Source organism: Prionailurus viverrinus, chromosome D2 (genome assembly GCF_022837055.1).
Source record: "Prionailurus viverrinus isolate Anna chromosome D2, UM_Priviv_1.0, whole genome shotgun sequence".
Classification (NCBI taxonomy): domain Eukaryota; kingdom Metazoa; phylum Chordata; class Mammalia; order Carnivora; family Felidae; genus Prionailurus; species Prionailurus viverrinus.
In genome coordinates this window covers 54,213,369-54,329,530 of record NC_062571.1, presented here as the reverse complement: position 1 = coordinate 54,329,530, position 116,162 = coordinate 54,213,369, and the positions used below count along the sequence as shown (strand labels likewise).

The following is a 116,162-nucleotide window of genomic DNA, read 5'->3' as shown; positions in this document are numbered from 1 at the left end:
CAGCAAAGGCCCACAAGGCCTAGCCAAGAGCAGAAGAGTCAAAGGTACTCGGGAGCCTGAGTGGCTCAGTCAGTTAAGCATCTAACTCTTGATAATGGCTCAGGTCGTGATCTAATGGTGGGGAGATGGAGCTCTGTGTCAGGCTCCTCGCTGGACACAGAGCCTGCTTGAGATTCTCTCTCTCTCCCTCTCTGTCCCTCCTCTGCTAGCATGCGCTCTCTCTCAAAATAAGTAAATAAACTTAAAAAAGAAAAGGTGCTAACTCTTGCTACCACACTGAATACTGATTATATAGTATAATATATATATGCCACCTACTGGCTGTGGGATCATGGTTAAATCACGCAACCTCTCTCTGTCTCAGTATCTTTGTGTGAAATGAGATTAATGTTGCTTCACAGGCTTTTGCCAATGGCTGGATGAAATCGTGTCTATGAAAGCATTTCAACTCTAGTCTTTCACAAGTGTGAGGGTCTATTATGCTGCTCTAGTCATGTTTACTAAGTTGAATTCTACCCTTCCTCCCCACCTGGCTTTTATCTATTATGGCATATAGATAAAACATCTCTCCAATATTAATGCCCAGCAACAAATATTACATATTTAAAGTTACATATAACATATATAATAATATTCTATATAACTGTATTATATATATTTGAATTATATATTAATTCTTCTCAACAGATTTGCATTAATACTATTATTACCCCATCTTACAGATAAGGAAATGTAAGGTCCAATGGATTAAGTCATTTGCCCAAAGTCATGCAGCTACTATTAAATGGAACTCAACCCATATTTGTCTAATTCCGAAATTCAAGTTTTTAAGCACACAGTAGGGCCAAACTATTCAGGAAAACTGAATAGTGACCCTGTGGGTACTCAAAGAAGAGTAACCATCTGCCATTGGTTGTAAATAAAATGTGCCATGTTAGCACATGAATGCATCTCCCATTTTAGGATAGAAGTCCATGGAAAAATAGATCTCATATTATAGCTAAAGTTGACAGGTTACATCTATTTGGTAAAACAAAGGAAACCAGTAGTTAATCTTAGGGCCAGCAATCTGTGATGAAGAGTAGTCAGAATTTAGGCATTTTGAGAAACTTAAACTAAACTTTTTAGTCCCGGAAGTGAGTTTCCTAAGTAGTCAGTTGCTTAAGAAAAAACAAGCCCAGATACAAGCCATGCCAGAACAGCTTCTTTGGCCTCTAAATCTCCAAAATTATACAAAAAGGGTGGGTCATTTTTTGTTGTTGTTGTTGTTCTTGTTTTTTGAACTACTTCTTTTAAAATTCTTCTGACAGAAGCTCCAGTGTCTTCTGTAGGAAGTATCTTAAAATCACCTTTGTCAATACCAATGCTACATTGGTGTGTCAGAACCAAGGGTAAGAGAGGGAGGGTCGGTGGGTTCCTAAGGTGCTTGGAACTGTTTACTGCCCCCTTTCAATTGCTCTTCATTTATTAGTTCAATGTATACTTCCGAATATTATGCACAAGGTGTTGGGGAATGCAACGACATACAAGTCTCTGTTCTCAGCAAATCGAATGATTACCCAGACCGTAAGATGGTAGACAGCTCATTCTCCATTCTTATTCTCTCTCTGCTTCTTTGAGAGGCAGCAATAGAATTGTAGAAACTGATAGATCTGAGTTCAAATTCTGACATTGCCACCTACTGGCTGTGGGATCATGGTTAAGTCATGCAACCTCTCTCTGTCTCAGTATCTTTGTGTGAAATGAGATTAACGTTGACTTCACAGGCTTTTGCCACTGGCTGGATTAAATTGTGTCTATGACAGCATTTCATCAACTCTAGTCTTTTACAAGTGTGAGAGGTCATTATGCTGTTCTAGTCATGTTTACTACCCTTCCTCCCCAACTGGCTCTTATCTCTGAATCTTTTTCCATTTTATTTCCCTTTATTGTAAGGGTAGCCAAGATTTGTTTGAATCAGGTCTGGTAAAACAGGCAAGCATGGAAATGACTACCATGAAGGAAAGAGTTGCTATACTCACATAAGTTGCTGTACCAACCTTGGAGTGTAAAGTAGGAGGTGTGGCACACTATGTAGGGAGGTTACATGGGGAAGCACTGGGGTCAGTCAGGAGGCAGAAGGAGTGAAGGAAAATGTAGACAAGAGCCTTTATTGTGCTAGTTTGAATAATCTCAGTGGGCTTTGGGACATAGGAGCTCTCCCTGATTATCTGGTACCTGTTTCTGGGATGATTAGGGCAGGTGGATAGTGGCTCAGAGTAAGAGACCCCAATAGAGGAGATGGTTGGGGAGATGGATTCTGCATTATTTGGTTTGCAGATGAAAGATATTCTTACAGATGTGTCATTTACTACCTCTAGGAATTGGTTAACCTTGCAGGGGCAGTCCCTCCAGGGTCAGGAAGTCCCCAGATGTTAAAGCATCAGAATATAGAAGATAAAAAGACATACTTACTGTACCCTTCCAATGGCTCCTCAATAGGAAGCAACTGACTGAACTCTAAGGGATCTGAGAACACTGTGGAAGCCTGGGGAAGCTATTAGGAGTGGTGATCTGCAAGGAAGGGAGTAGGAGGGTCAGTGAATCCAGTAGGATTTTCGCCCTGGCCCTATTCAGTTTACCAAGATTCCAAACCCATCACAGAGTGAAGCCCGGGTGAATGGGATGAAAGGCAGCAAGTTGTACTGCTTAAAAAAATCTTCCTTGAAGGTGCGATCTGCAGTTTTATTTATCTTTCTATTCCCTTGATTGATCACTACCTAGGAGAAACCGCTAAAATGGGCTTGTAAAGGAGAAAATGTAGTTTAGATGTGTGGGCTTGTACTTACTTTTTGCTCTTAAAAAAATGAACTCAGTTTTGTTTAATTTTTATTACCACAGTTAAGTATGCCAAGTTTATACATTTTCATAACTGTCTTCAATGTTGAGTAGAAACTGAATTAGGCATGGACTGGAGACCATTGCTTGCAGCCCCAAAGAAAGAGTCCCCCTGACTCATGCTGGTGGCAGAAACCGGCCCTGCTTTCTTTCCTTGGTTAAATTTTCAGGGGAGGAAAGTTGATGTAATTGATGAGGAAGAAGAAAATGATGGTGGTGGTGATGTTGCTGACAAATAACACTGGCACCTGTTTATAATGTGCCAGGCGCTGTTGTAGGTGCCTTGGAACTATTGCCCAATGAGGAAACTGAGGCACAGAGGCTAGGCAGCTCACCCACATACAATAAGAAGTCCATCTGGCTTAAAACTGAGACATTCCACACCCTTGATCACTCCACAGCACTGTTGCTGTGAAGCTGTGAAGCACTTTTTGCTTCAGCATGGTTTCCTGGAACAAGGGTTGTCTCACTGTACTTATAAAAGCAGGCAGGGGCTGTGGGAGTGCAGAACCCCTGTGAGGTGATGGGTATTCAGCCCCTGTGCTCCTCTGGGTGTGTACCCAGGTCTGATCCTGGCAAAAGATGTGGCATTTGGGAAGTTTGTCTCTAAGCCGTGGTAGAAAGAGAAGAGGCCAGGATCTGGTTCTGTCTGGGATGAGCTGTATGACCTTGTGCATAGCTCTTGACATCCTGGCTCTGGTTTTCAAAGGAAGTGCTTGGTCTGGATGATCTCTAAGGATCCCGTACGTGTGAACTGCCTCTGTCAGAAACCCTTCTGGAGGGAAGATTATCAGAAAGGCAGGGAGAGCATTGAGCAGCTTCTTGCATGGACAGTAGTAAGTTACTCCTAGCTATTTGGTGCCCTGAGGAGTGAAAACATTGGCCTAGTTGCCTCTTGCTTCACCCTGGCTGCAACTGTTGGACGGGAGATGCCAACATCCTGAAACTCTTGGAACCTCCACACACAACGAAGAATTGTCCTGCCCCAAAGCTCCTAGCGTTCCCACTGAGAAGGAATAAAAGGAGTTCTCATAGTGGGAACATAAAAAACTTCTTTGTGCATTTTTCTGAACATTAATCAATAATCCATTAACTCAGGGACACTGAATGCTCTACATACAGAATCCAAAACAAACTGACAGATACCCTCCGGCAAGAACTGAGGAGAGGCTGTGTGGCCTTGGACAGGCATTTCGTTTCCTCATTTCCTCAGGACTCAGTTTCTCCATCTTTCTAGCTCTGACATTCTATAACTTCCAGATTTCTCTCCTCAGGCAGGAGCAATACCTTGTCAAAACAGGGGCTTGAAAAGACTTTGTTTTCCTCACTTTATGTCTGGCAGATGCATATCCTTCAGTTAACCAAAACGCACATGGCGAAGTTTAAATCAAAATACAAAAGCATTCTTTATGGACTATATTGACTGTAGCTAACAATGCCATATTGCATATTTGATCTTGTTCTCGTCACAAGAAACAAAAAATTTTTTGTAGCTCTATATGGTGATGGATGTTAACTAGATTTATTGTGGTGATCATTTTGCAAAACTACATACAAAGATCTTATCATTATGTTGAATACCAGAAGTTAATGTAATATAGGTCAACTGTACCTCAATTCAAAATAAAAGTATACGGAAGCTAATGATCCAAGAATATTTTTGATAAACTAGGATTTTAGCTATTTAGCATTTTCTCTAGAAATATATTGGAATTTTTCAGAGCCAAACACCAAAAACGGGGGAAGGGCATCATGGTAGGCTGCCCTTGCTACCAGCTAGACTTGAATAGCGAAAAAAACAGAAGATTGTTAGTGAATATAATGAGCATGATTCTAAGTCATGGGCAAGGTGAATGTAACTGAGCCAGAAATATGATTTGGGGTGGTACTAAGGGAAAACACTGCCTCTAGGGAGGACTTATTTATTGAAATATAAAGTTGAAAATATGATTATTCTCTCTTCTCCTTCTTCTTTTTCTCCTCTTTTTCTCCTTCTTCTTCTTCATGCCTGAATCACTGCCACAAAAGTTATTAGACATTTTTTTCTTAAAAGAGACACTTCTCTACCTTTTCAAGGAGGCCATTAAGTGTTTTTTTGTCTGATGATTTTGGTTTAAGATTCTGAAATTAAAAGAGAAACATACAACCAGACTGCTCGGGCTTTGGAAACTTGAACTTCGTGATGTTGGATTTCAAGCTTGTTGCTTTTGCCTTATCCATTTAGAAAGGTCCTGTTTTGTTTGGCTTTGAATTCTCATTCTGGAAGAATTAAGAGCTTTCCATTGCTGCCTGTGACTTATGGCCTATGTTACACCCATTAAGTTTGCATAGGAATGATGATCCAAGAAGCTTGGAATTTAACCCCAGAAAATGGCAAGGGAATGGTTATGACCATAGGATTAGTGCCCCGCTGGTCTGGGGCAGGGAGGAGCATCAGCAGCAGGAAAGCATCAGGCTCCTGCACCAGCCCCTCTCCTGGCCACACGTGCGTCACTGTCTGTACTGTTCCTGAGGTGGACTGAGGAAGATGGAAGAGCCAATACTTGCTGGGCCAGCTGATCATCTTACCTGCCCTGCATACAAGGCATTGTCATCCTCAGCCTGCAGAAGAGGAAGCACAGCTCACAGAGGCTAAATGACTTGCCCAGGGCCACAGAGTTTGGCTTCAAACTGACTTCTGTCTATTTCCAAAATGTTTATCATGTGATTCCTTATTTTTGATGTATATGAAATTATGGGCAGTTCTGGAGGCCTTGTCTATGTGAGGCAAGTGTTGTGTAAGATGTCTGTAGAGTATATGGCATTCGAGGCATGGACACGACTGAGGATGATTCAGCCCTGGCTTGGGAGGCTCTCTGGGGACACGTAGGGGAAGACTTGGGTCATCCCAAACCAGTAGTGTGGTCTAGTATGGTGGTTACGGCTTCACCCCTGGCTCTGCCATTTACCAGCTGAGTAACCTTGGGAAAATTTTGGAACTTTCTTATCCTTTTCTCACCTGTAAAATGGAGATACCAGTACTCCTGTCACAGGATTGCTATGAAGAGGAAATGAGATACTGTAAGAAGGTGCTTAGCACATAGCAAACTATTATTATTCTGATGTCTCTCACTATCCCAGGTACCCTTATGAGAGCATCCCTCCTGAACCTGTCAGAATGACTGAAGGGAGAAACCAGGCCTGACCCAGGGAGGAGAACAGAGTGGAAAGGCTGCCTTCCCAACACAGACTATACCCTCAAGCCCAGACCTCTGTTACAGTGCCCTCATTCTAGTCTGAGGGTAAATCACAGAACCTTGAAGAAACACAATCCAGAGGTGGCATTTCCTTCCATCCTCAGCCTGAAGAGCAGCCAGATTTCAGAAGGGCTCCCAAATGACAGCATCAGCACCCTGAGATGATTGTTAAGGTTTTTCCAGGAAAACAACACTTTCCCTTTTGTCATTTTTAAGGCCCAACACTGAAGTGAGGTGTGACGGACACAAGCCTTGCTTAAGTGGAGTGCCCATCGGCTGACATTTGACTATAATCGTGCCACTCAGATTAGATTGCTGGATTGTTTTTTGTTTTTGTTTTTGTTTTTTACTCTAAACAAATGAATCTTATTTCTTACTCAGCATGTTGTCTAAGTTCACTCATTCAACACATGTGTGCTAAGTGTGTTTTCCATGTGAGGCACAGCACAGCACTGGACATTCAGCACAGGGCAAGCCCCACAGAGCTGCTACCTTTGAGCATCATGTAGTCTAGAGGAGGACACGAGAATTAAACAAGAGGAAGCACAGTGTGGGAGAAGGCTGTGTCAGGGGACAATCAGGTTGGCGGAGCAGCGATAGCAGCACCGAGTCCTGACTAAAGTGTTAGGAAAGTTTAAACTAAATCTGAAAGGCCCCATCTCTATTTCAGCCCACGCTGGCAGCTTCCTCAAGGTCCTCAGATTCCCTGTGGATGTCAGATGGCTCAGTAGTAGAGAGTATCCCACTGTTGTCCTTCTGCTCCCAAAGATCTGGGAAATGTCTTCTCTCCTTTGCCTCTGAATCCTCCCCCAAATGGCGAAGGCTTCTGAGAAATGGTTCTAGGGTAAACCAGGGAACATTGAATATAATGTGAAACAAGAAAAAAAAAGTACAAGAAGAAAAAGGTTTTATGCCTCTGTAGGGAAGGAAAAACTTTCTCCTCTACTTTGTTATGTTCTGTACCTGAGTCCTGCAAATTAAGCTGATGAAAGGCAGATTGACAAGAGATTTTTAAAAACAGGATTTAATTACACACTTGTGCACAAGAGTTCACAAACAGATGTGACTTAAGGAGGTGTAAGAATTTGGGACTTGTATGTCATCTTAACAAAGGGTGATACTGTTGGGGGAGAAAGGGGAGACAAAGGAAGAGGGGCTTGGGGCTTCTGGAATGTGGGTAAATTATGAGAAGGGTCTAGGAAATGTATGGTAAATAAGACTTGGTTTAGTAAGGTTTGTTATGCAGATAAGTTTCTCTCAGGTGATAAGAATTGTCTCAGTATTTCTTTTCCTGGTACTGGAGAGAAAGGCGTGTTCACAAATGAAAATTTACATTACATTTACAAAGGGAAATGTGTGTTTTATTTTAGACAAGAACTGAAAGGGCAAAGGCTAAATGCTTTCAGCTCAAAACAAACCTTATTTCAAAATGGCATTTTTTGGGTGACATACTCTGATCCCTTTCACTGGGCCTTGTGTGAGTATAGAGCATTGTGCTAAGAACTGTTTATTTATATTTTGTTATATCATTTATTTCTCATTACAACTCTCTGAGGTAGGTGTTGTTATGCCCATTTTTCACGTAAGGAAACAGGCTAGAGAGGTGAAATAAATAGGTCATAGAGCCAGCCAACAGCAGAGCTAGGATTTGAGTCCAGGAAAATGATAAAATTAATTGATCCTTTTTTAGTAAAGACAAATTTTTGCAGGAGTGAAGGTGGGAAACACCATTGTTCCTCAAAAGGGGCATTTAAAAAGAATCAAGAAATGGATCCTTGGCAGGAATTGTAAATCCTCCAACACCTTGTGGTGCTGGCCAAGGAGGATCTCGATGAACATGAACTGAGTAGAGCAGAGGGAAGACATGGAGATGAGAGTAAGAGAACAAGGGAAGCCCCTCAATTAGTATCTCCCAACGCATCAGGACTCTTCTCTCACCAATCCCAGCTGCCCACACCCTCTTCTCTTGCATTGTCCTGCTCCCAGGAATTTGGAGAGCTTGGTGGCTGGTTTCCATCACTCTCTCTGGCCCCCAAAATCCTGATTCTCAGAGCACTCGATAAATACAGTACTTTAAAGCATTAGCTTTAAACATCAGTGTTCAAGAAGCACAATAATCTACCAGCAGCAGCAGAAGTCGATTCCCTCCATAGGCAGAGTAAACCTGAAGTTGGTTTTCATCCTTCATTGGTTGCCTTCTCTCCTTCTCTCCTTGCCTTACACTGACAGGTCCCTTCATCCTGGGTTTGCTGTTTTATCTCACTGTGTCAGCCAGTAGGAAGTTATCTGATGGGATACAGTGTATGAGTGACACTAAGTGGTTCCTCCAAGGCCATTTGTATCAGAATAGGGGACAGATGCTTTAACCCAGTGGCTTTTAGACTGTACTTCTTGGGCTTTGCATCTACTTCCCTGAGCTTTCCCTCTCCCTGTCTCTCATTCCCATAAATACACTTTGACCAGAACCACTCCAGTTATACACTAAGATTCGGGTGAGATTTCATTTGAATGAGAAATTCCTTAGGAGATGCACCGAACCCAAAGAAGCGAAGCTTTAATAATGTCAGAGGCAGTTGTGGTGGGGTCGAAAGAACTCTGAAGCCACTGAGCATATGAAGTGTCCCCTTTCTGCCCTTTATCAGCTGTGTGATCTTGTGCAAATCTCTTGATTTTGTGGAGCCTTGGGGTCCATACTTATACCCCTAACTTGCAGGAGAATTGGGAGCATTAAAGAGATCGTGCAAAGTGACATGTTTGTGAAAGGTTGTTATGAACCACTGGTCAGGCATTGCTGATGCAATGGAGGAGATGTCTGGGGGCCACAGGAGGAACCCCTGGAGCTCCTCAAATCATGCTAAGTGGCCACCTAGTCACACAACTATTGATTTAGTACCCTGAATTCCTTGAAGTTGTCAGAATTCCTTTTGCCACCCATCTGGTTCTCCAGTTTCTAATCACAATCTGGAAGTTTTGTGAAAACTCAGCAGGAACAGTTTTTATGGACTGTTTTCTCCAGTGGAGCAGATTGTGCTGCTTCTCCAGGTTAGCCCTCAAACTAATTGAACTCTCAGCCCGGTAGCCTTCATACGGAAAGACAGGGAAAGCAGAACGGAGCGGTGATGAATGGTGCCAATTGGACTGCCTCATGCCTCTGACTCATTTCAAAACCATTACCATGTCAACAGAAGCATCTCCTCTATCCTCATAGTTTTTGCAAGGAAATGCTATTAGTAAAGCGAAGTCCAGAAAGAAGTATTGCATTGACATTTTGATCAGGCTTAAAGACAGAGCAGAAATAGACATCCAGATATGCCTTGGTCACTGGCTCAAAGGGAAGAAATAGCATTAGAAAAATGGGAAGGGAAAGTCTACATACCTAAAGTAGGGTAAATATCACATAATAACAAATAGCTATTACTTACTAAACATTTGCTATGTTCTTGACATTATGCTTGACATTATGCTTGTGAATAAGTTAACTTGTTTGATATAGGACTGCTGTATAAGTCAGGGTAAGCTAGCCATAACAAACATTCCCTGAAGTTCAGTGACTTCACATATGTGGATTGACTGCTTATTCATATCCCACCCTCCCCAGGACCTTGGACTCCTCCACTGGACTCTGCCTCCCACCAGCAGACGAAAGGAGAGGGAGAGAGTGCACATGGGGAGGTTCTCAAGCAAGGTTTCTTCAAGGCTAGGCCTGGATGTGGCATGTAGCCCTTCTGCCCACATTCCATTGGTCAGAATTCAATCACATGTTCCTTTAGCAGAAGAAAGGGAGATAAGATTTGGTGAATACATAATATCTGCCAGAATAACCGTTGTACCCTTTCTCAAAGATTCTTTAAGACTCCCTTGTTTAATAGCCTCTGCTGTGATATGGCTGCAGGGACATCTACCATATTTTAGACTTGGAGACAGCGAATTAAACTCTACACCACTACCTCCATGTCCCACTGAACAGTGGTGGCCCCAGTATGTCACCTGATGCCTCATTTCCCTATTCGGTGTTCCAGGCATGTAGAACTGTGAATATCCCCATAAACTTACCCTGTTCTCCAGGCCTTCCCACTCGTTGCTCCGTAAGCCCAGTTGGGTCTAGAATCATTGGTGTGGGGTCCAGACATTGGGAATTTATTTTAAAGCTCCCTAGGTAGTTCTACTTTACAGCCAGGGAAGAGGACCAATGAAAGGATTGGTCTAAGCCAATCATGGCTAATCACACTCTCTTTGGCCAGATCAACAAATGAATATACTCCTTACCAATCTAGATTGGTAGGATTTTGAGGAGTCCACTCTCATGACCAGGATTATTTCTCTGATTGTCCTAGACTGACTTGGATATCTTTTCAAGGGTCTTTAACACCTTTAACCTATTTCTATCATAGAGCTAATTAGTCCATGTTATGCGATAGACCGACATGGGCAATGTTACCCCAAATGTTGGGAAGACTGTCTAATCCCAATATGCTGTTGTAGTTCTTTATGGCCTCCCTGGAACCACCACTGATTTTCAGGATGCTGAAATGATGGCAGTAGGTTCTAGTTTTTGCCCCAAGTCTAAAATGTGGTACAAATAGCATCTTTTAAGGTATCTTTGCATTCCAAGGAAAGAATGAATGCTTCTTTAAATCTTGACACTTCTCTATTCCACCCACCCTTGCAATTGAAGAGCCCCAAAATGGCCCTTCCTTTCTATGGCATCTCCTACCTCCCTACCCTTGTATGAATTCTGTGTCCAGACAAATGAAGGTTCCTTGAGGCCGAGACCACCCAGCTCCTCACCAAGGAGAAGGCCCAGACTCCCCGTGGGCAGCCCCTGTGAGGTGCAGGTGCCTAGGCAGCCCGCTGCCATGGCACAATCATGTACATAGGACTCACAGATTTCAAACCTAGCTACCAAACTGGCACCCACTATAATGAACACGTAGAGGAAAGAGATGACAGTGTGAATGGAAAATGCTACTGTGAATTCTGGCCAGGTACAGTGCCTTCATCAAGCCATCAGTTGTGACAGTGGGGGACTTCCCTGAGGAAGACTATGGGCTGGATGAGGTGTGCTGCCCCAAAAAAGGCATCCCCCTGCTCCAGCTCCTAACTTGTGCACTTCTTGTCCCTCCCTGTGTGTGCCCATGGCCCTCTTCCCTGACTTCATTTTTATTTTATTCACCTTGCCCTTGCAAAATGCCATTGCATTTTGAGAGCTGTGCATTAAATTTGCTAGAAACCTGAGGGAAAACAAAAAACAAAACAAAAAAAACCGACTCTGTCTTTGGAGATACTGTTTGCTTTCCTAGTATGCCTTTCTCCTCTTTTCCTTTCTATCCTTGATGGTCTGCTCAGCTGTTACCTTCTTGAACTCAGACTCAGGGTTTCCAGGCTCTGCAGGGGAAAGACTAGTCAAGACAGCTGGACCTGCTGATCTGGCCACCCAGGTACCATAGACATGCCTTAGGGACAAACTGGCTGTGTGTGTGTGTGTATGTGTGTGTATGTATGTATGTATGTATGTATGTGTAAACCAGCAAGTGATATAACACTGCAATCGCTGACTTGTTTGGTGCAGATGTTCCAAGGGTGGGCATTGTCCCAGAGAGAGAGAGAGACACCACCTCCCCACAGTCCCTAAAAATCTCTCAGGATTGTCAATGGCTGTCTGTCTTGGTAGTGAAGACCACTATATCTTAAAAAAAAAAAAAAAGGCTCATTCTATACAACTTCCTTTCTTTTGCACCAGTGTAAATCTGTTCCAACAGCAGATGGCAGAGCCCTTTAGTAGAATGACCAGACTTTCTGTTTTCTTCTTCAGTGAGGCAGTATTAGCTAATTAACAATTAATAGGTTGACCACTTTGGACTATGTACTCCTGGAGCTCTTGCTCTTAGTGATGGGATGAGCACACCAGTAAGACTAGGATGGACCCTTGATCAAGACTAAGACTTTGGAATCATTATGTTTTTCTTTTATTAAAGTATAATTGCCATATGGCATTGTATTAGTTTCAGGTGCACAATATAATGATTCACTATTTGTGCACATTGGGAAATGAATACCATAGTCAGACTAGTTCCATCCATCACCATGCGGAGCTACGGAATTGTTATGGTCTGAGCCCTAACACAAATGTGGCCTCATTCTGAACCAAAGGCAGAGGAAACAAGAGTACCAATACATTGCTGAAATAAAGCACCTTTAATTTGAGACCGTATTTTCTTCCTCACATCTCTGATGTGCTGAACTCATTGAATGAATGTGCCCTGAGGGATTGTTAAGCTCTGGGTACTCCTGCCACCTCTGGGTCCTCCTGGCAGGTCCCTGCCCTCAAGGAGCTGCTTGTTTGCAGCTGGAAGTTCTTGTTCCATTCTCAGAATCTCTCTTTTGTGGGTGTCTGGCTATGTTAGAGGGACTTCAAAAGCAGCTTTAACATTTCCCCCCTGGAGAGCAGAGCACTAGTAATCAGTATGGGAAGAAAGGAATGGATACTTTGGCATCCATGAACTGAAGGGTTAATGTCTTGGTTTCTCCATGTGAAAAGTAGTCAGCTTCCTGATTCCATATTGTTGAGGGTGACCTTTTTTCTCTCTTGGAAACGATTTAATGCGGAGCATCTATTGGTGGGCTGCAAGTACGAAGAATTCTCAGGATCATGTGTTCAATTTCCCCTTGAAATCAATTCACATTTAAGTGTTTTTTATATACGAGGCATGGAGTAAGGTGCTTCATATACATTATCTCATTTAGTCTCCTGTAAGCCTCCCAATCTCCTGCGAGTGAGACATCATTAGCCAGCTTTTACAGAGAAGATAAAAGGGGAAGGAGGAAATGGTAGCTCAGGGCTCTGAAAGGTGCTAATTCACTTCCAGGGGATGAATATGCTTGCTGTCTAGTTTCTATTCGATGGATTTCAATAAGCGTGTTTAATATTAATACATGCCTCTCATTTGCATAATCTTTTCAACTTTTCAAAGAACTGTCATCTCTTTCATATGTTGTTTGATGCTCTTGCTAGCTCTGCCCTGATAACAGTCTAGAACTACTTGATGGCGTCTCTTTTCAAGCCTGAATCTCTGCAGAGAAACTTGCTTTTGAAGCCAATAGAAACCTTGCTCCCAGAAAACAAATCCACATCTTCATTTGCAGGGTCTCCCTGGGGTGGCATAGTGTGCTGCTTTGTACAAGCAGCATACGTGAGCACTCATACTGGAGCTGATTGCTATGGTTACATCTGCCCCCAACATTGTAAAAAACTCTAGATTTTAGAAATTTAAGTGCCTTTACTACCCTGCCTTTGTCTGGATCTTCCTGCCACTCGGTTTGCCCCAGTTAATGATAGCCAAAACAAATAGAAAGAAAGAAAAAGAAGAGAAAAGCACATTTGTGTGCTTGTGCACTGAGGTGCATTTATTCTCAAAAAACCCAGAAACCAGCCTAAATGAAGCCGGGAGGGGATGACGGGAGATGAAACACAAAGCAGGTGCTTGCTTAATTGCTGCAGCTGGTGTCAAGCGTTTGGCATAATTTTTCTCCTCGTTTTGTTGGCACTGGTGCTCATTTAACTTTTTAGCTGAAGCATTGGAGAAGAGTCTAGGAACCCACTCTGTTCTTAGTTTTACAGAAAAGCAAGCAAAGCAGTTTTCTGAAGTAAACACAATCCTGAGGACTTTTATTTTATTTTATTTTATTTTTTTTGGCTTCAAAACAACTCATTGATTATAGAAAGGGAAATTGGCTTTAATGCAGTTTGACATCTTATTTGATCCTGCCCAATTTGCCATGGGTCAAATTTTTCATTCGTGTCCAAAGACTTGATTCAACTGTTCAGACCCAACTGTACGATATGGATTTCAGAACTTTATGTGTGAGCCCAGTGCTTCCTAAGGTGTTTTCTTTGGAAAAACAAGTTGTTAAACTCTCCAGTTAATGTGGCATATTCATTTTGCTGTTTGACTTTTCTTCTTTCCATGGTGAAGGGACATGTCACAAAAATATTGGCTGCAAGTTTTTTATACACTGTTATCCCACAAATGTTTATAAAGCATGAACGCCATGCCCAACCCCTTTGAAGAATAAACAATGTGCCAAAAACAATACAAAGAATCATGAGGCATGCAAAGATAAGGTCTTTTCCTTTCAGCAGATTGGGCCACAGAAGGAAAGGGAAACAAGGACAAGGAATAACATAACGCAGTTCCGAGGGAAGTAACAGTCACGTGCCAAAGAGAAGCACATGTAGACCAGTTCTTTTTTGTTTTTAAGTTTATTTATTTATTTATTTATTTATTTTGAGAGAGAGAGCATGAGGGGGAGAGAGGCAGAGAGAGAGAATCCCAAGCAGGCTCTGCACTGTCAGAGTCGAGCCCCATGCAGGGCACAAACCCACAAACTGTGAGATCATGACCTGAGCGGAAACCAAGAGCCAGACCCCTATCCGACGGAGCCACCCAGGCGCCTCTGGACCGGTTACTTCTGATAGCCAATAGAAACCTTGCTCCCAGAAACCAAATCCACATCTTCACTTAAATCCACTTAAAGGAAGAAATTCTTCATTTTTCTCTTCCTTGAAGCAATTCAACTTAAAGAATGCTATTCAATTACTGCATTTAAGGTGATATTTGGATTTCTACACATTTACCATAACTTTTTCCACCTTCTATTGATTTTAATCTGTATATATACGATGCGTATTTGTATATTTTATGTATAAATACATAATTACATTTTACATAAATGTATTTCTATTACATACCATCTGTCTATATGATTAGTACAGTTTTGAACTGAAAAAATTTTTTTTCTTTTGGAACTTTATTTCTGGTTGCATTTCAGGGATGGGGAAAGACAAGTGGTCATTCAGAGGGGGCTTTAAGAGACCTGGGTTCAGTCTTGTTTTCTCCTTCGCCACTCAAGTTCCAGGTCCCTGAGGGATTAGCCTGGAAACTTGACCTTTCAGTCCTCATGTTAGCATGATGCCTCCTGTGGTCCTGGACAAAGCCAGCGGCTGTGCATGGAGCGAAGGAAACTGGAAACTCGAGGGAGCATCAGAGGTGCCAGAAGTGGAAGTGGGAAAAGAAGTGCGGGATTTGGGGGAGACGTTCCAGTGCCTCTCTGCTCTGTCAGTGTCTGTCTTAAGTACGACAGTGTATGTAGAAGGCCACGAGGTCAGGGCCACTTGCAGTTTGTGATGTGGGTGATTCCTTGTAACTACCAGTGGGTATAGCCCTGGCTCTGGAAGGTGTGGAGCATGGCATAGCAAAAAGTCTCTGAAAGATCTACAGGGTAGCTAATGTCTGTGCTGAGTGGTGTCCACAAAGCCTTGAAGGCAAATAAAATGAGTTCTGAGGAACGGACAGAAGGAAATTGGGGAAAGTGTGGAGAGAGGAATGCCATGGCTCTCTGTGGTTCTTTCTTAATTTGACAGCCAGCAATCTGTCCAGGCTGTAACTAAACACATGCCTAGAGGTTACTGCTGGTCCCTCAGTGATCTCCTTGCTTCAGACTCTTCCTGCCCAGGTCACACGTCACTGCCTTTCCTCAGACGCTCTACTCCCCATGTGCCTTCCTAAGCCATGATTTATCATGAATCCCTGTTACCTGTCACATCTCGTCTCAACTTTTTAGCTCAGGGTTTGGTATTTTAGCTCAGGAAGCACGGTATTAAAATAGGAGCCTAGCTTTTGCCTCAGCCTTTGCAGCTCTCAAGCTGTCTGACTCTGGACATGTTGTTCAACTTCCCTTGCCTTCATTTACCTTATCTATAAAATGACTGGGGACTGAGGTCTCCAAATATAAATGATTTCCTAGAACTGCTCGTTCAACGTGACCGCCCTGGTCTCACACATTTTCCAGGAGTTCCCAGATTCAGATATGCTGGCCCGCACTCCCAATAGAATCTATACTCAGCTATCCCCCATCACTTCTCAGCCTTTTGGCTAAGATCAAGTGTAAAAATGTCATCCCCCTCCTATTATTCTCTGTAACATTCCTCTACTACAGACAAGTGGGTGGCCTCAAGGACTCTGAAGCAACTTAAATGATTCCATCCTATCTGCTCTGGCTCTGAGTCACTGCTACTGAGGGAAAGCAGCTCCTGGTCCCTGCACCACCCCATGACTGTCAACTCCCAGATTAAAGCCCGTCTTATCCAGAGGCCCTCTCTGACTAGTCATACCAATGGCCCAGCTTCTATGGTGGCAAGTTTAATAGCTCTATCTTTGGATCCAGTGGCCTTTGGCAATCTATTTTAAAATTCCAATCATCCCCCCCACCCAAAGTGCTTTTTTAAAAAACATAATTGTCATTATATATATGAACACTATTGTAGGCTTTTTCCCCCCCGTTGTATCATAGATATTTTCTCTCATTTTCTCATAATCTGCACAAGGTGTTAATAAATGCCTTGGGGCTCTGTTAACCCTTCCCCTAATGTTGGGCAATTAAGTGTTTAGTTTTCCCATATTATAAATATGTTGCTTTCGAATATTTTGAATTATTTTTTTAGTCACCTCAGATGTGTTGTTATTGTAGGACAGAAATGTTCTTACCTGCTTATAGCATCTTGTGGTTTGGAAACCCTTGCATATATCTTATCGAATCTTTAGCACCCTCCTATGATAGTTGTCCCAGCCTCCTTCCCTGCTCCTTCAGCCTTCGCTTGTGCCCTCTGCCACCTCCATACTCAGCGGATGGCTTGCACAGGGCACTACATAACTTTGTCTCAAAGATCCCTACCTCTTCAACTCTTGCCTAATCCAGTGGTTCTCAAGCTTCAGGTACATTGGAATTGCCTGGAGGGCTTGTTAAGGCAAAGATTGCCCCATCCTCCAGAATTTCTGATATAGTAGGTCTGTGATGGAGCAGGAAAACTACATTTCTAACCAGTTCCTGGTGGGACTGATGCTGCTGGACCAGGGTTCACACTTGCTAAACTCCTGTTATAATTCTTTCTTCTGATGTCAGGGGAAATGGTATAGCTTCTCTAACTAGTACCCACCCAACTACCCATCCTCTGAACCTCCTTCTAATCTTCTCTGAGACTGGGCTCTTCTGCTTGTTTTCTTCTAGTGCCTCCTATATTTGTGCCATTGAACTGTCCTTACCTCATCCTTCAAGCACCCTCCCATCACCGCTCTTCCAATAGTAACCTTTCTCTCACCAACATCACCCAGTTCTGACTACCAAGCCAACTGTCTTTCCTTCTGCTGCACATTTATCTGAACTTGAACCTGATCTTCACCTACTACTTCTACTTCTTATCCATGTATTTGCTTTCTAAGTACCAGAAATTTCCCAGGGCACCTGGGTGGCTCAGTTGGTTAAGTGTCTGACTTCGGCTTGGGTCATGATCTCGCAGCTCATGTGTTCAAGCCCTGGGGACTATGTGCTGACAGCTCAGAGGCTGGAGCCTGCTTTGGATTCTGTGTTTCCATCTCTTTCTGCCCCTCCCCCACTCACGCTCTGTCTCTCTGTCTCTCTCAAAAATAAATAAATATTTAAAAAATTAAAAAAATTAAAAGTACCAGAAATTTCCCAAGCTGCTCTATTGAGACTATCTGGAAAATTGAAAATCACCCTTCTTCCCAAATATAGCGGCCTTTCTTTATTAGGTACCCATAGCAGTTGATATTCATTGAATTCCAACGGCATTCCAGGCATTGCGCTAAGCACTGAAATATGTAAGCTATATATATAAATATAATCTCATTGTGAAGATCATCCTCAGATCCACCCTATGAAGCTGGTATTATTTTACAGATTAAAAATACTAGGCTCTGAGGGGTGCTCTGAGAGGTGCTCAGTTGGTAAGCATCCGACTTCAGCTTAGGTCATGATCTCACGGTTCGTGAGTTCAAGACCCGCATCAGGCTCTGTGCTGACAGCTCAGAGCCTGGAGCCTGCTTCAGATTCTGTGTCTCCCTCTCTCTCTGCTTCTCCCCCACTCACACTCTGTCTGTCTCTCAAAAATAAATAAACATTAAAAAATTAAAAAAAAATACTAGGCTCTGAGAAGTTCAACAACTTGCCCAACAGCTTAAGGGAAGAAACCAAAATCCAACCCAGTTCTGATTCCACATCCCATGTATTACATATTACTCCAGAACATGCATCAGAATTCCTGTGCACCTGTTAAAATGCCAATTCCAGGTTCTAGTGCCAGAGGTTCCAAACAAGGTGTGGCTGAGACCTTAGGAATCTGAATTCTTAATCATGCCCCAAATGATTCTGATATGAGTGTTCCCAGAACCACATACATTTTGAGAAACAGTCCCTCTGTATTGACATAATTGGCCACTTCCTTTCTTTAAACATTTCCTTTGGTTGCTATGATACAACATTTTTTTCTGGTTCTCTGGGCTCTCTGAGTGTGTTGTTCTCCATCTCCTTCTTCCTCTCCTGCCCGGATCAGTGGCCCCAGATTCTGCCCTCCGCCTTCTCCTCCCTCTGCTGTCTGTCCCCATGAGCCCATCCACCTGCAGCACTCCAACTCAGGCAGATGGTTCCCCACCCAGCCATTCTGGTGCCAACATCCTGGTGAGAGTCATGGAGCAGCATGAAATGATTTTGGAACAGCAATGAACTATTGCCCAGGCTCTGGATAAAACTGTGAGGCAGATGATACGTCGATTTGGGTGCCCCATCACCCCACATCACCCTTGGGTCTTTCCTCTTGCCCCTAAGGGCCCTGTGCTTTGCAGATTTGTAATCCAATCAGTTCAGCAAAAAGCCGATCATGTTACACAGTCACACTAACGTGTTAATTCTGCCGCCTATTTTCATTTTTAAAGTCTTTTATCTTTTTATGTGGGTTCAACCCTTGTTCACAAGTGGAAGACATTTCAGGCTTCACTTAGCAGATGGGGGTAGTTCAGAGGGAAACTGGGTCAGAGGAGGAAGGAGGGCAAGCTGGTTTGGGAGGGACCCTTCTCTTTGGCATTTTTTGAAACTTAGACTCAAAGGCAGCCAGTAACACCATTGGCTGGGGTGGTGGTGGGGGGTGGGGTGGGGCAGGACTTGGCCTTTCTTGCCTCCTGAATACCCGGGCAGGGATAAGCAATAACTGAGCTGCTTGCAGGCCCATCCCTAGAAGCACAGAGGGTGAAGACAGACTGTAGCGTTGGCTGCTCTGCTGGCTTCCTGCCACCGTCCACACTCGGAGTAGCTGCTCCTCTTCATCTGTCAAGTCTCAGCTTAAATGTTCCCTTCAGAGCGGCCGCCCTGATTGCCCTACTTACCCAGGCCCCTCTTGGTGATTCTGTGTTGGCAGCTATTTTCCTTCATTGCATTTATCAGTTTATAATTATTTTATTTGTTTATTTACTATTCTTCCTGTTCCCATTTGGACAGTAAGGCTCGAAAGGACTGAGATCAGTCTGCTTGATCCCCACTGTGCTCATAGCATAATGCCGGCTCAGAGTAGATATTAAGTATTTGTAGCAGGAATGGCTGGATAGCTGCACCTTCCCCACCTGGCACCCAGTGAGTAGTCCCTGAGCTCCAATAACTGTCCCCAGTAGCCGTCCCAGGGCTGAAATACTCGAGGCAAGCTGAGAGCTGCTGGTTCAACATACTGGTGAGATAGTGGTGGTAGGGGTGCTCTGAGAGTGGCATCAGGGAAAATTATGAAAGACTTTGAAATAGGCATTAAAAAGTTACTAGGTGCTCTGTCTAGCACCCTATTGAGTTACTGGGACTTTCATCGTCTTTGAACTCTTTTACAACTATTCAGGTTGTATAAAATGGATAGCAATACAAATGATTTTTGTCACTAGAGATGCGAATGAATTTTGTCTGGTGGAAGTGCAATTGATTATTGCCCTTGGATATTGACCAGTTTTGCATCTATTCATAAGTTCATTTTAGCTTTCCTGATTGCCTTTATGCATGGATTCTTTGAATTCTTCTTTGAACTGATGGTAAATTCTTGCTGGTTGCCTCATAAAATAGGTAAATAAAATCTCTGATATGTGTTTTTATATTTGTATGAGAGTCATGATTTTGGCTTTTTAGAAAATTATCTTTTTAAATTGGACTTGTCAAAATCACCTTTTGTGGATTAAAGGATACCATCAAGAAAGCAAAAAGACAGGGGCGCCTGGGTGGCGCAGTCGGTTAAGCGTCCGACTTCAGCCAGGTCACGATCTCGCAGTCCGTGAGTTCGAGCCCCGCGTCAGGCTCTGGGCTGATGGCTCAGAGCCTGGAGCCTGTTTCCGATTCTGTGTCTCCCTCTCTCTCTGCCCCTCCCCCGTTCATGCTCTGTCTCTCTCTGTCCCAAAAATAAATAAACGTTGAAAAAATAAATAAATAAAAAGAAAGCAAAAAGACAGTGTATAAAATGGGAGAAAATATGTGTGAATCATACACCTGATAAGAAGTTAATATCTGGGGGTGCCTGGGTGGCTCAGTCAGTTAAGCATCTGACTCTTGATTTCGGCTCAGGTCATGATCTCATGGTTTGTGGGATTGAGCTCTGCATCAGACTCTGTGCTGACGGTATAGAAGCTACTTGGGATTCTTTCTCCCTCTCTCCCTGCCCCTCCCCATCTCACACATGCGTGCACACTTGTCTCTCTCTCTCTCTCAAAATAAATAAATAACCATTGGAAAAAAAGACATTAATATCTGGAATCTATAGAAACTAAAACTCAACAACAGAAAAAACTAAACAACCCAATTCAAAAGTAGGCAAAGGACTTGAATAGACAGTTCTCCAAAGAAGATATAAAAATGCCCAATACGCACATGAAAAGGTGCTCAATATCATTAGTCATTAGAGAAATAAAATCAAAACTATAATGAGCTACCACTTCATGCCCACTAGGATGGCCATCATAATAATTTTCTAAAATAACATGTATTGATGAGGATGTGGAGGAGGTAGGAATGTAAAATGGTTGCTGCTATGGAAAACAGTTTGGTGGTTTCTCAAAAGGTTAAACATAAAACTCCATTATGACCCAGCAATTCTACTTCTCTATGTATATCAAAAGAATTGAAAGCAGGGACTTGAAGAGGTATTCGTACACCAATGTTCATGCCATCCTTATTCACAATAGCCAAAAGGTCTAAACAATCCAAATATTGGTCAACAGATGAATGAATGAACAAAATGTAATATATATGCAATGAGTATTATGCAGCCATTAAAAGTATATAAACTGGGCCACATCAGCAAATAGATGGACCTCTGAGCATGGCAGTGTCTGATATTGCAGGTAGTGAAGAACACCCAGCCTTAGCCCTGCAGAACACCAGGAGCCTGAGAAGGCATAGACTCTAGGGAAGAGGGAAAACAGAGTGTGGTGTTGCAGAAGCCAAGGCAGACTAGCGACCTTACCCTTGCCATCTAGTAACTAACTCACTGTCCAGTGACTGGGGGCCACATTGGCCACCGTCTAATTCTTGTCATGTAAGAGGGCATCATCACCCAGTAGAGTAATACGTCTGGTCATAAAGAGAACCTTGTCAGTCACACACTTTATTTTCAGAAATTGTGCTAAACAGTCTAGCCTGCATAAGGTCATTGTCTAATAGAAAACAAATCAGGACGTAGTTAGGAGAGACTTTTTTTTTATTCAAAGATTATTACAAAGGAGGAAAGGGACTATTGCAACAGAGAGAACCTGCAAGTGTCTCAGAGGTCAGGGCAAATAAATGTCTTTTTTTGAAAGGCATGAACAAGGCTGGAAAGAACTGAGTGTGGGGAAATGGAGTGAAAGGCTGGCAAGATCAGATGGTAGATCAGAGACGATTTTATGCTAAAAGGCCAGTCCGTTCTCAGGAGGGGCTCAATGCTGGCTCATGCTGCAGGTGGGCCAAATTTCAGGGACTTGGAAAAAGGAAAGAAGCTTAACCAAAGTTTGGTTAACAAGCATTGAGTTCTAATTGATCAGTGGAGTAAGCAGTTCAGCTCATCATTTCTGAGGCAAAGAATGGGAATTTGGAAGGTCTGGGTGTAACTTTGTCATAGGTTAAACAGGGGTCATCGGAGGCTTATCTAAGTCATATGGGAAAGAGTCATACTTTGCAGTAAGCTGTTTTCCAGAACACAAAAATGAGGGGATTCCTGGGGCACCTGGGTGGCTCAGTCAATTAAGCATCCAACTCTTGATTTGAGTTCAGGTCATGATCGCAGGTCAGGAGATAGAGCTCCACATGGGACTCCATGCTCAGCGTGGAGCCTGCTTAAGACTCTCTCTTCCTCTCCCTCTGCTCCTCCCTGACTCTCCTTCTCTCTCTCTCTCTCTCTCTCTCTCTCAAACAAACAAACCAAAAACAAAAATGAGGGGTTCCTTTAATCATCACTATTTTCTAGGAGCAAAGAGCTCAGGTAAAATTCAACATTGTCAGCATGCTCTGGGATGTGAGTTCCATTTCCCCAATCTGAGGGTCACACTGGTCCTCTCAGCCAGCATAGATATTCCTGCTCAGGAACTTAGGGACCACCCTTTGCTGGGGCCCGAGCTGGAACCCCTTCAAGCCCCCTTTCCTGAGTGTTTAGTTAAGGCTTTTGATTCCTCCCTTGAAAGAGTCTTCCTGCTTGACATGCCAGGAACACATCTTATCCCCAAGACTTACTTACCTCCAAGATAGCCTCATAACCTTTTCTTCCAGACCACTGGCTCCAAAATGCCGTTCTGAGGATAATGGACCACTCCTTGGAAATTTGCTTCCTATGGGCTGAATGCAGTTCACAGAAGTGTTTTGCTCCAAGTGATGTTTTGCTTTGATTTTCAAACTTGAATTCGATGCCAATACTAAAAATCCGAATATTGAATCTAAAAATCCAGATTTCCAACTTCTCAAGAAAAATGGGGTGCTCTAGCAATTCTGGCCTGCATCTCTATTGTATGTTTCCTACAGTATTTAACAGAATTCCTGACAATAAACTGTGCCATTGAAAAAGTTCTATTTATGGATCCAAATATTACTTTGGGTGCTGTTGCTTTTTTTAAAGCCCTAGTCAGGAGAAGCATGAGCTCTCCATTTCCTGTTTACCATTGCTCCTCTGAACCTATTCAGTTGTTTATATTATTGTGTATGTTTAAGTGTTTCCATTTACTACCACCAATGATCACTTCCAGTACCAGGACAACCAGTCAAAGAGGTTTTACTTTCAGAGAATATGTTAATTAAGGCATCATTTTGGAAAATTTCTTACTATTTACATATGATTGCCTGCCCACATAATAATGCTGACATGTATCCTTAACCATCCAGTAGACCTACTTCACTGGACATTTCACTTGATATACTAACATGCTGTCTACATGATCAACTTGTGTCCATACACTGAAATCATACGATTTGATCAACTCGTACTTAGTTCTTGCTTACACCTTATGAAGAGAAAGAGGCTGTTGGGGGTCACTGGTGAATGTGAGAGGTCTAGGAGGACATACTTCCCCTTCTTTTGGATGCAAAGTTAGTCCGATTTGTAGATAGAGTTAAACCTGTGGTTTAAGCATTTGGAACATAAACATCAAGTCTTCCGTCTCCTAAGCATTTCCAGTCTTCCTATTCTTAGGACTAGAGGCCCCTCCCTGGCGCTTCCACAGCCTTTTGGGTCTATTCCTATCACTGCCCACAGCGCTGTACTCTAATGATCTGTTTCTGTGTCTGTGCCTCATGTAGAGCTTGAGCCTTGATGGGGGAATTAAGTATTTTCCATGATTATAGGTCCCAGGCCTAGCCAGCTGTTGAGGCAGAATGCAGAGATACAACACCCATCCACCTTCATTATTATAGTGAGTCTCTCCACTTCACACGTTCCTGAGTGAGGCATGAAATCTTTATACCCATAGATATTATATGACAAAAAATAAGTGCACCAGTTTTCCGGTGACATTTAGTGTTCCTGGTGTCTGCTTCTCATCTCGTCTGATCTGGTGTCTCCCTATCTGTTAATCACAAGCCTCCTTATCCACGACTGCCTCAGGGAGGGGTTTTATAGACATCCTGTCTCTGTTCTTGCCTCCTGGGAGCAGGCCTCAAAATGACAATCAATTCATTTGGTAATTGATATATTGCTCAGTCTCTCCGCTTCACTTCCGTCCAACCACAGTGTTCATGCTCTGGCAGTTTCCTTCGGGCATGTACACAAGCAAGTGACCGACCTTTGACCAGCTTGCAAAAGATACCTATTGGACTGTGTCTCTGTTCATGGACTGAGCTCTACTTAGGGAGGCTGTACAGCTGCCTTCTGCCAGATCCTGACTTAGAAATGTACGGTAAATACAGGCTGACCTTGCCAAGGGATCTAGGCCTGGGTTCTTTCAGTCCTTTGGGTACTGACTAGAGTCTTTCTCAGCACTCACAAAGCTCCCCCTCCATGATCCACCCCTCTCCCCCAGTTGCTCCCATCTCAGTGCCTAGGAAATCTGTCTTTGACTATCTAGCATTTATATGACATGATTTCTGGGACCCCAGGAAATCCCACCTATCTACTCCCCAACCTGTTCTATTGTGCCTGACATTGCTTTGATCACCAATACTTGCATTTACCCATTGGAGTCAAAGTTTTTAAAAACCTCTGGGAGTAGTTAAATTTTTTAAATGTAAACTTTTTATTGACGTATAACATTCATACAGAAAAGTACACAAACCATAGGTGTAAATGAACCACTATGGTTCAAGAATGCAAGGATCAAGAAACAGAATATTGCTGTCTCCCCAGAAGCCCTACCCACCATGGCCTTGTGCCCCCTTCACCTCCCCTTCACTCACCAGGGAAACCATTATCCTGACTCATAAACAGATTACTTTTGCTTTTGTTCTTTATATAAAGATTGTGTTATATGTATTCTTTTTGCACAGACTGATGAGGGACACAAAGGCGAAAGAAATGTGCCTTAAATTAAATCTCCTTACAGCTTTGTAGCCCACTGATAGACACCTGAAACAGAAAGCATGACCTTGCTCAAGGAACTCCTGGTTGTCTTACTGCCTTAATGTTTATGTTTTGTTAAAAACTAAAAGTAACCTTACCTGAACAGCAGCTAGCCCCTCAAGGTCCTGAAAGCCTTGCTTCCAAAATTCCTTAGAAACTTACTTTATCTCTATCTCCCCTCCCTCCACCAACTTAAATATATATAATCAGTCACTCCTCACAACCCCAGTGCAGCTCTTTCTGCCCACGAGTTCTGTCCCCATGCTTTAATAAGATCACCTTTTTGCACCAAAATGTCTCAAGAATTCTTTCTTAGCTATTCTCTCACAAACCCCACTTCAAATTTCATCATATACGTTTCTTCTGCTCAGCATTATATTTATGAGATCCACCTAAGCTGTTGTGTATAGTTGTAGTTTATTCACTTGTATTGTTCTATAGTCTTCCATTGTGGGAATAAACTATAACTTATTGAACTGTTCCATTGCTGAGGGACATTTGGGTTGCTTCCAGTTTTTTCCTTATAAATAGCGCTGTTATTTATAACTAGTGTCTTCTAGTTCAGGTCTTTCAATGAACATACGTACACTTTTCTGTTGAAAATACGCTGAGGAATGGAATATATGAGACATAGGATATATTCATCAGCACTAGATCTATCTTTTCTGTTTAGCCATTCTGGTGGATGTGTAATGGTATACCTTCTGTTCTTAATTCCCATTTCTCTGATAACTGGTAAAGATGAGCACTTTGTTTGATATGCATTGGCCATTTGGGTGTCCGATTTTGTTAATTGTTCAAGTCTTTTTGCTAAATTTTCTATTAGCTTTCTGGCTTTTACTTAACGATTTTTAAAGTTCTCCATATAACCTGATAATTTGTTGACTGTGCATACTGCAATATTTTTTCCCACCCCATGAATCAACTTTTCATTTTTAATCGTCTTTTAAATGCACAGAAACCTTTGTTTTATTTATTATTAATTGGTTGATTAATTAATTAATTAATTTAAAGTTTATGTATTTTGAGAGAGAGAAAGCACGTGTATGCGTGCAGGGGAGGGGCAGAGAGAGGGAGAAAGAATCCCAAGCAGGCCCTGGGCTGAGTACAGAGCCCCACATGGGGTTTCAATCCCAGGACAGGGAGATCATGACCTGAGCTGATATCAAGAGTCGGACGCTTCACCAACTGAGCCAATCAGGTGCCCCTATTTATTTATTTAGTTTTAAAGATTTATTAAATAATCTCTATACTCAATGTGGAGCCCGAACCCACAACCCTGAAATTAAGAGTTGCTCACTCCACTGACTGAGCCAGCCAGGCATCCCTAAACAGAAGTCTTTAATTTATTTATTTTTTCCTTAATGGTTAGCCCCTTGTGCGTCCTGTCTAGGAAATTTTTTTCTGCCCTAAGGAATATATGAAATATCATGAAGATGTTTTCCTGTTTTCTCTGAAACTAATTTTTTTTTGCCATATTATTCGATTGACTCATTACTACTTATTGAAGAGTCCATACTTAAAACCATGCCATTAATCATGGGATTATGTATGTGTGGGTTTGTTTCTGGGCTATCTTCAAGAAGCAGTTAAATGTTAAGCTTATTCTCAAGAAAGAATGCGTGTAATCTGATTGTTTCCCCAGGTAGCATTTATTATGTACTCATTGTGAATTAGACATGATGCTAAGCATGTAGCTGCCTCATTTCATTTTAAACCTCATTAACCCCCTAGGAGATAGCTGCTATTTTAATCTCCATTTTGTAGATGAAGAAATTAAGACTCAGAGATTAAATAATTTGCCCAAGATCTCCCAGCTAGTAAGTGGAAGAAAATCTGGCTGACTCTGAAATGTGGCTCTTTACTATGAGCAGCATAGAGCGGGGAGGGTAGGCAATAAGAGTATGTATGTTGAGAGTGAAGGGTGATGGTAACGGGGAGGCGTGACACCAACTTCCCTCACTCCACCACATACTTATCATAGTATTTTGTTGCTTTGTTTGACTTACATGGCACTGGTGCACATTTAAATGTTCACATTCATTGAAATAACACATTTTATAGATTAGGAACCATAGGTTTATGCCATTTACTATGTACTTGGCATATGATAGAGTATATTGTTCTTTAAGGATTTTATTTGTTAAGTAATCTCTACACCCAATGTGGGACTCAAAGTCACAACCCTGAGATCAAGAGTTACATGCTCTACTGACTGAGCCAGCCAGGTGCCCCCATAGAATATACTGTTGTCATTACACTATGTATTCTTTCTTGATTAGTAGTCAACCTTTGAGAGGAAGGAGTGACTTTTACATATTTGTAACCCTGTAACTAGAATAGTGCTCTGCCCAGAGCAAACAGTTAATAAATATTTGTGTTTTTAGAGTTGTTGAGCTGTGATTGCAAACTTGAGATTTTCTGTTCAGGGAGGTTTTCTATCCTGTATAAATTGTATTTAGTTCAGATCATGTGTTCTATCCCTAACATATATTTCCTATTTTTTCTCTTTCAATAGCTGTTGCCTCAAAGGGAAAAATGCAAATCTTTGACAGAATGGTCTGGAAGCAACAGATCTGAAATTCTTAAAATGTTAGAACCAGGAGCTACTTCCCACACAATGAATGAGTTAAAAAGAGAGAGAAACTGACAGAGAAAGACACAGAGACACAGAGAAAATTGAGTCTTGTAGAGAGACAAGCACTCCAAGTTCTAGACCTTCACCAGGTCTGTGGCTTTAAGTTCTGTGCTTTTATTTCTCAGGTGCAAAATGGGGCTTATTTTAAGAATAAAATGAAGCAACAGACAAAATGGACAAAAACATACCAAGAATAGTTGAAAAATGCTATTAAATGTCAAATACTGTGGGGGGGGGGGGGAAGCACCTGGGTGGCTCAGTCGGCTGAGCCTCTGACTTTTGGTTTTGGCTCAGGTCATGATATCAAGGTTCATTAGCTTGAGCCCTGCATGGGGCTCTGGGCTGAGAGCACAAAGCCTGCTTGGGATCTCTCTCCCTCTCTTTTTGCCCCTCCCCTGTTTTCTTTCTCTCTTTCTCTCTCTGTCTCTCTCATAATGAACAAACATTAAAAATTAAAATAAATGTCAAATATCGGTAGAAAGTAAATTGAATATAAGGTACAGGTGTGCTTGGTTTTAATAATAAAAGAACTAAATATAGATTTTAGATATTTACTAAAAAAGGAACTGCTTGACAAAGTAACTCAATATAGTATAATGTTAAATTGTGAGGCTACCTATTGCTTTACATTTTTTGAATAAATGTTTTTATTGCGGTATAATCTGATTGTATTTTGAAATAATCGAATTTACAGTAATTTAACTTACAGATTTTTGAGATCACATTCACCGCATTGAGTAAAAAAAGATCTACAATTTACTCTCAGGAATAGAAGGGGGCCTTGAATATCATTATCTTCTGTTTAGTGCAAAAGATGTAAAAATGATATGTATGTTAAGTGCCAAGGTTTTCTCTAAAATGGGCCCGCTGTAAAAGTCAGTGGCATGCCAGTTCGATTCAACAAATATTTAATTAGCGCTTGTGATTTCCAAGGAACTGTGTTGGGTGCTGAGAGGAAGCAAAGATGAAAAGCATCAATCAGTTAGCTGGAGGGAGACAAGACGTGAACCCAGTAACTGGTCTGCAAAGCAGAATGGGGCATCATAACGTAGAAAAGGTAAAACACAGGGAGAACCTGGTGGAACTCAAATAATTTAAATTTTCCTGCCTACGTTTTTGTCTTTTTCTTCTTTTGAAAAGGAAATATTTTAGATTCCTTTTCACGTGTGCCAGGTGGTTGCGGAGAATCTGCGACCCTGTGAAATCTCCCCTATTCCCTGTTCTTCCTTTGCTCCCATATTCCATGAGCTCCTCTGCCGCCAGTACTGGAATGGCATGTATTGTGTGGGTGGTGAAACGATGGAAAGTTATTTTTGTTTTAATTATGAGAACTGTTTTATGGAGGGAGGAGGAAAGGCAGATCGGAGACAGACGCTTCAGCGGGGATGCTCCGAGGAGGCGTTACTAAGGTTACTAGAAAGAGGACGGCAGGTGATATACAGGCAGGATTTTTTTCTAAAACAAAATATTTTCAAACGGGCGTGGGCGTAGTGCGAGCAGTACCACACGACATTAAAAGCTGCGCTCGCGAGGGGAAGGAGGCCGAGGAAAAAAACTAACGGTTCCGACTGTAGAAAGTAGATAGCCTTTGCCTACTCTCCCGGCCCTGGTTTCCGCTGCCTTTGTTTCCCGGGGCTGTTCTGGCTGTAGCACGAGGTCGGCGCGCCCGAGGACGGTGTCATTTAAGTGTGACACGCGGCCGAGCCGGACCGGAAGCGGCGCCCAATCGGGACCCGTAGAAAGAGGCGGGGAGCGGGCGGCGGCGGCCTTAGCTGCGGGGAGGCTGCGCGGCGGGGGTGAACCGGACTGGCCCTGCAGCGGCTCGCTCAGGCGGTGCGTAGTCGCTGCAGCCACCGGGAGAGGGGAAGCGACTCCCGCGGGCGTACTTGGCAGAGCAGGGAGGAGCGAAGGGGTGTGTGATAAGGGCCTTGAGTGTATTTGGGGCTGGCTAGAAGGACTTCCAGAATTGTTCCTCATATGCTACTCGTTGATTATCTTTTGGTTGTTTTTTTGGTTCTAGAGAACACCCGGCGTCTGCCGTCTCGAATTTCTCTCGGCCCTTGTCATTTGATTCGTTACCCGAAGTGAGTGAGAGCTTTTCAGTGCAACCACTGATTTGAGATGAGTATGGGATGGATGAAGCCGCCAGAGGAGGGAAAATGGGAGAGGGGGAGCAACGGTAGGAGGTGGTGTCGCGGGCTGTGGGGTCAAGATGACATTAGACTCTGTTCTAAAACTCTTTATATGCTGTACCACATTTAACGTACAGTCCTATGAGATAGGAGACCGGCGCTCTTATTAGCCTTGTTTCATAGAAGGGGGAAAGAGGGAACTGAGGCTCAGAGAGGTTAAGGAACATGCAGAACAAAAGACAAATGAAAAGTTCAGAGCCAGGATTTGCACTCTGGTAGGTTGATGCCAGAAATACATCTCTAAGCTCCACACAATGGTTGACCCTCATCAAGATGTTTGGAAAATGAGGACATAAAGGGTGAGAAGTTGCTGAGATGTGGTAAGACAGCTGGAGCAAGGAGTTGACATGATAAAGGGTGGGAGATCCAGGTGATGACAGATGTTAAGGGAGGATAGAGTTGGAACTGTGGCCTTCTAACCTTTACCTCCAACCTTGGCTAGCACCTTCCTCTTTAGAATTTTGTGGGACAGAGAAGAGAGGTTTTCACCCACACACCTAAGTTTGAAAATGGAATCATAAAAATTCACAAATATGTAAGATTTAAGGTTTACATGATGTAGACACCTTATTTAGCAGATGAAGCCCAAAGAGATAAAGTAATTTATTCAAGGTAGCCAGGACTAGAAAGGTGTCTTGTCTTAGGTCCAGGGCAGTAAAGTTTAGGGAGTTCTTTCCTTTTTGTCCTGCTGCACTTGTAATAGTGAGTATTAAAGTTTAAAAATTTCGATATATCATTTGACCTGGACTAATTCCTTGTAGCCATATGAGTTGAGTGTGACCTCAAAAGTCAAATAATCCACTGATTCCCCATTAATGTGTGTTCCAAATTCAATGTAATGCTGAAACCAGAGGCTTCTTCAAGTACAACTGAGTGACAATTGAGATCTTCCTGGATTTCTAAGAATTTCAGTTAAAAAATGAATTGGAACAAAATAAAGTTTACTAGACCAAAGGGCAAGGTTGTTTACTTTAAGAAACTAGGAAATCTCAACGTATGTTGTAAAAAGGCAAGTTTTAATGAATTGATAGTGTACTCTTCACAAATAGAGTAAGTCTAATGGAATATAATAATCAGTGGTAGCATATTCCGTAAAGGCAAATTGGAGTAGTTGAAATCGTGGGCTTAAGAGTCAAGTAGATCAGCTTAGCCACTTATTTGCTCTGTGACTGATTTACTTAACTTTGTCTTTGATTTCTTCATCTGTAAAGTGGAGATCATAGTTTCTAATTTATGGAATTAGAAGCAGTGTTTGTTAAGGACCTACCATAATGTCTGGAACAAAGTTGGTGATAAATACACTGAATCAAAGGTGAAGCATCGCTGAATCTTGTGTGCAGTCACATGGCAGGTTCTATAAAAAGAACCTCGTTTTCAGTGAAGAGGTCAAAGAGTAGCTTCCCTGGTTGGCTTAATAGTAATTAAGGTGGAAAATGTTGATTGATTCATTTTCTGAAGGGTAAGTCTGTTAATTCAAAGTGAATGAAAATTTTAGTTGGCTGGTGAACAGTGATATACCCACCATGATCCTTTACAGTTACTACAGCTTTTAAAGATAACTCATTTTTGAACTGTTTCCTGAACTATGAGCAATTTAGGTTCTAGGTAACTGACTTTATACTTCTTTACAGATGCATGGTCATGGGGGCTATGACTCTGATTTTAGTGATGATGAACACTGTGGTGAATCTAACAAAAGGAAAAAAAGGTAAGTAATTTATTGATCTCTGTTTCAGATCCTTTGGAGGTTGAGATGACGTATAAAGAATACTGAAAGTTTCTGGATTATGTTTACATGTGAAGACAACGATGCTCTACTCAATGAATTTTTGTTCATTAAACTATAATGAATTGACTCGAGAATTTGAGAACAGTTATGTGAAAAATAAGAAAATGATGTTTATGCTGTGAAGAGATTTATGGAAGTGGAGGTGGGGGAAAAAGGAGACCAAACAAAACTTAGATTTCTCTGTTGCATCTATTTTTCATGCAACCGTTAAGGTCTTTTTACTTGTGAATGTCATAGCTAAGTACGGGCTTAGTTGGAGGTCCCTTTGCAAGTACTTGACCTCAAAATGAAGTTCATGTGGAGGGTGAGACTGTGCAGTTTTATGGTTTTGTGAATGAGCAGACTAAGTGTTTAAAGGAAGGAGCTCATGGAAGTTTTTATTGAATTGGAAGGGACAAGAACTGTCAGCAAATAAAGCCTATGCTTTATGAGGACTCTGCATCTGGTGATATTGCTGTGTTTAGGTGCATTGTTTTCAGCTTTCAGTGGTTAGAAATTGATTTCAACTGTTAACTTAGAAGTGATTGACTGATCTATATTAACCAAACTTATAAAAGTTGTTTTACTATTTCACACTGAGAGCAATATGTAAGGCATACTGAATGGAACCGAACATTTTTGTTGGGTTCAGTATTCATGGGTGACCAAAAGAATAGAAATGATTATAACAAATTATGTTGTATGGTTCTTTATGTTTTTAAGATTTTTCAGTTAAAAGTATTACTTTGTAAGAATAGAACTTGAGCAAATCTAGCTGAATAGTCTGTACTCTTCAGTTATATCTATCTTTATAACTAGGGCTGATCATCTATAGTCTATTATATCATTTATAATCAACCCTTATTCTTTTTTATATTATTGGTTACCAAAAGCATCAGTATCTCTACAAACAGGAAAATTGTGGCGCAAAGAGATTAAGTAGCTTAATCTCATTTAAGATTAAGATGGTGAAAAAAAAAAAGATAGTGAATGACAGAGCCCAAATTTGGATCCACGAATGTAGGTGGTCTAACATCAGAACCCATGCATTTGTTTGTTTCACCTTCTCCATTTTCTAAGTATTAAATAAAGTTAAGATATTAATTAAGTGATTTAAGGAGACCTAAAATGTCTCATTAAAGATCAGTGAGTCATTTTTAAGTTTAGACTTGAAATTTTAAAACATGTTCCAATTAGGAAAATAAAAAGAAACAAGAAACACCCTTTAAGAAAAATGAACTCTTTTAATAATTTTTCTTCTTCATAAACCAGGACAGTTGAAGATGATTTACTGCTCAAAAAGCCATTTCAGAAAGAAAAACATGGAAAGGTGGCCCATAAACAAGTTGCCGCAGAATTGCTGGATAGGTGTGTACTTCAGTGTAAATGTCCTTTTTTGGTTTAAGATGTTTTTGTAAACTCAGGGACTTGGGGGATTTAATTGTATTAATTAGAATATAGAAATTTGAATTTGCTTAAAATTTGTCTTAACAGGGAAGAAGCAAAAAATAGAAGGTTTCATCTGATAGCTATGGATGCTGTATCCTTTTTATACTTCTAGATTTTTATAACAAATAGAATATTTTTAAATCTACTTTTCTATTTCATAAAATCTTGTGAAGTCAGATAGACCTATATTATGTTTTTAAAGGTAAATGTTTATTGATGTGCAATCTTGTCATTTATACTTTTGAGTACAGTTCTCTTTTATTGATACATAAGAAAGATTTAGAGACAAAAATAATAAAACGTATTAGTAATGATCTAGAAATAAGTTTATAAAATGGTCCATGAACTTGCAAATATTTTTCCAATCTGTTTTTGTCTGGCTCTCAAAATTTCTCATTTTAATACTGTTCTTACCTTTAATCTCATTTTAACTCTTATTCTCTTACTACCTGGTTCTTGGCTATGGAAGTTCTTTAGGTGTCTGAAGGTAGATCTGTCTGTGGACTGTCCTCAGGCTTCAACTCTTAGGTTCAACTCTTGTAGTTGCTTCAACTCTTAGGCATGACTTGGCTGTCTTTAAGCTCTTTCTTGCTTCCCTATTATAGTCATGTCTCACCTCAACTTTTTGGTAAGACTGTGGCTTATTACACTAACTGCTACCACTAACCATCCATACTACTGTTTGGAATATTGGGAGAATGAAAGAGAGGTCAAGCAAGACCTGAAGTATTTCTGGATGTTTATTACTATGGGCAGGATTAAGAGGAGACCATGGCAATTAGATACATCCCCTATCTATTGACGTCTCTTTCACTTTATCATTCCTAATCCTTTTCTATAAGTTATAGAAATCCTCTTATCACCGATTTATTTATTCCTCTTATCTTCTAATCCAATATCTCAGCTTTCCCATGGATTTATTCTCATCTGCCACTTGTTCCTTTAACATTTTGGCATCTATTGTGCCTTCGGTGACACCACTCTTTTGGGGGTATTGGGGCATCTAGTTACAGCATGGTAAGAGTGAAAATGTAGGTCCCTTTTCTGGCATTGGTGGAGGTGGGGCCACAGTTATTTCTAGAATTTTTGTCTGGAGTAGAGTAAGCGTTGTCTAAAGTTATCTGTCTTGTTAGGCTTCCTCTCTCTTGGTTATTCAGAGAGAACAGGCTTTTGTTGGGACTTTCCTTGTCTGTGCTTGTTGACATTTCCAGGTTGCCAGCTTCTTCACTTCCAATTCTGAGTTCATGAGGCAAAAAGAAAACCTGGGGAACTTACCGCCGTGTCAAACCATGGGTCTTGAACTCCCTAGCTATTAATGGATTCTCCTCCTCACTTTTAGAGTCTTTTTATATTTTTTTTAGATATAATTTCCAAGGCTTTTAGTTGTTCTTAATGAGAAAAATAGGGAAAAGTACAACTTTGCTCCATCTTCCTAGAAGCAAAGTCCCACTCAGCACCTGTTTTTATAAATAAAGTTTTATTGGCACATACCTGTGTTCTTTCATTGAGGTGTTATCTGTGCGTATTTTCATGCTAAAATGGCAGAGCCAAACAGTTGTGACAAAGACACGTTTACAGGTGACAAAGAGACCATTTATAGAAAAAATTTGAAATAGACCAAAAGCTGGAAAACCCAAATCTCTGGATGTCTGGATTTTCTCTTTTTTCTTTTCTGGAAGGTTAACTGCTTTATTGCCAGTATCATATTCTGATTCAGTATTCTATCAGAACACATTGTAATGAATTAGGTCATTATTTATCTTTGATATAATAGGATGTAGTCAGACAGTATTATGGATGAGGTTAATTTTATTTGCATATTCAGCTCTGGAGAAAATACCTTTGAGCTTTTTAAAACAAGTAAAACGGTCATATATCTTGTTGTATTGTGTTAAAAATAAACATGACTGAATTCTTTAAATATTAAAAGAAATATAAAAAAATAACATTGTTTTTGAAAGCTTAATGTTAGGATTTAATATTACAAAAGTTGTATCTTCTATTTTAGAGGCTTTGTCATTACTGGAATAACTAGATCTTATAGTGATAAGAGTTAAATTGTCTTCCATATCTTTAATTTTGGACACTATAATTTATTTTTCATAGTATTATGTTAAAATAAATATTGATGTGAGGCTGTATGTATTTCAGCAATAGGAACAAGAAGTTTTCCTTCTTCCCGGTTGGAGATAATATTTTATCACGAGTAGTATATGCTTGAAAAATGTTCAAAACAATATAAACAGTATTCAGTAGAAAGTGAAAGTCCTTCTACGCTACAGTGTTGACTCTTAACAGTTTAATATTTACCCTTTCAGATATTTTTAATTCATAAACATATATAGTATGTATTTACATATTTAAAAAACTAAGTAGATTCATAATGTTTGTCTCTACTTACTAGTATGTCATGGACACAGAACAACTCCTGAACAAATAAAATCCTTAATTTTTTGCATTTCAGTATCAAAGGCATACAAAGTTTGTAAATGACTACATTTTGTACTATGGTGGCAAAAAAGAAGACTTCAGGCGATTGGGGTAAGTGTCATGAAGTTTACATAGAATGGGAGGAAGATATGGATGTCTTTAAAGGCCCACAGCTGGGGCGCCTGGGTGGCGCAGTCGGTTAAGCATCTGACTTCAGCCAGGTCACGATCTCGCAGTCCGTGAGTTCGAGCCCCGCGTTGGGCTCTGGGCTGATGGCTCAGAGCCTGGAGCCTGCTTCCGATTCTGTGTCTCCCTCTCTCTCTGCCCCTCCCCCGTTCATGCTCTGTCTCTCTCTGTCCTAAAAATAAAATAAACGTTGAAAAAAAAAAATTAAAAAAAAAAAGACCCACAGCTACTGTGTCTTCTGATTCTGTCATTCTCTCCTGCTCTCCATTCCAGTTTCCTTATCATATCCTGAAATGGAGAGGCTATCCATAACTTTTGGCTAAGTAGCTCATCATGAAGCCCATTATCTGGCAACAGGCCTCAGGTAGCCTGTGGAGCCAGATCTACCTCAAGCAGTAACAGGATATGTGAGGAATACTCCGATGCCTGATTATGCAGTAATTTTTTTTTTTTTGGTAAGGATTTTTGAGATCATTAACTTTTTAGACCTCAGTGTTTGGGATTGCTTTTTAAAAGGTAGTGCAAACAGGAAAAGAAACAAAAACAAAAAGCAACTCCTCCCTGTAGTTGAGGCTCTTCTATCAGAGCCTCTTCATGGTGTGTGTTTTTTTTCTCTGACTTAATAATTTTCTGAGTTTGATAAAGCCCTAAAAAACTTTGTATTATCTCATCTACCTCAAATTTATCTCCCCTCTCACTTTAGTCTGTATTCCCCAACAATCCCTTGTTCTACCTCCAAACTGTTAACACCTTTTTTTTTAAGTTTATTTATTTATTTATTTTGAAAGAGAGAGTGGGGGAGGAGCAGAAAGAGAAAGGAGAGAAAGAAAGCCAAGCAGGCTCTGCACTGTCAGCACAAAGCCTGACACAGGGCTCAGTCTCACGAACCGTGAGATCATGATCTGAGCCAAAATCAAGAATTGAATGCTTAACTGACTGAGCCACCCAGATACCCCCAAACTGTTAGCATCTTAAAAATATCATCCCCTCTCTTCTGTTCTGCCATTACTCAGTCTTTCTAGGAAGGTGTAGTAAAATGAGGTATGGAAGACTCTTCCATTTTTTAAATTTGATCTCTGTGGCATGGTGTTACTGACGTTTTAGATTCTAAAACTTACTTTCACTCATTTTTCCTTATCCACTTAGTGTTTATTTAGATTTCTCAAACTATCTTTGGTAATTTAGCACCATTTGTATAATTGAAACCAGTACTCAAGACGGATAAATGCCTTATTCATTTAACTTGTTTGTGTAGCAGCCCTCTTTATCAGTGTCTTTTGAAAAAACTGAAATCATTTTTATAAGTTTATGAACATATATACATATTCACACATAAAACTATCTTTATCTTCATGTATTTATACTCAGCTGTTAAAAAATCTCACAGAACTGTTTAATCTCCTAAATTTGACAAATTTTGTGTTTATATTAAATTGAAATAGTTTTATTTTCCAGGGAAAATGACAAGACAGACATGGATGTTATACGAGAAAATCATAGATTCCTATGGAATGAGGAGGATGAAATGGACATGAATTGGTAATTTTTGCCATCCAACACATAATACATAAACTGCTTTAGTCCTGTCTCTCCTGCTTGCTTCCTGTTTTCTTACCCTGTCACCTGTCCAGGTCATTCAGCCCCTGCGTGGAGGAGTTCTGAGTGGAAGACATAAAAACATGCCTTGGAGTAGTATTAAGTTTGGTTTGGTTCTTTTGGTAATTTTTAGCAGTTTTTACTGACTTGTTATTGCTTGACTTTGTCTTGAAAATATAGTTTATTACATTTTTAGTGTATCGTTTGTTGTTCCATAATGTGCTTCTTTTTAAATTTTTAAAATATCTTGGGAAAAAGTAATACCTGAAAGTAATACCTGAAATGCAAACATAACAAAAGACAAAAAGTGAGGAGTAAGGCTCCCCTTCTCTGACTGGCAGCCTTGCAGTTACCCTCCCTGAGAGAGCCACTATAAATAGTTAATATTCAGGTATTCTATGCACATGTAAGGAATAGGCCTCTTTTAAAACATTAATATTTATATCATATGTGTTATTTATTGACATTGCTTCCAAGTAGTAAACTGTGGTTGAATTTCTAAATGCAAAAGATTTATATATTTTTTATGGATCTAGGGAGAAGAAACTTGCAAAGAAATACTATGATAAATTATTCAAGGAATACTGCATAGCAGATCTCAGTAGATACAAAGAAAATAAGGTATGCCTTCCAAGTATTTATAGAAGGTTCTTATTTAAGTACAGTATTATTATTATTAGTAGTATTATTATCATGCCCCACATTATTCTTTTAAAGGTGCTAATTCAAGTCTAGGTTGAATTAGTCCTGCATCTATGAAGAGTCATTTGGACCGTTTAACCACTACAGCTATGAAATTTACAAAGGGTCTCTTAGTCAAGGGTCTCTTAGTCAAGCTTTGTGAACTGAGGCATGAATAGTCTAAGATTAAACACAAGTGGCTACTGGATCCTGTTTCATCCTGACTCTGGCCTAGAGCCTCTACTGATTATAATGAATGATTTGACACTGCAGAATGATGTCTTGTCTCACAGATGATGTTTGAAATTGATAGACTTTTTTTTTTTCAAATAAATTACCATCTGTAAAGAGGCAGATGCACATCTTCTTTTATATAAATGTCTATTCTAGTAGAATTAAATCTTACCAGTGCTAATTAGTAATGGCAGATTTCTGTTCTCACTGCATCTTACTCTAGTTGATATTAAAGTGATTTTTATTCCTATCTCAAATTTCACATTTGTAACTAGAGAAGGTGACCCAGGAACAGATGATGTCAGTTTGAAATGGGTTGGTGGGGGGTGGGGGGGAGGGAATGTTGCATAAATCTGTATGTTTTGGCTAGTGTGCATTTGTATTAAGAAAGATAATCTATTTAAAAAGTTGTTTTAGATTTATTTATTATATGAATTTGTTTTTCATTTAAATAATTAAATCTCAGAATCATGATTGGTTTAATTTTTTTTTCAGTAGTGGCTTTAATATGTGAGTTGCTTCACAGTATTCTTATAGGTAATAGTATCTGTTTTTACAAACCCTTGGTTTTTTTTACAAACCCTGTTTACAAACCCATGCATGTCATATATCCCAAAGATTTCCCCAGTTTCTTAGGAACTAGCTCTCCTGTCTGTACTAGTTATTGATCACATTAAATCCAAAAGGCATCACAGCAATTGGAGTTACTCAACTGCAAGTTGAGTATGAAATATAAATCTTTCTAAAAGCACATAATAAAGCAGCTTTTTCAATGCTGACTCATCTGTTGATTGTTTTTCAGTATTTATTAAGGACTGGGCAAGGTGTTGTGGATTAAAATGTGACTGCCCTTCAAAAAAACCTATAGTAATAATTGAGGGGAGAAAGTGTACATAAATCAATGTTAAATATTTGTATTCTCCATTTAAAAAACACAGTATATTACTAGAAACCATGCTTGAAAGAGGATAATCTTGAAATAAATTATATTTTTCTATTAGAACATGATGAGTAGTTAGATATGAGGGTAAATCCAAGTAAGAAATCAGAAATAGGAAATCTGGAGGGAGACAGATGTGTTGTTTTTTTTTTAAAGACTTCATTTTTTAGGGGCAGTTTTAAGTTTACAGCAAAATAAAGGGGGAAGGTACAGAGATTTCCCATATACCCCTCACCCCATACACAGGGGGATCTTTTCTAGGAGGAAAGATGACTTTTTTTGGCATACCACATTTGAGGTTCTGGAAAATGTTAAAAGAGTAGTGCCTTTGATTTCCTTACTAGGATGCATTTTCTCATAGTTTTATTTATACAAAGACAGTGTTTTATTGATTTTTAAAAAATCAGCTCCTAGCTCAGTGCCTAATATATATAATAGATGGGGCATTTTAGTGAACTCCAGCTTTTGTCCCACACACCTATTCCCTTCCTTATTACTTCTTCCCTTTCATCATTGAGAATTTGGTTGGATCATTGCATCAGGATTAGATTCAGCTGGAAGGACTGAAGCACTCCTACATAACACTGGCTTAAATGAGATATAAGTTTATTTTTCTCCTACATAGGAATCCAAGTGGATGGTCACAGACTTTGTGTTTTCAGGAAGTTAGGATCTGTCTGTCTTATTACTTGCATGTGTGATCCCTTGTGCTAGTAGGTAGAGTAAGAGGCAGTGGCTCAGCACCAAATCCTTAGTAACTAACTAACTAGTAGGACATACTGTATTTGTTACATTTTTTATCCCCCTATAAGATTGTAACCTTCCTGATGACAGACAGTGTTTTTAAAAAAATTTTTTTAGGGGCGCCTGGGTGGCGCAGTCGGTTAAGCATCCGACTTCAGCCAGGTCACGATCTCGCGGTCCGTGAGTTCGAGCCCCGCGTCGGGCTCTGGGCTGATGGCTCGGAGCCTGGAGCCTGTTTACGATTCTGTGTCTCCCTCTCTCTCTGCCCCTCCCCCGTTCATGCTCTGTCTCTCTCTGTCCCAAAAATAAATAAACGTTGAAGAATTAAAAAAAAAAAAAAATTTTTTTTTAAATGTTTGTTTACTTTTGAGGCAGAGACAGAGTGTGAGTTGGGGAGGGGCAAAGAGAGAGGGAGACAAAGAGTCCGAAGCAGGCTCCAGGCTCTGAGCCATCAGCACAGAGCCCAATGAGGGGCTTGAACTTACAAACCGTGAGGTCATGACCTGAGCCGAAGTCGGACACTGAACCGACCGAGCCACCCAGGCACCCCTGACAGACATTTTAATAATCATTTTATATCTTCAGCAGAGTTCCAGGCCCAGTAAGTAGTTGCTTAATAATTATTGAATAGATTGGGACACCTGGGTGGCTCAGTCGGTTAAGCGTCCAACTTCAGCTCAGGTCATGATCTCACGGTTTGTAAGTTCGAGCCCCATGTCAGGCTCTATGCTGTCAGCTCAGAGCATGGAGCCTGCTTCGGATTGTGTGTCTCCTTCTCTCTCTGCCCCTCCCCCACTTGTGCTCTGTCTTTCTCTGTCTCTCAAAAATAAATAAATGTAAAAAAAATTTTTTTTTAAAAATAATTATTGAATAGATTAATGAATGGAAGAAAAAGTTGGGAAACTTATTTTCATTTGACTGTGCTTCAGTGGACATCCTAACATATATGTTTTATGACAAGCAATCCTCACATACATGTATGGACTTAAAAGTAGAATTAAACTTATTTTGAATGCTTCATTTTTTTCCTAGACTGGAGAGATTTTTTTTTTGGGGGGGGGGATTTTAATGAGAATATTTTCAAATATTTTGAGCCCTCATTTGCATTTAAAATACAAAATTGCCTGATTCAAGTAATAGGAGATTAAAAAAAATAGGCAAAGTTAAACAGGCATTGAACACTTCATCTGAATTATCTTAATACAACAACCTATAATATTGGGGTTTTTATTCATACAAAGGAAATAGACTGAGAAGTTAAGGAACTTTCCAAGGTCACAGAGCTAGTTAGTGAATGGTAGAGCTTACATTGGGTCTGTATGATTCTAGAGCTGAGCTTTTAACCATTACAGTAAACTGAATAGAAAACTAAATAATTTACTATAATTTCAGGAAATTAACATGTGAATATGAAAGATCTTAAAAAGGCAGTGGAGAAAAAACATTTTTTAGCTAAAATACAAAGGTATATTTAGGAATCTGGAGGGAAGTTTAATACCTTTCCACTTTAGGGTCCACAGGGTCCCATTTCTCTTTCTTGTTCATTACTTTGCCATTGCAGTGAGGAAAGAGCCATTCATGAATGAATGGTTGTGGTTGTGTTCTAATAAAACTTTATATGTAAAACAGGCAGCAGGCCTGTGAGCCATAGTTGCTAACCCTTGGGGTAGTATGTACCAGGTACTATTCTAAGTACTTTATGTGTACTATTCCTATTTAAACCTCTTAAACCAAAGAAGAAAGAACTGTGTTCTCTCTGCATTACGTATGAGGAAACTGAGGTACAAGAATATTTAATACCTTGTCCAGTTATAACCTGTTAAGCGGTGGGGCTAAGACCTAAAACCTGGATAATTCAACTCTTTTGCACTATAGTATATTGTTTCTTTACTGTACTATAATCTCTTTTTTTTCTGTCAATGTCATGAAATAATATATATATTTTTTATTAAAGGAGGCATCTTGTGGCCTAGCACCTGTACCTTTTAATAAGTAGTTTAAAAGTAAAGATTGTTCAAGGGGCACCTGGATGGCTTAGTTGGTTAAGCATCCCACTTCGGCTTGGGTCATGATCTTGCAGTCTGAGTTCGAGCCCCGCATCGGGCTCTGTGCTGACAGGTTAGAGCCTGGAGCCTGCTTCAAATTCTGTGTCTCCCTGTCTCTTTGCTCCTCCCCAGCTCATGCTTTCTCTCCTTCAAAAACAAATAAAAACATTAAAAAAAAATTTTTTTTAAGTAAAGATTGTTCCTTAGCATTGTTCAAATATATCTTTAAATAACTGGAATCCTATATGGAGAAAAAAAAGCTATCATGTTTAAAATTAAGTTTGCTTTTTTTTAACTCTTTATTTTAATCACTTGTTGCTCATCACAAGTGCACTCCCCATCATATGTTTCATCTACCCACCCCCACCTCCCTGCTGGTAACCATCAGTTCTCTATAGTTAAGAGTCTCTTGGTTTCTCTCTCTTTCTCACTTTCTCTCACTCTTTCTCTCTTCCCTTTATCTGTTTTGTTTCTTAAATTCCACATGAGTGAAATCATATGGTATTTGTCTTTCTCTGACTGACTTATTTCACTTAGCATAGTAGTCTCTAGCTCCATCCATGTCATTGCAAATGGCAAGACTCCATTCTTTTTTATGGATGAATAATATTCTAGTGTGTGTGTGTGTGTGTGTATTTTTATATAACACATCTTCTTTATCCATTCATCAATCTATGGACACTTGAGCTGCTTCCATATTTTGGCTGTTGTAAATAGTGCTGCATAGGGGTGCATGTATCCCTTTGAATTAGTGTTTTTGTATCTTTGGGTAAATACCAAGTAGTGTTATTGCTGGATCTTAAGGCTGTTCTATCTTTAACTTTCTGAGGAACCTCCATACTGTTTTTCAGAGTGGCTGCACCAGTTTGCATTCCCACCAACAGTGCAGGAGGGTTCCTTTTTCTCTACATCCTTGCCAACCCTTGTTGTTTCTTATGGTTTTTTATTTTAGCTATATTGATAAGTGTGAGGTAATATCTCATTGTAGTTTTGATTTGCATTTCCCTGATGATAAGTGATGATGAGCATCTTTTCATATGTCTGTTGGCCATCTGTATGTCTTCTTTGGAAAAATATCTGTTCATGTCTTTTGCCCATTTTTAATTGAATTATTTGTTTTTGGAGTGTGGAGTTGTATAAGTTCTTTGTTTTTTGGACTAACCCTTTATTAGATCTGTCATTTGCAGATATCTTTCCCATTCCATAGATTGCCTTTTAGTTTTGTTGATTGTTTCCTTCACTGTGGAGAAACTTTTTATTCTGATGTACTTCCAATAGTTTTTTGCTTTTGTTTCTTTTGCCTCAAGGGACCTATCAAGAAGAAGTTGTTATAGCCAATGCCAGAGAAATTATTCCCATTGCTGTTTTCTAGGATTTGTATGGTTTCAGGTCTCACATTTAGGTCTTTAATCCATTTTGAATTTATTCTTGTGTATGGTATAGGAAGTAGTCCAGTTTAATTCTTTTGCTTGTTGCTGTCCAGTTTTCCCAGTACCATTCATTTGTTGAAGAGATTGACTTTTTCCCATTGGGTATTCTTTCCCACTTTGTCAGAGATTAATTGACCTTACAATTGTGGGGTTATTTCTGGATTTTCTATTCTGTTCCATTGATCTATGTGTCTGTTTTTGTGCCAGTACCATAATGTTTTGACTACTACAGCTTTGTAATGTAACTTGAAGTCCAGAGTTGTGATGCCTCCAGGTTTGCTTTTCTTTTTCAAGATTGCTTTGGCTACTCATGGTCTTTGTGGTTCCATACAAATTTTAGTGTTATTTGTTCTAGTTCTGTGAAAAATGTTGGTATTTTGATAGAGATTGCATTCAGTGTGTAGATTGCTTTGGGTAGTACAGACATTTTGACAATATTTGTTCTTCCAGTCCGTGAGTGTGGGATGTCTTTACACTTCTTTGTGTCCTCTTCAGTTTCTTTCATCAGTGTTTTATGGATTATGGAGTACAGGTCTTTCACCTGTGTCTATTTGGTTAGGTTTGTTCCTAGGTATCTTATTATTTTTGGTGCAATTATAAGTAAGATAGTTTCTTAATTTCTCTTTCTACTGCTTCATTATTGGTGTACAGAAATACAACAGATTTCTGTACGTTGATTTTGTACTCTGCAACTTTACTGAATTTGTTTATCAGTTCTGGCAGTTCTTTGGTGGAGTCTTTCAGTTTTCTATATGTAGTATCGTGTCATCTGTAAATAGTGAAAGTTTTAATTTTTTTCTTACTGATTTGGGTGCCTTTTATTTCTTTCTGTTGTCTGCGGTACTATGTTGAATAAAAGTAGTGAGAGTGAACACTCTTGTCTTATTCCTAACCTTAGTTAGGGGAAAGGCTCTCAGTTTTTCCCCACTGAGAATGATGTTAGCTTTGGGTTTTTCATATATGGCCCTTACTGTGTTGAGATATGTTCCCTCTAAACCTACTATTTTTGAGGGTTTTTTATCATGAATGGATGTTATACTTTGTTAAATGCTTTTTCTGCATCTATTGAAATGATCATATAGTTCTTATCCTTTCTCTTATTGATGTGATACATCATGTTGTTTGATTTGCAAATATTGAACCACTATTGGCACCCAGGAATAAATCCCACTTGATTGTAGTGAATGATTTTTTAAAATGTATTGTTGGATTTGTTTTGGTAGTATTTTTGTTGAGTATTTTTGCATCAGTGTTCATGAGAGATGTTGGCCTGTAGTTTTCTTTTTTTGGTGGTGTCTTTATCTGGTTTTGGTATCAGGGTAATGCTGACCTTATAGGGTGAATTTGAAAGTTTTCCTTTTTGTATTCTATGCAATAGTTTGAGAAGAGTAGGTATTAACTCTTCTTTAAATGTTTGGTAAAATTCGCCTGTGAAGCCATCTGGTCCTGGACTTCTGTTTGTTTGGAGTTTTTTTGATTACTGAATCAATTTCTTTGCTGGTTATCAGTCTGTTCAAATTTTCTATTTCCTTCAGCTTCAGTTTTGGTAGTTTATATGTTTCTGGGAATTTATTCATTTTTTCTAGGTTGCCTAGTTTGTTGACATATAGTTTTTCATCATTATTTGTATTTCTGTGGTGTTGGTTGTTATTTCTCTTCTCTCATTTGTGATTTTATTGATTTGGGTCCTCTCTCTCAGTTTGGCTGGAGATTTATTAATTTTATTGATTTTTTTCCCCAAGAACCTGCTCCTGGTTTCATTGATCTGTTCTATTATTTTTTTTAGTTTCTATATCATTTCTGCTCTAATCCTATTATTTCCTTCTTCTGCTAGTTTTATGTTTTATTTGTTATTTTTCTAGCTCCTTTAGGTACAAGGTTAGGTTATTTATTTGAGATTTTTCTTGCTTCTTGAAGTAGGCCTGTATTGCTATAATCTTCCCCCTTCGAACCGCTTTTGCTGCATCACAAAGGTTTTATTTATTTTATTTTTAAATGTTTATTTATTTATTTTGAGAAAGAGCAAGCAAGCAAGGGAGGTGCAGAGAGAGGGGGAGAGAGAGAATCCCAAGCAGGCTCGAACCCACCAACAGTGAGATCATGATCTGAGCTGAAACCAAGAGTAGGACAATTAGCTGACTGAGCCACCCAGGTGCCCCATTTTGTTTTTTTATAAGGGTTTTTAAACTGTTGTGTTTTTATTTCATTTGTTTCCATATACTTTTTTCATTACTTCTTTTATTTCCTGGTTGGCTCATTCATTGTTTAGTAGCATGTTATTTAACCTCCATGTATTTGTGGTCTTTCCAGAATTTTTCTGGTGGTTCACATCTAGTTTCATAGCATTATGGTCAGAAAAGATACATGGTATATGACTTTGATCTTCATGAATTTATTGAAGCTTGTTTTGTGGCGTAATACATGATCTATCCTGGAGAATGTTCCACATGCATTTGAAAAGAATATGTTCTGCTATTTTAGGATGCAGTGTTCTGAATATATCTGAATATATATCTGTTAAATCCATCTGTTCCAATGTGTCATTTGAAGCCATTGTTTCCTTACTGATTTTCTGTTTAGATGATCTGTCCATTGATGTAAGTGGGGTATTAAAGTCCCCTACTGTTACTTATTACTGTATTATTATTGATTAGTTCCTTTATGTTTGTTATTAACTGTTTTATGTATTTGAGTGCTTTCATGTTGGGTGCATAAATATTTACAGTTGTCATATCTTCTTCTTGGATTGTCCTCTTTATTAATATATAGTGTCCTTCTTTGTCTGTTGTTACAGTCTTTGTTTAAAATTTTTTTTTTTAATGTTTATTTTTGAGAGAGACAGAGACAGAATGAGAGTGGGTTAGGGGCAGAGAGAGAGGGAGACACAGAATCCAAAGCAGGCTCCAGGCTCCGAGCTGTCAGCATAGAGCGTGATGTGGGGCTCGAACTGAGGAGCTGTGAGATCATGACCTGAGCTGAAGTCGGACACTCAACTGACTGAGCCCCACCCAGGCGCCCCAACAGTCTTTGTTTTAAAGTCTGTTTTTTCTGATATAAGTATTGCTACTCCGGCTTTCTTTTGACATCATTTGCATGATAAATGTTTCTGCATCCTCTCACCTCTCACATCCTCAAAGCATGTGTCTTTAGGTCTAAAATAGTCTCTTGTAGGCAACATATAGATGGGTCTTGATTTTCTATTCATTCTGTCACCCTATGTCTTTTGATTGGAGTATTTAGTTCATTTACATTCAGTGTAATTATTGATAGATATGTATTTATTGCTATTTTATTACTCATTTTGTGGTTGTTTCTTTTGTCTGATCCTTTCTCATCTTTCTCTCATAAATGGTTTGCTGTTTTTCTTTAGTGGGATAGTTGGATTTCTTTCTCTTTATTCTTTGCATATTTAATGGTAGTTTCATTTGTGGTTACCATTAGCTTTATGTATAACATCTTTTATATATTGTGGTCTCTAGTAAGTTCATGGTTTAAGTTTGAATCCATTTTTCACTCCTCCCTATGTTTTAGGTATATAGTGTCATATTTTACATGGTTCTTTAAGCCTTCAGGTTGATTTCTGGGGTATTTAGGATAATTGATAGTTATCTAGTAGTATTCATTGGACAAGGTGAGCCTAAGGTCCTCCTATTCCCCTGCCATCTTCCCCTCCTGGTGAATTAGATTTGCTTTTTATGTTGGTAAATATCATTATTTCAGTTACTGGCTCTGTGTTTAGATGTACATACAATTTAAATAATGTTTAAATTTATCCTAACATAAATGTAATTTTTTTCTCATTAGTTTGGATTTAGGTGGCGAGTAGAAAAAGAAGTAATTTCAGGAAAAGGTAATTCCTTTTTGAAATTTTACTTTTTAATAGGATGAGGTTATTTTGTTATACTATTGAATTGAAGTCATTTGGTAAGATTATTCCTGATTTATACAATAAATGCTTATCTATAAAAGTAAAATTACAGACAATGTATTTGTGATACATTAGCAAATGTCAAAATATAATGCTTTAAAGATTTTTCCCTCTAGAATTTTTGCTTTTAGAACATTTGATAAGAGTATAAGTAGAAAATGTTTATTTTTTACAAAACTTTTAAAGTTTATTTATTTTGAGAGATAGAGTGCTTGAGCAGGAAAGAGGCGGGGGGGGGGAGGGAGAGAGAGAGAGAGAGAGAGAGAGAGAGAGAGAGAGAGAATGCCAAGCAGACTCCACACTGTTAGTGCGTGTCCAATGTGGGGCTCGAACCCATGAACCGTGAGATCGTGACCTGAATTCACATCAAGAGTTGGACACTTAACTGAGCCACCCAGTTACCCCAAAAACGTTTAAAGAGTTAAAGGAAACTAGTAAAGGATGAATACTTGAGTTTTTCTTTTTATTAACTTTTGGAAGAATGATTTGGTATTATTGTATTTCAGTCTAATCACATTTTGAAAGTAGAGATTAACTATCACTTTCAACCTAATGGAATTTTTGGATAGGCTAGTTCTTATTTTGGGATATCATTGAGATTGAGACCAAATATTTAGTCTTTCAGCAAAAGATCAAACATTTGGGAGGCAGTTATTAAATGCTTTTTTAATGCATTGTTGTAATCTACTCATAAGTCTCTGAAAAATTAATATCTTTATCCTATTTCATGCTGTAAAGTTACCTCTTTTTTGATAATTGCATTTCAAACTGTTAATGCTTCTGAAAACTGCATAGGAGCATTTAGGAAATCATTTTAAACTAATAACTTAAAAACTTTAAAAATAAAGGTTGCATTTTAGAATGATTAAACTTTGACGCCATCCCTGTGGATCATTTCCATCTTCCATAAATTCGATGTCTGTGTGAAGTGTAAAACTGGATATGCAATAAAACAAAATTAAAGAGTAGGACTTTTTTTTTCTTTAGATAAAGGATCAGCCCTGAAGATACTCTAAAGGAGAAGGAAAAAGAATAAGTTTAAAGCTATTTTTAACTTTTCTTAGTATTACATTTTAGTTCATGTTTTTACCTAAACAATGAGAAATTTTGAAATGTTTCACAGTTTTAAAATTTTGTACTTTTATTAAGTGGAATTTTCAGGTGATGGTAAGTAATGCTGCTTTTAAAAAATTAAAGGGCATTCTCTGAACTAATATAGGTGAAAAAGGATTGGTTGGTGAGAGAAAGCTATTGCTATGATTTAGAATTATAATTTGGTTGCCATTTTAACAATAGAGCCATTACTAAACATGCATATATTTCATAATGTATTCACTTGGAATGAGTGAAAAATGCCAATTTAGAAAAGCTACAGGTTCTTTGGACTGATAATTTTCAAAATCCATTTTGATAATTTCTTTTTAATGAAAAGTTTAGATTTGTTCCTGTTGGTGCAGATTATTGAGATATAAATTACTTTTTTACTGTACAAATAAAAGGTTCATTCTGTGAAAGGAAATAGTAGTTGGGTAGTTCCTTTCATTTTTTCCTCTTGGATTGTCAGTATCAGTCCTTTTATGCAGAATGTTTTCATACACAGCAGATATGATGTGTTGATTTTATTTTTTTTTCAACGTTTATTTTTATTTTTGGGACAGAGAGAGACAGAGCATGAACGGGGGAGGGGCAGAGAGAGAGGGAGACACAGAATCGGAAACAGGCTCCAGGCTCTGAGTCATCAGCCCAGAGCCTGACACGGGGCTCGAACTCCCGGACCGTGAGATCGTGACCTGGCTGAAGTCGGACGCTTAACCGACTGCGCCACCCAGGCGCCCCTGATGTGTTGATTTTAGAGTCAAGTAACTCTAAAACATAGAACATTATTATTCTACTTAGTCATTTCATCTCAGAGTGCTACCATCTAAAACCTGCTTTAAATGCCATTTTATGCTGGTATTTAAAATAGATGGCATAATGTTAGAATTTTAATCAAGTTAAAAATTATTATTAAATATTAAAAGGGATTCGCCAACATATAAATACATGTATTATGGAAAATATATTTATTCTTTTAGGGTATTATTGAGTATACTCTTTTAGTACTTCCATTTTCCAAAGTAGAAGATTCCCTAACTGGGAGTTAGTAAAACTCTGATCTAAACAGTTTATCTGTTGAGCAAGAATTCTGTGACTGATTTTTTTTAAATACTTTCTTTAGCTCTTTGATTTAATACTTATTTACACATTTGTTGAGCATACTATAGTTATTACACTCAGTTATTTTTTAATGCTGACTTGCTAGAACTAGATTATATGTATGTTAAATTTCAGGAGTAATTCCAAATTGATATTAATATTCCAGATTAAAATTGTTTCCAACTATCGTAGCTAATATTCCTTTCTTTTTCACAGGCCAGTTTTTCTGTGGAAATAAATGTTGTGAAGAAAAAGAAGATTTGAAGAGTTGGGAAGTTAATTTTGGTTACATTGAACATGGTGAAAAGAGAAATGCACTTGTTAAATTAAGTCAGTTGATTTTAGGTGTTATATAATTGCTTTCTTCAAAGTTTATCTAATTGCTTAGATTTAAAAATATATAGGCTAATTTAAGGTTTAATTAAAAAATTTTAATGTGTCTTTCTGGAAGTGCTCTTTTTTCTGAGAGCTTCCCAAAGTGATAGATAACTTTTGAGGCTAAAATTTTTATGTGGTCACCATTATGGTGACATTTGGGTGAAACGGTTCTTTTTTTTTTTTAAGTTTTTTTTTAAACATTTATTTATTTTTGAGACAGAGACAGAGCATGAATAGGGGAGGGGCAGAGAGAGAGGGAGACACAGAATCTGAAACAGGCTCCAGGCTCTGAGCTGTCAGCACAGAGCCCGACATGGGGCTCAAACTCACAGACCTCGAGATCATGACCTGAGCCGAAGTCAGACGCTTAACCGACTGAGCCACCCAGGCGCCCCTGGGTGAAACAGTTCTAATGACAGATGTAAACCGATAATTTGTAAAGTTAAGACCTCTTCCCATTAACATGAGTATGTCACCAGTGCACAATGAGATGCAGAGTATCAGAAAAGTCAGCATAAAATCTCATGTTACCTAGTAGCCATATTGTTATGGTGTGGACAATAAATACACTCTCTTTGTGTCAATAAGGAAAAAGATTTAGGTGGGCATAACTGTTTGTGACATCAGTCTTAAAATCTTGAGGTTATACCCCAGAATACAGCAACCTCTTGTAATATGCATGTTTTAGAATCTTTCATTCTTTCTTTCTTTCTCTTTCTTTCTTTCTTTCTCTTTCTTTCTTTCTTTCTTTCTTTCTCCCTTTTTCTTTCTTCTTTTCTTTTCTTTTCTTTTCTTTTCTTTCTCACTAAGCTACTCTTCTGTGTCAGCTTCTTCTCCTGTCATGTTAATTACCTTACCTAAGTAAACTCCTGGCAGTTTTCTACCCACTCCATATAGAAGTCAAGAATTTCCTCATGTGCTACTTAATGCTCACCAGTGCAGAAGTCCCTCCTGGAAGTACTCATGGGGACAATTCAGCTGGTGTGAACTGAAATTAAGTATAAGGCGAAAGAAGAGCCCACAACTGGAACTTTTTGAAATGCTCTTTTCTATTTGAAAACTCTTAGAGCACTTCAGACCAAGTGACTATACCCACACTATTGTTATTAGATACTTTTGATGTGAGACACACATTAATGCTGTGTATGAAACAGAGTTTGCTTTTAGAATAAATTGACAGCAGTTTTTTAAAGCAATGTTAGAATATTTTCAATTTCTCAAGCATTCTAATACCATTTTTACTGTGCATAGGCATTTTTTGAAGTGGAATCAGATTTTTTTTTCAGAGTTTTGTTTCCCCTCTTATAGTAAAGGGATATAAGGAAGAATGAGAATGTATGATATTAAAAGTAGAGTAGCACTACAGTTATTCAAATTCAGCCTTTCAGTGGTGTCACTTTTTTATTTTTATTTTTTAGGATTATGCCAAGAATGTTCCTTTAAATTAAATTTTCATCACAGGTAATATTATCTTTTGAAATGCTGTTGTTATTGTTTAGTAGTCTTGTATACTCACTTACCTGCACTCAGTGTCAAAATGTAGATTTAAGTGGTTGATGGTTTAATTGATTGTGTAGAATGTCTGGGATAGACTGTATACATATACCAGGGAACTGGAAGTTTGCCATGCCTTACTCTAGCCAAGCAGTTTTAAATATGAAGGCCTGTGCAGGGTGATAGATATTAGAATTTTTAGTTTGGAGTCAGTGTTCAGATGTCATAATATTCTTGGAACTGTATTATAAAGCAGGTCTTCATAAAGTGATTTCATATGTCTCATTTAAACAGTGTTTTATTTGGAGTTTGTCATTCTTACAAGGGATTATATTCCTCTGTCCTCATTTCAAATATCAAAATCAGGCTCCTGTTGAGTGAGCTAGAATGTGCCTGTCATATTCAGTGGGGGAGGAGTATCCATGTTCTGCAATATGCAGTGTATATATAAATAAGGTCATGGGCTTGGAAATCAGACTCCTGTGTATTTCTCTCAGCTTCTCCACTTACTAGTTGTCTGTTTTAGGCAAGGTACTTAAGCTCTGGGGGGCACCTGGGTGGCTCAGTTAAGCATTAAGCCTCCGGAATTGATTTTGGCTCATGTCATGATCTTATGGTTTATGAGATTGCACTAACAGTGCAGAGCCTGCTTGGGATTCTCTCTCTCTTGCTTCCCCTTCCTCTCCTCCTCCCCTCTTTCAAAATAAATAAATAAGCATTAGAAAAAAAGGTACTTAACCTCTGTAAGACTCAATTTTATCAACTCTAAAAATGAGGATGCTAAGGATACACTAGTGAAAGTGCATGTAAAGTGCTTGACATGGTGCCTGGCATATGGTAGGTCAAACATCCCTGATATTGAGGATGTTCAGACAAAATTGGTGACCTGCCATTATTGTGATGATCACATTTCAGGGCCTGAATAAGGCCCTGAATAAGTTAAAAGTTTAACAATGAGATTCTGCAACTTTATAAAATATATATGTCAGTATATTAAAAAAATTTTTTTGACGTTTATTTATTTTTGAGAGACAGAGCACGAGCAGGGGAGGGTCAGAGAGAGAGGGAGACACAGAATCCAAAGTAGGCTCCAGGCTCTGAGCTGTCAGCACAGAGCCCGATGTGGGGCTCAAACCCACGAACCATGAGATCACGACCTGGGCTAAAGTTGGACGCTTAACCGAATGATCCATCCAGATGCCCCAGTAGATTAAATTTTAAATCAGCTATGCTATGAATGTGCTGTATCTAGTATTTTAGTTGTTAAAAATAAATATTAAATAATTAATAATTTTTAAATTATTCAAATTAGTAGAATTTCTTAGATTACTTGAATAGCCTAACCTTTATTTCCCCTCTCCATCAGTGATACCAGAGGGTTTTTTTTACCTTGACTTTCGAGCTTCATTTCAAAATTGAAATGATTCTTATGAAAGGCAGAAAGTGATAATTGCCTTAAAAAGTATTATAGCATTTGGTATAAGTACCTTAATTTGGAAGGTCTGATGAGTAAATTTCTTGAAACTAATCCCCTGTTGTCTCTTCATTCTCCTTCTCGGTCCTAATTTCAGCATTATCACCTTTTCCTATCTAGTGTTTCCTTTCTTAACCAGTTAAAATCAATTGCTTGCCAGCCATGGTACCAACAGCCTTGTAAACATGGCCTAGAAGAGATAAAGCTACAGCAGTAAAAGGACAAATGGTCTAAAGTAGACATTTGAGTTAAAGTAAGCCCCTCCATCCTCATTCCTTTATGCCTTTACTGTATTCCTTTCCTCTTAGCAGAGGAATTTTCTATTTACAGATGATTTGGAACTGTTAGAGTGTTTCTTCTTGTTTTGTGTGTTTTTTCAAAGTATAAGTAGATAGGAATTATGTGGAGGGAAATGACATTTGTTTTTCTAATTTAAAAAATGGCTAAATGATAGAAAACAAGTAGGAAATGAGGAAACTATGATTTATATTTACTAAGGTTTGTATACAGAACTTACAAAAAATAATTTGTCTTAAAGTTTTAGGCTTCCTTCAAAATTGTCTCAATTAATATACTAGCCTGAAATATTTACAGACTCATTTAAGGGTTCCTTATGTAAATTACATTGTAAAAATATGTACTTTAACTGATTTGACTGTTTTGCTCATTGGTTCTTATTTTTCATAAAGGTCAGTTGAAAAAGTTAACTTTAGTTTTATATTGTTCAACATAAAGGAGAAAAGAAGTCAAGTCAAAAAAAAGAAAGGATAAATCCAAAAAAGATCATGAAGAGTCATCACATAAAAAATCCAGATCATCTTCTGTAGAAGAGACGTCTCAGAAAAAAGCAAAAGGTAAAAGGGAATTCAAATATAATACCTACTCACATTTTTAAACATGAAATGTAATCTGCTGTATGTATCAAATGTAGAATTTAATTGGTGAATGTATTTAGATTTCTGTTTTATAGTAGATGAAAGGAAACTGGTTGGGGAATTTAGATAGGAATTTATAGTAATTTACAGGAGTTTCAAAAACAAGTATGGTTTTAATTCATTTTGGGCAGACAGTAATAATGTTGCAAATAGCATTCTCCTTCCTGACTTTGTCTCTTAGACACCTGTTACCTTGGGCAAGTTCCTGAGCTTTTTGAGTTTTACTTTCCTCATGTAAGTAGGGACGATGTGAATAACGGGCTTCTGTGCTGTTTGAGCTTATTGTGGAGAATCAAATAAGAATGTGAGAGGCACTTTGAACATTGTAAAACAGTACATAATCTATAAGTCAGTATAAAATTATAACACTGTGATTTCAATTACCTTGGCCTGTGTGATTTTCTTACTAGCTTATGAGCTTCTTGAAATCATAGAGCTTGATATATATGTGTCCTCAGAACCTAGCATGGTGCTGTTCACATACACTTAGTAAATAATTGTTAAATTCAAATCCATCAGTCACTTACTTCTTCCTCAGTAGTCCTTGGGCTCTCTAAGCCTTAATTTCTTCATGTGTAAAATTGTCATGATGGTAGTACCTAGATTATAGGATTGTTCAGAAGTTCAAATGAGATAATGCATATAAGCTGTTAGCACAGTGCTTGGTGCATAGTTAGCTATTATGAAGGTTACTGCTAGTTTATTTTTCAGTCCATAATAGAGTAAATTGGCTATAACTTAGAGTGAATTGAACTTAAATTACGTGGTTAATGGAAGATTACATTAGATTCAGCCAAATGTTAACATAATACTTGGACAGGAGAGGGCTCCCTTGCTCCAGCTATGAAGATTATTAATAGGTTTCATTCTTACATGTATTTTTTTTCTTGTGAATCATAACATATTCAAGCGTATAGTATCACCAACTTACAGAGTTGGTGAAATTGATAGATGGTGAGAAGAAAATACTGTTCTGGGGTTTATTGAGAAATGGTATTTGAAGCAGAATTCCTTTTTGTGTCTATCTCAGTCATTTCCAAACTCCAAAATAAATGTTAATAAATGTGAAAATCCTGTTTGTGTTTAAAAAATTGTTTTAAAAATATTTAATGTATCATACTTGAGTTTTGTTAAATTCATTATTATAGTATATAATATTGTATTCACATCATAGTATGATACCATGTTAATCACTATGTATTCCAAAAAGAACTAATCCCTACCTTGTAAAAACTTGTTTAGTACATTCAAAGCAGACAGTCAGATAGCTGGATATGGTATGGGGTTGGAACGCTCGGATTACACATAGATATGCGTGTGATCTTCCTTACAGATGTTTTTCCTGTAGTGTTCCATGTTTTAGTAGATGACATCTCTGTCAGCCTAAAAGCTAGTATCATATCTGGAACTTATCCTTGATGCCTTCTTTCTTCTCATTATTTATGTTTAATTTGTTACCAGATCCTGTCAGTTATACCCCAAGAGTGTATATTTCTCAAGTTCTCTCTACTCTAGTTCAAACCACCATGTTTTCTCATCTAGACCACTGCTGTATTATCCTCACTAGCTCTGCCACTATCTTGCCCTCCCCTTAATCCATTCTCCATAAAGCAGTGATTTCCTATTTTTCTTAGGATATAATCAAAACCTGCATAAAACCCAGAGGCTTTATATGATCCAGCATACAAAACTTGTGGTTCTCACCATGCTTCACCTCACTTTCATACTCCACTTTCACAGCCTTTCAGTTTCTAGACAATGCCAAACTTCTTTCCATTTAGAGGCTACATAGATGCTGCTTCCTCTCTTTCTAACCCCTCCCCCCACCACCAGATGCCATCCTAACTCATCCTCCAGGTCTAAGCTTAAATGTCACTTCCTTAGGGATCCTTTCCTGATTCCGTCCCTGACCATGAATTTAAATTAATACTTCTAATTATAATACCATCAACATTATAGACCTGGAACTTTTCTCATTACATATATGACAGTTATATAAAAGCCCCAGGAAGGCAAGGGTTCTGTCTGCTGTGTTCATTGCTGTATCCCAGCACCCCACTAGCACATGTAAGGTGTAAGAAAGAAAGAATGAGAAAATGAAAGACTTTGAAGATTGTTTCGGGACAACTTCAGGGACAGAGAACCAAGGCAGAGTAGAATTGAGAGATGTGTTTCGTATTTAGTCTTTATTCAGAGCCCCTGATAGCATAAAATATAGTTACTTTTTTTCAACTTCTGTGGCATAGAGCAGAAAATGACAGCATTTTAGCAAACTTAGGAAAACCATGTGGAACTCTGCAGTATCTTTGTATCTGGGATCATCTGGAACTAGCTTGATTTTTATGTGATACTTTATAGCCAGACCACCTTAATTTGGCCCAAACTTGCATAATAATAAATACTTAATATCTCAGCCTCATTTTGAACTGTTGACAAAACTTCTTCAAAACAATCTACTTTCTTGATTTTCTTCCTGTCTTTCTGGCCTTTCCTCCACCTCTTGATTATAGGTCCTCCTCAGTCATACCCTTAGGTGTTGGGGTTGCCTAGGGCTCTTACATGACTTATCTTCTTTCTCTATGTTCTCCCTTTGTGGTCCCATTGATTCCCGTAGTGTCAGATTACTATCATACAAAATGTTAAGTAAGTGGATAGATGGATGGATAATTGGATAGCTAGATGGTTGAGTCAACGGATAGAGAAAAAAATCTAAAAGAGATCCATAGCTTGACTTCGAGGACCAGTCTGCTTTGGCAGGTCTGAGCAGAACACGGTACTTAGGTAGAGTGTCTTGGCAGAAAGTTGAAGATATTACCCCTCCCCTACTACCAGTCAATCCCCAAGCTCACTTTCTTGGGAAGGCCTTTCCTGGCACCCTTCACCCCACTCCTCCAAGCAAGGTTAGGTCCCTATTAAACATTTCAGTAGCACCATGCACTTCTCCTTTGGACATACATATCACCCTTGGAATAATGTGTTTTCTGTTAAGGAAGGGGCCATGTAACTTATTTAATTCTTTATCCAATTTCTAAGCACAGTGCTTTCTCCATATACTAGGTGTTCAATAAATGTTAGGGGAGTGAGTGAATCGGTGAAACAGTTCTCAACATTGAAGGGAACATCAGAGATCCCAGCCCTGGGATCATGAGCAAAAAGATGCTCTGTGGTTTTCTTTTCAAAATATGGTCCTTTGGTATTGTCATCTCTTGGGAGCATGCTAGAAATGCACAGTCTCGGACCCTTCCTGATCTCCTGAATAACAAGTACATTTAAGTTCCGGGATGATTCATAGGCACCATAAAGTTTGAGATGTACTGCTCTATATCAGGTACTTGTTCTGCTTTCACTTTGACACCTTCAGGGAAGAACTTAGTACTGCCCAAAATATTCTTTTACATTTCAGTTAGTTGTAATTGTTAGCAGATTTCTCCTTAACTAATTTAGCCCAAACCTACGATTTCTTACCTTTGGTTCCAGTTATGTCCTTAGGCCTCCAAAGTAAGCTAACCTCTTTTTGTACCTATAGACATTTGGAACCTGGTACTGTGTTCCTCATATGACAGAGAAGAATCATTTCATTTGTCACCAGCTTAGCTATGTTTTTATTTGCTTTCTGATAAGTAGGAAATAGGAGTGAAGGAACAATAACCTAAAAAAGAAAAGAAAAGAAACAATAACCTAAAGTGGTTACCACAGTCCAGGCCTTGGCTTCCTGTGGAGTCTTTACCCTGTGGTTGTGACACCCTCTTCATTGGGCCTGAAAGGGGCTATTTATGCATCAGCTTTGGCTTATGAGATCTTTGATCCAAGGAGGTTAGAGGGATTGTTGCTCTCCATCTGTTATCTGTCATTTTCTGATTTATCAGTCTTCAGAATTATTTTCCCTCTGGTCTTACTGCAAAAGATTCTATAGAGTTATGATTTTTAAAAATTGTGCTAGTAGATTTTTAGTACTTTTTGCTTTCTGTTTCCCTCACTGGATGACTATTGTAGAAATGAAAATGTTTGTTTTATGTAGTTAATATTTTGTGTGAATTTTAGTTACTAAGAATTCTCATCTGTATATGAAAAAGTATTGTGAAAAATGAGTATTTGTAAACTGCTTTGAAATGTTAAACATCTCTTGATAAAATATGATTATGTTGCAGCTAATCTGCGAGGGTTGGTTTTTTTTTTTGCAACATGAATTCATGTTGGTTTTTTTTTTTAAAGGTGTTTATTATTTGTTTAAGCTTTGTGCTGTATATTTCAGGCATAAAATACCTCTACCTAAAAGACTCTAACATTTTAATTAGAGAGATAAGTCTGAGAAACATGAAAGATTAGAAGACAGTAAGGTGCTTTTCTGTAAGAGTTTAAAGTAAACCAGGCTCTTGGGAAGAATTCTGGTCACAGGTATAACTGTTACACTGTTGCAGAATGATTTTTAACAAAGCAATGCTGTTTTCTTTTCAGGGCATTCATCCTCAAAGAAATCAGAAAATTCTGTGAACAGTAAGTATTTAGCATTTCTTTATTTAACACAAATATATAGACTCAAGTGATTTGCAGTTTGGGTTTCCCATCAGTTGTGACTTGCTCATATGTATATTATTTTTTGGTTTTGTACTATGTGAGAAAAATCATAGAAAAAGTGCTAGAAGTGTATGATTTTTCCCCCAGTTTTAAACATTTTAAAGTTTCTTATTTTAAAATGGAAGAGCATAAAATTTTTTTCAGTAAATATAATGGATACACACTTTGATTTCACATCATGGAATATGAAGGAAGAAAAACAGATGAGGTTGGAATGGAAAAAGAATTGGGAAAGTAGATTAAGACTTAAGAAATGTCACTTATAGGGGCACCTGGGTGGCTCAGTCAGTTAAGCGTTCCACTTTGGCTCAGGTCATGATCTCACGGTTCGTGAATTCAAGCCCTGCGTCAGGCTCTGTGCTGATAGCTCAGAACCTGGAGCCTGCTTCGGGTTCTGTGTCTCCCTCTCTCTCTGCCCCTTTCCCTCTCACGCTCTCTCTCTCTCAAAAATAAACAACCATTAAAAAAAAAATGTCACTTATATTGTACGAGACTGAATTATCTCCGTTATCTTGTGGTTTTGACTGAACAAGTGAAATGTGTGGTTTGTGTATGGAAAGTAGAATTTGGCAGCTGGTTACTACTGATTCGTTTTTTAATAAGTACAGTGGTTTTCACCAAATTGTATCAAACCAGATTGGATTTCATTGAATATTTGCCACAAATTTTATTGTTCTTTCCCCGCAACATTCCAAAAAACATTGAAATGACTTACAGATATATATACAATAAAATAAGATTTTTAAAAGTGAAATCAGAATAATGGAAAAACAAGATAGAACAGCAAAATAAAGCTAGACAAACGTTTACCAAAAAGCCCTGCATAATTGCAAAGGTAGATCGCACATTTGTCACTCTTCTTCTATACAACCAAACCAAATAAGGAAGCCACCAGTAGAATGATTAATTGTACCCATATAATCACACACAGTGTGTTCATCTTTTTCTAGGCTGAGTTCTGAGAGTGAGTAGACTCTCCTGTAGATTCATAAAAGGGGCGTCCATCTGTGATGTAACAAACAAGCCTTGCATCTCAGTAGTAATACAGTGTCAAATTTCTTAAAAGACATTGCAGTAGGGTTAGTGTAGTTCAATAGCATATCTAATTCATTTAGGCCTATTTTATAGAAATTCAGAAATTTGAGACTTGTAGGCTTAGAAATTTATAAACTTAAGAGTTAAGTTTTTTCTGATTTAAAGTAATACATATTACTGTGACAAAATAAGTAAAAGTAATTACTCCAAATCCCGCCTTTCAAATAGAAATATTACTAGTATTTTAATTCTTTTTTTTTAAGTTTATTTCTTTATTTTTGAGAGAGAGAGAGTGAGCAGCAGAGGGGCAGAGAGGGAGAGAGAGAATTCCAGGTGGGGCTCCACGCTCTCAATGCAGAACCTGACACGGGGCTCAAACTCACAAACTGTGAGATGATGACCTGAGCAGAAATCAAGACTCAGATGCTTGAGTCTTGGCAGGCTGAGCGACCCAGGCACCCCTTAATATAATTCTGAAGGAGAATTTTTAAGCGGTCAGTAATCAGAAATTTTGCACTGGGAAAAATAGAGGAGTTTTAAGATATTTACTGTTTAAACATTTAATGGAGAGGGAAGTGTCAGTGGAGGCATTCCTCTAGTTTAGGAATACAACATACATCTTATAAATTAGTTTGCTGATACCTGTTTTGTTTTCAGCATTTTTGAAGTGTCCTAAAGCACTGATATTTGTTTCTCCCCACGTAAATCCTCATTGATGTGTAGCCCCTTTTCCTAAATTAGGTAAAGTATAGTAACAGTTTCTAGAACGTAGCCAGGCTTGATACTGAAAGACTTCTGCTATCTGGGGCAGAAGTAGTGTGTATATATCTATATCTATATATCTATATATCTATATCTATATTTATACATACATATACATGTATATGTCTATATATAGAGATATATAGATATATGGGACATATATATCTCTATATATAGATATATATGGATTTATACATACACACACACACACACATATGTATATATACACACACACACACACACTATCTTTCATTTTCACTTGGATAATGTTTAGTTACTTTTACTGCTATTTAATATATGGATTATTAAAACCAAATCCATGAAGAAAAACCCAATTTCTGTGGTGAAAAAGAATTTTAACTTGCATTTGTTGATTATTTATTCTGTCAGCCACAATGGCAAGTGGTTTAGTTGTGTTACCTCATTTAATCTTAATAATGGGCATATAATAGCCCATTTGGCAGACAGAAGAACCAAGACCCAGAGATTTTACATAAATTGCCTAAGATCTAGTTGTTGTTTAATAGCAGATCTGGGATTAAACCCAGACTTATAACTCTACAAAGTCTACGCCCTTTTACCTTTATCATCAATAACTATTCATCAGTGAATCAAATGTAAGTCCACTCTTTATACCCCAATTTTGGCAGATACATTCCACAAATCTATATTAAATGGTTTGATCTGTGTCTCAGTTCTATCTGTAAAATGGATATAAAGAAACTTAACTTTGTTTTTTTATTATCAGAGCCAAATGAGACAATATACATGTAAAGCATGTGTCCAACACAAAGTTAACTTCTTGATAACCTATAGCTATTATTGTTGTTCAGGAAAAGAAAGAAAACCAGACATTAAACAGATTCTGTGTTTTGTTCTCTAGAATTGATCAAATCAAAAATTAAGTCTATAAAAGTTTGACCTATCCATTATGTTATCATAAGTGGAGACTTGCCACTTCTTCAGTAAGCCCAAGTTATTTAGTTATCATAATATCTAGAAGAACCAAGATGACAGATCTGTTTTCATTATTCAGACATATAGGGAAAATTGTATGCAGTTTGTACCACATTCTAAAAGGAACGTTGAAAACCAAGAGATTTTCGCATTGAGAGAACTTGAAATTGTCATAGGAAGAAGGTTGAAGGAACTATACATGTTTAGCTTGGAGAAAAGTGAAGGGTTGGGAGAGAAGGGATAAGGAGTTAGACATGGAAACTGTAGATGTTTGTAAAACTGCTTTTGTGTAGACTTATTTTTGGTGAGTATTTGGCAGAACTAGAGTCTATGGATAAAAATTGCCCAGAGACAGATTTTTGCCTTAATTTAAGGAAAAACTTCTCAATTAGAAATATCTGAAGAAAGCAATGGGGGAATGGGCTGCTTCAGGAAGTAGTGAGGTGTTTAAGCATAGATTGGACAGCCACTTGTTTGGGGAGATACTGCAATAAGAGATTGGATCACTGGATAACACCTAGATTAAAGACCTCTAAGATCCCATACAGAGAGTCAGTGATTTATATTTTGATCCTCACTTGGTAAAAACGGCTGCGTAGATTTGACACTGATACAAGAGTACCATTTTGTATTGCCTGTTCTCTTGTTATTTCCTTAGCAGTGCCCCTCCCACCTCGGGCAGGCTGTATCAGTTACCATAGGAATGGTTTCTAGTTACTGCCACTCTCAGGGAACTAGAATATTATAGATTCACAGGGTTGCACTTAAAGGTCATATAGCCCAGTCTTCTGGATTTGATTCTCTAATAATATTTGGTCACTTTTTTAGCTTGTGATCTTTCAAAGAAAGTTATTTTATAATACTCTAAACTGATTTACTCTTTTAGCAAAAAACTGGATTGTCTGGTATCATAAACCTGGTATAGGAAAGCTGGCCTATGGGAAGTACTCTTGACAGGGAAATTAGCTGCCCATTTTCAAAGTCCTTGTAGGTTTTGTTCTCTGACAACATTAACAGGGTAACACTGTAGTGTTAACTGTTAGGCCTGACTGGTTTTTCTGTGCTTTCTTTATCTCATGTTAATGAGTTTTCATAAAAATAAAAAATAAGAGTAGAAGACTTTTATTCTCTTTTCTCTCATATTTGCTTTGGGACACTGGCAGTTTCAGTGCTGGTTGTAATTGAGTGGGAATCTTGTTCCCAAGGCTTTATAATTTTGTCATCTTTTATTGTCTTTGTATGTAGATCATTAAAAGTACAACCCCTTCCCCCACACCCCCCCCTTTTTTTTTTTTTTACCATTTTTGTCAGAATTTGTGCCAGAATAGATTTCAGTTAGAACCGAAGTTCAGATATACATATTGATTCATGGATCAAAGTCCAGCAGGTAAAAGGCTAAAACCACTGTGGCAGATCAATGCTGTTTTATTTTTGTGTGTTAACTAAGGGACATTCTGTATTGACAGGCCAAATTTGTGTCAGTTCATTTTAAGACCAACTTATTGGAGAGGAACTATTTGCTATTAAAATTACTTTACAACATATACTTTTATTGTATTTTTCAGTATTTGATAATTTTTAGTTCACCAATATAGGGGGATTTACAAGAAACATGTCTGTTTTGTTATATTTTAAAAATAGAGTATTTTCATTGTTTTGATTGATTTCTAAGGCAATACATGATCACTATTTAAAATATAAAATATTTGGGGAGCACCTGGGTGGCTCAGTTGGTTAAGCGTCCGACTCCAGCTCGGGTCTTGATCTCACAGCTCGTGGGTTCAAGCCCTGTGTCGGGCTCTGTGCTGACCGCTTGGAGCCTGGAGCCTGCTTCCGATTCTGTGTCTCCCTCTCTCTCTGCCCCTGCCCTGTTCATGCTCTGACATTCTGTCTCCCTCAAAAATAAATAAACATTTAAAAAAACCTTTTTTTTAATATAAAATATTTGGAAATGCTTGAAGTAGAAAGTATCCCCGGCCCACAGGTAATGTAATGACTGTTAAGTTTGGTTGGACCTTACAAACTTACAGTATATGTAACTACAAATTGGATTATACCATGCATGCTTTCTGTAACTTTTAAGAAACTTGATATAGCACAGATGTTTTTCCATGGTCATACATATAGATATGCTACGGTTTTTTTTAAAAGTTGTATAGTATTAATTTAACCAATCCTTAATCCCTAACTGGTGAGGATATAGGTTTTCTTTTTTTGTTGTTGTTATAATGAACATCTTTGTACATGTATCTCAGGTGCTTATTTATTCTAAGTAAATAGTTAAATTCTTAAAAGCAGCATTGCTGGTCAAAGTGTATGTACATTTTAAACTGATCTATATTGCTAGATATTCCTCAAGAAAAAGGTTTATAGAAATTTTACTCCAGCAATGTATTAGTATGCTTGTTTCTTTGAAACTGCTTCTTCTAATTAATTTAATCAGCATTAATTTTTAAAAGTGTCTGACAATATTTGTACATAATTTAACTAACTTGTCCTACACACTAGTTCAATTCTTCAGGTCATGATCCTAATGTAAATAAACTCTCTACAAAATTCTTAACCTGTGTGTCCTTTGTATGCTGATAGAAAGAAGAAACTAAAGCGAAGACAATTATATTTCAAGAGATCATTCCTTTATAAGAGTTAATATTGGAATCACTACTTTAACTCAGTGTAACTTAGGGAAATTTCCCTTGAGACTTTCCTTGGTCTTTTTGCTGAGACTCTGGTATATCTCAGCTTATTTATTTATTTTTAAAAAGAATGTTATTGGTCTGGAAGAGTAAATTACATATTCAGAGCCACAAACGTTGAAGCTAAATTGCAGTTAACTCTGAAGTTAATTAATTGCATTGGTGGGTAGTTCAAAACATGTTTTAAATAAAACACATTTTAAAAATCTCTTTTAAATGAACAGGAAATTCTGATGAAGATGAAGGTACTTCAGAATCTGAACTTTGGAAGGGCCCCCTACCAGAGACAGATGAAAAATCACAGTGAGTCCTGATATTAACAGATAATGCATACCCTTTACATCAGTTAGGAAGCTGCAGCCACAGCCATTCTTGATAACAATTAATGAAAAAGCTCAGCATCATGAATGTCTGTTTAATTCCAAGGACTCTCTAGTCTGGTAAGATCAGAGTTTAATTCTAGTCATTGCTTATGGCCATAGACAGCTAACTCGTCCAGCTTCCTCTCTGTCAGTAAATTTTTCTTCAGCTCACCTTGACAGATGGCCCTCTGGTCTTTGCTTAGAATCCATCAAAGAAGGGTTGTTTACTAGTTCCAGAGCAGCCTATTCATGATATTCTGATTATCATAAACCTGTACAGGGGAGCTCCTTGAAGATACGGATGGGTAAATTTCCAACAGCCACCTTAACGCCCAAAGACAGATAATTCAGTGTGTACGTTGTTATCTGCTTTGGGTTGGAAGAGCTATCTGGGTATGGGCTGGGATGTTATCAGCTCTTGTCATATACTGGGAAGTTCAGCACTAGAGCTTTCTCTCCTAAAAGAGGGTAAAATAATACCTACTGCATAGAATTTATTGTGAAGATTTAATGAAATAAAGAATGTAAAGCACTTTGTGCCATACCTACAAATCTAAGCGCTTAATAAATTTTAATCCCATTTTGTTAGTCTTTAGGCATGTTGGTTCATAATGGAAAAACAATGAACCAATCATTATTCACTAATTTAAGCTGATTACAAAACATCTTGCCAATTATGATATGTTCCCAGTGTAATAGAATTCAAGTGTATTGGAAAGAGTTTTTGTTAAATAAGATTACTTTTATTCTGTGACCTTAACTTTTTTTTCCAGCCAAATAAACAATTCCTACATGTAAAAGTTATTGCTATAAATAAAATATTGCTATCCTAGTCAAACTATTGACTAAACTTTCAACCGTGTAACTTCCCTTTGAAGAGCTTTATAGCTGAAAGTGATTAGGTCTTAGGATCAGCTCACCTTTTTAGGCAATGAAGATACTTGAGTAAATCCTAAGAAGGCTTTCATAATCCAGAACTCTTTGTGACCTCATAAATACTTGACATTGATCAAGTACTCAACATCTAAGTCTAACAGAGATTCAGCTAATTTCCCATATTTAAGTTTTGACTACAATTTGTAAATTTTTACTGCATTTTGCTGTCATGCTGGGGAAAAAGGGACAACAGCAATGGGGAGTGCCAAATTGCAGATAATTCTTAAATCAACTTTAGCTGATTCTGTTTTTTTTTTTTTTTTTTTTATTAATTTGAACATGGTGTAATAGCTTTTTGCATTCACAAGTATTTAAAATCAAATGATGAAGGCCCATTGTGAATCCCTGATCTAGAAGAACTTTTCTGAAGAGACTGGTAGACTGGTGACTTTCCAGTTTGATTGCCTGTCTCAGAAAGAAAAAAGCAGATGTGTATACATTTAATCCTCTCATAGCACCTCTGTGAGGAAATACAATATCCTCTATTGCACAGATAAGGAGACTGAGCCCAGAGAAGTTAAGTAACCTGCTGTTACTAGCTAGTAAGTGACCGAACTGGAACTTAAATACCATCTGACTTGAAAACCTGTACATTTTCCTTCATCACTCTGGTTCCAAACATTAATTTTGTACTTGACAGTTTTCATAGTATTTTAACAATTTAATATCTCCTTTCAGACTTCAATTCTTTGTGTTAGACATGATTTTTACAGCTACAAATATATATTGACTATTCTCAGAGCAATAAAAACCTATAGCCTAAGCAGATTTTTTCCATTCCTAGGAGCAAGACGTGTATTTTGCTGAAAATAGTTTTCTTTTTCATTCATTTCTTGATCAGACTATAAGTTGAAATGAGAATGAACAGAGAAACTATAAAGTCAACCAAAAAAGTAAAGAGAAGCAATAACATTTTATAAAGTATGCACTTTAAAGTAAAATCTTAGGTAATAAATACATTTAGGGGGAGGTGGCTACATATGAAACACTTTATATTTAATCAGTCTGGGTATAATTGTGATTATTCAAAAAGTTAAGAATTATTTGATGGCTGAATCATGAAATACATTGATATATAGAAGAATCAGCAAATTACATTGAGTGAAAATATTTTATTTTCATTAATCTCCTATTACGTGTCACCTAATAATTTCTTTTCAGTTGGTTTTAATCAATATGTATACTTTTTCTTTTAAATAGAGAAGAGGAATTTGATGACTATTTTCAAGATTTATTTCTGTGAGATGGAAGAGAGAAGCCTACGTTCCTTAATGTGAAAGTGCACTTTGAAACTCTCCACAACAATGTCATCTACAGGTTGCAGCTTGAGTGGTTTATCTTTGGAAATAAAAATCCAACTACTGTCAGGATGTCAGCTGCTTTGAAAGTTTTTCAGTTCCATTGGAGACATGTTTCCCTTTCCGCCCACAGCTCCTCAAGGGTGAAGCTAGTACACTGTACAGAGAGTCTGTTGTTCCTGTAATTTGTAGTTTTTGTTGTTTTACTCATTCATATTTATCTTCCCTTGCCTCAGTTAGTTTAAATTATTAGAATTATTGGTATCTCACAAAAAATTATAAAATAGAGTAAGTATGTCTCTCCAGCTTATTTATTTACTTTCCTTTCATCCACTGGCACCCTCTTTTTAGGCACCTGCTTTCCCATCACCACCTGTTTCTAGCTGCCTTTTTTTTTTTTTTTTTTTTTTTTTTTTTGCTTACCTTTCTCTTGCTTTCTTCTCCCCTATACTACTTAAGGGAGTTTGTTATAATCAAACTTGACTTCCCAGTGTGTGAGCAGTTTATTATAAAGTAAGTTAATACTATTGGGGGAGGGGGGCAAATGAGGTCCCAGAAGTCAAACCAGTAGATTAGGTTAAAAGTTGACTCGGGGCACCTGGGTGGCTCAGTCGGTTAAGCGTCTGACTTCGGCTCAGGTCACGATCTCGAGGTCTGTGAGTTCGAGCCCCGCATCGGGCTCTGGGCAGATGGCTCAGAGCCTGGAGCCTGCTTCTGATTCTGTGTCTCCCTCTCTCTCTGCCCCTCCCCCATTCATGCTCTGTCTCTCTCTGTCTCAAAAATAAACGTTAAAAAAAAAAAAATTAAAAATAAATAAATAAATAAATAAATAAAAGTTGACTCTCCAACAGAGCAATTTTCCAGTAAGATAATTGAGCTGAGTAATAGTAGGTGCTAGAACTTGTCCCAGATATAGTCATGCAAATATGGGTGTACTTCCATGCCAAGATACATTATAAAATGTAAATCTTAATTTGAGGATCATACCCCTCCCAGTCACTGGATCTAAGCACTCCTAGAATCTGTGTAAACTTCTGTGATTGTGTGTATTTTGGGGGGAAAAGGGTCTATAGTTTTCATCAAATTTTCACATGGATGTGTTGATATTTTTAAAAAAAGGTTTTAACCCATTTTTATAGAGCAAGAGCCAAAAGATAGAGGAGAAGATGCATGATTTGGTGAAGAGAGAGGACCTGTAGAAAGTGATCTAATAGCATGTCAATTATTTTGTTGAAGATACACTTTTTTTTTTTAAGTTTATTTATTTATTTAGAGAGAGCGTGAACCGGGGAGGGACAGGGAGAGAGGAAGAACAGGAATCCCAAGCAGGCTCTGCGCAATCAGCACAGCCTGACATGGGGCTTGGGGCTCAATCCCATGAACCTTGAGATCATGACCTGAGCGAGATCAAGAGTCAGATGCTTAATTAGAGCCACCCAGGTGCCCTGAAGATATACTATTTTAAATGACATTTAAACATGGAATGATTGGTATTCAATTGCAGAATAAGTAGTTTAGTATCTTTTTTTTTTTTTTTTAACATTTTTGAGAGAGCTTGAGTGAGGGGGGGGGGGGGCGGGGGGGGCACAGAATCTGAAGCAGGCTCCAGGCTCTGAGCTGTCGGCACAGAGCCCAACATGGGGCTCGAACCCATGAACCATGAGATCATGACCTGAGCCAAAGTTGGACACTGAACAGTCTGAGCAGCCCACGCGTCCCTAGTGCCTTATTTTTAAATGGTTATCATCAGAGATTTTCCTTTTATTAAACAGTTCTTATTCATTGTATTTGTCAGACTTCTATATGTGAGGCATTATGCTGGATATTGCTACAAAGGAACTATCTACGAAATAATTATGCAGTCATTTCTAAACTATCAAAAAACGGTAAATCAGTATTGGTTTATTAATATTGAATATTGTTTTCATACCCCCTCTTAAAGAAACTGTGTTTTTTTAATATCTCACTACTTATAGTGAATAAAAAGGAACCTTGATTCCTGAGGAAAAAGTGTTGAAATGTTCAGCAGCAAACTGAAATTAGGAAATATGTAGCTAAAACATTTTTATGATAAAAATATATTCATAGTTTGGCGATCATCAGAAAATAAAATTCCTGTAAAATTAAATGATGACTAGAAAAACTAAAGACTTTTTAAAAATAGATCCACATATTTGGTATTGCAAGTGTGGTTTATGGACATGAGGTTCATTAATAAATTCAGATCATTACATATAATCACAATACTTAATCTGTTCATACATAATGGAAGTCATATTTTTAAGGTGTCTTTGAAAAGGCCTCAAGATGATGAGTTTAAAGATTAATTCTCCAGCAGACCTGTCTCACATTTGGCTCTAGTGCAGTCAGTTTTCAGTGGACCACTGTTTTGGGATATGAAGTTATGCTTTCTTCTACTAGCTCTTAAACAAAGTTCCTATTTTTGCAGACCTTCAATGGTGGCACATCTTTGCTCCTCAGTTTGCTTTCTAGTGAATAAGGAGGGGAAGTTGAGCTGATATTTTGTTGTCAAAAATTACATAAAGGAAGAGTTTCTTAGGCAGTTTCTAAAATCATAAAAGTGGACTTTCAAAATTATTGTAAGTAATGGAAATCAGGTATACATGTATTACCTACTCAAGGTGATGAGTTTAATAGACAACACTCATTTGGGTGTATATATTCAATGAGTTTTTTACCCTCTAAATATATTTTTTTAACTTTTGGGCACTCCTCATTTGTACCTGTTTGTTATGACATTTATTCAAAATATTATTCATTCATATTTACTGAGCACCTACCTTGTACCAGGCACTACTCTAGGTGCCAGGATAGACTTAGGAACAAAACAGACAAAAATAGACAAAAATCTTTTCCTCTCACAGACCTCACATTTTAGTGTGAGAGTAGCAATCCTAGGATTCTAAATCTTAAAATTTTTTAAATTGTCCTTAGTTTCTCTTGAGAAACCAATATTTAGAATGCCTAATACATAGCTATAGTAATCATTTTTTAAAAATAATCTCTGTTGAAGATTGTCACAGACTGTTACAACTGTCTCTGTTACAGATTTGCCAAAAGTGGGTGTGATGTTCACCTTTCCATTGTCAAGGATAAAAAGTAGTGGAAATAGATGATAAGCATTTCAGATAGAATAACATTTGATGTCCTTTTATTTTCTAAATAGTATTTACAGGCATTATAAATTCTATACTGTATTTACTCTTACCTTAAGACACGTTGATGAGAGATTTTTAGTTTAGGAAGGAATTTGAGGTATGAATTACAATTATTAATGTTATGGGCTGAATTATGTCCCCCCCCCCCCAATTCATGTTGAAATTCAAACCCCCAGTACCTCAGAATGTGATTCTATTTGGAAACAGGGTATTTAAAGAGGTAATTAAGGTAAATGGAGATCATATGAATGGGCCCTAATCCAATACGACTGTGTCCTTATAAAAAGGAGATTAGGACGCAGACACAAGATGGAAGGCTTTGTGAGGATACAGGGAGAAGATGACCATCTACAAGCCAAGTGGGGAGAGGCCTCACAAGAAACCAATCCTGCCAACACCTTGGTTTTGGACTTGGAGCCTCCAGAACTGTGAGAAATTTCTGTTCGAGCCACTCAGTCTGGTATTTTGTTACGGTAGCCCTAGCAAATGAATACTATTAATAAGAACCTTTAAAAAAAGAATTGGTGACTGGTTTCAGGATTGTATATTTTTAATTTAAAGCAAATTGGCACCAAAAATGCACTTGTTTTCGTCTTGTATTTTCCACTTCTGTTGAACTTTATTTTACCCTCGGGGTTTCATGCTAGCAATAGGTTTTCTTTTGGTGGTCACAAGGGTAGTTTATCTGAAGATCCTTTTACTCTCTTAGTTCGTAGTTTGCTGAATGAAATTCGCTGAAGTTCTTTTGCATGTTTTCTGTTTTTCTTCAGAAGTAGAAACAATATTTGAAATTTAGACCAGTTGGATTATATTACAACATTAGACATGTTTTGGACTTTTTGTCATCACTGCCACCTCCTGAATCTTCTGTGGCTAGCAAAAAGAAAAACAGTAGTATTGGGAATCAGTGGACCCAGAGTATTTTTCTCCTAACCCTCTCATGACCAACTTAATAGCCTAATTAATAGTTTTAACTTATAACAAGTACCAGTGGTTTGATCATTTAAAAACTTGAAATCACGTTCAGGGTTGGTCCTTTTGAAAAAGAGAATCTAATAAATGATTAACCAATTAACATCTGGTTCTCAAGGAAACCACTGATCTGCACAATCTGGGAGTCTAAGTTGTTACTTTGTGCCAGGTACTAATGTTGCCTGAGAGTACAAAATTATGTTCTTGGGTCACAGAGACTTCTCAGGGTAGCAGGAAAAAAAAATCAAAAGGAATTTTTATGCAAATAAAGTATAATAGATCCATATCCAATATACTGAATACTAAAAGAAAATGTCGGGAGAAACTTAACCTGATAACCTGTTCATCATAAAATTGAGATAAGGATTAAATTTACTTGTACTAGGAAATACCTTTGCTTTTCACTTGGATAGTAAAATTTACCACTTCTGTTATCTTTTTGAAGTGCAAATCAAATCTTAATTGTTTTCCCATTTAAATCCTTTTAATGATTCCCCCTTGCTCCTGTAGAGGACAAATCCTCAAGCAAGGCCTTTAAGGCCACACTTTCCTGCAGAAGTGTCTTACCAGTTCCCCAGACTCCAGTTACAACCGTTTTAAGTTCTACAATTGCATCAGGCTTATTTCCACCTCAAGGCCTCTGTTCGTCACTTCCTCCCCAACCCCACCTCCTTTCTTTGCTTAGCCAAAGCCTGCTGTCTTCAGAATTTAGCTTAAGCATCCTTCTTCTGGAAAGACTTCCCCTGTGGTAGTTATAGATAGATAATTGTTCACTTATTGGTTTAATGTCTAGCTCCTCTACCAGGTGGTAAGCTCTGTGAGATAAGGACCCCAACTTTCCCCAGGCCCTGCCTAACACGGGGCCTTTACAGAGCAGATGCCCAATAAATACATTGCTGAATGGATATCCAGAAGTCATAAACTCCTACTTTTATTGTGTTGAAGGACCTCCTTAACCTTTTAAGCAAAATATTTTCTCCCTCTATGAATTTTTAAAAATACCACTAAACACAGTAGAATCATCTAAAAGGTATGTTGTATCTTTTGTTTTACAAGGCTCTTCCAGACACAGATGATTTCTTTGCTAAACAGAATTTCTTACAAAATCTTTTGAGTGCTGTCAAGACAGAATACAAAATCATGATGTTAGCATTCCAATTTAAAGATGACATTTGAGTCATGTGATAAACTCATAGTTGATCTCAAGCATCTTAACAGTGGTTTCCTGAAGATAATATTAAACCGAACAGAGTGACTTTAGGTGTAGAAACTTCATTGGGAAAAACAGCACAATATGGGAACATTCGAGGCATAGTCTCAAGTCACCCCATTCAGCTGTCCAGCTTTACTTCCATGTAGGGCTTCCTTAAGTCTGGAAGGGAGGCTGGAGATAAATCTCATTACATACACAAGAATTTTGAGCTCAGAGAGGTGAAGCAAATTGCCCAAAGCCTTATAGCTAATGCATAACGTTAGGACTAAAGTTGTTTTTCTCACCTAACCCGGATCCCACTGGTTCCATGACTCTTGTATTTCTAAAAACTCAGTATTCTGTGGATGTACCCAGGAGCCACCTACTAGAGTGGATAAAGAAGCCTAGCCCCAACCCCTACTTCAACTGGACCAGTCAATTCCTCCTGGAATTATTCATAAGATCTTGTTTTGGGGGAGGAAAAAATCTCTCAAAAGCACTAATCAATTTATTATAATTACTGGGAAAGCAAGTCTCCTGTTTGCATTTACTTTTTATGGTTTTGTCAGTTGAAATTAAGCTCAGCCTGACTTCTGGATACTTTACAACGAGCAAAAACAGATACCATCTAGGGGTGCCTGGGTGGCTCAGTTGGTTGAGAGTCCGACTTCAGCTCAGGTCATGATCTCACAGTTTGTGGGTTCGAGCCCCGCGTCGGGCTCTGTGCTGACAGCTCAGAGCCTGGAGCCTGCTTTGGATTCTGTGTCTCCCTCTCTCTGCCTGCTTGTCTCTCTCTCTGTCTCTCTCTCAAAACAAACATTAAAAAAAAAAAAAAAAACAGATTCCATCTAACCTTTTGCAGCCATGTTTCCTTCTTCCTGCTTTTTTGTCTCCTCTTCAATTACCTTCATCTTTGCATCGTATTCATCAGCTAGGGATTTCCATTCTACTCTGTTGTTCTGAAGACCAGTCAGCATTGGTGTGATTTCTTTGTGAAACCGTGAGAACTCCTAGCGAGAATTTTAGGTCAGAAACATAGTCATAGTTGATTTTCAGTACTTTTCATATGCAGAAAAGGAACTGTAAGGAATTATTACAGTGCTCAGAGCTGCTAGGATGAGCCTAACTCAGGGCCTTGGGAACAGGAAAGACAGGTGCTGTTTTCTAAGTACGTCTGGGTCTGTTCAGTGTGCTCACTTCTAAATTCTCTTAGTTTTTATTCCACCCCTGAATGAGAGATTAGGATAATTCCTCAAGCTACTTTGGAGAAACAAGGACACCCCTAATGGCTTTCCATGTGGGAGACTCAATTTTGGTAACAGTTTGAAAGAAAAACCCTAGTCCAAATTCGTCCACTTACCTTGTATACAAAAGTACAAACAAAATCAATAAATCCAACTTGAAGTTTGGGTAGTTCGTCTTTTTTGTTTCTGTCCATCATAGGCTAGAAAGAGAAGTACATTCTTTAAGGATAGTTTTCTAAGACTCGGGGAACAAAAGAGACTGATTTGTATCAACAATTTGTAATAAGTAGTGTGTTTCTATGTCAAAGTCTTTACAATAGGCTGTTGCTGCAGCACAGTCCTCTCCAGATCTCCTTGTTCCCAAAATTCATTTGCAACCAGAAGTGCCACCTGCAAGTAAGAGTAAGACTCGGTTCATGAAAGTGACTTATTAGTAAAGAATTTGCATTTTATCAGTGTGCGTGACATTTCAGGATAGCGTTTATATTAATGCTCAAGGTGTTGTCACACCATATGCTCTTTGGTATTAAAAAGATGTCATCTACAGATTATATTGAAATGGCAAAGGGGAATTCCTCTTCGTGCGTCAGTGTTCTAGGCCCATTCTTGGAGTACCTGTCTCCTATTTGCTATTGCCACCGCTTCTCAACAATAGAAAGGGGAGATGGGAGAATGTTTAATTCCATTACATTTTGCTCCAAGCTCTAAAGCTTCCCACGCCCTCCTTATGTCCTGCTTCTCTCTTAGCATCTAGCATTTGTGTGCACATACACGCACACACGCGCACACAGATTAGAACACAGCTTTACTTGACTACAGTGTGAGGACATTTGAGGGAAATTTTATATAGCTTTAAAAAACCCAGTATCTATCAAGTTCAATGATTATCCACTAGCTGCCTTACATTGACATGAACCCAGCTTGCCAGGAAGAATAAGATGTGACCACCTTCTTTAAGATGCTCACAGTCTAGTAGAGACAGTTCTGTGAACTATGTGGGGAAGTGCTGTGGATCAAGAAGGGAGTAAGTTTCAGAAAGGAGCTTGCATTTCTGTTGTATCATCAAGGATGAATAGTAGTTTTAGGTAAAGAGGAGGGGAAGACGATCTGCTGAGAGAAAATTGAACATGTAGAGCTTAGAGTGTGAGGCAGTGAAGGGGAGAGAATGACAGGAAATAATGTGGTGACTGTGAGTTAAGGACAGGTGGTGACAGGCCATGTAAGCTTTGTTAGAAAGTTTGATTCTCTAGACCAGTGATGCTTATTCCTGGAGGGGTAGGGTTCCTCCAGAATGCACTAGTGGCCCAGGCAGGTGGGGGCCAAGAGAGATTTAAGCGAAAGTAACTTTGTTTTTTCTTTTATATAAAGCGCTCTTTGTACAACTTTTGGCGGGAGGTGGGGGTGGGGGGTGGACAAAGCTTGAAAATCTCTGGCAAGGGGGAATTTAGAAGGCTTTGAAGCATGGGAGTGGCTGAGCAGAACTCTGTAAATAATCCCAGCAGCCACTCAGAGGAAGGCTGGGCGGTTCAGGATGAGGAAGGATCACTCAGGAGGATCCCTGCCACCACAGAGCTGATGGAAGAGGGTGGAAGTCTGACCTGAGGCTGTGGCAAGGGTGACAGGCAGGAATGGGGGAGATGAACTTCAAGCAAGGCCCCAGGTTTCTGGCCGGGGTGACTGTGCAGATAAAGAATAAAGGAGAAAGAGCAGGCACGTCAGGATGGAGGAGCACCAGTGTATGGTTCGGGATTTGATAGTTCCAATGATTCTGTCTTTACTAATACAACCCACATTTATAATTGGACCCAGTGAATTCTGGCCTTTCTTCTGCTTAGGGTTTTCCCTAGATGTCACTGAGGGAAAAAGAAGCTTCTTTCATCCAGTTAGTAAGAAATAAGTAGTAAACTAGTGGCTCCTGACTCCCACTCCCCAAGGTTGGCAGAGAACTTCCAGGGAGGGCACCCTTAAACATGAACTTATTACAGATGGTGCCTTGTGATAATTGACAGCACAGTGAAGAAGAGGTTGTGGGAGCAAACCACCCCTGCTAGGGGAAACCACTGATGATTCATCTTTGCCCTGTACTGATTGATTCTACTAAAAACTCAGACATTCCCTGAATAATTTTATATAGTTCTTGCAGCTTGTTCAGTGATAAGGAATTCTTTGCAGAAAGTATTTCTTTCTAAGGTCCCTTCTCTTTGCCTTGTTCTGGGCAAAGAGACCAAATGACCTATCGTGTTATTGACATCTGTGAGCTCTTGAAAGCTATTTGCCTTTCTTCATTAACAGAAATCCAACAGGGAACATTTTATTTTTGTCTTAACTTCTCAAGTTTCTTTTTTCTTTTCAAATTATAAACTGATGGTTTGTTCCAGGGTAATGAAATATAGTTGTATACAAAATACATAGTCATATAATTGCTAGCTATAATAAAATTCCGAGATTGCCAGAATCTTCACATTCACCCTTCCATGGGACCTAGACTGCATCTGAGAATGTGACAGAAAAGGAAACGTAACTGTACTCGCCTGACTTTGTACCTCCCAGGGTTTGGTTATAGCTGACAGATCACATGCAGTCATCATCATTGCCCTTGGAAGAAAACAAAAGTTGTTAAAATAGAAAGACATAAAAAATAAGGTGGGGTTTTTTTTGTTTTGTTTTGTTTTGTTTTGTTTTGTTTTGTGTGTGTGTGTGTGTTTGTTTTTTGTTTTTTGCCAAAAGAGGAATAAAATTCTGACTACTCACATTATAACCTCTTTTTTGGTTGGATCAATAGTTACATATTTGACGGCCTCTTCCTCGGTTTCCATTTTTTCACAGGCATCAACAATTTTTTGAAACATGGTTCTCTTCCTAAAAAAGATACAGCTGTGCAACGATTATAGCATATAAGACCAGAGATTTTAAAAAGTATCTTTAATATGCGCTTCTCAGAGTTAAAGTTCCCACTTTGCATCAGATGTTTACATAGTGGATCTAAAGGGTCAGGGAATAAGAGACTAAATGGCTGCTAACCGTTGGCACAGAAAGGGTTTAAGACAGGAAAACCACCAGCCACAGAAAGGGAAAAAATTGGTAAGTTTGAATACATTAAAGCTAAAAGATACATGTGACAAAAGAGATCATAACATAAACATAAAGGCCACAGGCTGTGATGAGACGTAATGCATAAAAGCAACAAAAAAATCAGAACCTAAAATACATGAAAAGATACTCAACCTCACTGGTAAACAAGAAAATACAAATTTGAACATCAATAAGAAGCCATCTCACTGTCAAATTAACAAGATAAATAAGTGTGTGCAGATCAAAAGTAGTCCAGAGAAGAGGTAACAGGAACTCTTGCACACCACTGGTGGGAGTTTAAACTACTCAGGAGTGCAGTTTTGCAATGCAGTATAAAACTTAAGATTTGCAAATCTTGTCGCAATCCCACTTCTAGGTACGCACTTCAGAGAAACTCTCACGTGTACAAGGACATACGATGTGGTATTGTCAACAATAACGAAAAGTAGGAAATGATCTAAATGTCCACGAATAGAAGAACGGCTAAATTAATTATGGCATGTTCATAAAGCTGAATATACAGTTCAAATGAATGAACTGGATCTTCATTTACCACCAAGGTAAATCTTTAAAACATATTGCATGAAAAAGCAAGTTGCGGAAAAGTATGTACAAGATGAAACCATTTATGGAAAATTTTAAAACGCACGTAACAATACCATATGAAAACGTGGATGGAAAGGACAGATACACAGCATCAGGATGATGATGACTGTGAGGGGAAAGGGAGGGGTTTTTCATGGTAGAGTGGGTTCGGATGCCTCGATTGCATTTTTTTTTCCTTAAAAAAAGACCTCAGGTGTGGCAAAATCTTAGCATTTGTTGAATCTGGGTCATGGATATTTGGATATCAATTATATTCTTTCAAGTATCTGTCTTCATCTTTGAACTATTAAATAGTTTTTTAATTAAGAAGGATCAGAGAGGCACAGTTTGATACTACCCATCTAAGTCATTAAATAGTTGGATATTATAACTAGTTCACCTTGTCCTAATCCATTTTGCCAAGCAACTCTATAGTTCACTGACAAAACAGGCAGAAGCTTGGAGTATCTGGTCTCCTTGGTCATTTCTGTAGTGCTCTGCTGTACATAACTCAGAATTATGTGAGTTTGGTTAACGTGCATCCGTATGATCAAGGTTTTTTAGCTCCGAGTCTCCAGCAGAATCAAATGTCTGAGCCTGCAACTCTAAATACCAGACTCTGGACCATGATGACTCCACCAGACCAAAATGCTCCTCAAAGGCTTTGCGGCATCACCCTTCTGGCAGGTACACCAACTTCACCGTGCATTCCTCAAACTTCTTCAATAACAAACTAATCAACAGCAGGGATTCGTTTTTTTAAATGTATTTTCAGATGTCTAGTAAACTCACTGTCAGTACCTTGAAGGTATTCTACTGATGTTCCAAAAGGAAAATGAATAACTGTGTGTGTGAATAAATGCCTTTTGACTTGAATGCAGTGGATCATTTATGTGAGGCAGAAACACATAGTGTAGGGGCGTTCTGTACTTACTTGAAGTATAAAGCCAGGTCAGTTGCTATTATTGCAACTTCAAACAAATGAATAACCGTTTCAAACTGGCGTTTATTTAGGTTCTGGAAGATGTTTAAACTCTGTAAGATAAAAATTCACAATAAAGTGCAATCATGAATTTGTCTTGGTTCAACAAATAAGCCAAACTATGTTTAACAAAACAAAGATTATTGGCACAGAGAGACGAAAAACTAGGTCTTTCTCTCACGTTTTTTGTTTTCAGCTTTCTCTTGGATTAAATTACCACTCTACTTTGAGTAAAGTAATTTAAACTATAAAAGTAGATACTATTAGCAAATATTCATATAAGCAGTGTATAAGTTTGGGGAGTAAATAAAAGTGTTTTCTCCCAGGATCACTTAAAAATATAACAGTAGACTTAAATTTTGCTTGTATTAACTGAGGAGATTTAATAAAGAATATGTGGTACATCCAGTTGTTAGACATGCTGAATTATCCAACGGATAATTTTTGAGTAATCACAGAAGTTGCTGGATGACTTCAGAAACTATAAATTATACTAGTACTCATGTATATATGGGAAAAGATAATGAAATCTCTCAAGTTGTTCTTTTTTTTTTTTTAATTTTTTTTTAACGTTTATTTATTTTTGAGACAGAGAGAGACAGAGCATGAATGGGGGAAGGACAGAGAGAGAGGGAGACACAGAATTGGAAGCAGGCTCCAGGCTCCGAGCCATCAGCCCAGAGCCCGACGCGGGGCTCGAACTCACGGACCGCGAGATCGTGACCTGAGCTGAAGTCGGACGCCTAACCGACTGAGCCACCCAGGCGCCCCTCAAGTTGTTCTTAAAATGTTTTCTTGCAATTATATTTTACAAACAACTAGACCTTTCTTCAGAGAGTTTCCCAGTAATAATCTCTTCACATATGGATCAGCTTAATAGTGTGATAGAAAATGAGAGTAAATTTGGCAGTGTGTGCGTGTATATATATGTGTGTGTGTGTATATATATATATATATGTATATATGTATATGTGTATATATATGTATACATATGTGTGTGTGTGTGTGTGTATATATATATATATATATATATATATATAATGTTTTTAATTTATTTTTGAGAGACAGAGCAAGAGTGGGGGGAGGGGCAGAAAGAGAGAGAGAGAGACACAGAATCCGAAGCAGGCTCTAGGCTCTGAGCTGTCAGCCCAGAGCCTGACGTGGGGCTCAAACCCACAAACCATGAGATCATGACCTGAGCCAAAGTCGAACACTTAACTGAGTCACCCAGGGCACCCCTTGGCAGTGGTTTTTAAAAGGTTTCATATTCCAATATGTATCCTTTTGATGATTACATTATTTTAAGCAACAAACTACACCGAATAACCACTGATAATATGGAAGCCTAGTTAATAGCAGTGTAATAATATGTATTATTTGAAAAAGGTCTCATATTCCAAATAAATCACTTTAGGCATATAGGCGAAAGGACAGATGTATAGTAGTTTTGCCACATGAAGTTGATAGTCATGAAATACATACATATACCCGAATTGCATTCTTGTCTTTTTTTCCTCACTCATTTTGACAGTCATCTAAAAACATGGACAAGTCTCCAAACTGAAAAACCTGTCTTAATTCTATACTCTTTCTTTTCTTTTTTTTTTTCTTTCATATCTAAGGATCATAAAAGAAGAGCTTCTATGTGGTTTTTTTCTTTTTTAAGTTCATTTATTTTGAGAGAGCGCGAGCACATGAGCATGGGAGGGGCACAGAGAGCTGGAGAGAGAGAGAATCCCAAGCAGGCTCGTCACAGTCAGCACAGAGCCTGACACTGGGGGGGGGGGGGGGGGGGGCTTGATCCCATGAACCGTGAGATCATGACCTAAGCCAAAATCAAGACCTGGACACTTAAGCGACCGAGCTACCCAGAGGCCCCTAAGTGGTTTCTTTTTAACCTATAGATACAGATTCATATTAAAAACCCTGCTCTGATTTATATTAGTTGGTAGATAGCTCTTGACCAAATTTGTGGCCCATCTCTTGTCCCTTTCACTGTACACATTTTGGCCTTTACTATGGCTTCGTCTTCGTTTTATTTTTCCAGTAACCCTATTTTATTTTTTTTAACCTGATATGTATTTTTGAAAGCTCCGATAAAACCTTTTGGGAACAAATTGAGTAACATACACACATATACACATGCCTTTTTTTTTTTTTTTTAAGTAAGCTAAGGCAGAGCCAGTGATCAGAGCAGGAAAGATGATCAACACCAAGACATCAGATGACGTTACTAAAATATGAAGAATTAAGTATCAGATGAGAATCTATGCAGAAAAAACAAGTCACATGTAAGGCAAAAAGATTGGCCATATATACCTCTTCAGGGCAACACTTCAATGCCAAAAGACAGTGAAGCAACGTCCTCCAATTTCTGAGAATAAGTGTGACACAAAACTATATGTCCAGTCAAACTGATCTTCAAAAACAAATGTAACAAACAGTATTCTTTTTTAAGCATGTACTTAGATTAGCCTCTCTTAGAAAAACTACCATTTGACAAAAGTCTAGCCCATCAAGAGGTGAGTGAAAATAAGATACACAGGAATGGAGAAACCATAATAAAAGGATTGATTGTAAGTATTGGGCCCATTTAAATATAGAATTATGAATAAACAATTGTGTTAGAGCTAGAGAATATTATGCTAAGCGAAATAAGTCAGAGAAAGACAAATACCATATGATCTCATTCATATGCGGAATTTAAGAAACAAAACAAATGAGCAAAGGGGAAAGAGAGAGGGAGAAAGAGACAAACCAAGAAACAGACTCTTAACTACAGAGAACAAACTGATGGTTAACAGAAGGGATGTGGGCTGGGGGACGGATTAAATATGTGATGGGGATTAAGGAGTGCACATGTGATGAGCACTTGGTGATGTATGGAAGTGATGAATCACTGTATTGTAAACCTGAAACATAAAACACTGTGAACTAACTGGAATTTAAATAAAAACTAAAAAAAAAAAAAAAAAGGTTAGGGGTGCCTAGGTGGCTTAGTCAGTTAAGTGTCTGACTTCAGCTCAAGTCATGATCTCACAGTTCATGGGTTTGAGCCCCACCTTACGCTCTGTGCTGACAGCTCAGAGCCTGGAGCCTGCTTCGGATTCTGTGCCTCCTTCTCTTTCTGCCCCTCCCCCCGCTCACAACGCGTGTGTCTCTCTCTCTCTCTCAGAAAATAAACATTAAAAAAATTTTTTTAAAGGATAAACAACTCTGGAAATTATTGAGCAACATATGAATTTATAAATATATAATGGTAAAAAATACTAATGATAATAAGTACCTTACAAAATGGAGGTGAAGATGTTGGAAGCAGTATTTTAATTGTTTCATGTTTCATAGCAGTGAGTTAGTACACAATATAAAGTTAATACATATAGTCTAAAAATATCAAACATCTAAATGCTGAGCTATGGTTTTTCACAATTTCTCATAGTCCTCTGTTCATTTTAGAGGGTTCTTTAAGAACTAATATGTCGTGGGGCACCTGGGTGGCTCAGTCAGTTGAGCATCTGACTTTGGCTCAGGTCATGATCTCATGGTTCGTGAGTTTGACCCCTGCGTTGGGCTCTGTGCTGACAGCTCAGATCCTGGAGCCTGCTTCAGATTCTGTGGTCTCCTCTCTTTCCTCCCCTCCCCAACTCAGGCTCTGTCTCTCTCTCAAAAATGAATAAACATTTTTTTTTAAATCTTTAAAAAAAAACACTATTTCTTGTGATAAAGACACAGTATCTAAAGTTCTGCAATTACATTTCTAAAATGTTTCTTCCATTAAATTTAAATAGAAGTACACAAAAATAAATGGAAAACTACTCAACAATGAAAAGGATTCAATTGCTGGTGTATACAATACTAATCTCAGAATTATTACTTTGCATGAAAGAAGACAGCACAAAAGAGTACCTGTATAATTGCGTCTATATAAAATCTACAAAATCTAAACTATAGTGACTAAAAGCATTTCAATGGTTGCCTAGGGCTGGGAGCAGAGAGAGGCCTGCACTGCAAATGGGCACGAGGAGTGGTTTGGGATCATAGGAATATTTTATATCTTGATTGTGGTAGTGGTATCCTAGGTACATAAAATTGTATAAACTCATATAATTGTACACACTGAAAGGATGCCGTTTATTGTACATATATTATACTTCAATAAAGCTGATTTTAAAAACATAACTCTGGGGGTGCCTGGGTGGCTCAGTCAGTTGAGTGCCTGACTTCGGTTCAGGTGATGATCTCACCATTGGACCCCCAAGTCGGGCTCTGTGCTGATAGCTCAGAGCCTGGAGCTGCTTCAGATTCTGTGTCTCCCTCTTTCTCTGCCCCTCCCCTGCTCTCTCTCTCTCTCTCTAAAATAAAGAAACATTAAAAAAAAATAACTCTCTGGGGCACCTGGGTGGCTCAGTCAGTTAAGCGTCCAACTTCGGCTTGGGTCATGATCTCACAGTTTGTGAGTTCAAATCCTGCATCAGGCTCTGTGCTGACAGCCAGAGGCTGGAGCCTGCTTTGAGTTCTGTTTCTCTCTCTCTCTGTCCCTCCATTGCTCATTCTCTGTCTCCCTGTCTCTCTCTCAAGTATAAACATTAAAAAATTAAAAAAAATAAAAACCATAACTCTGACTTTAAAAAAAAAGCTTGAATACTATGATCCCATGTTTCTAAAATTGTTTCTCTCCATCCTGCCTGCATACCTTCACAGGGTGGCTGATTAAAGTTCATTAAGTGTTAATGAAATAGCTATTTTTGAGTCATAGAATTTGAAATGAATGTTTTGTATTTATTTTTAAATTTTTCCCTGTCATTGAGTTTTCATAGTGAGGAAGTGTAATTTTTACAACCAGTATTATTAATTTTGAAAACATAGAAATGTATAATATTCTATTTGTTTTCCTGAGGATTGTGCTGAAAACCTGAGGTAGGGACAGGCGCACCACCACAAGAGAAGGGACCATGTCCCAGCTCATTCTGGCGGGGCCCCCACTTGCTCAGCTGGTTTCACTAGCTCACAGAGAGTCTATGTTCTCTCCTACTATTACAACAGCAGTAAACATATAAATTCCCAGTAGTGCATCCAAATAGGTAGGAATGACTCCAATTCATCCTGATTAGAGCTTCCTGGTGAGGTGAGGCAGGAGAACATATAGGCTATTCTAGTCTTCGGTGTGGTACCTGTGACACCCGTGGAGGAGACTGCTAATGTGTTCATGATTCACTGTGACCATACATTGGATATTTCATTGCTTCTTCACTCTTTTTATAAGATGGGGTTGATATGAAAAAGCATAAAGAGGATTATCATAAACTCTGTCAAGAAGTGTTTGAATAATAACAGGGGTCTGTTATTTATGCTGAGCCATTTGTGTTGTCATTTCTACGATACATTGTAGCATTAAGATGTATGCTCTTTCTAATCTGACTAGCAAGCTTTCCATCTATTCCCTCAGGTGAAAGGGTTGACTGCTGTCTGCTTTGGAATGCAGGTGGTTCTTAACCCTCAGAACGGTGAATCCCAATCTACTGGGATATAATGACATTTTAAGGCAAAGCTTCATAATATACAAAACAAAATACCAAAATTATCTAAATCATGAGGATTTCCCTTATTTAAATGCTTTTAATGCAAATATTTTCTTAATACAAAAAAAGTAAATAAAAGAGCAACATTGTTTCCCAAAGTGTAAAAAGAACATTTGATGGTTAAAAATTTTTTTTTTTTTTTTTTTTTTTTTAGCGTTCCATTTGCCTGCTCATAAAAATCTCTGTGATTGCATTGCCTGGCGACTCTATTTACAGGCCTTCTAAGTCTGCAATTAGCAGGTTGGATAGCATGGTAGACAAGTCCTTGCCAAGGTGGTATGGATTACCGAGATGCAGTATGCCTTTTGAGAAAGAATAATAAGCCTTTATACAGCCATCAAAACCAGTTCAGACTCCAGAGTAAATAACATTTAAAAAATTAGGATGGAAAGCCACACGTCCATTATAAACCCTTAAATCCCAGAAAGGAAAAACATATGAGTACAAGTACCACCCAAACATTTGTTTGAACTCACGACACTGAGGTCAAGACCTGAGCTGAGATCAAGAGTCGAACACTTAACAGACTGAGCCCCCCAGGCGCTCCTTGGCTGAAGTTTTTAAATATATTTTGCTTTAGTAGGTAAATGTAAAATTAAATAATAAATTATATCTGACAGTACCTGTTTACGATGTCACATAATCAGTGACACCACTGATTATGGAAAGTGGAGAAAATTCTTACTCGAAAATGTAAGATTGTCCCAACCAGTAAGAAAAAGACTCATAAAAAATTAAATAATAGCAATTTACTCTTATCTTCCCAAACTACTTTCAATTCCACTCCTTTTAATTTTCATAGAACAGATATTACCATCATTTTTATGTTATAAACCCTACTGCAGGGAGAGGCTCTGGCTATCCACCAGAATTATTAGCAGTCTTATTAAAAATGCAGATTCCCGGGCCAGAATCCCTGAGAACCCCATCAGTAAGTGTGAAATGAAGCCCAGAATCTGTTTTTAACAGCCTGAGTACACTTGCCTGGTGAATTCTGATGCACTTGTCTGGGTCCCTCTCTCTGGGCGTGGCATCAATCACAGGTGATAACAACACTCAAGTATTGGGGCGCCTGGGTGGTGCAGTCGGTTAAGTGTCCAACTCTTGATTTCAGCTCAAGTCATGATCTCACAGTTTGAGAGATCCAGCTCCATGTCGGGCTCTGCCCTGTCAGCTCAGAGCCTGCTTGGGATTCTCTCTCCCTCTCTCTCTCTGCCCCTCCCTCGCTCTAGCGTGTGCTCTCTCTCTCAAAAATAAATAAATAAACTTTAAAAACAAACAAAACACAGTCAAGTACGTTTTTTTCTTTTTCCAACTTTTGGCCTGATCTCTCTGCCTTACAAGTTTCCCCACTTGGCTTCTCATTATTTGGGAAAATGTAGTGTTATCTCTAAATTTGGACATATTTCTGTATGTTCCTTCCTGAGACTTTAATAAAAGATTATCACAGAAACAGAAAAGCTCCACTCCCAGAGGGCTTATTTCTCCTGAGCATGTGTGTCTAAACAAGGTCTCTGCTATGACAAAATTGTTCCCCTCCATCTAATAAAGACTCATTTAATTAGTTTTGGTTTGGAACTTTCTCAAGAGATTTTTTTTTTTTTAAGTCTAACTAGATTATATCCACAACTTTTCCACAAGCCTATATGCCCCTTAAGTAAAAGTGTTAAAAGGAAGAATGATTGCTGCCTATGGAATGTTCGTAGTACCTGACGTGTGCAAATCCAAGTGAATTCAAGACCACGCCCAAGCCACTTCCAGCCCAAAGCTGTCGGTGACCCCGCCCCTCTGCTCTCCTATGCCACGCCCACTCCTGAATGTGGCCTCTCCCTGTCTCTCTGATGCCAGTTGTCTGTCCGTCTTGTATCCTGACTTCATGCTTGCCTCCACTACCAAAGCTTGCCTTCCTCAAAGATATGGACAATTCCTCACAGTGCGTGCCCCATGAATAAGAAAATCACTGGCTACCTAGCCTCGTTTCCCCTTTCCATGGATATACACGTTAGGGTGCACAGAGCCCTCTCACGTCCACCGTAAGCTTTTGCTTCTCTCTCCACAGACCCGCTGAGATTTTGCGACTTTCTATGCCTCTTTTCTATCTCAGCTCCTTCTAACTTGGTTGCTCAAAAACTGTTGCAAAATAGCTATTTCTAGCAATTGACCTCAGAGTATAGACTGCCAACTGCCACAACTCAAGGCCATCCTCTTTCTAAGCATTTTCCGTGGGTTGGTGCTTTGATCCAGAGCTTCTGGCTGCCCCTGGGAAAGCCTCACGTACCTCATCCTGCAGTAGAGTCTTACTGTACTCCAGGTGGTGCCTCTCCAGAATGGAAGATCCATGAAGCTTTGCTAATGGAGATGTGGATCTAGGAGGAAGAGGATATACCATAATTTTAAAGACTACACATATGCCCATAGAGAATAGAGTCTTTACCCTCTGAGGATGTTTTCCATTTCTCCTTTCTCCCTGTCCTCTAATGGCTGTGAAATGGTCGAAAGTAACATATTGGAATAGATTTTTTAGGCTTAGAACACGAGAATACACTCTTAAAAAATTCTTTAAAAAACCTAATTCGTTGAATGCATAAAATGACTGAATTATTTAAATAAGGAAGTTTGGTTCATCCACTGCATCTTTCAGTTTAAAATCTTTAGGTTCCCTGGAGCTTATGGTAGTGGCCTATGACTTCCAGAACATGTAACAAGTCTGTTGAAGCCTCATCGACCATTTGCATGGAAAATGTTTATTAAGAATTTCCAGGAACCAAAATAAAAATGATTGTAAAGCAATCATTTCTTTCCTCCTCAAAGACAGGGACACAGAGTTTAAGTTAAAGTTCCCATTTGTTTTTTATTTTGTTTTGTTTTTGAGACAGAGAGAGAGAAAGAGGGAGAGCTGGGGAGGGGCCGAGAGAGGGTGACAGAGGATCCCAAACTGGCTCCTCACAGACTGCAGTGGGTCCAATGCAGGGCTCGAACTCACGAACCATGAGATCGTGACCCCAGCCAAAGTCTGATGCTCAACTGACTGAGCCACCCAAGTGCCCCTTGAAGTTCCCACTTGTTAATGATTAGGTCACAGCTTTATATAAGTGGGGACCTCAGTCTTTGGTGCCTTGTCTTTCTTCAAGTCTTCCTGTTTAAGGAATGGGAAGCATCTGAAGATAAAAAGGTAGAAAGAGGAAGTGATGGAGAGAGGCTAAGGTCAAAGGAAGGCCTACACAGATAATGTGAAGACTTTGCTATAGAAATACAGAGCGAATAAATAATTTGAAGGGAGGAAGAAATCAGAAATACGGGTGGGAGCCTTAGTAGAGAAGTTTCATCTTATTTCAGCAAGAACAGAACTTTAGGGAGTAGAGGAGACAGTAACAGGTCACGAACAAGTCTGGTAAACCAAATGCTCCAGTTAGGGAACAATCAGACTATGCCTGAGCAATATTATAATTGATTATAATTTTAGCACATATTTACATACATACTCTGTGTCAGCACTGGAGATTAAAAAAAAAAATCAAAGCTTGATTCCAGTCAGAAAAGAGTAGTATCTTTAATTCCTTTTGTTTTAAAAATATCAGTCAAAAAAGGTTTCTGGGAGTTAGAGATACACCCAGTCTCAAAATAACACCTCACAGATTACTTAATACAAAGGAGAAAATGTACCTTTACATAAAGAGATCTCCTGGATATCACCCATAAATAATTTAACTAAACCTCATAAATAATGGGACAAATTGCTCTCATCGGCCTCCTGAAGAGCTGGAGGGCACAACATCATCAATGTAGAGTTCCTGCCAAAAATGTTTACTCTGGGCGTAAACTGAGCCTGGGTGGCTCAGTTGGTGAAGCGTGTGACTCTCGATTTCGGCTCAGGTCATGATCTCGCGGTCCGTGAGTTCGAGCCCCACGTCAGGCTCTGGGCTGACAGCTTGGAGCCTGGATCCTGCTTTGGATTCTGTTTCCCTATCTCTCTGCGCCTCCCCTGTTCACGCTCTGTCTCTCCCTCTCTCTCAAAAATAAATAAACATTTAAAAACTTTTAAAAAATAAAGCAAATTTCAGAGAAGTTATTAAAAGTTTCAGTGGGATATTGAGGGGAAAAAATGTTTAAATCACACCATCTGTCAATAATTCTCTGTATTTTGGATGTCTGGCAACAGTAAGCTTCAAGTATGGAAAATAGCCAGTGTAGACTGTGATACTATCCAGGCACTCAGGGAGAAAATAACCAAAGGAGAGAAACTCAAGCAATAGAGATTATGGTATGGCTTGACTATTGAACCTATCAGTTTCCCTGGAACATTCCCCCAGAATGATTTTTGAAAATTAGAACTCCAGCAAGGGGCAGTGTTGGTAAAGAAGCACTAAGGGGTTCTTTTACGGTAGACTAGTAACATCCCAATTTCCTGAAGAAATTTGAGGATTATAGTACGGGGGAACACCACTGTCAGTATCCCCTGGAGAATTCTGAGGTAGTGGAGGAGACGATTAAAGACTGGATCCAAGTAAATTTTACCCTAAAATGTAAGAAGTAGAAAATGGCACAATCTGTAGATGACAGAACAGGAAGATTGACCTTTATCTCTGAAACAGTTTAAACTGTTTTGGAGTTTGTGAGCGCTTACAGAATAATCACAAGGAGATTCCAGAGAAGGTTTACAAGGAGAAAATGATGCCAAGTTGATGTTATGGCACCTTCTGTGACAGGGCTGGTGGGAGCGGAAGGCCAGGACCTCATGTGTCTGGATTTCAGCCAGGTAATTGACAGGACACCTCACGATATCTTCAGTACAAGCCAGAACAGCAGAGCTCAATGAGCGTACTTAATTGGCTGTCTTCAGCCCTGGGGGTACGTTTCCAGCCCTGGGCCCCGAAACAAGACCCTTTGCTCTTGTCCTGATGCATAACTTTATCAGAGACTTGAATGAATATTGATGGAAATCATGAGTAACTTTCCAATGACAGAAAACTGGAAAAAAACAGATAATCCACTGGCTGACAGAGCGTGACAAATGAAGACTTCAAATAAGAGTGGAATAAAGAATCAAATTAAGAAGATGAAATTTAATGAAGATTAAATATGAACCACTTCAGGTCCTGTCTGGATTACTGTGTTAAATTCCAAGACCCGCATTTAAAGAATAACATAAAAACACCAGACAGGATTCACAGAAGAATAACAAATAAAATTACATGTGTGGAAACTGTTATATACAAAATGATTCAAGTAACCTACTGTGTTCAACCAGGAAAGGCTGGGGGAAGTGATAATTCTCCTTAATATGAAGGAATGGCCTGTGGTTGAGAAATTACATATATTCTAGCAGCTCCAGAGACCTGAACCAGGACAAACAGATGTTCTCGGGAGACCGATTTCAGTTCAGTACCATGAAAAACGTCCAACCGTTAGAATCATCTACAAATAGAACTGTCTGCCCCGTGGGCCATTATGGGAAAAAAATCATATGTGGACTCAAGGAAATGGGGAAGGAGGCAGTAGAGAGGAGAGGTCTGCATTGAATGGGGGATGAGATAAATTCTAAAATTCCTTGTATTTTTGTCCCAATAACATCCTGTATTTCTTCAGGAACAGGATGGGGGAGAGTAAAAAGGCAGAAAGATAAGAGGGGTGAGAAACTAAACAAGGAAAGGGGGTAAAATGAAGAAAGAAATCAGTAAGCTTAGAAATGAGGGAAGCAGAAAACAAACTGGCTAGCAAAGTGAAGTGAACACAGGAGCACAAGAGAACTGGAGGGAATAATAGAAATGTGAAAATGGCCAGGTTTTTAGGGCATTGTCAGAGGGTAGGCTAGGGCTGGGGGATAAGGATGGAAACCAGAACCAAGAGGGCCAGACATGTTGGAGACAAGAAATCAGACCAAGGGCACAAGGAAGTGGACTCCAGCCGGGAAGTGGAGTCATCTCTGTCCCTGCTGCTTCAAGTCACCCTAGGCAGTGACCTGATTTGTAGCCATCAATGTGAGAATAATAATACTGTTTTATTCAACCTTGTAGTGAACTGCTGTTGCCAATGTAATGTCTCCATGTCTTTGTGGGCTCCTGAGCGGCCTCCAGAACAATAAGGATGTGAAGAGACTCATCGAGCATCACTACTGAAGGACAGTGAGCAGAAAGACCGTGTTTGATCACAACGGTGCAGTGGAGCTACCAGAACCAGGAGCACATCTGTGCTCAGGTGCCTGCGGTGGGGAAACCCGTGCACGGGTCCCAGGCCTTCCGTGGCCACATATTCCTGCTGTCCGGTCTACGGAGAGAAATGCTGGGAGAAGTTCACCGTGCACCCCCCCCCCCCCCCCCCAGCTGACAGCCAGGGGGACCCGCACAGACTCTGAATGCTGGACCAGAGCAGAGACCTCAAATATGGCTGCATCCTTCCTGCAAACTGGAGGCCAGACACCACATCCAATGTGGCTGCTTCCTTTCATGTAAGGCAAATTGGACTTCACCTTTTGGAGCTTGTTTCTTCATCAGTAAAAGGTGGAGTACAGCAAAGATTAAATGAGACGATGAGTGTCAAGTTCTTAGCCTGTGTCAGCTCACGATAGGGGCTATAAATGTGAGCTCCTTTGGAGCTGAATTGGCTAATACACCAGTGATCAGAGGAGAGGAAGGGGACCCGGCGACTGTCAGGAGACTTGTGAGTGAGGTGCGGAATAGCCAACGTGGGCCCGAGTCTCTGGGGAGGAAGACATCCCTTGCCCGAAACCAGGGTGCCATTCCTCTTTTCAAGGCAAAGCCCCATAGGTGAGAAGTCACTGCTCACGATGTGCTTTTCACTCATTGAACACATTTTTCTTAAGCACTTACTATGTAGTTTCGTCTACATGTAATTTCATTTGATTCCCACAAGTCTTTGCGGGTAGATATTGTGCCCATTCTACCGTTAAGAAATTGAGTCTCAAATAGACGAAGGGATGTGCCCCAAGCTGCCTCAACCAGGAAGTGGTTGGACCCCACAAGCCCAAACTCTAAAACTTGTTGTCTCTAGAATACCTAGTGCCTCCGGTAGCTAGTGTGTCAGAGGTGAGGATACAGTATCTAAGGCACACAGGGCATCCTAAAAGCCATTATCAAGGAGCAAGGCTGGCCATGGGCATTGCTGATGAATTTTGAAGGGTGTCAGTGACATAATAATAATACTTACTACTCATTTACTGCCAAGAGGCTACCATGATATTCATTTGTTCATTTCATCTTTACAACGACCTTACCTATTAGGTACCATTATTATAACTCTTATTTTCCAGGCGAGGAAGTTGAGGCTTACAAAGTTTAAATGACTTGTGAACCCAAATCTGTCTGAGCTGAGAACCTGCACCCTTACTGTTTGCACATTGTCGGGGCAGGAGAATAAGGTGCAAACCAGCTGAAGGAGAGCTGGGGAGCAGCAGAGGAGCCAGGGGAAGGGAGGGGAGTGAGCCCAGGAAGAAACGCCCCCTGGCTTAAGCTGGGGGCTACACAGGTGTATACAAGTGTAAGCCGAAGGCCTGTGCACTTTCATATACGAATCTGATACTCTGGCTAATCAAGTTGAAGAAAGGAGGAGTGAAGGCATTTACAGGTAGGGCAGGGCATGCCTGGAAGTGGAAACCCAAGGGCAAGGGGGCTGCAGGGCTGCAAGCTTCCCGGGAGAAAGCAGACATTATCATGAGGATGAAGCTCAGAAGGAACAGAACATGGCCCTGAGAGTCCTAAATGTGATGAAGAGTTGCTGACAGGGCCAAGGGACAGAGACAAGTTCTCTTCTCCCCCGAGGTGCCTTCAAACATCATCAGTATATCACTTACTTCATCTGATACAAATTATTGGTGCCTCTGTGGTCAATGTCATGGCAGAAAGCAGCAGCAAGCATGGCAAAGGCTTCAAGATCCGTATAGTATTTCTTTAGTCTCCCTGTCTAAAAGAATATATTTATATACATTTACTTATATAAATACACCTCCGAACAAGTGCAGTGAAGACTGCCTGCAAAGGAGAAGACGGCCTGCTGTGTTTTTAGACCAAGTTGGCTTAATTTCTTGCATATTGCAGCTCCTTCTGGGCAATTACAAAACCCAGCAGGTAACCGAATTTTCCTTTAAAGAGGTAAGTATGTGAATGTCAAGGTGATAATCCAGCCCCATGCCCAGGGATACCCATGTTCCCTGGCATCATCCACAGGGAAGTTTGGGATTTACAGGATTGTGTCCATGAATTCCAAAATTACTGACCTAAAATGGTGGACCGTATCCATTTCTCATCATGCCTAAGAGGGAAATGTGTGGGTTGACAATTATTTACAGCTCTCTGCACCTACCATCAGCAAGGTAAACATGGTCTGCCCCACGTTGAACCCGTGCCTCCAGTTGTGGTAAGTGATGGACCGGTACCCTTTTCTCACGGTGTACATCCACCTGGTAAGAACCTGTCACCCAAAGAAGACAACACCGTTCAGACTTTGGAATAGAATTCTAAAGGTTACAAGGTCTGTGACAATCTTATCTAAAAAGATAGGTTGGTCTTGTTGACAGGGTTTAAGCTGATATATTTACAAAGTTAATAATAATTGAAAATCCTAACTGAAGTTAATCTTTTGAACCACGGGACACATTAGCGAGTACAGCAACAGAATCACACAGTATTTTAAATTAAATGCGATCTGACCTCTACGGGTACTTTGAATTTCTCCACCACGTTTATTTCAAAGAAGAGTCGCAGCCCACACCTAATCAATTCGTGCTCTGTGATGGGGAAGTCACTGAAGCGGAATTCGTACAGGTCCACCATCTGTGGGTCTGGCAAGTCCTCTTTCTGTTGGGACAAAGACAGATGGTTTCAGGTTACATGCATCTTCTTTCCCTTTGGTCTCACACATTCAGCCCTGGGTGTAAAACAAAATTACCACCAAAGGATACCGCATGCAACCCCACTGAGCCTCAGTGGGACAGGCTCTGGGGGATGCGGTTTACGTGTGTTATTATCCTCACAACAAACCTGCACAATTATCCCCATTTCCAGATGGTGACACTGAGACTCAGCTACATTAAGAAACTTTCTGAGTGCTGGAATTCAATTCCAAATCCATCTCCAATGGCTGTTTTCTTTCTTTGCTGCTAAATGAAATGTTTAGTTGCAGCAGCCTTACCCGTTTTCAGTACTCGACTTTATTTTCCTATTCAAGAAATGTTTAGTAAATAGTATGCGATCACTTAATTCATTTCTATTGTATTCTTTTTTTTTTTTTAGTTTTTATTTTACATATATTTATTTTTGAGAGACAGAGTGTGAGCAGGGGAGGGGCAGAGAGAGAGGGAGACACAGAATCAGAAGCAGGCTCCAGACTTCTAGCTGTCAGCACAGAGCCCAATGCGGGGCTTGAACCCACGAACCGTGAGATCGTGACCTGAGCTGAAGTCGGACGCTTAACCGACTGAGCCACTCAGGCGCCCCTTTTTCTCTCGTACTCTTTATATGCTCAGTAGACTGTGGGCGCCACAGTGTGGGAGCACGCGTGTCTTATTTGCTGTGGTAGCCCAGAGTTGGCAGGGCCTGTCCCAGACAGGTGCTTGGGACATGTCTGTGGACTGAATGAACAAATGCTCTGTGGTGCACTGGTACACCTGCAGACACCTCACTTACCCCCACACCTTGTTAGGATTTAGGACTGTAGATAGGTTAGAGAGTGAACTCAGCACATGAGTATTGACATGGCTGAGGAAACAAAATTATGGATCTTGCCCTTAAAGAACGCGGTCTATTGAAATGGTTATGCAGTATAGATCATTGAAAGGTGAGAGCTTAGAATACTCACAGAGCATAACATCCAGGGCCCAGGGCTGGGGGAGAAATTGAAGGCAGGTTGGAAGTGGGATTGAAGAAGGAGAGATTCAGGAAGGATGTTAGTTCAGCTGATTTGTTGGAAGGCAGGAAGGAGGAAATCCCAGGGGAGGAGAGAAAGCGCCAGGAGGGAGAAGTTAGCAAGAGCTATGTGGGTCCACGTACAGGAGCAATTCAGTGCATTGGGTATTTACTGAGCCCGTGCTGAGTCCTGTGCACTGTGCTAAGGCCATGTCCCTCAGCAAGTTTAAGGTCTCCCAGGGGATAATTCACGCTCTACTTTATACAGATTTCAATACCAAATGGTATATGGTTGTTTTAAGTAAAATTATGGATTTTCATCCCTTAACCCCTGAGTCGGAGTTGACTTCTCACACCCTTGTCCTTCTCTCTGTTCCCCAGGTCTCCCAGTGACCTCCTCTGATCCCTTCTCATCAGTCTACTCTTGGACTGGTCACTTTAGGCAGAGATTTTTTTTTTTTTCTTTTTCCCTGAAAAGCAATGGTTTGGAGCCAGGAGACTAGGGTTCAGTTCTGGGTTCAGATTAGCTACATTTCCCAGACTGAACTAGCCTGTGAAATGGGAACAATAACGGTAACATTGTTGTCTTCATTGTCTAGCAATGCCAATTTCATCTGCAAGTGCCACAGAGAATTAACGAGGATTCAATTCACAAAACTTGTCTCTATTTCTCACAGGACCCTGCTATATCCTTGGCTACTCCTTCTTGTCATTTTCTTTCTTTCTCCAAACCTTCCCGGCTTCCTTGCCCATGTGAGTTCTTCTGTTTCTTTCATTCATTTATTGTTTATTCATTCAACAAACACTTATTGGTTCCTATGTGTGTTGTAGCCATTATGGATGAATAAAGTAGACATTATCATTGCTCTTGAAACATGCATTCTCACGGAGAGGCAGACAATAAGCACATCTTTTAAAAATCAGAGTAAGAGAAGGTTCACGGGCTGGGGTGGGGAAAACTCCATGCCACACAGACTCCCCACTAGAGGCTGTCTCAGTCCTACAGTTTGCAGAGTGAAGATAAAATGTGAAAGTGCTTTTTAATGCTTTCAGGCTCAGTCACACTAAAGTGTAAATGTGCATTTTAGCAGGAAACGAAGGAAGAGGTTCGCAGAAGAATGACTCCCAGATCCCATTTGCAGTAACAGGCAATCCAATAAGATAGTAGTTTAGTACAAAGATGATAGGTTTTGAAGAACAGCCATTTAAAACTCTGTGACACAGAGGGTTTGTAAGAACAAAGGCTTTTGGTTAGTCCGCTAAGTGGGAATTCTGGGCACCCCAAGGCCAGTTTTCACCTCTCTGAGGAATCACACAGTTAAGCTGCTACCCCAACTCGGCCATGAAATGGCTCTGATGGCCACCTGTGTCGAGGCTGGTTTGCTCCGTCTGTTCCCAGAAGGGTCCCCCTGGGCCCCTGAGCGGGCCACTTCACGGGGTACTATGAACCAGGCGGTCATGCTGCCCCGCCTTCCCGCTGGGCCTCAGGGCTCCTCCCCTGTGCTCCCTGGGGCTCTGCTACACCAGCTGGCCTGGGGTTCTCTAAGACAATGTGCTCGCTTGTGTCTCCAGGCCCCGTTCTGTACCGTCTTGCTTCCCCTTCTCACCTCCAGCCATACCCAAAACCCTTATCTGCAACTCCTGCTTTCCTATCAAGCCTCATTGCCACGGCTATTGTCTCATATTCCACCACCATCTGTGAGTAGAATCAGGCCCTTGGCCTCCCCAGGGCCGTTGGTGCCCACAGTCTATGAACTCGTCCATCTGGGGCAGTGTCACTGTTTGTATTTTATCTCCCCAGTAAATGGGGCCTCTTGAACCAGATAAGACCAGACCACACTACCTTTTGTCCTCAGGATGCAGCGCAGCTCCTTGTATTATAGTACCTCTCGATAACTACTGCATGAATGAGAAAAAACTGAATTAAGGATGAGTGACGAAGGTACTTCTTTGGGAAATCCTCTCCAGATCTACGGTGTGGCGATCGTGAGCTGTAGGGCCTCCTGATTTGTCTTGGAAAGGAGGGAAGGTAGGGGGATTTCTTTCCTCATCAGCGCACCCCTACCCCAGTCCTCCTCATAAAACAAAACTGCAGTTGGCATCCTGACACTGTAGAAATTCTCTAGTTCTCCACCTAAAGGACGAAGGCCCTTACATTGAAGAAGCAACAAAATGGGCAAAGAACCAGTAGCTTTACAAGGAAATGGACTGTTTTGAATGTAAAATCTGCTCCAGGCTTGTCCCAAATCATTACTGCATAAAACTGAGGAACTCAAAACACAATCAAATATTGCCGAGTTCTCCAAAAGTCATGCGTCTCCCCTTGCCATGATTGCATCTTCACTGCAAACATTCTTGCTGTGTAACTAATTAATCGGCTATAAGGTAATTTTTGCCATAAAAATAAAATCACACAAAAAATGAGAGGGACATTCATTAAAAAGGATGTAACATAAAACATGTAACATTATGTAACATCTTTACGTAACATAAAAAAATGAATAACACAATAAAAGAGACCTTATTGTCAAATTTTTAAAAAATTTGAATATATTTAGAATGTATAGCATAGATTCATGGCAGTACTGTGCCAATAACTGATTTCATTCTGTGGATTGAACCTCAGCACTTGTCTTCAAAGTCTTTCATTTAGAGTATTACACTCTTGGGGCGCCTGGGTGGCGCAGTCGGTTAAGCATCCGACTTCAGCCAGGTCACGATCTCGCGGTCCGTGAGTTCGAGCCCCGCGTCGGGCTCTGGGCTGATGGCTCAGAGCCTGGAGCCTGTTTCTGATTCTGTGTCTCCCTCTCTCTCTGCCCCTCCCCCGTTCATGCTCTGTCTCTCTCTGTCCCAAAAATAAATAAACGTTGGAAAAAAAAAAAAAATTAGAGTATTACACTCTTTTTTTTTTTTTCTTGTTGATTTGTCTCCTCCTTTGGCATCACACTTTCTTTCTTTCACTAAAATTTCTTCCTTTGTTAAGAGGGGCATCAGTTTCCAAATACTAGGAGGCATATTTGCAACAGAGCTCTGTATTGTGCTGTGAAAGCCTTCTACACCATTGTTTGTTCCTGGCAGATTGTCCCACGTCTGCTGATAGACGTTCCTAAGTTCTATGGGGAATGTGGAGGAAATGCTAAGGTTGTAATGCGTTTGTAACTGAGCTTTGGCCATTATGACTGGCATGTTACCATTGTCTAGTACAGCCTGGTGCACAGTCTGGCTTCACATTCTACTCCACACTTCCAGTGAGGTTTATCACCGTATTTTCTATCAAGTCCGTATACGGAGTTGTCATCACCCCCTATTTTAAGACCACCCCGTGTACTTGTCACAGCATAGACCATTATGAGGGCTAGCTAAGGTTTATATAGACAATTGTGAGGGTTAGCTGAGGTTTACATAATATAAAGACGAGAGTTTTACTGATAACTAGCTTCAGTAGATTAACTCTGCTGAAGGCAGTCAATTCATCAATGAAGAAAGCAAACCAAACTGTCAAAAGAATTTTCTCTTTTACAGAAAAACTGCCTTACAGATCACTTAGTTATGTGGCAAAAATATTTGCCACGAAATGGTTGTGGCAAAGATGTCTACAGCAAAGAAGTTTCGGGCAAAACTACCTAGAACCAAATATAGGATTAATAACAGGAAGAGAAGTTATTTCAACCATTTCAACTGGTGGCAACAAGAGGAAAGAACCACATTCCTCCAAGTTCCAGAAAACAGAAGCGAGTGCTGGCAGAGGACAATTGTGCCTTGAAGGGTCTTTGTTCTACTGTAATTCTGTCATGTCTTCGGGGTGACCACAGTGTCATCCAAAACTATCAAAATAAACGAGGCCATGACATGCCTAGAATCTGTGCCTGCGTTCTTTTACGCAGAAGCCTAGTTTTTGATTCTCTATTATCTTTATGGATTGGACTGTAGGGGGCACAAGGAGGAAAAAAATGCAGAGAACTAAAAGGTCACTCTTTATAAGAAATCTCTTTTCTTTTTAGTCTTTAAAGGTGACAGAGAAGAGGAAACTCTTACATGAGAAATGAGAACATGTATCCTAATATATTTTATTTAAGCGGCGTTAAGGATAGAAGTAAAACACTTACCAAAATTGTGACAAGTTGTTTTTCTTCACAGTCTTCAATTACATCTATATTTAACTTCTCTTTAATTTTCTAAAATGTAAAAGCAATTGAAGTGTGAAATTCCCATAAAGTAAATTTCTATCTGACTCCTCTACTCTTAAGATCAGTTTAAATGTATTTAAAATATGCTGTAATGAGTTCTTTGCAAAGATGTATTCTAGGTACAAAAAAGACCTATAGCATTGATTATGAAGAATTTTCTCCAAAAAAAATAATGTAATGAATTTTTTTTATTTCCTGAAAATGTAACAGTGGCTGTCAGAGAGAGAGAAGGGGAGACAGACAGAGAGAGAGAGAGAGAGAAAGAGAGAGAGAGAGAGAGAGAGAGAGAAATGTGGGTTATTTATATGTAGGCAAGAAAGAGAGAAAAATGAGTGGCTTATATTTGTTTTTCTATTAGTTTATGGAAATTTCTCTTCATCCTCCTCAGGTTTTCTCATTTTTAACATCTCAACTGTCAAATAAAATTTCTCTTAATCCTCAAGCAACTCAGCAAAACCAAGACCAGAAAAAACAAAACCCACCCCAAGAAAACTACACCTACACACACACACTCTGAAAACCAGGGAAATAAAAGGAATAGAGATAGGGGATGTGTGATATTTTCCCTTCATTTGGTGGTGATTAGAACACTGTTAATAAATATCTATCTACTTGCTTCCCCATCGTCCATGATATTGGTCTTGGCCACATTTGGCCAATGAGAATTTTAGTGAATGTGCCATGAGGGAAGACTCAGCACTTGTCTTCAAGTGCTTGAAATGAGCTTGCACAGTTTGGCTTGCTCTCTTGCACCTTTGACCTCACCATAAGAAGAGCATTTATCAAGTGGCTTCTGGGCAAGAAGGATAAGGTATGCATAGAGCAAACCAAACTCACAGCTTAGAGCCAAGCCCAACTAGAAATCAGTTTAAGACTAGTCAACCCACCAATGCATGAGTGAAAAAATAGATGTTTAATGTTGTATACCACTGAGATGTTATGGTTGTTATACATGGCAATGTATATGGCAATAACTGACTGATACACTTCCCTTCCTGGAAATATTTTTTCCTTGCTAACGTACTTGAATCTAGATGTCACTCCTCCAGCTCCTACAGACCGAGGAGTTGTGTTGTTGTTGTTGTTGTTGTTTAAGCAAAGTGCTATTCCAACCAAGCAGCCAAGAAGTCCAATAAGGCTCTGTGTCCACTGGGCCACCCACGTCCGCAGCCCCACCCCACCCCCCACCAATCTCCCTGTCTCCTCCTCCTTAGCCTAGGACTAAACCTATTCTCATTTGTCAGACCTCTAAGTAATTAGGCAAATTCCAGGAGCTGTGCTTAGATGCCACCTAATGTCCACAGGACTGAATTCCCCACTTACCAGAATAGACTTGACTTCATCAGGAGTAGCTTTGGTCTGGTTCATGAGCATTTCCTGAGCTATATCCTTTCTGTTTTCTAGCTTATTCATTTTATCATAGGTGTCAGTATTTAAAAGAGACCATCCAAGAAATTGTGTGAGAGTCTGAAATGGATAAAATGTGATTCAATTCTCTAAAACTGAAAAACTGATTTGGAGGCAACCATCTACATTCTTTCCTCTCAATCAATCTCCCTTCTACCATCAACAATTCAGCTTCGTATTTCAATCTAAGAACAAAAACGTACTAATAATCAGCCCTAGACAATGAAATTGGCTAATCCCTTGCTTTTCAAAGTGCACCAGGCACCATGAATATTTTATTAGAGCAAAAGAATTACAATATCCAGTAGAATAAAGCACAGCCTGAAACTCAGAGGATTGAGGGTGACAGCAAGAAACATAAGGAATAGAAGGGGTGGGGAAAGGAGATAGAACATTTCTGTCCAGTTGCCTAATATTGTAAAGAATTTTGATTAAGCCAAAGTTCAATCTTTGGAAGAAAATGTTGCAGTTTACAGAAGCCAGGAAACAGAAATGACACAATAACCACATATTGACCGCAAACATATGTGACTCATGCCTTAATGGCCCTTCAAAATATCACTCCAGAATAACAAATAATTGCGCCACCTCTATTGTTTCATGAATTTCATTTGTCTTCATTAGTTTATGATTGCACTTACCTCAGTAATGTGTTCATCATATTCATCAAAAGGTTTTCCATCTTTCCTGTTGTAAAATGTAGCTACTCCCACAATATCTTCTTTCTTGTTGACAATAGGCAGGGATAAGACATTTTTAATGACCCAGCCAGTTTCATCTACAGGTCCTTTCTACAAACAGGAAGGACATTTAGATTATTTTCTTAACTTTTAATTTTGAAATACCTATAGATTCACAGGATGTTGCAAAAGAAATGTATAGGGAAGCCATAGGTACCCTTCACCCAGTTTCCCCAGAGGTAACAGCTTGTGTAACTGTAGTGCACCATCATATCCAGGAAATAGATACTGATACAATCCATGGATCTCAGTCAGATTTCACTAGGTTTATGTGTACTTAGTGTGTGTGTGTGCATGCATGTGTGTATTTCTATGCAAGCTCATCACATGTGTACATACGTGCTCCCACCACTAGGATCAAGATAGAGGACTAATGGAGCATCACAGGCTTCCCTGAACTACTACCCTGTCGTAGCTACCTTCCCCCAACTCTGGTTATCTTTAAGGAAGAATAATCTAATCTCTATGTGAGCTGTACAATTCCTACACTGGGTCAGAAATTAGCTGGGACTATAGAGCCATAAAAGTGTTCTAGGCCATTTGATGCAGTGTACTGGAACCAAGTGTCTACACTGTAACAACCCTAACGGCTTCTCTTTTGCCCACCGCTATAAGGATCAGAAGCCTCAGTGTTCCCCATTCACTTTTTCTGTCCCCCAACACCTGCTTAACTAATTCCTTATATTAAATTCTCTCTGTTGAAATACCTAGTGTGGTTTCTGTGTTCCTGACAGATCCATCAAAACCGTCTTTTATGTTCCCCTGTGATGTGCCAGGACCTGGGCTAGTTGCTGGGGCTACTAACCACAGGCCCTAATCTCAGGTTGATAACATTCTAGTGGGGGGATACAGACACAGAAGTTTAGGAGCATTTCTCAAAGTCTGGCGTAAGGTCAATGTGCAAGACTTTTTTTCTTTTTTTTCAAGCTTGTGTCATAATTTGAGGATGTGCATCTTATTTTTTTTTTTTTTTTTATGAAATTTATTGACAACTTGGTTTCCATACAACACCCAGTGCTCATCCCAAAAGGTGCCCTCCTCAGTACCCATCACCCACCCTCCCCTCCCTCCCACCCTCCCCTCCCTCCCACCCTCCATCAACCCTCAGTTCTCGGTTTTTAACAGTCTCTTATGCTTTGGCTCTCTCCCACTCTAACCTCTTTTTTTTTTTTTTCCTTCCCCTCCCCCATGGGTTCCTGGTAAGTTTCTCAGGATCCACATAAGAGTGAAACCATATGGTATCTGTCTTTCTCTGTATGGCTTATTTCACTTAGCATCACACTCTCCAGTTCCATCCACGTTGCTACAAAAGGCCATATTTCATTTTTTCTCATTGCCACGTAATATTCCATTGTGTATATAAACCACAGTTTCTTTATCCATTCATCAGTTGATGGACATTTAGGCTCTTTCCATAATTTGGCTATTGTTGAGAGTGCTGCTATGAACATTGGGGTACAAGTGGCCCTATGCATCAGTACTCCTGTATCCCTTGGATAAATTCCTAGCAGTGCTATTGCTGGGTCATAGGGTAGGTCTATTTTTAATTTTCTGAGGAACCTCCACACTGCTTTCCAGAGCGGCTGCACCAATTTGCATTCCCACCAACAGTGCAAGAGGGTTCCCGTTTCTCCACATCCTCTCCAGCATCTATAGTCTCCTGATTTGTTCATTTTGGCCACTCTGACTGGCGTGAGGTGATACCTGAGTGTGGTTTTGATTTGTATTTCCCTGATAAGGAGCGACGCTGAACATCTTTTCATGTGCCTGTTGGCCAGAGGATGTGCATCTTAAATAAGCTCCCCGGGTAGCTCTTCTGCTTCCTTCACAGCAGTGAGCCATCCCCAGAGACCCAGGCTGGCCTGCCTCTCCTGTGAAGCCTTCTCTCACCTTTTCCACCCATACGGAACTTTTCTTTTTCAGAATTCTAACAGCACTTTTAGCCTGGAGCACACAAGGTAGCAGTTTAGATGATTTCCAAATGCTTCGGAGTTGTTGATTTTTGTCTGTGAGGCTATTTCCTAATCCTGTGGAAGAGCATTTCCTACACTGTTGGCTTCCATGTAAGTGAGGGGCCGGTGCTGGGCATATGACCGGTGCTCAATAAACAACTGCTTATTAGTTGGCGAGCTCGTCTTTATACTTGGCATGAAAAGCAGAGAAACCAAGCCTCAACTTATTGTGTCCTGACATTCAAAGCTTTGGGGAAAAAGATTTGAGTGGTTCTCAAAATCTTTATCCTCGGAGCCATGCGTGGCTGCCCCCAAATATCAGAGCAGAGTCCGGGCTCTCCCGGGCCAGCTCCCCCCCTCCCCGTTCCGACAAGGACTGCTTAGGGTCAGACACTTTAGAAAGTGCTTGCCCCCTTGCTCCTTCCTGTGTACTCTTCCCCGGCACCCGACTGCCGTAAATGTAGGGGTCAGGGCCAGCACAGCATGGTCACAGTGAGGCTTTGGCTGCAAGGAGGGAGGAACAGGAGCAAACGCGCCATATGGTGTTTGTGTGTTTTCCACATCAGTGAGCAGAGGGACGAACAAGGAGATCCGAGGGAAACCTTCCAGGAAACAAAGCAGGCGCCCGTAGGTTTCCCCAGGCCCGGCTTGCGTCTGCTGCTGCTCGCACACCCCTCTCGCCCGAGGAGGCAGCCTGTCCAGCAGGCATAGCTGGGGCTCTGTGTGTGTGTGTGTCTGTGTGACAGACAGGAAGACACTGGTGGCTCTCTATTCCTGACCGGAACTAGGGCTCTAAGTGGATGTTTGTGACAATAGGGACACAGAACACGGACCAGAAGGCAGAAAGGGAGGGGCCGCAGAGATAGATGTGAGTTTCTCCCCAGCAGTCACGTGGGGAGGGGGTGCCAGAGGGGACAGGGAGGGAGGGGGATCCCAGGATGCTGCAGGAGGAAAGATAAAACCAAGAGTCTGACAGCAGGAGAGGCCCCCGAGGACCCGATAAATAGTTTTTCTTTTCTAATAAGCTGCAGGGAAGGGCCTGGGAAAACCAAAAAGGGCTGAATCCAGGTGGTAGACCTTGTGCAGCTGATCACTCCTGCGAAGAACACTTAGTGAGCACCTATGATGTGCCAGGCGCTGTTTGAAGCACTGAGTGACCAGGAGTGGGAGGGCATGGAGAAGGGGCAGGGTCCCCCCGCTTCCCTGCCCAGTGCTGGGGTGATAAACACCCTGTCTCTCTCATCCCCCTGCACCTCCCACCTCTTCTCCCTTCCCTGAAGAATCTGCTACTTGGTTGGTGACCCTGGTCCCTCCAGGGTGAATGGGACGTAAGCCTTGTGCGTGCCTCCCGGCCACCTGAGCACAACGCAGACCCTGAGGATGGGGGAGGGGGCAGCAGTGATAGGAGGCCTGGCGGAGGGCAGAGTTACCTGAAAGGTGAAGTACTCATCTGCGGGGGCGTTCAGCATGTTACATATCTGTAAAGCAAGAGGACATGAAAGTCCTGAAACATCGTGCGGAGGGGGGACCATCAACCCACAGAGCAGTGTAAGAAAGGATGCATTTGAGGCGAGGGTTTCTTCTGTGGCTCTCCATGGTTTGCAGGCAAATTATTCACACTGAGCCACGGCTGGGCCAAATTTGCTAACAACACATTGAGGTTCTCTTCTGCTAATTAAGTCATTGTGTGACATTTAGCACAATCTCTGCTTCTGCCTACTCTTCCCAGCCTCTAAGGATTCTTCTTCCAAATTCAAAACTTTTAGCTGTTCAGACCAAGGAGTGGAGGAAGCTGAGGAGAAGGTCATTCTGCTGGGGCAGGGATGACAGAGATTCTGGGAAGGTTCTATTTCCTTCCTTCCTCCCTCCTTCCCTCCTTCCCTCCCTTTCTCCCTCCCTGGCCCAAGGTCAAGGATTTGCCAAGGGATTTGCCCAGGGCAGGACCGAGTCAAGGCAGCCAGGGCTCTTGAGTCATAGAGTGCACCACGATATTACAGCAGCCCCCACCCCGCCCCGCCCAGGAATGCATTGTTCTGGCTGGGTCTGCTGAAATGTTTGAAATCATCCTCTAGGCTAGTGGTTCCCAGCCAGGGTGGTGTAGAGCATCTGATGGGTAGAGGGCAGTGATGCTGCTGAACATCGTACAGTGCACGGGATAGTTCCCCACAAGGAATTGTCTGGCCCCAAATGTCAATAATGTCAAGTTGGAGAAAATCCTGTGCTAGACACAAAATATGTTTTTAGTGAGTCCTGCCTCTTGTAAGTGCATATGATAGGGTGATACCTTTGGGAGTGAAAGGGAGGACTATTGACAACTCAAGCACAACAGGTGTGCGTGGAAGCTGGCCCAGGCAAACTGGATGTATGTTCACCCTAATCATAATTAGAGTCCCAGGAAATGGCTCAAGCTCAATTCTCTGGAAATCACTTTGGGAATGCCAATTTGTCTAATGAGCAATTTTGTGAGAAATACCTTAAACTAGATTTACAACAGTTTGCCGCCAGTCTTGGGCTCTCAGAGAGCAGGGATGGGGCCCAGGGAAGGAGCTCCGATGTGGAAGGCAGCAGTGAAGCATGTGCAGTAGGTCTGTGATAGAACCAAAACCTGGCGGAAAATCCTCCCCTGCTTTGGGAATCAATCCCTTGGCACATTGGTAATATGGCAAGTTGATGACTTGGCAAATTAACCATTCAATGAACTGGCTTTTGACACAATCGTTTTCTCCAAACTGATTTTTGGGGAAACCGTGTTTCCCTAGAAAACTGCCTAGGTGGCCTGCAAGGAAACAAAGGATGGGGGTCAATGGTCGAGCAATCTGGTTATGTACAGACGCTGAAAAGTTGTGGTATCTGTGGACTCAGGAATGAATTGGAATGTTTTCGTCATTACTACTAAGTCAGGAGTAACATTTAAAAAACACTCCAATTATTTTGGAGTGATTTTGAAAACATGATATTTGTTAGTGTAAAGTGCTGTTTATTCCTAAAAGAAATAAAATTGTTTTTTCTCTTCGTTTTCTTTTCTTCCCCTTTGGCATGTCTCTGCCTAGAAAAAGGGATCATGTCACCTGTTTGAGGCCACCTGGTCCTGTACCCAGTGACCCCAGGGTTTAGGCCTCCTGGAAACCCCAAAGCAAAGCACCCTGACATAAGAACGTCCTGCAGTCACATCTGGAATTTTCCTTACTCTGCTACTGTTCCAAACCCAGCAACTTTCACACTAAGCAGAGGCAAAGTTGTGACAGTGAAAGAAAACAGGAGCTAACCTAGGTTTTATTTCTCCTTCCCTCTGACCCTCGAGTGACTCTATTAGTCACTATAATTCACATGCCCATTTACTAAATAATGAAGATGAATGAACACTGCTCAAAACACAAGGACAACGCTAAAGCAAAATCAAATATGCAAATATGCAAGTAAGTGCTATAAATACATTACAGAAACTTGGATTCATAACGGGGAAGATAGGAAAATGCCAACACTAAGAAATGTTGGAAGCATTGAACTCTCGCAGGGAGGAATCTTGGTGCCAAAAGATGACACAGATGGTGGAGAAGCCCAACAAGGGAGAGAAATCAGCCACGAGAAGGAAGGAAAGCATGGCTGAGGCAGAGTGGGAAAAATATGGTGACTCTGGTTCTCTGGCCTGGAGACCTGTGGGACCTACCAGAGACCTCTTGCTTGTTGTCTGCCTATATCTTGACCTCTCTGAGCCAGACCTGCCCTGCTATCTGTCCATCCCATCCCACCCCACCCCACGTGATAGACCAGGGCAAAGATCTTCACTTACTTTATCAACCCACTACATTTTGCATTGCAATCAGTGGCAAACTTCCCCATTTATTCATTTTTCTCTCCTGTCAGTAATTTCCCATGCTTCACAAGTCTTGACCAAGGTAACTGTACTTGAGATCAAATTAAACCTAACATGAATCATGGTCACAGACTTCTAAAGGATGTCTGAAATTTGCATGGCTAACAGAATAAGAAGTTGGGGGAATGGATGAATCTTTCTCACAACGACTAACTATTTTTGTGTAATCTGGAAGTCTCCAGTCAACCTACTTTCAACTGCCAAGATGCCTCTCCCCCACGTCCTGTGTGGGCATCTCACATGTGTGTGCATTTTACTTTCACAACTGCTCCCACCCCTTAGTTGATAAGGGCTTCATCCAGTATTATTCAAGGTTTAAATGTGTTCAATAACTTACAAATCCATTTTCAGCAACATAGGTCGGCAACCCACTAACGAGAGTCCAGTGGTCTGCAGGAGGTGTCCTTGAGGAAGATTAGAAGAAAGAAAATCATTGTCATACAGAGAAGAAATGCACTGTGCGCGAAAACAAAATGGCAACTTCCTGGCTGCTGAGGACAGTACTCACGGGATCACTTTGATCTCTTCTTTTCCATGTAAAATGTAATCGATGATTTTATAAAAGATGACTTCCTAAGAGGAAAGAGATTATGAGAGTGATCTCATTTCCCAAAGAAAACACTTCTTATAGGCGAGCTTGTACTTTAAAACTCATTTAAATGGTTCCTTACATTCTAACCGCATTGCTCTGCATAACTACCACCAAATTACTCATGTCCTGATTACAAGCTTGCAACACAACTAGAAAATACTATTGGCTATTTATCTACATGAACAAGCCTGTTAAGCTAAATTTTAAAAGTTGAGTTTATCCAAACAGCTTTCACGGGAATCTTGTTTTACTTTTAGCTGATCCCTTTCTATTGTCCAGAAATACCTGACTACTAACTTCAGTGGAACAAACCATGTAATTTCTCAACCTCAGTCAATGTTTTCTCTTCCCCACTGTATAATGAACATTTCCCACCTTCCAAGCTGGAAGGGACTTGAGAACTAATCTCTCTACTTCTTTGGGCAGATGCAAACCCCAAGGCCTGGACACATTCTATCCCAGTACCTTCACTTTCCTGTGTGTTTGGGAACATGGTGGTGAGACATCGTTCCTGCCCTCTGAAGCTTGTGTCAAGGGGGACACAACTATCCAACCCTTGCCTGGAGTCTCGAGTCCAGCAGGTTTGAAGGAGGGCCTGGGCATAGTGCACTTAAAAAGCTGGGCAGGTGGCTCTGATGTGTCCCTCCCTATTGAGATCTATTGATTCACTAAGCCCGGCTTTACAGAAAAGGAAATTGAGAGGTTAAACAATGAGTTAAGGCAAGGAGCACCTAGCTGGCTAGGGAAGACCTGGGACTTGAACCTCAAACTCCTTGTCCAGTGTTCTTTCTACTACTCTGAGGTCCCCCAGAAACTTACAGGACTAGAATCCAGGGCTTCTCAGGCCAGCACTCTTCTTTCCTCCCTACTGGTTTTGGCACCCTGTACCATGCACACATATCACTGAGGAAGACGTTTGCACTTACTCTGCCATCTGGTGTCTTTGGACCTTTATAAGGCTCGACTTCTCCAAGTTTGATTGGCCACTCATCATAGAATTCCTGGAAGCAATTATAGTTAAACATATTAAACAAACTGTTCCACGACCTACTATATCTTCTATGAGTTTCATGGCTTTGCATATTTTATTTACTTATTTATTTTATAAATCCAGAATTTTAGAGCTGGAAAAGACCTACGATTTCCAGTAATATCGCTTACGAACTTGTGAGTGTGAACAAGTCACTCAAGCGTTTTCATCTGTAAAACAGGGATAACAATAGAGTTTATGCTATAGGGTTGTGGTGAGCGTTAATGAACAATATGTACAGAGAACTTGCCCTGACACATAGTCAAAGGGACTCAATAGCTAGTGGCTCTTTTATAAATAAATAAACTAAATCTAAATAGGTGAAGAGGCTTGGCCAAGGTCATGCAGCACGACCAACAGTGTGGCCACCTTACCCAACATCTTTTCTCTCCCTCTTCCTCTCTAACAGACCCTGATTTTATTTAGGTGCCAGGTGGTCATTTTTCTCAGGGAATATGGGCTTGTACAGCCCCTGGGTGGCCCATATGAGATGCCTGGGATTAGTCTGAGGGCAGGCACATGGCCCAGTTGTGGACAGTGAAGAAGGGGGAGAAATCTGCAAAGGCGCTTCTGGGGAAGGGTGCTCCTCACATCACATGAAAGGTGATGGTGACATTTACAGGAAAAGCCTCCCAGTTTGGTCCTGTCCATGTGCCATGCCTTGAGCTATAACAGCCATCTTGCCACCCCAAGAGGAGACCTTGCCCCCATGCTGAAGGCGGCAGAGACCCTGCCGTGGGAAAACGGGAAGCCCCTGGGGCCTTGATGACCGTGCTGCGTTCTCAATGAACCAGACCTAGAACTGCCCTTCTTCTGCCCTTCTTCTTCCAGGAAGAACTTGGGACTTCTTGTTAAATGAGATAATAACTGTCTTATTGTTAAAGATGCTTTTAGCTGGGTCTGATGTTACTTGTAGCCAAAAGCACCCTAACCCAAATACACTCAACTACAAAGTCCCAGAGCCAGGATCAGAACCCAGCTCTCCTGACACTTGGTCCTGTGTCTATCCACTTAGAACAATTACTCTGAAAAAAATAACTTCAATTCACAAGGAGAATAAGAAACAGAAACAAGACAGTGTTCATTACTTATGCTGAGCTAGGAGAGCTCCAACCGAATGAATGAAACAAGATGAGAAATGAACATTATACATTGTGTGTGAATATTATCCATTTTTTAATGGATCACTGTCTTGTGTAGACGATTTGAGGTGAGACAAAATGTATGGAAGAATGAGGACCTTCTCCTTGGTCATGTCCAGCAGTCCGACGGAGTAGCGTTCACAGTTCAGATATGTTCTAATTGTGTAGAGTGCTTTGTGAAATTGCCGCTCAACATCTGTGAGCTCTTCAAATACTTTATTGGCGGACCATATAAGGATCTGAAAGGATGAATTAAAGAGAAAACAGAACAAAATACAGTGAAGACATGGAGCATTAGCCAAAAGAAGGGAGGAGGTGTCTCAGACAAAAAGAACACGTATCAGTAAACAATGCAATTTCATTTTTGAACGTGTACCTGTCTGACAAACTACTCAGATGCAAGGGTGTGGGTTTATGAAAGTGGTAACTCATGATTGGTCCCCGTGCCCGAACGTTTTGGCTTCAAAGGGCAAGTGACCTAAAATTGGAGGCGGAGGCAGTTTTGGGGGAGAGGGTCCAGTATTGGGGGCCCTCTGGCTCATGCTGGCAGTTAAGGGGAGAAAGCCATAGGCCTTGTTCCATGCATCTTGAGCTACCCAGAGGTAACCTTACCTGGACAGTTGGATGGGAAGGGATGTGGAAGCCCTCCATCCCCACCACTCTCCCCCACATTGTACTGATGAAGAAACTGAGGTTCAGAGAGCAGCCTGGACTCAGGTGCCCTGGTTACCAATGTTGTTCTTTATGCTTCTGGCTCAAGGAGGCAACAGACTTCAGAAGAGTGATCTGCTCCTCAAATTAAGGACTTCAATATGTAGCAGGCACCGCTAAGAGCTTCATGTTACAAACTCATATAATGATCATTTGATAGTTACAACAAGCATGTAGGTAGGTTACTCTAATTATAGCCAACCCACAGAAGAAACCATGGCTACCCGGGATAAAGACTGAAGAAAGGCAAGCCAGTGGTACCTACAGACGGAGAGGCAGGGAAGGGAGGTGGGAGGCAGGAGCAGACCACGAGAAGACAATTGGGACTAAAGTTTGGGAATCTGCTCCGTGTGGCTTAAACCCCCATGAGTGATAGGAGGGGTCTGAGCTTGTTGCCTCTGGGTCCCTCTGTCAGAACAGGTCCGCATGGAGTGATTAATGTCACCTTCCTGTTACCTGGCTTCTCCGGGATTCAACACTGTACAGGTACTGGGTGTGATGAAGTTTTAGGATGACAGAAACAAAGCTGAGGTATTTGGAAAAGACCTATGGAAGGCAGAGAAAACCAAATCAGGTATGATATCTTTCTCCGTTAAACAACAAATCAGTTTCCCAAGCCTCTGACTTGATGCCCAGGGTTAGTGTTACCTCTTCGTCCTCTTTGGAAAATTCAGATGCATTTACTTTGTTAACTGCCATAACCACAGCAAGAACTTCCTTGCCTATCATGATTGGTGTTGCCAGCAGGTTCTTTGTGACATAGCCGGTTTGTTTGTCCATGAAGTCAGAAAAATGGCTGTTCTGAAAGACACATTCACATGTTTGCCACAGCAGCACAGAACCACGCAGTGTAGATCCGGGAATGGCAGCAGACCACTCTCTCTAGTCCAAACCGTACAGACAACCGGGGCCCCGGCACAGTGGTCCCGCACACACCCCCATCCCATGATTGCACAGAATGAACTCACCGGTCTCAGGACGAGCATCTGCCACCTGAGCTATGGCCTCTCTAGGCGAGGCTGAGGTTGGGCCAGGAGAAAAGAGGTGATGTCACGGCAAAGTGGAAATGAAGTGCTATGAGGAAGCAAGGTTACAACGGACAGAAAGTGTGCTGGGAAGGAGCACACAGCTGGGATTACAGGTATAGGCCACCGAGCTCTTCTTTCTAATTATGACAATAAAATGTGCACTTGGAATCAGACAACCAGTATATCATAACACAAAGAAAAAGATTAATACTCTCCACCTGATTCTAATCTCACCAACTTGAGAGAACCAGTGTTAACTGCTTAGTATGTTTCCTTGTGTACCTTTCCCTAATGTTTGGACAAAAGATTTTCTTTTTCCCTTTTCATAAAGTTTTCTTTTCGAATTTACGCATGACATTCATCACATAACAATATTTTGTGGACGTCCCTCCGGACCAGTGCATATGGATGTGAATTTACCCTCTAGAGTCTTGTACAATAGCACAGTGTGGGAGCCCCGTGGTCCACTCGACCATTCTGTATTGACTTAGCCTGTTTATAGTTTTCCCCACTACAAACAACGTTGTGCTAATCATGCTTGCTTTCGTTTTTATGCGATGGATTCCCCAAAGTGGAAATCCCTTTTGCTGGATCCACAGGTGTATGTGGTTTTTATTTACACAGATTACTTTCATAACAAGTTGGAAATCTTACTTCCACTGGTCATGTGTGAGAGGACCACTCTCTTGCCAGCACGAGATGCTTACTAGTTTTTAATGTTCTACCAACCTAATGTCTTTCATGCATTTCTTTTTTTTTAATTTCTCTCTTTGGGAGAGACGAAGAGGATCTTCCCAGATACAAGCCTCATGCAGTAGACGCGAGAGATGATTCTAATACCCTCACCATGGGAAGGGCACAGTGATGAGTATGAAGAGGCCCATAAATGGAAGAGCGTCAGAGGATCAAGGATAGTCGTTCTTATCAGCTGTAAGTTAGAGGATCACGCACTCTAGATGGGTGTAGACTCAGCCTTTCGTGGCTCATACTATCTCTCCTTTGAACCTTCAATTGAACCTTCAACTGAACCTTCAATTGAACCGAACTTTCAGGCTGACTCCGAGACTCACAGGCCAAAATTAATGTGGTTTTCCTTTCATAGGTTGTATTATTTTCATTTCCCTGTGTTGATGGTGCTTCTAAGAACAGCACAAACCCCTAGAGGCTGGACTCTGTTCAGTTTCCCAAATTAAAAAGGTGGGAGTCCTCTGGTGTGAGACTTCTGGGCCGGAATCTACCAGGGAACAGGGCCACTTGGTCAACAGAAGTCACAGCTCAGCTCAGAGCAGTAGACCTGGGCTGTGCCTCACAACCACCTGCAGATAAATGCGGATCTTCAGACCCACCAAGTCCTAACCTCCTAAAACAGATTCAATCTCCCCTAGGAATCTGTACTTTCAGTGGGTGATTCACTCCTGTGGAGGATCCCTTAGAAGCAGTGAGATGCTAAAGGAGTCAAATGCAGCCCCTTACCCCAGATCGCTTTTCTACCTTTCCTACCGTGGACCCACACAAACCAGCCATTTACTTAGGCTCTGGAGTCAGAGTACCCTGGCTGCAACCAGGCCTCAGTTTACCAGCTGTGTGATCCTGGGAAGGCTACTTAGCCTTTGTGAAAACAGGAACACTGATACTCTGAACTGTCCAGAGGTCCTGACACATAGAACAATGCAGGATGGGTAGAGCACTTAGAAAAGTCTCTGACACATAATCGATGGTCAAAAATTACTGGGAAGAGACACCTGGGACTTCATTGGGCCTCCCTGGATGAGAAGTAGTTCTCTCTTGTGATTACCGTTCTGCCTCATTTACACACTGATCTCGGCCACTAAATGAATAATCAAAATACCAGACACACGCACCAGGGGATGATGGAGTCAGGCAGTGTTTCTTTGCAAACACACTTCACTCTGCAGGTTCAAACCTTGATGCTATTTTATCCTAGATTCTAAACACAAGGAAATATTCTTAAGTTTAATCGGCTGTTTTGAGAAAATGACTTACAAGTTTCAAAATGTAATGCTTGCTTATTATTGTATCTGAAAGCCCTAGATAAAACCAGCCGTCAGATTACACGGTAGGCGAGGTGAGGCTTTCCGATTCACCAGCTCAAACAGGCCCCAGTGAGGTATGCTTGAGTAATTCCTGTATTTCTTGGATTCACAAACTCCCCTTGATGGCCCTTCAAAGAAGCCACTGAAGGCAACTGGAGAAATTAAGTAGAGCAGCAGACTTACTGTGTCCCTCATCCAATCTTCCCGTTGTTAGATTCTGATGAAACACCATTATCCCTTGAGACCAGGAGCCAGAAAAAGAGAAGAGAAGGAATACAGAGGAGAGAAGTACGGCAGCTATAGGCAACCTGTTAATTATTGAAAACTTAGGACTTCTCCGTGGCTTTCTTTTAAACCACGTTCAGAATGAAAGCCACCCATAGAGTTGATCAGCAGTTTGCCCAACAGAGAAAGAAATCATTAACCTGAGGAGGATATCTCTCAGTTTCCTACTATTAAAAGTTTTCCTGTCTTTAACCTGTTTTAAAAACAGGCAATAATCATTGACCTTTTTTTGGCTACCTAAACACAGACCCCAAAAGCCCGTTGGCATAAATATAGTATTATCGTAGTTGTAGTTTATTGAGTACCTACTAGGAACCAGGCACTTTACGTACATTGAATCTGTATATTTATTTGCCTCTATGTCTCAGGTGCAGAAAAGCAATCTATCACACAATTACCTGGTCTCAGGCCTGCACCTGCTCTGGGGTCGGGCTCTCACCCTACACCACGTGGCTTCCCTGCTATCACTTTCAAGGATCCCCCAAGGTCAGGGCATCTGGCTTTACCTCTTTTTCTAGGTGTGACACGTCCTTCCCTCACGTGTGCCAACACTGTCAACCAGAGAGAAGCCATGTGTGGTCAGTGGTGTGGTGAAAGAGGGAGACCTCAGAAGACCCAAGTTATGGTCCCAGACCTGTCACATGCTGCCTAATTGCCATTGAGAAGATTCTTACATATACGGGATGGAAATAAAAACATGGCCCCTCCTTCCTTGCAGGGTCTTTGCCAGAATCAAATAGATTACAAACGTGAAAATGCCTAGAAATTGTCAGATACAAAGAAACAGTAAAGAATTAGTAGAAATTTCATTAAAACATTGGTTTCCATCTTTCCCTTTGCAGATTTTACCACAGTTGATTAAAGTCTGGCAAAATTGCAGGGATGTGTGGTAGGGGGAGGGTAGAAAGATCATTGGACACAGAGTGGGGACACCTCATCTAGTCCAGCCCTTCTCACTCACTGACCATACCATGGACTGTAGGAAAGGTGCAGCCTCAGCTTCCTCTTCCCAAGGAAGAAGTCAGCTCCAGACTGCCGGAACCCCTTCCGTCTGGTATCCCATGCTTGCCTTAGAATCCACTTTTCCCTCCTGCATCTGCTCACCCAACACACCAGTGGTTTTCAATATTGACTGCACTTTAGAATCGCCTGGGGAGCTTTTAAAAAATACTATTGCCTGCATCCCAACCCCTGAGAGTCTGGTGTATTGGTCTATTAAGTCTTGCATGGTATTTTTTTTAAAGCTCCCACTTCGATTTCAATGTGCATTCAGAGTTGAAAAGCACTATTCTGCCAACCATGAGAAAAAACGCTTAGAAGCAGTAGAAATGGAAAGCAAACGAGCTGAGCAGGGTGTCTCTCTTCAACATATACTTCTCTGTTCTGCCCATAACAACCAGGAGTCCTTAGGTAAAAAAAAAAAAAAAAAAAAAAAGGAAAAACACGACTCCTGCCCACCTCCACCTCCATTACTGTCCTATTCATGCAGCGTTGCTCACCATGGACAGCAACAGACCAAGGCTGCCTGATCTGTTAAGTAGCTCTCTGCTATTCTCTTCTCAGCATGTGGAACTAGGCTCATTAATAAAGCATTACAACAGAAATCATTTTACCTGTCTCTTTAAGCAAGTTTTTTTCCAGAAAAAAAAAACAAAAACAAACTTTCATGTCACTTTAAGTTTGAAGTCCTAGTAATTTTGGAGATGGTGGAGACTGGCAAGAAGCATATTCCCGTGAGAAAGCCTCAGGGTGAGTGGGCATAGCCTCCTAATTGGTGTCAAGAGAATTTTGCTGAAAGGGTGCAAATTGTTTTAGTCACTGAAGCGGGGGCAGTCAGCCCCAGAAGCTTAGACCAGCTTGAACTCACAGAAGGGAGGGATCAGAAAGGACTGAGGGACTCTGTGCTATCTGATGGCAACCCTTGCACCTAAGGGCTGTGGTGTGGTTGTTTGCAGAGTGTTGCTAATGTTTGACGACTTCTGTGCTTTCTGGATCCATGCGGCTGTCCCCCTGTAATCAGCTTCAGGAGGCATGAAGGGGATTATCCTCCTGTGACCAGCTGCCCCCATTCACGACCCAACAAACCTTGGCACAGAAAGCAGAGAGATTTTAGGGACCACTTCCCCATCAATTCCCTTCCATCATAAGCTACTGCTTCCCTTTGGTTAGCAGCAAATCATACTAATGGGGCGTGCGTATAGAAAAAAAGCAGGAGAAAGTACAGGCTGGTACCTGTGGTTATTGATGAGCAGAACAATTATGAGTGATTTATATTTCCTCCCTTTTGTTTATTTGTATTTTATAATCTTTTTAAAATGAATAAGCACTGGTGGCAAGAAGAGTGATTTTTTTTGTTTGTGTGTTTGTTTTTAAAAGCACGTAACAATGCCTTGTGTTTGTGCAGGACGCTGTGGGTCTTCAGGGGCAAACTACATGACTGGAGTGGATTCTTTTTTTTTTTTTTTTTTTAAGTTTAAGTAATCTCTACACCCAACATGGAGCCCAAACTCACCACCCGGAGATCAAGAGTCACACACACTCCCCGGACTGAGCCAGCCAGGCGCCCCTGGAGTTGATTCTGAGTAGAGCTGAGTTATAGGGGGTTGGGATGGTCAATTGCACTTATCACCCAAATTTACACTTTTCACAATCCAAATGTGAACATCTGAACTTTCAAATGGTATTATTTTTTCTTTCTGCACATCTGGTCTGTAGGTGAAAGTGTTCACTTGTGAGCCAGTCCATCCCAGAGCACAGAGTGACCTGAAAAGGTTGTGAGTGAGAGGTGTGTATGTGTGTGTGTGTGGCGGTGGGGGGGGGGGGGTGCAGTTCACAAGTCTCAGCATCGAGGAGCTTGCTGATCTCCCAATAGCACCACTGTGCCGCGCTGTTCAGAAGGAAAGTTCCCAGAGCAGGGACGAGATGCAAGGAGCATCCGTAGAATGCACCAGGCCCAGGTGAGTTTGTCCGACAAAATGCAAAACATTACAAGGGACACACACTAAAAACTTACTCATTGTTTATCTGAAACTCAACCTGAACTGGGCATCTTGTATTTTTATTTGCTAAATCTGGCAACCCTTGGCCTGGCGGATCCTCTCCCCACCGTTCCCACTCAGGTTATAGCCAAACCCACGCTACAAGGGTGGCCCTCGGTGCCCGGCTCTCTCTCCATTTCTTCCTCCCCACAGCCCCGCCAAGACGTCCGGTGGGCCCCACCGTCATAAAGCCACCTACCTTGTGCACGTCTGGGACATTAACGGCTTTCTTCGTGTGAGCAACCCAACCCACTATCCCAATTTCCAACGGGAACACGACTTCTCTGTCGGGGCCCACCAGGTTGTCCTCAAACCTGGAGGTGGGGGTGATGTCGAACAGCCGGGAGGCCACCTCAGGCGTGCCGTTGCGAGCCCGGCAGGCGAACAAGCTGCAGCGGTCGGCCTGCAGCAGCTGCGCCAACTTCTGCAGGGCCCCGTGCACCGCGGGCTCGGCGCCGCGGGCCTCCTCCTGCACAGCCCGCAGCAGCTCGGCGCACAGGGCCCACTCATCCGCCGGCGACAGCGCCCCGCTCGGGCCGGGGGCTTCCGCCAGCCTCTTGGCGAAGTACTCCTTGGCAAACTGAGGGTTGTCCTCCAGGTATTTCTCCACAGCCTCTTGGCTGATCTCGCCCATGGTGTGGTTCGCTTTGCTTCTCTGCTCTCTTTCAGGAAGGGACACCCTCAGAGCACCGCCTGGGACCCAGTGCCAGCGAGGAGATACATCCTGGCAATGGCACCTCACAAGATCCCCCAAAGATGGAACAGAACGGTTGCTCGCTTGGAAGAGCTTTCAAAAACTGCCGGTAACTCTTGGGCTGTGACAGAAGGTCTGGCTTAGAGTAGGATTCGGAAGCACAGGATTAAAGAGTTCTTCGGGACACGAAATCCCTAAGCATTATTAGCTCATAAGTCCTCGGAGAATCCTCAGAACATCTTAGATCAGCCAGGCAAGTGGCAAGTCGAAGTGATTCTTCCAGAAAAATAACGGAACACGAGCCGCCATCCACAGCAAGAAGAATCATCGATAATATATCCATTAATGATATTACATTAGCATCGATTGACAATTTGACTCATTTTTTCCATGACAGCTATATGAAGT

At 40.1% G+C, this 116,162-nt stretch overlaps 2 protein-coding genes across 13 annotated transcripts; one reads left to right on the top strand and one right to left on the bottom strand.

Annotated features, from left to right (window-relative positions):
- Positions 1-29,353: 29,353 nt before the first annotated feature.
- On the top strand, positions 29,354-72,933 carry LOC125147925 (protein FRA10AC1). 7 transcript variants are annotated; one of them, XM_047825409.1, is made up of 15 exons: positions 29,354-29,470; positions 29,658-29,721; positions 31,461-31,537; positions 32,870-32,965; positions 33,092-33,137; positions 35,511-35,587; positions 37,118-37,201; positions 37,795-37,879; positions 47,137-47,182; positions 49,673-49,786; positions 51,253-51,295; positions 53,538-53,656; positions 58,193-58,231; positions 63,987-64,065; positions 66,261-66,430. In XM_047825409.1, exons 3-15 carry the CDS (start codon positions 31,461-31,463, stop codon positions 66,301-66,303), a joined length of 948 nt encoding a protein of 315 aa, XP_047681365.1. In that variant the 5' UTR covers positions 29,354-29,470; positions 29,658-29,721; the 3' UTR covers positions 66,304-66,430. The 7 variants fall into 7 exon arrangements, with proteins under 7 accessions (XP_047681365.1, XP_047681369.1, XP_047681370.1 ...); XM_047825410.1 differs by having other exon boundaries at positions 29,409-29,549; XM_047825413.1 differs by lacking the exons at positions 58,193-58,231; positions 63,987-64,065; positions 66,261-66,430 and adding exons at positions 55,221-55,223; positions 64,340-66,195 and having other exon boundaries at positions 53,538-53,636.
- PDE6C (phosphodiesterase 6C) lies at positions 70,319-115,894 on the bottom strand. Of its 6 annotated transcripts, none has more exons than XM_047825404.1 (22): positions 115,260-115,894; positions 109,304-109,456; positions 109,112-109,201; positions 108,043-108,183; positions 106,699-106,773; positions 105,689-105,753; positions 105,518-105,584; positions 102,737-102,784; positions 99,256-99,405; positions 98,531-98,674; positions 97,127-97,195; positions 91,827-91,973; positions 91,480-91,587; positions 90,971-91,080; positions 85,442-85,529; positions 77,537-77,637; positions 75,697-75,819; positions 75,468-75,540; positions 73,261-73,335; positions 73,062-73,145; positions 72,555-72,711; positions 70,319-70,404 (listed from the first exon to the last, which is right to left on the bottom strand). In XM_047825404.1, the coding sequence occupies exons 1-22, from the start codon at positions 115,692-115,694 to the stop codon at positions 70,349-70,351; spliced, it is 2,559 nt and encodes an 852-aa protein (XP_047681360.1). In that variant the 5' UTR covers positions 115,695-115,894; the 3' UTR covers positions 70,319-70,348. The 6 variants fall into 6 exon arrangements, with proteins under 6 accessions (XP_047681360.1, XP_047681359.1, XP_047681361.1 ...); XM_047825403.1 differs by having other exon boundaries at positions 70,325-70,410; XM_047825405.1 differs by having other exon boundaries at positions 70,325-70,410; positions 75,477-75,540.
- Between the last annotated feature and the right edge of the window lie 268 nt (positions 115,895-116,162).

What these genes read in the sequence shown, in the direction of transcription:
- LOC125147925 (XM_047825409.1), top strand. Translation starts at nt 31,461, where the DNA reads ATGCATGGTCATGGGGGCTATGACTCTGATTTTAGTGATGATGAACAC. An exon ending in GAAGACTTCAGGCGATTGGG is followed by an intron (nt 35,588 to 37,117) that starts GTAAGTGTCATG and finishes TTTATTTTCCAG; the next exon opens with GGAAAATGACAAGACAGACA. An exon ending in GATGAAATGGACATGAATTG is followed by an intron (nt 37,202 to 37,794) that starts GTAATTTTTGCC and finishes TTATGGATCTAG; the next exon opens with GGAGAAGAAACTTGCAAAGA.
- PDE6C (XM_047825403.1), bottom strand. Translation starts at nt 115,694, where the DNA reads ATGGGCGAGATCAGCCAAGAGGCTGTGGAGAAATACCTGGAGGACAAC. An exon ending in ATGTCCCAGACGTGCACAAG is followed by an intron (nt 109,457 to 115,259) that starts GTAGGTGGCTTT and finishes TGTGTCTTTCAG; the next exon opens with AACAGCCATTTTTCTGACTT. An exon ending in TTTGTACTTTTGTATACAAG is followed by an intron (nt 72,712 to 73,061) that starts GTAAGTGGACGA and finishes AATTCTCGCTAG; the next exon opens with GAGTTCTCACGGTTTCACAA.